Genomic DNA, 101,438 nt, shown 5'->3' on the forward strand with positions numbered 1-101,438 from the left:
AGAGCAAGCCACCACTTGAGCACTTGTGCATATTGTCAATCTCATGATTAGCATTTGTTACTCTTGGACTCTTCGGTCCTAGACGGTTAGGCGTCGCTGGAGAGTACCCGAGAGATTATGGTGTGCCATGGAAAGTTTGTAACGGTCGATTCCGCCGCCTCGGAATCATCTAGTGGAAGGAGGAAAAGGAGTTGGAAAAGACTCCGGCTAGAGTGACCTTCGTGGTACCCTCTAGGGCTGACCTTCACTGGGTCGTCCGCAGCCCCCTCAATGGAGAGTAGGACTCGAACGAGTCCGAACTTCAGTAAAACAAATATCGTGTCTCAATTTACATTTCATTCGATATTTGTGTTGCTCTAGCTCTTGTGCAGGTTCTCTGTGTATATTGATATCTCTAGTAGGTACCTGCAGTTTGGTTTGAAGATAGAAATCAAAAGGAGCAAGTTCGGGCCTATTCTACAGAAACCGTGCATACCGGACACGTCCGGTACTAGAGCTCTATGCTGAAAATATTTATTTTCAGTTCTAACTTTGTGTTGCAGGGTTATAGCTTCTAGATACATTATTTATACCGTGTACACTGTGTGGCTAACTTGTGAGGGGTGGTACTACTTTTTATTTGGAGTTTCCAATTTGGAAACTCCCTTTACTAATTGTTTCCGCATTTAAATCAGGTACCACTATTGCTTTGCTCAAATTCTTTGTAATTGGTCCGTCTAATTTTCCTCTTTAACACCTATGAAAATATCAATTTAACCATGTAAAATTTAGGTGTTTCATGTTAAGAAAACAATAAATATTTTTCTTAATAAATTTAATGATGTTTTTTTTACATTACTACTAGATTTCGGACACCAATTACATAAAGTTAGCTTAGCTCGATAGACATAATTACCTAGTGTCTTATTTCTTATTGCCAAAAATATTTGTAATGGTCCTCCTATTTTGTTTTTTAAATCATATGTCTCCTCTATGTTTGTTTTTTTTTCTAAAGTTTCTTTATATGATTTTGAGACGCAATCAAATATGAATTTTGTATTTTCAAATATAATTAGTCATTACTCTCTCCGTCCCAAAATATACACACATCTCACCTTCCGAGAAGTCAAACTTATTAAAATGACCAAAATATTCTAATATTTATAATGTATAATAAGTATCATTAGATTAAATGATAAGTATATTTTTATAATAAATTCATTTGAATGTAGTGCTAAAGAAACTATCTAATGACTAACTATATCGATTTTAATATCACAAATATGTACCAATTGAAACTCCGATGTCACAACTCATGCTGTGACCAGAAGGAATTTTAACATGTACCAATTTTATTTTTTTATACATGCGGCAGGAATTTTATCAAGTTTAACTAGACAGGCCGGACATGCTCCTCCGACAGAACCACCGTCCACGTCGTCTCGAAATTTTGTGGCCGTCCGATCTGCCGATCAACGATCCGTCGGAAGCAGCTTCTCCTGCTTTATCCGGCTTCTCAGCTGCTTCGTCTCGGCTTCCCTGGCTTCTCATCCGAATCCGGCCGGCAAATATATACTTGGCCTTTCACTTCTCGTTCCAGAGTCTTCTCCCAACTTCCTCTCTCCCTCACCCGTCGGTCTCTCCCTCTTCCTCTTCCTCTCAATCTCCACGCGGACAGGGGCGGCGACGGCGCAGGCGGGCACGGCGGCTGCGGCCGGCCTCCTCCTCCTCTCCCCCTCCTCTTCCCCTGGCCTCGCGCCGTGCCGGCCGTGCCCGCACCGCCCGCTCACGGTGCGAGGCGCTGCCAGGGCGCGGGGCTGCGGTGCCCGTCCCCGGCCACGGCGCGGCGCAAGCGGGCGAGCCGGTGGTCGCAGGCGTGGCTGCCCCTCGGTGGTGCCTCCCTCTGCTCTGTGTGTGCTCGTGTGCTACAGGAAACCCTAGCTGTCCGTGCTGGAGGTCGCGGGCACCCAGCGCCGACCCCACCCCTAGTGGTGGTGCCCTGCTTCCGTGTGGAGACGCTCGCCAACGACAGCAGTGGCGGCTGCGTGGACGACGAGGTAAGCTCCCAGCTCTCCTCTCTCTTGCCCTCACTTTCTCTATCTTGATGAAGCTCACATCTCGCAGCATAGACCTTTTTTGTGCAAATATGGCTCCAAACTGGCCTAGGGAAAAAAGTTCTGGGAGTTTGGCTCTGTTTAGCACGAGCTAATGCAGCTGTTTTCAGTGCCTGATCTACGTGATTGTTTTCAATGTGTGCACAGATTGTGCTAAATCTCCTTTCTTTGGTGTGCAGTTGTATGAACTATGAAATACCTGGCTCCTCGCTTATTGATATGTTGAGTCTCAGTTTTTCAATGGAATCATTAGTTGGCGCTATTTGTATGTTGTCTTGTAAGCACCTTACTTTCAGAGCTAAACTAACTGGTTATGGTCTTGCCTTCTCTCAGGACTACACTGAAGATTATACTTCCTGTATTAACAATTACATGCTTTAGTTTCCTTACTCAGTTTTATCCTTTATGTTACAATTGTGTTTGTTGATTTTCATGTCACTTACAGGTGTAATAGTTTATCTGTCATTCTACTCTACTGCTCCAGGCTTCTGCAGGCAGATCTTGTGAAGTTATGGAAGAGCTCTTTTTTTGTGGCAACTAACTTCTCCCGTGCATGTGTCTTATGTATTAAACCGCTTGAGGCTTTCTTCAGCTGATAGCAGATGTCGCTTGGTAACCGGCTGTCCAAAGATTAATTTTCTTTACTGTTTTTTTATTTACTTCAGTATATGTGTCTTTGGTTGTAAATTTGGAGGTCTTTAATTTACTTGCTTACCTCATAATTCTGATTGCTATTTCTGCTTCCTCTCCAAAAATGATGTAGATCAAGGAATTTAGGGGTAAATGATCCAGAGCTGAATTTAACAGTTCCATAACAAGGCCATTTGTTCTCTCAATTGGAGCTCAGCCCCACATTTTTTTCCAGATGCAGCTAGGCGCACACACTGAGGGCTTTAGTTGTATACCCACCTTTTATTTACTTCAATTTCTCCTCAGTTGCAGCTTCAAATAACTTGGAACAAATTAACAATGCCCAAGTTTTTGTGAATTTGGGAATAGCACTTTAGCTCCATAGGTCATTATCTTATTTATTTTTTAAAGATTCACACTGAGGGCTTTAGTTGTATACCCACCTTTTGTTTACTTCTGTTTCTTCTCTATTGCAGCTTCAAAAAACTTGGAACAAATTAATGGTGCCCAAGTTTTTGTGAATTTAGGAACAACACTTTAGCTACATAGGTTACTATCTTTTTTTTAAGATTTTGTTTAGGGTCTCTTTAGTTATATACCCACGGTTTACTAACTTCTGTTTCTTCTGAACTGCTGCTTGAAACTACCTGGAAATCATTGAATATGCCCAAGTTATGGTGAATTCGGGATCAAAACTTTTACTACGTAAGTTACTATCTTTTTTCTTTCTTTTTTCCAGATTTCCTTTTCGTTCTCTTTCTGGAGTAACGCACAAAAGCCTTTAATCTTCAGTGCTTGAAATGCAAGGGTGATTTTGCGAATGTAAGGTCTGATAAAATATTTCGATCATTATGGAGTAGTCATTCAGTTGTGTAGGTTGTTCCTATATGAGCTTGTACAGGTTTTCAAATTCCTGACCCATGCATCTAAGGTCTCATGATCCATGCAGTTCATACCAGCTTCTATATGACCTTCTGTGGGCATTTAGTTAGTGTTGTTTCATGCTTTAATCCTGACTGAACTGGTGTCGTTGTCCTAATCTTATCCTCAGTTCCTCTAAGCTCCCTTCGCTCACCGAACTTTTTTTCACCTATTCTTAGAATTTGAGTTCTGTTTCAAGCAAGAGATTAAATATTAGTTTACTATGCCTTTGCAGGTGTATTGATTTTTTGGTGCTATGGACAGTCCTAAAAGACATGGATGTTCAGTACACCAAATTGCACAGTTTCTTCGCCAGGTAAAACTATTTTCCATTACATTTTACAGCAAGTAATGCGCCTGAACCATCTTCACAGTGGCCCGTTTGTTTTAGCTTTTGGCTGTATTAGTCAGTCTTCATGTATAACAAACTTAATAGTTATCTTCCCCTGCGCTGCATCCTTTCGCCAATCCACGGGCGCTCGATGGAACCCTAGCTACCTTTTCTTCCTCGCCGGCGGCGGCGACAAAACCCTACCTACCTCTTCTTCCTTGCTGGAAGTGGTGCTAGCCCTCAGCGCCCTCCTCCTCGACGCCCTTTCCCCCACGCCGCAGGGGCGGAGCGATGCCGCCCCCCGCCGTGTGCTGCGCAGGTGGCACTGGTCGCCTCCCGCCGCAAGGGCCCCAAAGGCCATCGTCCTCGGGCACGACACAGCAGATGAGCCCTGTCGGTTGTTTACGGCACGGCTGCTCCCTTCCATAGGTATGTATGACACTGTGATTTGTTGTCCCCACATCTTCTTCTTGGGATGGTTCATTAACATGTTTTGATTTGGCTTGCGTACCACAATTCCAGGTTCTCAACTGTTTCGATTTTGTAGTTATGATTTTGTCGATGTCTATGTGATTTCTACTTCATGAAATAGCCTCAAATGATTGTGGAATTTACATCCTTGGTCGTCTCTTCATTATGTCATTTGTGCTTTCCAAACATATCTAATTTACATTCCTTGACGCTTCTTCTCATATGTCCTGTGTGGTCGATTTCCAAACATGAATGCTTTTAGTCAACAAATATATTAAGTATAAAGGACAGTGCGGTGGACTAGGAATAGCCAAGGTTTCTTGAAATTTTTTTGATTACATATGTCCTCTGTTCTCTATTCCCAGTCATGAATACTAACAAGATTATGAAAATGGATATTAGCTATAAATGTTAATGCAGTGCATTTGGATTTACCAAGGTGTCTTGAATTCTTTTTTGGGTGATACAGTTACAAAATATACATACATTTTCCAAATGCTAATGCATTATACTTATTATTTGGGAGTCCAAAGCATTTAAGCGTGTACCATAGGTTCATTAAAAATTTAAGAATCATATAGATATAGATTAGAAATGGGCACTAAAATTTTATAGCCACAACTTATTTATTCAGAATCATATTCTGGTACTAAGCCTGTATATATTTCTTGTTGTTGTCATGTGTTTTTCCACTAATGCAAATGAACACATGGCCTATTCCCAAAGATGACGTTGTCAGGCTTTTGGTTCTCCTTATTCTTTGAGTTTTCCCTGCAATTATGTGCACTGTTGTTCTTTCAAATCCATTGGAGTCCCTGGCCTGCTTGTTAGACTTAGAGGTATTACTGTATGAGACCAAGGGAAACAACTTTCCAAGTTTATTTGGGTCTTTCGACACACATATTTATCAGGTGCATGATCATAGTGTGCTTGCAAAAAAACTCCCATTTCAATACCAAAGGTTAGCTTCAATAAGGCAACGACATGAACGTTTTAGGTTTCATAGTTCGATAGTTGTAGATACCTAGGAGTTCCCTAATTTGTCTGCTAGATTTTATTCGTGGTTCGATACCTATACATACCTATGAGTTCCCTAATTAGTTTGTTGGATTTTCTCGGTCAGGTAATCTCTAGATTCATTAAAAAATAGTTTGTGCATGTGAGAATGTCTTTATGACTACATACATTGTTGGTAGACAAATGGATTCCTATCAAAAAATTGAGAGAAGACTGAAAAAATACCTACCTCCATGTTATATGAACATCCATCGTAAAACCTACAACATCACGGATATTCATTTTAGATAGAACAACTAAATTTAATTATAGGGGTGATCTGTCTGCACCCCTAATTCTATACCCAGCAGTGGCATTTTTTTAACATCCCTTACAAGACAAAAAAATAATATAAGAGGCAGTCATCATCCTAGCTACCATGTTTCATTTTTTATACAGTTGTCGCATAAATGTGTACATGGCTATTGTAAGGTATTTACGTCTCGTTATATGAAATTTACTTTTACATGTGGGCAGTTGGTTCATGACATGTTAATATTTTAAGCAAGGTTCTTGCTTCTTTATGCTATTCCCAGGTTGGATCTTGTTGGTTGTGATCTGACTGACCGCCCGATGAAGATCCTCAGAGAAAAAAAGCTGGCCTTCGTTGCTCTACATTATGAGCAGGAGCTCGCGACTGCTTACAACATAGGTCTTTCTTTTCTTGCTTTGGAAGTTTATCTAATCTTAAGTTTATTTTCAATTTGGTCTAACAAAGAGTAGACTGGCTGCAGCAACTCAAGCATTATGATTGACAGTTTTTAATGCAACCTGTAAGGATATGTCTTCGTAGGAGTTTTGCATAGGCAATGGTGTCTCAATGTGCCCATATCGAGTGAGACTGTAGCCTGCACACCAGATAGCTTAGTCATTGCCACACATCATCTGCAATATGTTACATGTGTGAAATACGACCTACTTATATTATTCTTCTCTGGTCTCTATAAGCAAGGTTCTTGCTTCTTCATGCTATTCCTAGGTTGGATCTTATTGGTTGTGATCGGACTGACCGCCTGATGAACATCCTTAGACAAAAAAGCTGGCCTTCGTTGCCCTACATTACGAGCAGGATCTCGAGACTGCTTACAACAAAGGTCTTTCTTTTCTTGCTTTGGGAGTTTATCTAATCTTAGGTTTATTTCCATAGGTTTCACGGTTCGATAGCTGTAGATACCTAGGAGTTCCCTAATTTCTCTACTAGATTTTATTCGTGGTTCGATACCTGTACATACCTACGAGTTCCCTAATTAGTTTGCTGGATTTTCTCGGTCAGGTAATCTCTAGATTTATTCAAAAATAGTTTGTGCATGTGAGAATGTCTCTATGACTACATACATTGTTGGTATACAAATGGATTCCTATCAGAAAATTGAAAGAAGACTGAAAAAATACCTACCTCCATGTTATATGAACATCCATCGTAAAACCTACAACATCACGGATATTCATTTTAGATAGAACAACTAAATTTAATTGTAGGGGTGATCTGTCTGCACCCCTAATTCTATACCCAGCAGTGACATTTTTTTAACATCCATTACAAGACAAAAAAAATAATATAAGAAGCAGTCATCATCCTAGCTACCATGTTTCATTTTTTATACAACTGTCGCATAAATGTGTACAAGCAGGTGTAGAGTCTGAATTTACAACTCTACAAGGTTCTACAGATGAAGATGCCCTCCTTCCATACAATCTTGATGCAATCTTGAACCCATACAGCGCTAAAGCCATTTTCACTCCTACCAGCGCCCCTAGCCTGCGGTGCTGCTAAGGGCCCTACTCAAGTCATTGTAGCCTTTGATTTCATCAGAGGTGCCTCTAAGTCCTGATGTGTTATCTTCTCCTTGATTGTTGCTTTGGTTTTCTTCTTCCCCCAAATTATTGTCTGCCTACACTGTGATTTGATACTGCTGCTTCGTAGCCATGTGAACTCCTACCTGTGATCATTTATCTGTATGCACCATGTAATATTTCCTACCTTGCAAATATGCACCCTAGGCTACATTCAGGATTACAGCACTCATATTCTCTCTTTTAATTGCAGTCTGGTAATTAACTTGAACTAAGCTCTGATGAACTTATTTTTCAGCAAAGAAGCTACTGAGGGGACCTCCAACCCATCTTCCACAGCAACAGCAAAGGGCAAAGCCAGGAGAATGGGGTTTCAGCTTCAGCGCAGAGCTTTCATGGTTGGTAAATAAAACACTAATATTCTAAAACGTTTTACTGAATCTTGCTCACTTTGGCTCAGACACCTCACCTGAATTATCACCTGAAAATAGGTCAGTTACAAGAAGACCACACGAATATGGAGTTCTGATAGTCAGCATAGACCAACAACCGACCGAGGCAGCAATCTTTACATAGCAAAATCTCCATATTTAGAATCATGTATCGTTGCACGGGCGCGCGAAGGCGCGCGCCCTCAAACTAGATTACCTAAACAAGGCCGACATGCTCCTCCGGCAGAAACACCGTCCACGTCGTCTGAAATGTTCTCCTCCATTCGATCTCGCCGTCCAACGGCCTAGATTGGTCCAACCGGCTTCTAACCAAATCAGCTTCACGTAGATTCTATTTACCTTCAGCTCCTTGTCCTGCCTTCTTCCTCGGCTTCTGCCCGATCAGGAATCATTTGCCTCGGCTTCTACCCGATCGAGTTTCACTTATTTCCGCTCCCTCCCCGTCCGTGAAAATAGCCCGTCTTCTCTCCCTGCTCTCGGCTCCGTCTCCCTCCCTCTCTCTTCTCACGGACGATGGCGACGGCAGCGAGCGGCGCCGGCCATCCTCCTCTCCTCCCTCTCCCCACCCCTCTCCCTCTCTCCAGACATGCTAGCGTGCCGGCCAGCCCCACCGATGCCGGATGCCTGGAGCGGCGGCACCCTCAGCATGCGGCGTAGCGCCTCGTGGGTGGCCGTCTCTGCCCACGGAGTGGCGCGGCTGGGCCTCAGCGGTGGCCGCCGTCGCACCTTCCCCTGCGCTGCATCCTTCCGCCAATCCACGGGCGCTCGACGGAACCCTAGCTGCCTCTTCTTCCTCGCCGGCGGCGGTGACAAAACCCTAACTGCCTCTTCTTCCTTGCTGGCCGTGGCGCCAGCCCTCAGCGCCCTCCTCCTCGACGCCCTTTCCCCCGTGCCGCAGGGGCGGAGCGACGCCGCCCCCCGCCGTGTGCTGCGCCGGTGGCACTGGTCGCCTCCCACCGTAAGGGCCCCAAAGGCCGTCGTCCTCGGGCACGACGCAGCAGATGAGCCCCGCCGGTTGTTTACGGCACGGCTGCTCCCTTCCATAGGTATGTATGACACTGTGATTTGTTGTCCCCACATCTTCTTCTTGGGATGGTTCATTAACATGTTTTGATTTGGCTTGCGTACCACAATTCCAGGTTCTCAACTATTTCGATTTTGTAGTTATGATTTTGTCGATGCCTATGTGATTTCTACTTCATGAAATAGCCTCAAATGATTGTGGAATTTACATCCTTGGTCGTCTCTTCATTAGGTCATTTGTGCTTTCCAAACATATCTAATTTACATTCCTTGACGCTTCTTCTCATATGTCCTGTGTGGTCGATTTCCAAACATGAATGCTTTTAGTCAACAAATATATTAAGTATAAATGACAGTGTGGTGGACTAGAAATAGCCAAGGTTTCTTGAATTTTTTTATTACGTATGTCCTCTGTTCTCTGTTCCCAATCATTAATACTAACAAGATTATGAAAATGGATATTAGCTATAAATGTTAATGCAGTGCATTTGGATTTACCAAGGTGTCTTGAATTCTTTTTTGGGTGATACAATTACATAATATACATGCATTTTCCAAATGCTACTGCATTATACTTATTATTTGGGAGTCCAAAGCATTTAAGTGTGTACCATAGGTTCATTAAAATTTTAAGAATCATATAGATATAGATTAGAAATGGGCACTGAAATTTTATAGCCACAGCTTATTTATTCAGAATCATATTCTGGTACTAAGCCTGTATATATTTCTTGTTGTTGTCATGTGTTTTTCCACTAATGCAAATGAACACATGGCCTATTCCCAAAGATGACGTTGTCAGGCTTTTGGTTCTCCTTATTCTTTGAGTTTTCCCTGCAATTATGTGCACCGTTGTTCTTTCAAATCCATTGGAGTCCCTGGCCTGCTTGTTAGACTTAGAAGTTTTACTGTATGAGACCAAGGAAAGCAACTTTCCAAGTTTATTTGGTTCTTTCGACACACATATTTATCAGGTGCATGATCATAGTGTGCTTGCAAAAAAAACACTCCCATTTCAATACCAAAGGTTAGCTTCAATAAGGCAACGACATGAACATTTTAGGTTTCGCAGTTCGATAGTTGTAGATACCTAGGAGTTCCCTAATTTGTCTGCTAGATTTTATTTGTGGTTCGATACCTGTACATACCTACGAGTTCCCTAATTAGTTTGCTGGATTTTCTCAGTCAAGTAATCTCTAGATTCATTCAAAAATAGTTTGTGCATGTGAGAATGTCTCTATGACTACATACATTGTTGGTACACAAATGGATTCCTATCAGAAAATTGAGAGAAGACTGAAAAAATACCTACCTCCATGTTATATGAACATCCATCGTAAAACCTACAACATCACGGATATTCATTTTAGATACAACAACTAAATTTAATTGTAGGGGTGATCTGTCTGCACCCCTAATCCTATACCCACCAGTGGCATTTTTTTAACATCCCTTACAAGACAAAAAAATAATATAAGAGGCAGTCATTATCCTAGCTACCATGTTTCATTTTTTATACAGCTGTCGCATAAATGTGTACATGGCCATTATAAGGTATTTATGTCTCATTATATGAAATTTACTTCTACATATGGGCAGTTGGTTCATGACATGTTAATATTTTAAGCAAGGTTCTTGCTTCTTTATGCTATTCCCAGGTTGGATCTTGTTGGTTGTGACCTGACTGACCGCCTGATGAAGATCCTCAGAGAAAAAAAGCTGGCCTTCATTGCTCTACATTACGAGCAGGAGCTCGTGACTGCTTACAACATAGGTCTTTCTTCTCTTGCTTTGGAAGTTTATCTAATCTTAAGTTTATTTTCAATTTGGTCTAACAAAGAGTAGACTGGCTGCATCGACTCAAGCATTATGATTGACAGTTTTTAATGCAACCTGTAAGGATATGTCTTCGTAGGAGTTTTGCATAGGCAATGGTGTCTCAACGTGCCCATATCGAGTGAGACTGCAGCCTGCACACCAGATAGCTTAGTCATTGCCACACATCATCTGCAATATGTTACATGTGTGAAATACGACCTACTTATATTATTCTTCTCTGGTCTCTATAAGCAAGGTTCTTGCTTCTTCATGCTATTCCTAGGTTGGATCTTATTGGTTGTGATCTGACTAACCGCCTGATGAACATCCTTAGACAAAAAGCTGGCCTTCGTTGCCCTACATTACGAGCAGGAGCTCGAGACTGCTTACAACAAAGGTCTTTCTTTTCTTGCTTTGGGAGTTTATCTAATCTTAGGTTTATTTCCAGTTTGGTCTAACAGAGAGTAGACTGGAATGCTGCAACAACTCAAGCATTATGATTGACAACACTTAATGAAACCTGTCAGGATATGTTTTTGTAGGAATTTTGCATAGTTAATGGTGTCTTAATCTGCTCATATCGAGTGAGACTGCAGCATGCATACCGATAGCTTAGTCATTGCCACTAATTATCTGCAATATGTTGCGTGTGTGAAATACGACGTACATATTACTCTTCTTTGGTCTTTATGTTTCAGATAAACACATCAACTGAACTTAAATTTAAGAGGTATATGGTTGCTTCTCCATTTCAGTCATCTTTTAGTGGGCATATATTCACATAACTTGCATTAAACTGAGATATTTGTCTGAATGTTCTTTACATTTCCTCATGCACAGGCTATCCTTCAAGACTCAGTATTTCTCCTTTTTTAGGCAATTGCATTACTACCAGCATTTGGGGCTCCACTCCGTGTTAGATTTTTGTACATGCACGGCCATGTTCATACCTTGTGCATAATTTAGGCCTTCTCTCATTTCTGAGCCTTTTTCTTTTGTTCCATCCCTTTTTACCTCCACTTTGCTGAAATAGGTGCTTTGTGATAGATTAGCACAATCATCAGCAACCTTTGTGACTGGGTCACATAGCTGAAGATTCAGTGGACCAAACAACTATACCAAGGTACACACATCAGCAGTTGCAACTTCATAAATCCTTACTGCTTTGCAAGAATTATTACTGCCTTTATTTGCCATATGGCTGCGGTACGAAAGGTGTATCCAGATCAAGGTCGGTTTTTTATACCAAACAAGGACGGTCTATTTTTCGCCATGCTGCCAAAAGTTAATAATACTCTGTTTAGTATTGTTACCGCTCCTATATGCACCTGAATAGCATTCTCTGTTCTTATGTGCTCATGGTTGAATGTGTATCTTAAATTTAGAAAGGTTAAAATAATATATTGTAACGAGGCATGTATCAGCTAGGCAGCCTGGCGATAGCATCGATTAGGTGCAAGCAAGAGGTAGCTCTGTACTCTAGCAAGCCAGTTTATTGCCTACTGAGCCACTATACCAAGGTATTTTGATTGCACTCCTTTCTTTTGCCCCTTGCTTCCTTTGATCTTGGCCAATTGGAAGATTGTTGTTGCCTTCCTGTCTTCCTGATGTGTGATGCCTCTTCATATCTAGAGCCTGTTGATCAGATCAAAGTCTCGTAGCATCTAAAAATTCCAAGAGAAGTGTGAATGTCAGAGTACATTTCATACTTACCTTCAGTAAAGCGGACCTCATTATGTTTCCTTTGCCTTTCTTTTCCTACTTTCATATGTTATTCTTACATATGTTGATTATTGACTTATTTATCTATTTTTATGTTTGCCAACTGGCTGCAATTTTAAAGTTTGCAAAAACTCCTCTGGATGTACAATTTCTGGTTAAATAACGGCGTGTCTATTATTGTTACCTACTGTTACTGTGCTATCCTTTTTTTGCATATATGTTTACTTTGATCTCCTGTAATAACCATGTCTTGCATAGGTCGTATATGTATTGCCTGATAGCATGTGGCCAACTTTCAGCACATATATGGAGAACAATGCCGAAGGACCTTTCATGGTACCACAATCTAACCTTTGCAAGAGCATACAAAGAAAAGATTAAGAGGTAATACAACTTTTCAGATATTGGATTCAATATATACTACTGAAAATGCATTAGAATACATTTAAAATCTGATCCCACCCCTTGTCCCTTACAGCTATAAGCACTTGAACGAATTCAGCTAGCAAATGATAACCAGGTACGTTCCTTAGATTCTTTATAATCAGTGTTTTTTCTGTGATTATCTAATGATTCTCTTCCATTGGTTTTATTTTGGGTTTCCCTACTCTCTAATTATACTCTACATTTGTATGTCTTCTTGTGCAGAGTACATGTTAGTGAAATTCAGAGTTGTTCCACCAGTAATCGGTACCTGGTAAGCCTCATTGTTGCCACCTGTTTTTATTTCCTATTCCATTTTAGATCTTCATAGATTGGATTTGTACCTAGGCATGAAAGAAAAAAAAATCGAAAGCTCGTGTTTTGACCTACATGGTTTTTAATGTGGTGCCATTTTTATCTCTATCTAGACTGAAGGACTATGTTTTTCTGTTACCCTCTACTTCATGATGTTATTGCTTGGTTCTCAAAGAGGATTGTAGGTTTTATGCACATATTAATTTTTCCTTCAATGTCAGACCTTATCGCCTTGAAACCTATGGTCCCATCATCCTGCCATCCAGAGTCCAATTTTTATTCTGGTCTTAGCTTCTAATCCTAGCACCTGGGTTGCACGTGATTTGTTCAGTTATATTCAGAGTTATAGTGGTCTAATTCTTTTTGCCCTTGGGAATGTACCAAACGATGATGAAACCCCCACCCGTCACAACCCACCTGAGTAAATAATCTATGATCAAAGTATACATATATAGTGTTCTATGCCGTAACAGACAAAATGTTTCCTAACATACTTCCTTTTAATATTATGTCTGCCAAAAAATTAGGTCGCCAAAAAATACTAGGAAATCCTTTGTGCAGAAAAAGCTATTTCACAGTGAAACTGACGATGAAAAGGCGAGCAAACTTCGTGCCGATAAAATGTTTTTTTTCTTTCTTTCTATGCAGATTCGTATTGCCTCACACTATACAATCTAACTCACACCCCACTTTTGCATTCCAGGTTCCAAACATCTCAGGCGAAGTTCTTTTTGTCTCCGGACTATGCAATCTGCAATATAGCTTGCCTGGACGATGTACTCTGTCTGCATAAAGACTTTAAAAACTTATATGCTGTATGGTGAAGAGCCCACAGTTCTTAGATGTATTGCTGCCTTTTGCATATGCGTCATAAACGCTACTGCAATACTTGGTTACCCGACTGAATCTGTCACCGCATACGTTTAGTTTTCTATAGACTATGGTGCTTTGCCACACTATATAGTCTTTATGTCACGCCCATGATCCTAAGCAGATACAAGTGCCTATCAGGTATTATGTAATCTCCGAACTGTTACCCTGTGCCATGACGAGAATCTATTACTAAACTTATATAATCCTTATTATTTAGCTTAATCTTAATTCTTATAATGCTCTTGCAATGCATTTATTCATCATGTATGTTTCACAGCCAGTCGACGCGCGCAATGTACTAGTACTTTACATAGCGTCTGTTTGGGTCACCCGTACTACTAGTACTCCTTTGGTAGGACAGGAACGGGCTGATACTACTAGTGGTCCTTTGGTAGGATAGAGGGGCTAGCAGGACGGAGCAGCATAGGCAAAACAGCAATGAAGGAGCTGATAGATGATGTTCTAAAGTATTAGTACCTCTAGTATTATCTCAGAATGCAACTACATGATGCGTGTTTCACAAATGGTATTTACATTTATGGCTCCAAATCAATTTATTATAAAAATACATTTCGTAACTAATATAATGATATTTATTTAATATCATAAATATTGATACTTTTTTTTATCTATAATTGATCAAACTTAAGATATCAAACCATATCACTGTACTAGAATTGTATTTTTTCTAGGACAGAGAGAGTATGTGCGAATAAATACTTCATATGTTTTACAATATTTAGGACTAAATAATTATTTTAAAAATAAAATTGGCTTGTCCTAAACATACGTCAACAAAAAAGCATACGTCAATTAGGATGGACCAGGGGAAGGGAGGAGAGTATAGTGAATGGATAAAATAGATGCCAGGAGCACGGCCAAGTAGAACATCAAACCTATCATTTTGAGGCCCCGTTAAGCCAAAAACAAAAAATTTTCAAGATTCTCCGTCACATCAAATCTTGTGGCACATGCATGGAGTACTAAATGTAGACAAAAAAAAAAACTAATTACACAGTTAGCCGAGAAATCGTGAGACGAATCTTTTAAGCCTAAATAGTCCATAATTGGACAATTTTTGCCAAATAAAAACGAAAGTGCTACAGTAACCAAAAACCAAAAAATTTCGGAACTAAACGGGGCCTGACAGTACTTGCAAATAGTCTATGAAGGTCACTGTCAGCCACAACATGCTAGAAAGGCACATCTTGCTACAGTATAAGAGTACATGTACATCCATTTTAACACTCCTGGACTGACTACCGAAAGCAGCAACTCCAGCACACTTTTAATCAAACCGTTTTTTTTCTGGCAGAGCATACTAATAGATTTTTCGCCACATCACCAGTCCCGCTCAAAGGTTTTCATAGTCGCCTGTTTCCCAGAAGATAGAACTAATAACTGCAACAGGAAATAAAGGATGCCATACAGAGAAAATTATAAGCAGCGTCATATTAGTTCACAACCATTCAACTGAACTGTCAAAAAATATTGGGAAAAGACAACTAATTGTTATAGAATATGCAACACATCAACTTTACTTTGCACTTCAATCGATTTTAACACAGTAATAACTGAATTTAGAAACATGCCAAACAAGATATTGACTGCAAAGCCATCGAACAAGCAAACCACTTCTTTAGCGTATATCAATGTTTAGCATCCCCAGATACTTATGGATAGCCTAATGCTGTGGACCGCAATAGCAACAAAGGTCTTCAACTAGATTGACAGGAAAAAGTCCACAAAGGCAAAGGGGAATCAAAATAGTTGCAAAACCCTACACAAACAATAAGGAAATCAAGAAAATAGATGGGAGTATGGGAGAATAAATCAGTCATTGAGTGCATCATAAGTGCATGTTTGAACACAATTGTGTGCACATATTAATATATTATGAGTGCTAGATCAAAAAATGGTTTAATCATGATTGCATTTGAATTACTGGTAAGTAAACACATGAACAAAAAAAAAGCTACATCCTGAAATAGTTGTCTTTGTAAACATAAGCGTGGCCACTCAAGTACTCACTTAGCACAAGTACTGCATCTTTCCAAGGAGAGCACAAGTACCACTACTAGAAAACAGACCTTTCATTCCGCCTCTATTTTTGGCTTTAGTCCCGGTATTTTTGTGTTTGGAACTAAAGGGACTATTAGTCCCGATTGTATCCTCAAACAAGGATATAAAGTTCCTGCCCCAAGTGTGTGGCGACGGCAGGCAACAATTAGTCCCGGTTATAGCCCAGAGCCGGGACTAAAGGTTATCCTTTAGTCCCGGCTGGACCCTCCAACCGGGAATAAATCTTTACTCCCGGCTTGAGGCTCCAACCGGGACTAAAGGATGACCTTTAGTCCCGGCTCTGGGATATAACCGGGATAAAATCTTTCTTGATAAAATAATATAGTCGCGCTGGACAAAAAAATGGGGCAGCCAGGCATTGAACCCACGACGTCATAGCCAAGGTCCAAACCACAGCGCACTAGCTAGCCATCTAAACTAAGTCACTTTCTCGACAAGAAGGCATCCAAACATTTATTTAATAAGAGAAAAGACCCTTTAATTGATTATATTCTTTTGTTAACTATACTTTGAATTTTCTGGTCCATGTGCTTTCTAGTGCCTGATTGATCTCATAATTTTTATCAGGGTTTCAAATGCCCAGTGTGAAGCCACCACCAAGTTCGAGATTTTTCTGAATTGGTTTGGTAATTTTTTCACTTTAATTGAATTTCCACGCGACTTCACCGATTAATTATACATTGAACTGAGTCCACCCCTGAAAAGATTCGGAATGGTGCCAAACTTTGCCAAATGGTCTCTTGTGCCCTAGGAGACAAATATTTGTGGAGGTTGATGCAAAATTATATTATTTTGAATATGTAATTTGCCGTATTTCGTCTCACGCGGCACAAAAAAAAATGTAATAATAAAAATAATTATAAAAAAACCTAAGATCTTGTGTAGGGCCATATTTTGGGTGTAAATGACTGCCAAAAATTTTTTAAGCCATTTCGACATAGGCGGAGTCGACGTGCTTCACAGAAGTATATAGAACCTTTCGTCGAACCCTATCTATACACCTAGGTTCTCTGGGATTCTGAGGTCCATGTGCTTTCTAGTGCCGGATTGGCCTCAAACTTTTTCTCAAGACTACAAATGCCCTGTGTGTAGCCACCACCAAGTTTGAGATTTTTCTGACGTGGTTTGGTACTTTTTAACTTTAATTGAATTTCTGCCCGAACTCACCGATTAATTATACAATGATTAATGAAGAACCTAAAGATTTATGTTACAATTACGTGAAAACTAATTTCCTATCGAAAACCAATAAATTTAATAATTTCAATTAAAGTCTACATTTTTGCATTAACAAAAATAGTGAGTATTAGTTGCATTATGTTCAACATTTATAATAAAAAACACAATAGTTTAGGTCACATATTTTTTGTGTGTGCAGTAAATGAAAATAAAGTTTATTACTTTTTCTAAAAAAATTATGCCTAGTATTGAATTTACTGCGCAAATAATAAGACTTAAACATTTAAATACAAAACATATATAAAATAAACTGATCTGCTTAAAAGTTTGCGAGAAATGAAAATGTAGCCCACCTTTAGTCCCGGCTCCTGTCACCAGCTGAGACTAAAGGTGGGCTGCATTTGGCGGCCCGCCAAAAAATCCTTTAGTCCCGGGTCCTTCCAACAGCCGGGACTAAAGGTCCCCCTTTAGTCACGGCTGGTGGAAGGAGCCGAGACTAAAGGTGCTTTAGTCCCGGGCGGTGGATGGAGCCGGGACTAAAGGCCCCTCTCCTATATACCGCCGCCTCCCTTCTCTCTTCCTCCTCATCGATCATCTTCATCTTCAGCACGTCCCTAGAGCTCCGCCGCCACCGATTCGCCTCCCCGGCCACCCCCGACGCCGCCTTCCTCACTGGAGGGCACCCCGAGGCTCGCCCACCTCGCCGGAGTAGCCTCGACACCACACCCCTCACCAAGGAGCCCCCGGCCACCCCCGACGCCCCGCGCGCGCCACGCCGCCGCCGATTTTGCCTTCTCGGCCACCCCTGACGCCGCCTTCCTCATAGGAGGGCACCTCGATGCCCGCCCACCTCGCCGGAGTAGCCCCAACGCCGTGCCCCTTGAGGAGGAGCCCCTGGCTGCCCCCGACGCCGCGCACGCGCCACGCCGCCACCAATTTCGCTTTCCCGGGCCACCCCGGCCCGACGTCGCGCCTTCTTCCTCACCAGAGGGCATCCCGACGCCCACCCACACCTCGCCGGAGTAGCCCCGACGACGCCGCGCCCGGCCAGGAGCCCCCGTGCCTCGATCCAGCGCCGCTGTCCACCATCGCCCGTCGCCAATACTCCATTAATTCTAAACCGCCGGTATATATATATATATATATTATATTTATTATATTTATTGACGAAATGTGTATTAATGTATATATGTATGAAATTATATATGTATGAAATGTGTATATATATATATATCAATTAATGTATATATGTATGAAATTATGTATGTATGAAATGTATATATATATATATATCAATTAATGTATATATGTATGAAATTAATGTGTGTGTATATATATATATCAATTAATGTATACATGTATAATTTTTCCTTAGGAAAAAAATCAATTGTGTTATATTCTTATACCATGTGGCCTATACCCTAAACCCTAAACCACCCTAAACCCTAAACCACCCTAAACCCTCCCCGGCCACCGACGCTGGCCGGCCGCCCCATGCAGGCACCACTGCCCTGAAATGTGTATGAAATGTCTATGAAACCATAATTGCATAATTATTGTTTTATAATTGTTTAGGCTCTCTATGGCCAACCCGAGAGACGATGACCTAGAGGCGGAAATGATGGATATTATCAACGCCGGCACTGAACATTGTGCCGATGTTGATAATGGCCAGTAGGAAGACAACAGGAGTCAATACTTGAATCTCGATCATATTGTTGAGGAAGTTGTTCATGAAGATAATTCCGGCGAGGTATATATTTCTCAATATCTAGCTCTCATTTATTTATTATGCATACATGTAGCCCACTGGATCGACCTTCGTTTTATAATACTTTTTGTGTTTCTATGCATACATAGCCGTCTGGATCGACGACGACGACGGGGAACACAAAGAATGTTCGAGGGGCCAAAAAGCCATTAGAAGGCCGCTACATCATCTTAGAATTTAATGTGGCTACAGGCGAACCACTAGGACAATATGCACAGAAATTCGTGTACCACTGTGGGTACCTTGTAAGGGACAAGCTCCCGATCAATGCCCATGAATGGAAAAGAAATAACAATGCTCCTCATATTAGTTATGTCTCTGATAAGGACAAGGAGCTGATTTGGCAAGATGTTCTTGCACATTTCACGCTCCAAACAGATGATTATCATGAAGACATCACCCACGAAAGGTTGATGGAGTGAGTTAGGCACTGGACAATGAAGAAGATGGCCATCCAATTCCAATCTTGGAAGAAGCAGCTGTACAAATCATACGTCAAGAAGAACAAGACTCTAAATTGGAACGATAAGGGCCCAATCATGAAGGCAAGGCCCTACTAGGAGGAATTTGTATAGTACAAGACATCAGAAGATGGTGCGGAACGGGCGAGAAGAAACCAAGAGAATTCTAGACAAAAGCAATACCACCATAACATGGGATCAGGTGGCTACGCGACTTTCGTTCCCAAGTGGCAAAAAATGGAAGCAGACCTTATTGCCAAGGGGGTCGTACCTGAATCAACACCGTGGCCTGAACGCACAAAGCGTTGGTTTTTAGGTCATGGGGGAGGATTGGACCCAGTCATCGGGAAGCTCGTCCATGGCACAAAACTTAAAAGAGCAACAGAAAGGTTGATTCAAATTCTAAGAGCTAGAGATAGTGGACTATTCTGGCCCAACAGAGAGAAAGATGAACTGACATATTCCATCAGGACTGCTGAGCATTGTGGACGAACTAGAGGTAAAGGGGTCGTTCCGTGGGTGCAAGGTTTCCCTAAATGGATCGATTCGTATAGAAGCCACCAGAGACGGAAGGATGAGGAGGCAGAGAAGATCCACATCTTGCAGCAATATGTTATTGAGTCACGGGAAGTGGTGCTTGAATCACAAAGGCGAGAAAAAAATGCAAGCGAAAATGCAAGAGGAAGTCGCAAGGCAAGTGCAAATACAATTGAGTGCCCACGGGATTACAACAGCTCCAGGAATCAACATTAGCCCCCCCCCCCCCCGATCAGTTGAGAAGCAGTTGTGCTTCTACGGAGCTGCCTGATGCCATAAAAGATGCAGAGCTGCACTTCCCCGTGGATGACGTCACTAAACCTTTTACATCATGTGAGCTGCACATTCCAAAAGATAATGGCACAGTGAAGGTGGCTATTGGTGTTGTAAACCCTATCGACCGTACCAAGACACCAAGAATCCATGGGGCAGTAGTACCAGCTGGATATGCTACCGTCTCGGTGGATAAAGCTATTGAAGGTTTTAGCGATGTGCCTCTTGACATTCATGGAGGTGATGGAGAGAAGACCATGGGAGAAGCAGAGAAGTCATTCATTGCATGGCGCAAGCGCTACATCAATATTCCCGAGAAGCCGTTGCCGCACAATAGGTACGGATGAAAGTGAACGAAACAATTTTTTTATTAATTTTATATTGCCTCTTAAATAACAATTGACTCATTGTCTTCTGTATGCACACAGCAGGGCCTCCCCCAACCTAAGTCCAATAGTACAATCACTAGACCAGCATAGTGCTCCGGGCAGCAGTTACGATGGGGTAGAAGACACGGCTGCATCCCCACCATCTCCAAGACGGTCTCCACCGCCGCCGCCACCGCCTCCAAGGCGTTCCCCAACACCGCCTCGAAGGTCTCCAACGCCTGTTCCCCCACCATCTCCAAGATGGTCTCCACCGCCGCCGCCACCACCTCCAAGGCGTTCCCCAACGCCGCCTCGAAGGTCTCCAATGCCTGTTCCCCCACCATCTCCAAGACGGTCTCCACCGCCGCCGCCACCACCTCCAAGGCGTTCCCCAACGCCGCCTCGAAGGTCTCCAATGCCTGTTCCCCCACCTCCTCCCATGAACCAGGGAAGACGGCTACAAACAAATAAGCCATCTGCCCCGCCGACGAAGACGACCAAGAAGGCCCCCGTGAAACCAAGGCCAATTCCACAAAAATTGCCTAGTGAAATGAGTAAAGAGGAGTTACATGATGCGGTTAAAAAAACCATCGAAGCATTCTTCTCAGGCACAGGGAAGAGGAAGCAGTAGGAGCAGAAGCACTTCCACCTACCTCCAGCTAAACTAAGGCGGATGGTGGAAGCTGAGCAGAAAAAGAGGCAGCAAGCTCGTAAGCCCTCGCCACCATCAGACTTTGACCGCACTCTTAGCAAGATAATCAAGAAAGTTGCTAAAGCAGGGAAAACTGTTGCACAACTCGGAGAACAAGAATTGCAATCAGTCCCTCCTCTAGTTATTGCTAATGAATGTGGTTCAAACATAGATATGCTGGATATGATGGAAATACCTGCTGATAAAGAAGTGGATATGGCGGAACTTGCTAACTTTTATGCTATGAGAGGTATCGACCTTGGCGATTTCCTCTTCGAAAGTGCGCCGGTAGCGGATGAATGGCAGAAATATGAGCATTGCAGGAGTCTATGGAATCCTAAGACCATCAATGAACTGGGTACACAATTGTTCAAGCTAAACACCTTGTACCTCGACGCGTGTCACTGGAAAGAGTTCTATATTTCTGTCAGGATCAAAGACGACCATTGGTTCCATGGCGATGACGTTATGTACATTGAGTTTGCTGAATTACACCAACTAGTCCACCGGAACTCTCTCGACAAGACTCTCATCAGCTGCTATTGTCTGTAAGTGATTCTTTCTACTAATTAATAATAAGTCGCTGCATACATACATGTCTGTGTTTATTATCCTCACTCTATATATATGATGCAGGTTTGAGATGGGAGAGTGCAAAAAGAGAGGGTGTACTGATATTGGTTTCATTGATCCACATATCGTATTCGAAAACCCTAAACCCCAACCAACATGGAAAGTAGAAACGGAGGCCAATATCAAGATGTTCTTAGAGAAGCAACGTGACAAGAAATGTATACTCTTTCCCTACAACTTCAGGTAAGTGTTCATAATGTCGACGATCGTGTATCCATATATATATGTTCACTGTACCTGTTAGCTAATTAATGAGTGTTAATGGACATGGCAGTGAACACTGGATATTGATGGAACTCGATCTGGAGAAAGGTCTTCTAGGCATCATGGACTCGATGAGAAAAGAGCAAAAAGAGTTCCAAGAGATGATAGATATTATTCAGAGGTAATTGCAGTCTCACTAGCAAAACTATTCCAGTCTCTCTGCATGCAAATTAATGGTCCAAATATTTTTTATGTTATTTGGTAGTTGTTGGGAAAAGGTCTGTCGGGAACACCATATGAAACGCAAAGTGCCACTGAAAGTAGTGCTATACAAAGTAAGTACTATATACCTACCTTAGTTCAATTTCCCTATGCTCGGATGATGACGAATCTTTTTCTCGTAAAGTGGGTTCTGCTGCAGCCCCAGGGGACCAATCTCTGTGGATACTATGTTTGCGAGTTCATGAGAGTGTGCTAAAAAAGAACTAGTCTAGAGCAAAAAAGGGTAAGTGTACACATATATATATTCTTCATACATATATTTATATATATATATATTCATGATAGATACAATTTATTTATCATTATTCTTGATACATATATATATATATATATACTAATATACTTTTTCTTTATCTCATATCTCAAATTGAAGACTCGTTGGTTGAAGGAAAAAACCCTGGACACACACCATCTTAAAGCAATCCAAGAGACAATAGGTGGATTTCTGAATGATTAGGTCTTAACTCCCGGCGGCGAGTTTTACTATGACCCAAATATGTGATGATGAAAGCCAAATTTCATATTGATCCAAAGAACATGTGATGATGAAATGTACAATTAATGCAAACTTTACATGTGACGATTAAATGTAATATTATGTTTTAGTTTACTTTTACTTGTGTTGCTTGCGTGCATTGATCGAGTGAAAACTTTATAGTACGCGCACGTATACGTATATTACTTTGCAGCGAATAATGCGTATTCGAAAACCAAATTAAAACAAAAAAGAATCATCAATTGAAATAAGCAGAAAAAGAAAAAAAAGACCCTTTAGTCCCGGTTGATAATACCAACCGGGAATAAAGGGGCCAGCCCAGGCGCTGGCGTGGCTACCTTTTTAGTCCCGGTTGGTATCACCAACCGGGACTAAAGGTCCACTTCTATTCCCGGCTACTAACCCTTTATTCCCGAACTCCTATTCCCGGCTGCGTAACCGGGAATAAAGGGGGTTGGCAGCCGGGAATAGAAGCCCTTTTTTTACTAGTGTACCAGCATACACTTCCTGGTAAAAAATGAATATACTTTGGATTTCCATTCTACTATAGTTTATGTAATCTTTACTAGTAATCTAAATGATATATTGAACATGTAATTAAAAATAATACTGTTTCCTTTAAATAAAATAATAAAAGAATAAAGAAATAGCTATACCACAAGCACAATTCAAAAAGTCCATGTATATGGAAAAAATAGACAAAAGAAAAATTTCAAGTGTACATGCTAACTAAACTTTAGATATAAACTAACATAATGATAAATGTTTAATTGGAATGGAGCATGAACTAAAAACTTATATGAAGTAATTGTGCTTTCAAAGATGAACAAGTAGCTTACCTACACTGTGATTAAAAGTTAAAGCTCCGAGGACCAAAGTAATAAGATGTTAACATTAACAAGATAGTGAAAAACACAGTGCAAGTGAACTGGTAGTGCTATGGCATGTACAAAAAAACTTACAAGACAAAACTATGACAACCAGGCCCGTAACCTAGTTCTAATAGACCTAGTAGCAACCTGATTCACAACTTCATTTCAAGAACTAAAGAAAAATAGTTGTTAGAAAGGAAATCAGAAAAGGATACATGAGGAAAAGGAATTCTTTGGGAATGCCTGCATTAATTTGTAGGAAAATGAAGCAGGTTGATATGAAACTGAAATTCTAATAAACTGTAGATTACTAGCAGCAGTTTATTTTTATTTCCTGAAGTTCTAACTAAGTTCTAGAGCGTTGTTTTTAGAGTGTTACACTGTTAATAGCTGTCATTAGTATCTCAGTGACTTTGCTAACAACATAACTTGGGTGTTTTCCAACATAAATAGTAGGACCATATTGATACACGGTATGGCAGCTATCTTTCACTACAAATAAGATGACTGCTCAACGAACAACATAGTAAATTCTAAAATGTTGATCTTTTAGGTAAGTTCAGCAAAGAAAATCCAGTACAACTTTAGTTATATCACTCAAGGACTGTTCTATAACTGCAAGATATAATATTCAGTTTCAAGCCATAGAGATTAATTTACATACGCCTAGGACTAGCTGGTCTCAGTGCAGATTCAGAGTACAAGTAGAACTTTTTGAGTGGTTGATACTTTAAACTGGCACTCAGGTTTTTTTTTTTTAGTTTCGAAATGCCAAACCTATATAAAATAAAAAGGGAAAGACAAAATTCTATTTAATGCACATAAATGTATTTTTAAAGTTGTCTAACTTAGGAGTTTCAGATTTAGCTTCTGCATAATAAATCTAACATGAAGATGCTTGGCATGTCATGGATGGAATACAGTTGTTTTAATGCATTTAGCTTGCTTGCCATGGCATGGTGTAATAATATTTGCTGACAAATACGAATACAAGCGAAATTTTTAGATCGCTGAACTGGTAGATGAGAAGCGGCCAGCACGGTATAAGAAGATCAAGTTCAGGGATGTTGTGGCTGCTCACTATGAGTACTTCTCCAAAAGGGAGAGAGTCATCGAGTCGCTAAAGATCTAGATTTAAGGTCATGTTCCTCGTAATAATAATAAAAATAAATAAAGTTGTAAGGTGATGTATCTTTTAGTTTCACGGGCAATTGTGCCCGTACAGGGAACGTCCACTTTAATTGCGTGGTCATTTAAATGAATTGTAGCTCAGAGATTAACGATTTGAAGTTCGAAGATTGATATAATGGTCGTGCCATTTGTCTGAATATGTATTAGGATCAGGCTCCGTACCGTCGCTGGACACACGAAACGTGTGGGTTCTAATTGTATGAGTTCGGGTCACATAAAGGAACAAGAAAGAGCATGGGGTATTATAAGAAGTAAAAAAACAGACAGAAGAATCACTTCTCTCTTAAATATTAGGAATAACTATAGATAATATATGATGCCTGTGCCAAATAAATATATGAACTAAGAAGAGTATGTCCTAAAACTTTTTTTTGGATTATCGTCCAGGTTTGTAAACTCTTAGACTGGACATAGACTCTTCAGTATTTTAAATTTAAGGGCTTGTTTGGAATTCCACACCAAATCACTCCAACACATATGGATTGAGGTGAATACATGAGTATCCAAAGAATCTAAAATGGTTTAATGACACGGATCCTCACTTTGAGAGTGTAAGGATCTATGTGTCAATATGGAAAAGAAAGACTACTACACTGGTGGGAGTGGGACTAAAAAAGAAAAAAAACTTGTAAACCCCATTTACTACTAGTGTTCATCTACTTCACTCTCCATCTAGAACAGTAAGTATTTTACCCCTCAAAATATTAAAAATTGTCTAAATAACACCTTGGGGTGGTTTGAATGTGGCTTTGCTAATGTGGCATATTATGTGGAGAATGCACTGAAGATTTATTAACTTTTGAGGGATGTCATTTAGGTCCATCATATCAACTCTAAAATTGCATTTCTAGGTCTGTAAATTCTTCAAGCACTGTACATCCACACCCCTTCATTTTGTCCCTTAGATCTGGCGTGACATGTACAATCAGTAGTTAGTGTGGAGGAGGGATGTATAAAATGCAACTAGACCCTTCTTCTCACCCTATCCCCTCTCTTCCATGCCTCTTGCACCACCGCCACTGCCACCACCCTCCATGCCCCTACGTGGTCATCGCCGGCTACACTGGTGGATTGGCAATGTGCACGGTTAGCGACGAGGAGGTCGACGATGACTCAGGGTTTGGCCCGGTGCTAGAGCGACACAAACATGAGGGAAGGTTGCACAGAGGATGTGGAGGCAGTCGGCGAGGAACCTGGCGAGAGCCGTGTAGTGCCGGCCCTAAGTTTGTAAAAGCCCTAAGACGAACTCATTACGATGGGCTCTCACCACTATGTATATGTTTGTTTAGTATAGGTATATATACGTATATCTAATTTCACTTGCAAAACAAAGACAAATAGTAATGATATATTCTCAATTTTTATGAGAATATATTCTCAATATTAACATATTTAATAATGATTGATGAACAACACTATTATAAACTGATCATATCCGTCATATCCATTGCCTGGATCGATCTAAATGCCTAGCTGTTGCTGGCATGCTGCACGGCGATTGAGCGTTGAGAATTGAATCTTCAAACTTCATGGCATCACATGCGATTGCTGATCCCTGAATCTGATGGCCGATGCTCGGTGGCCATGGCCTGCTGCTGGTCAGGATGCCAAGCTCCTGCTCGCTTGTTGCATGCGGCATGCCAGCACAGCTCGGCTGATGCCTGCATCGCGAGGGGCCATGGTGAATCGGTGATCGAGTAGTAGGTGAGGGCGGCGCATGCGTCACTGCATGAGGCAACTCAATCACCAAAGCACACAAGGCCAGGCTACGAGTAGTGATGTGAGGATGAGTCGATGGATCATGGACGCGCGGACGTTTCGCCATCATCCTAGCACCTTGCTCTCGTCACTCCTCAGGGAGAGGCCTAACAACTAATGGTCTATGGGGGATTGCATACCTGGGTTTGGGCCCCTGTCTGGACTAGGCCTCCGGCGGTCGCACCCCTCGCCCCTCCCCTAGGGCCGGCCCTGGCGACGACCCGAAGCCTCTTGCTAGCCGGTTAAATCCAGCAATAAACTCTGGGGAAAAAATAATTCCAAGAGAGCACTTATGGCAGATGAATCATGGAGGATTCCTATGTTAGTGCAAGAACTGGCGGCCAAGGTGCAGCAACCACCAAGCAGGTACGTGCAGCCGGAGCAGTATCATCCTGTCAGCCTAGATGTTGGTGCCGAGACGCCGAAGCCCATCCCTGTAATCGACCTCAGCCGGCTGTCGACTGCTGATGGTGCCGATGATGAGAGCGGCAAGCTCCGGTTAGCCCTGCAGAGCTGGGGGCTCTTCCTGGTGAGCCTCTCGGCTCCTGTTCTTGCCCTTCTTGCATGCTAGTTTTACTTTTCTTCATCCAATATCTGCTGCTCTGTGACATGTAACAGCCAAGTTGTTAGCAACCCCAACCGTGACAACTCAATCACACATCAACAGTATAGTCAAAGTAGTGATTCGGTACCGGTGAGATGAACAGGAGCAGGGAAAGGAGGCAGCACAGAGTACAGATCAGAGAAGCAAGGAGTAGCTACTATAAGTTTCTAGAAGAAGAAAGGCCTAGGGTACAGGAATGGGAAATTGGGGAAGAAGAACCGTAAAGGAAGAAGAACAATAGTCTCTGGATAATTGTTTGATTCCCCATCCTCCGTTGCCTTCCTTCCTTTATACTCCTTGTTAGCTTCCCATCTTGGGCTTGCAGTGATGTACATGTCCGGCCCATGGCGAGTATTGGCCCATGTAGCTGACATTCCCCTCTCCTTGAAATGCGGCTTGCCCCCAAGCCGCTGAAGTCGACAATCCCTGAATATCAGTAACTTGGACTTCTTGTCAGCTCCAGAACAACAGGACGGCCATTGCATCAGCCACAGAACAGCACCAGCATGAGTGAGATGCAGTAGCACAGGTGGCGGCCAAGGGTGCTTCAATAGCATATCATAAGGATAACCTTGCACATCACTGGAACCCAAAACAACATGCTGACGGCTGACCCTTGCATTATGACTTCAGAGTATAGTAGGCATGTCACCACCACAATCCCAGTGTAAAGTCCTCACCATAGACCATTGCACGGACACAAGTGTAAGCTCTAAGCAAGAAACATTCCAGGGACTCAACACTAGAAGATACGGCTCATGCTGCAGCTGTAGAACTCCAAATGGCTTAATGCAGGAAAACAACATATGTTTGGCCGCTGGATCCCATGGTGTCAGGAGGTCAGTTGCAATTACCGTGAGCACCAATACTTGCAGCCACTTGATCACCAATCTTGTCCTTTCTCCATTTTCATTGTCAGTCTTGAAAATTCCATGTATCGTCAGTAGTTGACGATCAATATAGGCATTGGCAATGGTAGATGGAAAATTACAAAACACTACAACATCATTTTTTCCAAGCTCTCGAGAGGTGTAATAATCTAGCAACATCCTATGCAACCTCTCATCACCACACAACAGTATAGATAGTACTGGATCTGCAAATAAACATCCAGCTTGGCAGTAATCTCCATTGATATTAATAAGTGCTAGCTCCAAGCAAACAGCACACCGCCAATTTTCTTGGAGGAATTCTGGCCATGGCAGCACAATGGTGACGTATAAGCAAAATTGTATTGAGTCTGTACCATCCCAAGCAGCAAAGCAGTCAACATCAATGAAGCACTGCTGACCAAAGAATTTCACCCACATGCATTTTGGGACCTGAAAGTATGCGCAGCTAGCTGAGGGAGCTTGAGGTGGCCAAGGCGGCTTCTAGAGCAAACTCAATAATGCTAGTGTTACAAATTGCCACTGTGCCTTCACATTAAATCTGGATCTGTGTGAATTATCAGAAGGCCTTAACGGGTAGCTCAACTGCCATCCCAGTCCATTACCATGAGAGTAAGGGAACAAACAAGCCATTACAGACCATCTGTAACCCAATTGGAATTCCATCAAATTCAAGAAAATGACAAATAAGCATGGGGTGTACGGATAGAACTTGAATCCTCCTAGAATTAAGAACCCTGCAAGGATAGCCTGATAATATCTAAAAGAAAACCACGGGGGCTTCCAAAGCCAATTGAAAAAACAATTCATCAAATCATAATCAACCATATTGGAACTATAGTGCTGCTCGAGCTTGAACACGGGGCCTGGATCAAATGACAACCAATGAGGCGCCCAAGTGGTTGGCCAGAATTTAATTACATCACCCTAGATTAGAAATTGCAGAGGTGGCAATGGTCCCTTGTCAACCATAGCAAGCAATGGCTCTAGCAGCACTGTATTGTGAGCACTAAGTTTCTCAAATACCTTCTGGTCATCATCAGTTTCAGTGGCAGTACTACCCGATTGAACAATACCCATCCAGGATGTAGAGGTAAGGTTGGTGATATACCTTTGCTGCGTTCCATTGAACACCAGCACGTCGGTGCCTCCAGTATGGCAAACAGTCGAGCAGTTGGTTGGCGCTGACTCCGCAGCCACAATCCATGCCAGTAGCTCACCACCACCAGCGCCTGGACAACACATCCGGCGGCTCGGTCGAGCGGCGCGTCCAGGTGGGCGAAGCCAGACTTCGGGTCGTCGTCGAGGGAGCCGCCGTAGTCGCCGAGCACGGTGGCGCGGATCGCGCACTGGACAGGGCCAAGGCGAAAGGTGAGGCGAACACAGCGCCGGATGTCGGGGTCGTCGAGCGCAAAGCCATTGTGGAACCGCTGTATGTTCACACCGACAAAGACCCATTTGCATCAGCAACACGGATGGGGCGGCGCGCCAGAGAGGCCTCCAGTGGCGGGAAAGCACCGCCGTGCGCGCGACGTCCTTGATGGGGAGGCGGGAGATGATGTCGCGGAGGAGCACATCTGGAAGGAGGCTGAGGCGGTCGAGGTTGTCGAGCGTGGCGGTTAGGTGGCGAGGACTCTCCGCGGCGTCGAGCATGGCTTGGATCGCCGCGGGGCTGGGGTTGTGCTCGTCGGTGGAGGCAGCCTCGCCGTCAGTGCTGGAGAAGTCGGAGTCGAAGGCACCGTCGGAGTCGGTGGAGGTGGTGTCAAGCACGGGAGCGGGCTTGTGGACGACGTCGAGTAGCGCGACGGGGACGTTGGAGGTGAAGCCGTGCTCGTTGCGGATCTGGGCGGAGCCGAAGACGTCGATGGTGGAGCGGTCGAGGTCGCGCTCCTCCAGGTCATGGGCAGGCTGCTCGAACAACCCTCCCCAGTTGTCCGGGACCACCTTGGCGTCGGACGCGAGCTCGAGGGAGATGTCGACGCCGTCAGCAGCGTCGGTGGCAGCCGACTCCTCTAGGATGTGGGCAGGCTGCTCGAACAGCCCACCCCAGTTGTCGGCGAGAATGGATCGTGCCCCGCAGTGCTGCTCGTCGGAGTCATCGCCTTCGTTGAAGTGGGCGCCCCAGTTGTCGGCCTCGACTCGCGGTGTTGCGCCGAACTGCTCGAAATTGTCGATGCGGATCTCGACGGCGGCGTCCCGTGGCTCCAGCACAGCCATGGCCCGCGAGAACCACTGCTCCATCCGAGCATCGAACTCATTGAACCTCCTGTGGATCTCGTCGAGGAGGAACCGGGTAGAAGGAGAGATCTCGGTAGGGGGATTCATGGTGCTAGACCGAAAATCGACTGTCTCTGATACCAATTGTTAGCAACCTCAACCGTGACAACTCAATCACACACCAACAGTATAGTCAAAGTAGTGATTCGGTACCGGTGAGATGAACAGGAGCAGGGAAAGGAGGCAGCACAGAGTACAGATCAGAGAAGCAAGGAGTAGCTACTATAAGTTTCTAGAAGAAGAAAGGCCTAGGGTACAGGAATGGGAAATTGGGGAAGAAGAACCGTAAAGGAAGAAGAACAGTAGTCTCTGGATAATTGTTCGATTCTTCATCCTTCGTTGCCTTCCTTCCTTTATACTCCTTGTTAGCTTTCCATCTTGGGCTTGCAGTGATGTACATGTCCGGCCAATGGCGAGTATTGGCCCATGTTGCTGACACAAGTGGATGTAATTCCAGGTTGCTAGCCATGGCATAGATTCCGATTTGATGGATGATTTAATCGATGCGTCAAGAGAGTTTTTCCATCTGCCGCTTGAAGATAAGCAAAAGTGCAGCAACTTGATAGACGGCAAGCATTTCCAGGTGGAAGGATATGGAAATGACCCAGTGAGATCCAAGGATCAAAGCCTTGACTGGTTGGATCGACTGCATCTCAGGGTAGAACCGGAAGATGAGAGGAATCTCGCCCATTGGCCTGAGCATCCCAAAACTTTCAGGTAATGTTGTCAATTTTGCAAGAATAGGTAATATTTGCTTTCTTATTATAGCATAGACAATGTAGCTCAAGTAAAAAAAACATAGCATCAGTAATCCGAAATAGTTTGCTCAACTAATTCACAACTATTTACAGGGCTCTTTTACATGAGTACACATTGAACTGCAAGAGAATCAAAGATTGTATCCTTCGGACAACAGCCAAGACTTTAGGACTTAACGAAGATTACTTTGTGGCACAATTTAACAACAAGGCTCCCAGTTTTGCCAGATTTAACTACTACCCACCGTGTCCAAGACCGGATCTTGTCTTTGGCTTCAAGCCTCACTCGGACAGTGGTGTTCTTACCATTCTTCTCATGGACAAAGATGTTGGTGGACTGCAAGTTCTTAGGGATGGCATGTGGCACAATGTTCCAACTAGTCCTTACAGGTTGCTGATTAACATAGGAGACTACGTGGAGGTACTTAGTTCCAAATTATCTACACTGTGATATATGTCATGATGCATATTTTTTTTGTCGAGAGGGTCTAGCCATGATGCATATTTGGGTTGTTGATTCTCTGATCTGACCTTTGCGGACACAGATAATGAGCGATGGGATCTTCAAGAGCCCAGTGCATAGAGCGGTCACTAACACGGAGAAAGAGAGGATCTCATTGGCCATGTATGTTCCATGGCCTGGATCCTGAGAAAGAGATTGAGCCGGCAGCTGCTCTGTTAAATGAGAAGCAACCGGGACGGTACAGGACACTGAAAGCCAAGGAGTACCTGGCTGGGTTCTATGAACATTTTTGTCAAGGAACTAGATTCATCGAGTCTGTGAAGATCTAAACGAGGTTTGATGTCTCTCATTCTCGACTGTGTAACAAAGAATCATTACAGTTCTTAAATATAATGGTCCCTCTGTAAGGGTACAATTCCTGTTTATTCCTTCTGTGTAAAAACATAAAATGTGCTTTTTGGACAAGTTTGTCCTTAAGTATACTATGTATTTCAGATTTGATGTAAATAAACGCTTTGATCGTTCACCGAAAAATTGTTCATTGAGAAAAAAGAAACACTTTGCTCTCTGTAACCCCAGTCAATATCCATACCAAATACTATATATTGATTAAGGGTGCTATAGTCATTTTAGTGTGTCGTTATTTTAGAGCAAGATATGTCCAATATTCGTATCATTGGCTCGTGGTAATATACTCCATCCATATTTTTAAATGCCGTATAGATGTCCTAAGTCAAATATTTATAACTCTAACTATTAATTTAAATAAAATTCATGTAGTTTCACAGCATGTGAACTATATACTATCAAAGTATTTTTCATGGTGAACCTAAAAACATAAATTTTATGTTATTAATCTATATAATTTTTAAAAATAATGGTCAAAGATAAAAAAGACATTTGACTTAGTATAAAACTAATATGACATGTAAAATGTTCTTAAAATGGAGGGAGTATATATATATATATATATATATATATATATATATATATATATATACACACACACATACCTCTCTATCAATACAAACACCTATTCTCATGTTTGCTAGACAATGAAATGAGTAAAATGATTTTAGATCTTTAATTTTTCCCTTATTCTCACATAGGTCATTAAACTTTCAAAACGAGGATATTAGTCATTTAACATTTTTAAGTGATTCACTGAACCACTTAAAATGTTGAAGAGTTTATACCCAGTGTTTATGGACCTAGGCAATAATCCAAAAAAAAAGTTCTAGAACATAGTTTACTTAGTTCATATATTGTACTCCCTTTATTCCAAATAAATAACTTTTCTTAGGTTTAAAATTTGTTTAAAAATAGCATTCTATAAAAACATAGAAAACTATGTCGTAATGTGGAAACTAATCATGGGTTGATGCAAACAATAATTGCTAAATCCAGGAGATATCTTTCAGAAAATGAAAGGAGACAAATATACATACGTTTTTGCTCGCGTCATTAATCTATCTGACAAAAAAATCTAGAAAATTATTTATTTTGAGATGGATGGAGTATTTATTCAGCACGGGCACCATACTTATGAAACTGAATACATCACCTTACAACTTTATTTTTTTTTACGAGGAACATGACCTTAAATCTAGATGCTCAGCGACTCAATAACTCTCTCCCTTCTAGAGAAATGCTCATAGTGAGCAGCCATAAGATCCCTGTACTTAATCTTCTTGTACCGTGCTGGGTGCTTCTCATCTAACAGTTCAGCGATCGGCTGGACCTCTTTCTCAAGATCCGTAGCGTAGAACATAGCCAGGGACATCCTCTCCTTCTGAGAGTTGGTCACCACCCTGTGCACCGGGCTCTTGAAGACCCCGTTCGACATTATCTGCATATAAGTGTCCGACGCAAACGGCCAGGAACTCTCAGAATCTGTATACATCCATGACTGCAAATATCACACAAGTTCAGAGAAGGCTACCTCCAAGGAGACGCCGACGTTTACCAGCAATGGCCGGCCACGCACGGGCGGGGCACAGTACCAGGTCCCGTCCCGGTGGAACTGCAGCCCGCCGACGTGTTCGTCCGCCAGGAGCAGCGTCAGGACGCAGGCGTCGTTGTGAGGACTGACGCCGAGGACGAGGTCGGGCCTCGGACAGGCTGGGTAGTAGTTGAATCTGGCGTTCGTGGAGCCCCTGTCGCCGAACTGGCCGATGATGCCGTCGTCGTCGTCGAGGTCCAGAAGCCTGGCCACCGCCCGGAGGATCCCGTCCTTGACTCGCTTGCAGCTCTGACTGTACTCGTGCAGAAGACCCCTGCAAACACGTACGTAGCTCGATTTCCAGCAGTTCAGTTTCAGTGGGACATGTCTAGCTTCAGGAACTCAGTTGTTCCTGAAATTCTTCCATGCCAATTGCAGAACTGACTGCTTCTGAAGATTTAAAAAAAAAATTGAGGAAAGGAATGAAACGGGCGGTTAAAATTAATTACCTGAAAGATGCAGGGTGTCCGGGCCAGCGATCCATGTTTCTCTCGTCCTCCGGCTCAACCCTGAGATGCAGCCGGTCGCACCAGTCCAGGATCTGGTCCTGGGTATACACCTGCTCATTTCCATATCCTTCTAGCTGCCAATGCTTCCCTTCAATCAGGTTGCTGTACGCTTGCTTCTCTTCCAGCGGCTTGCGGAAGAACTCCCGTGATGCAGTGGTGAGAGAATCCAACAGTGAGCTCTCGATCCCATGCTCAGTAACCTGGACAGAACCAAGGGCAAGAACTCCATCCATGAAGTAAATAAATAAAACTCGAAGAAAGATTAACCTTAGGGCCCGTTCCGTTACAATGGAACGAGCCTAGGAATTATTGAGGAAGCTTATACAAATTTAGCTAGCCTTTCAGCTTGGAATTTTTGCAGGTAGTTATTCCGGGGGGAAAAGAACGAGAGGCCTTAATAAGATCTTTTCCCTTCCGAGAGTTCGGAGGGTACGAAAGGGGTGTTCCACAAAATCCACCGTGGAGCAGTTCATAAAAAACTAAAGTTTGTGGCGTGCTCTCACGACTCTACACTTTTTTTCTTGAATCACGTGCGTAAAGCTAAAACAGTTTGGCTAAAAAAAAATATTAGCAGTCCCAAACATCCTCTAGCTATACTGTAAGTCTGAGAAGCTCAAGAACGGAGCTGCAGATAGTCTCACCAGGAAGAACCCCCAGCTCTGCAGCGCCGCGCGCAGCTTAGTAGCCTCCTGGTCAGCACCGTCGGACGCGAACAGCCGGCGGAGATCGATGGTCGGGACGGGCTCCGGCATCTCCGCACCGGCGAGCTGGCCGTCGCGCCTGTCCTGCTCGGGGATCAGGTACCGACTCGGCGGCTCCTTCACGGTAGCCGCCAGCTCCTGCACAAGGCTCGGCACCCTCCATAACTCATCCGCCATTGGGTTCGCTTGGCCTGATCTGTTCCTATGTGTCTGCTTGGTTGCATGCTTTCCTCACTTATACGATGGCCCGCCGTTTCTTTGTCTGTCAGTGTCGCTTTGTCTAGTCACTTACTCCAGGTTCGATTGAGTGGTGGCGCTAGGGGCATTGCATGGAGCGGTCAGCGGTGGCGGCGGGTTGCGTGCAAGGCCCGATGTCACGTGACGAGACTTAAATTTTAAAAAATAGAAAACTCTTCAATATGACGTTGGATGAATATAATTTTTATATATAAATTGTAGACCTCGACGAGATCTACAACTTTGTAGTTTTGAGTTTTTTCATTTGAGGACGTTAAGATGCTCGAAAAAATAATATAAAATTTCGACGCATTCCAAAAACATCAAAAGTTATTGTTCATCCGCACAACTGGAAGTTAACGGTTTCAACAGTTGGAGGGCTAAAGTTATCCGGTTTTGAAGTTCGAGGTTGAAATCTGGACTTTGGTGAAAGTTGGAGGGTGTAAATTGGACTTTACCCTAAATTAAATCCATATAGTCACCGTCAAAGAATAGGGCGACAACCACATATAATAGGACAAATAAAATATTTACTACTAACTCATCTGATTCATAGTTATCCCTGTCATTATATGTAAATTGTAAATTGTAGACCAGCGAACGGAGCCATAGTCATCCCTGTCATTATCAAATTCATAAAATAGGACAAATAAAATATTTACTACTAACTCATCTGATTCATAACTTAAGAAATTTCTCTAGTCAACAAGAGCCAAGAGGGTTCATCAAATGAGGATAGCTTGATATAGAGGTACTTACTTAAATATTTCTCCTTTGCAGACAACAAACAGTAGGCCTAACCGAAATCAACCACAAGCGGAGACAATTTGTGCCGTTCTGGGAGACGGTGGAGGAAAGAAGGCAGCGTAGACAGGTAGCCGGTCGCCGGTCTTGGCGGCGGAAGGCGATGCCCGAAGAGAACAGGTATGAGCACGCGACGGCCTGCCAGGCTGCCACTACTCCGGATCAAAGATCGATGCACCTCTTATCGCGGTGATTATTGGATATAATTACCGAAATGTCGGATCCGCCGCACTGGTGCCCCCAGCGCCGTCGACGAGGAGTCGCGGTACCGAGGCGAAGCGGTGTTGGAGAAGGGACATTCGCTGCGGATGAACCAGCGAATAGCGAGTAGACCTGAGCAAAACTGGCTCGGCCCGGTCCGCTGGCCTTATTGGACCGGATATGGACAGAGGTTTTACTTCAAGAAAACTTTTTCTCAACCTTTTTTTTTGGGGAATAACCTTTTCTCAACCTGAAGCATTATTTTCATTATTTTACACTATCCCTAATAAAAATATATATATATTACACTAAAAACTTGCAGGCAGCCCAACCTAACTTGACCCACTGGATTGGGCATAGATTTTAGGTCCAAAACCAGCGGGGACTAACTATCAGCCTGTTCGGTTGGCTAGTTCATATCGTTGTTGATTCGTGAAAAAGTACTGCTAGCTAGTTTGTGTGAGAGAAAAATACTGTTCCGGTTGGAAATTTACGATCGTTTACGACAAGCCACAGCCAAACGAACAGACTTACATCTTGTGGAAGATTTTTATGTTTGTTGTCTTCCGCTTTTTTAACAAATCAGAAATTGCCATGTCACATGATACAACAAAGCATAAATATAAAAAAACACATGTACGTCACATGTCAGGAAGATTTTTATGGTAGTTATCTTCCACTTCCTGAAATTAGAAAAAACAATGTCCAGAAGATTTTTACGTCACACATGTCTGTAAGATTTTTACATCACATGATACAACAAAGCCGTGGAAAAACAATGCTAAAGTTCAGTGTGCAAATGGCCTACTACTACTAGTAGATATAGATATACATATCTAGCTAGACAGGTGAAATTGGTCTGACAGATTTATTAACTGTCATTTGTAGCGCAGCAGCTCCACCACCACCAGCCATCTCACAGCAGCTCTAATAAAAAATTAGAAAACATAATCAGGAAATATGCAGGACAATTCAAGACGAACAGAAATTATAACACATAATTAGAGTTTCCTATGCACACATAATCAGATATTATTGTCACTTCGCTAATTAGCATAGACTTATCAATGATACCTAAAAGTTTTTTTTAATAACAGCACACAGAAAACACCTAAAGGCATATTTGGAAGCTTTCAAGGAAGGTTAATAAACTTGGAAATCAGAGGCTAACCTTCCTTAGAAATCAGATATTAAAAACTGAGTTCTAAGACCTCAATCCACATCAAATGCTCACTCAGATTTTCTAGTGAATCTGTTTCATTCTCACATAACAAAAAAACAAAGGATGAAGTTCAGATTCAAATAAAAAGAAGCTAATGATATTTTAACAATTGATAAGTGTCATTTTAATACTACAACTGATCCACTATGTATGCATCAGGGTGTTAATGTGCCCTATGATTAGTTGTACATATTTGAAATAGAGATAGCTCCGCATATAAGCAATCTTCTTTCCGTTTCACTGAGCAGAACACATATTATCTAACTAAGTACATTTACTTCTCCACCAAAATTAGATCTTGGAATTAGGAAATTTACAAAATTAAACAAATTGCTCCAACAAATTTACATTAGCAGATGAAAGGAAGGCCTGAAACAACATAGAAACCCATACAATTAAAAAACAATATTTAAACAATTAACTTCAAAATAACTAAGAACTTACATTACTAGTATGACACACACATTCAGGTTTAGATCCTTTACGACCATGATCTGCTCGAGTACTTTCCTCTAGGCCACCATTACCAAAACAACATTTGCTCCTAGCATCCATGACTCCTAAATGAGTAAATATACAAAGAAGACTGAGAAACTGGATCACGGGAAACAAACAGAAAATCACAGAGAGCACTGAAATAATGATAATATGAAACAGTGAACCTTGATGAAAGGGAAAACCGAATCACTCAACCTCAAACTGAAAACTAAAATAAACTCAAACATCATCACCATCCGCTAATTAACTGTACACATCCACATTAGCAGCTTAATAATTAATCCAACTAAAAAAGCACTCAAGCTCTTAGCTTTTAGCTTAAAAAAAAAATCCAGCACATAAGACCCAAGACACATGGTGACCTGAACTGAAAACTGTACTTGAAGGAATAAACATGTATTAGATAAGCTGAAATTGCTTCACTAGATCATGAAAAGGACATGCACATACCACAAGATTTGTGTGCTGCTAACCTGCTTTACCTGCACAGAACGAAAACCGAAGTGAACTGCAGCACCTTCTCCTTCTAGAAATTGATGAAAAGAACATGAAGTTGGGCAGTGTCTACTATCAGGTTGCTGCTGCACTGAGCATTAGATGAAAAAATGCCAACATAATGAAAACGATGAAAAAATGCCAACATACTGAAAACGATAAGACTGAAATACTTAACAGTCAAACACTATTGCAGTTCACTGAAACAATAATGCAGGATACTGGACTGGATTGAACCTACATTGTACTAAACAGAACCTGAACTTATACTAAAATAGATTCTACTGGACTTGGACTGAATTATTTTACCCGCAGATTCTACTGGACTTGAACTGAATTAAACTGAAAATAGGTTCTACTAAACTTAACCTGAACATGAACTGACGCTGCAAATAAGGCACCTGCAGTCAAAATAACAATAGTTTTGAAAGATCACGACAACACACAAAAACAAACTCTTCTCTCTCTCTCTCATGTTTAGGTTTAGCCCCAAATTAGTAACATCAGACCAAAATGTGCTATTTTTTAGAGTATACTACTTCCAAGTATTTCAGCAAGATAGATAGCCACAACAAAAATGGAATGCTTGCTACAACAACAAACTAGGATGCTCCGAATGTCAAAACAACAAGTATCAGCACAAATGCGGGTACAAATGCATATGTCTTCACTCACTGCACCAGAAAAGGGGAAATGGGAACGGCAAATATCAGCACAAGTATGTGAAGCACCAACGGTTGTAATAGTTGAAGCTACTGTATAGAGTTCAGCAGGTCGGTGAAGGTGTCCAAAGGGTTATGATCTGCTAGAATGTATGCCAATCTGTTTAACTAATTTCACTATAGGTTTGATAGAAGGACCAAAATTTTCCCCATGCTCGTTTCAAGAAAAAAAAAGAAAAAAAGAAAACAAAGCCCCATGCATCCAGGCGAGCTTGCCATCACCTAAAGCTTCAGAAACATGTTACCTGAAAATGCATGATCAAGCCTCCCAGATATTCTATTAGTAAGCAATTCCAAAAGTAAGTGACAGAGCCTAGCAAATATATTCAGAAGCAACTAATACAAATTCTGGCCAAATATATATTCCATTCATTTGTACTTCAAAATTATATTACCAACAAGGAACCAAGAATCTTTAGAACCAGATTAACACAGCAAAGAACACAGGACTCATAACAAGTTTTTTTTAGGAAGAATTGCAAGTCCTCCACCTTTTCGTTTAGTTGGAAACAAGCTACCTATTCATAGATCAAACAGCCAGAAATCACTAACAGAATATTAAAGAATGTTCCAGCAACAGAACAATCTGACAAGATTAAGACTACTTCATTGCATTCTGAAAGTCATGAAGCAGTAGCAGCTCAAATCAAAACAATCACAACTGCACAGAAAGCACAAGACTCTGAAACAAAGAAGCAGAAAACTATAAAAGTGGAGAGCTTTTCCTTGGCTGGGTCCTGCAAACCATGGAGAGCTTTTCCTTAGTTCAGGACACACAAGTGTCTGATGCAGACAACTATAGTACCTTGGTATAACAAGGCAGCCAGTGTAAGCAAGTTACAGAGTATCCAAACTAATAAAGAAGCAAGGAGGCTAACAGGCAATACTAATTTATTTTTCTGTGGCAAGTAGAAGTAACACAGAGGAATTGCTATGAAAGTGCTCCACTCAATACACAAACACAGATCATTAGTCCAATCTTGCCTTCAGGATCATACATCATGGAGAGCTTTTCCTTAGCTCAGGACACAAAAGTGTTTGATGCAGACAACTATAGTACCTTGGAATAACAAGGCAGCCAGTGTAAGCAAGTTACAGAGTACACAAACTAACAAAGAAGCAAGGAGGCTAACAGGCAATACTAATTTATTTTTCTGTGGCAAGTAGAAGTAACACAGAGGAATTGCTATAAAAGTGCTTCACTCAATACACAAACACAGGTCATTAGTCCAATCTTGCCTTCAGGACACAAAAGTGCTTACAAAAAAGACATGTGCAAACACATTAGCACTCTTAACTGACTGAAATACTAGAACAAAAGACTTCAGGACAACGTTGAGATTTTAGTTCGCCACTCAGAATGCATGCAAATTGGAACTTGCCATCAGCTGTTTCAGAAGCTAAGTCAACTGAAAATGCATAATCAAGCAACTGCAAGCTGCGGAATGAGATTTCTTGTAATTCTTCTGTTTGTATAACTAACTACTCCCTTTTGTTATCCTACACATCGAGCTTTTGGTCTAGGAATTAGAATAGAACACTGCTGTGCGATTCAATCTTACAATGGAATTTGGAATGCAAAGTTTGCCACGTCCAAAAAAAAAATACAGCACATATCCACTGATCTGGCATGCCAACAGCACGGCACGAGCTGGGAGGAGCAGGGAGAGGCTTCCAGACGAGCGCAACCTCGGAAGCAGTGGTCGACATTGGACGGGCAGAGGTTGCGGAGCGCCTTGCCGGCGGGCTTGCCCCGGCCAAGCCCGCAACCAATGCCGCCACTGACACAAACGCAGAACAAAACAAAAGAGAACAGAACGGCACCGTGGGGGACGCCGCCGCTGCCGCCGGATCCGACAAAGCCGCTGCCGCCTCCTCCGATAACGCCACCGCAGCCGCCGCCGCCGACTACGACAACGCGGCGACCGCCACCGCCTGAGACAACGCCGCGGGATCCCCAACGCCGCAGCAACGGCCTCAAACAACGCCACGGCCAACGCCGAGAACGCGGCCACCGCTGCTGCAGACAACCCCGCGGCCAACTCGAATTTCGAAATTAACAAGCGGGGATTTCGCGTCTAAAATGAGCCTAGATGTGCCCACGTATACAGGAAACGGTGAGAATGTACAGAGACAGCACGAATCTTAAAATACATCTACACCATAGAAAAGTGGAAGAAAACAGCACCAAAAATATGCCAGCAGATATTTAGAAATTCCGAACCAGCGGTGCTTTTTTCAGACACGGTCCGACTTTTGCTAAGATGTACTAGCGGGGAGCAAAAATTGGGTAGGCCCAAGCTGTACTTCGCGTTTGAGCTCCATCGGACATGCAGGGTTTTTTTTAAAAAAAAATTATATTTAAATTTGTCATCGTTTACACTAAAATTTGGTAAGTTTTCCCTTGAAAGGAAGAGATCGGCCGATAATATCGAAAACAAGAGATCTCCTGATTAATGTATATTTATGAGCCGGCCGGAAAATATCGTCTAGTACATTTTCGGAGAAGCCTCGCTTACGAGACCTCTTCACGTGAAGCAGCGAAGGAGACATCGTTGGCAGAAAGTTGGATTTCAGCAAAATATCAAACAGCGAGCGTCACCTGGACATATCGGAGTGGGCAACCGGCAAGGCAAATAGAAAAGGACGAAAGCCCAAGTGCTATATGAGCTATGCTTAATTTGGATACCAGCAGGATTAAAGCAAAGGAGATATACATCTATACGTGATCATTAGACTTACATGTTTGGCTATTATGGGTATTCATGCAAGTGTGGTCAATTAATATATTTGGCCAGTTATATATGGTAAGACTCACATGCAAGGCTAAACAGATCAACTAGGCCATGTTCGCTTCTCTTATGATCTACACTAACATGTTTTTTCAGTCGAAACAATATTTTTTTCTCATAACAAATCAACCAAAACAGTATGTTCGTCTTGTTTTTTCAGCGAAGCGAATGGGCCCTAATGAAGAAGGAATATTTTAATATTGTTTGGCCGGGCTGCATAAAGAAATAAATCGACATATCTTTGGATGGAGATATGAAGCTTCCTGACTCCTGATTGCTGACGTGATGAGGATGCAAGATAAGTCCAATTGAAAATATACGCATATACGTATACGATGACTGAGGTGAAAGGAATATTATTTTATCGACGTCCAAGTGCACATCAAGGATGAGAAGCAAGGACATGTATCATGTATATGGGTATACAAGGCCGGCTAGGTGCCCAGATGCCACATGATTATATTTACTTTGAGGAAGAAGGGAAGGGAAGTCAAATCGGACATGTGTTGAAATACATGGCAGCATGGCGTGGTTACAAACAAGATAGAGGTTAGGAGGATTAATGTGCATGCATGCGGAGTCATTGTATCTTAATTTTTTCTTTTATTTAGATATATTTTGTTGGGCAAGTCTCTTCAGGACTTTTATCCGTCTAGGGTATAAATATAAACCCCCAGTCATTGTAAAAGATAGGAACACCCAATCAATATAATCTTTTCGGCTTTCGCCATCGTATTAGGAGTAGGAGTACTGTAGATCTCGGCGAATTCTTCAGCAAACAGGGCTGAATAGACAGATCGACCTCCAGCTTGCTTGTGAGTACTGTCACAACTTGTATTGTGTTTGTAAAGCTGCATCAGCTGATTGATCTTTTATGAGCTATAATATACGTAGTTATTGATCCATACCATTGTTTGTAAGGCTGCATCAACAGATTGATCTCTTACGAATTATAATATAAATCAAAGTTACCTGTAACACCCTAAAATTTGCTACTTTGGAATGTAGTTAAATCGGTTTAATTTCAAATTTTTGTGCTCATGAAACTTAGAAAAATAATAACTTTATTAAATTAAAATCAACTATAAGATCTAGTTACAAGTTTGTGCATACATGCTGTTGCATGGTTATTTGTGATGATTGGATTTGATCAAAATTTTAAAAGGATTCAAATTTAAATTGAATTTGGATTTGAAAATGTGTTTAAGAAAATAAAAAGGAATTTCTTTTTTCTCCCTCTCCTTACCTGGCATTTGGCCCGTTCGGCCTTGTTTCCCCGCGCGGCCCATCTCCTCCTCTTCTCTCTCGAAGCCCTGCAGCACGGCGTTTCCCTCTCCCCTGTGCGGCCCACACCAGGTCGGCCCAGCACCGCGCCGCTCCTTTCCCTCTCTCTCGGCCGCCGACCGGTGGGCCCTAGCTCTCAGTCGTCCCCTACCTCAAACCACGCCGGACTCTACCGTGGCCGAGTCCATCTCCTCCCCGTACCGCATTTGGCGTGCACCCCAAGCCACGCTGGGCCTTAAATATCGAGCTCCCGGCACCGCTCCTCCCTCGCCTAACCCTATCTCTCTCTGCCTCGCCCCGAGCTAGCCTAGGGCCATAGCCTGGATCTCGCCGTGTGGAGCTCGATGCCGACGAGACGCCTCCGTAGCTTCACCGTTGCCCTGATCCCCTACCGAGCTACGCGTGGTGGTAAGGAACCTCTGAAGCCATCTTCCTCTCGCTCTCCCGCTCTCGACTGCGTGCACGACCTCGCCGTCATTGCCAAGCCACCATCACAAGCATCCCGCTATCCCTGCGCCCTCGTGGCCATCTCCGAGGCCCCGATCGAGTTTGTGAGCTCAAGGTACGCATCCCCGTGCCCTCGCTTTGCTTAGCCGTGGCCCGTAGGCCATTTTACGTGAACTCTGGCGAGGTTGCGCCGTTGACTGGCCATGGCTCCGCCCTGTTCTGGCTGGCTGGCATCTCTCCCTCCCCCTCTGATCTAATCTGAGCCATTCATCTTAGATCCAACGGCTCAAATTAGCCCATACCCATTCATCCTTGCCTTTTTGTCAAAACCCCCCTCGAATGTTCAATATAGAACCCGTCGTCCCTGCAATTTTGTTAAAGAGCCACTATCTTTCTTCAAAATAGTATCCGTAGTCCTTGGCCGGTTTAAAATCCGATTTTATTTATTTTAAATTTGAAAATTAAGTTCCATCTATTTACAAAATTGCCACTATCTTCATTAGGTCATATCTTCTCCGTTTTAACTCCGATTTGACCCGTTCAAGAGCTTTGGAATTTTATGGTTTAACGCCTAACTTGAATAATGATCATGCAATTGGATTTTTCTAATTAAAAGTAACGTAGGCTTTTCACCTTGGTCAACTATATGATTAGTTTTACCTTGTTTTTCTAAATCAAGTGCAATTTGACTTAACTCAATTAAGGTATTTCTTTGAAGTATCTTATATATGTTTTATATAGCTAAAATAAATAAAGCCTATAGTTTTTTTTGAAGCAAATCTATTGGTAGATGTATCTTTTTCACTGTAGCTCCGATTAGAGTGCTTTTTCGCATCTGTGTGTTCGTAGCAACGTATAGAACATCTTTAAAACCTTTTTACTTGATGTTTCATATGTTTGGTGTACTGTTCTAATTCAGTTCTATTGTTTGCTTCGTGTATGATTGCATGGATGCTTGTGTGGTGTTCTATGATCATGTCCAGTCGATGAGCTATATGTGGTGAATCAAGAAGCAGATCTTTAAAGGTTTGGACTAGAAGAAGGGTCTAAGTTTAAGGAAAGTATAGCATGGGATCTTCCTTGTTGTCCTATACACCTTTAATCATTTAATTCATACTTTATGTGTCTACCTTGACTGCCACTAAGGATTTCCTAGTCTTTGTTACCTTGTGCCTTGTCACCTATGGGGTATTGCATTGGTTAGTATGATGCTAGTGCTCAATTATAGACCATGATCTTATAACTTGACTAATGGTATATGCAATAAACACTAAAAGATAATTTTTAGCAACATGGAACAAGGGGGCTAGAGCATTGGGTTGTTTTTATGGTGCTCTAGATTTCTCTCCCTAAGGACTTATCTGTAAATGATCATCCGGGACTTACAGTATAATTTTGAGGGCTATATGGCTCTGGCTTTAGCTCAGTATGAGGACCTTTTCTAGCTTGTTAGTGGTTACCTTTATTAGCGTAAGAATGGCTTGACGAATTGGGTATAGTGCGGCCTCTGTCCTCTTGAGTATAGGCTACGCGTCATTGTGCCATCGGGAAGGGGGGCTCTATATCTGTTTGCCGAGTGAATCTAATGTCCCTAACTTGTTAGATGAACATTTGGAAGGCTTCATAGTGAACCCTGTCGACCTTCCTTTGTAGTGGGTTAAGAGGCTCGTGACCTTGGGCGGAAGGGTAAATTATGACTCACAATGAAAGTGTACAACCTCTACAGAGTGTAAAACTGGTATATCAGTCGTGCTCATAGTCAGGAGTGACCTTGGAACATTTATGGAATAGATAATTACTAATGGTTAATGATGATGAACATGGATGATACTGATGATGAAGATGCTCACTAATGATACTATTTATGCTATTCATTATTCATGTTTACTTGATCATGTGTTTATATGGTCTTGTGATAAACTTGTTGCTACTCCTATGCTAAAATTATGATAATTAAAAGCTAATCACAGTTAAACCAGTGTTAGCCTTTTGAGCCTCATGAACCCCATGTTATATTTGTTGAGTACGACATGTACTTATGCTTGCTTTACTTTTTAAATCTTTGGAAAAATCCCAGATGGGTACTAGATTGCTAGTCAGGAGGAGTTAGGCTTGTGATCAATCAGTCAGTTATCCCTGTGGATTGGAGTCTTCACCCAAAGATCAGAGTTGTCTTTCTGCTGTTTGTTGTCTAAGGTTATATCCTTTATATTAAGTACGTTATATATTGATCATTGTCTTTTGATATTACCCTTATTTGTAGCTATATGTGAGATTTGACTTCCTGGGCTCACATATGGTGCGTATTTGGTTTTGTTCTTAAAATCGGGTGCTACAAAGTGATATCAGAGCAATGCTGACTGTAGGACATAAGCCTAGTTAGAACCAAATGTTTTCGCATGCTTTCATCTCTACTTAGTTCTTGATTTCTCTCCAACCTTGTTATTTGCTAAAAGTTATGCTCACTTAGGGCTCTGTTATGTTATGAAAACCTTGTCTCTATTCTGAATCCTCTCTCTTTGTCTAAATAGATGGGTCGTAATGAGGAGACCACCAGCATCAGAGATCAGGAGGACCAAGCTATGTTGTCCTTGACTGCATTCGACAAGGAGAAGCTTGTATCTATGCAACAACAAGTACTAGAAGGAATGACTCAACAAGGGAGTTCTCAATAGTGTTTGCCACATGGTCAAACTAACATACCAAAGGGACCAATGAAGAGACAAGTGGCGGAAGCTTGGAAGAAAATAAAGTCCAATAAAGGTGCTGGTAGTAATATGCTCGGAAGTCGATATCAATGTCAATGCTGCAAGCAATATGGTTTGCCTTGTCTTTGAAACAAGTCATCTAAGAGGGAAGTCAAGGTGAACCCGAGTTGTGAAGCCAATATGGGTAAGAAGAGGAAGGCAAACTCGCTAGAGCCAGAATTGGGAAGCAATCAATATTCGAGTTCTATTATATTGTCACATCTAGCTCCAATCCCTGGTCAGATAAACTCATACTCTAAAGAGCCAGAAGTTTCTCAAGCTAAGATTACTCCACTCTTTCCACATGAGGTATGCATAGATAGGTGGACAATCACCTATAAGTAGTTTCAATGCCGAAAGATCAAGCGAGCTAGAAAGCGGTCCAGTCAAACAAAGATGAACCTTCAGAGTCAGCAAGCTGACAACGCACTAAGCAACAATTCTGTGGAGTATGACATCACAAAAAATCCAGCTAAGAGAAAGTGTTATCATTGCCAACAGGAAGGACATTATGTTAAATTTTGCCCATAGAAGAATCACCAATTATACCATGCAAGTGGCTAGAGTTAGGTCACTACAGGGTTGCCACCGGTAAGTGTTAGTGATGCCCAACCCGAAAGAAGCATTTGATGAGGATGATGAATGAAGGAGTCATGATGGACTATCCAAGATCAATAAAGTGGTGGATGTGTCGCCCTCATGGTCATGCAATATATGCTACCCTAGATGCCCTTGTAGCCGCACCTTGATTAAGGAATAGGAGTTTGTGCCCCTTTATGTAATAAAAACGATAGTATCGCAAGTTGAGTCAATGATTGAGTTGTGCACCTTTATTGCTTTGTTGATTTATCATTTGCTTATGCTTGTTTGGAATCTTTGTAATGATTGCAATGATCTTGTTGGGTGTTCCCACAATTTCATTTAGTTTATAGTCCTAAGGTATAAGGATTAATAAAATAAATAGTTGGGTTATGGTTTTCTTCTGATTTCCCTATCCTACCTCTTTGGAGCAACCTATCTTTATCGGTTTATATCTCTGGCTTTGGATGACCGAAAATCATGAGAAAATTCTGGACAATAGTAGACTTTGATATCTTTCTGTGACCGCAAGAACCGCCCTCATGTCTATTTTGGTTATGGAGTTATAAAAATCACAAGATGATGCAACCGCGTTGTCTGAAATCTAGAGTAGTTTCTGTTGTGCACTGTTTTCGACTGCCTGAACTGTAGAATTTGAAAAAAAAAGTTCTATAAGGAAGTTGTGTATAATTTTATAAGCTTTCCAATGGTATAAGCTACAACTTCATTGGATTAACAGAATAGGAGTTACAGCTGTTTTACTGCACTGTTGTTTTTCTGCTCGCGGGGAATTTCAGATTTCTTGTTCTTGCCCATACACGAGAGTATCATTGGGATGTCAGAACGTCTTGATACTAGTTAGCTCATCTAGAAGAAGGTGCAAGCTACCCTTCTTGTGTCTCCTAGTTGATCTTTTCTTAAGGGGGGTAGCCAAAGTGAAGGTGGTTTTGAAGATTCTAGCTCTCACTGGGAAGGAATCCTGCCAATTCTAATCCATCGCCATTCAACTTCCTATCGATAGAGCAAGCTTTGATGATGCAGACTCAGTTATTACAGACTATTGCTCAAAGAGTGTTGAACAACCCACATCTAGCGCCACCTATTGACAAGCGTGGTGAATTTATGAAGGAACACCCACCGACATTCTCTCATACAAGCAAACCACTAGAAGTTGATGATTGGCTTAGAGCTATGGAGCGACAATTGGACATAGCTCAGTGTGATGACCATGAGAAGGTGCTTTCTATGTCCGGCCAACTCTAGGTCGCAGCACAAGAGTGGTGGGAGTCTTACCAGTATAGACGTCCCAACAATGCTCCTGTTATCACTTGGCAGGAATTCAAGGAGAGTTTCAGGTCCTACCATATTCCGTTAGGTGTGGTAGAACTTAAGCAAGATGAGTTCCTCAACTTGAAGCAAGGATCTATGTCAGTGTGTGAGTATCATAATTAGTTCACTCAATTGTCACGCTATGCTCCAAAAGAGGTGGATAGTGATGCTAAGAAGCAAACATGCTTTTTGAAAGGACTGAATGATGGTTTGCAACTACAACAGATGGTGTATGATGACTATCAAACATTGGTGGATAGAGCAATTGTAATTGAGAATAAGCGTCAAGGGATGGAAGAAAAGAAGAGAAAGCATGACCTTCAACTCTAGTTAAGAAACACTCATCTCTGTTTTGCTACACAACCAGAATGTCAGTCACACCCTATGAATCTACTTGGGAGTACAGATCAGGATCAGTATCAGCAACCCTATGATGAAGTGCAGCATTTTAGCTCTCAAGAGCCATGTTTGTCATCTCCCACTATCACCTTGATAACGACAAAGACTTCTACTAGTAAGGAAGGTTATGATTATGGTGAGATTGAACCCTATAAGAATGATTGTCTTGAGAAGTTTGCTGGGAGTAATCAAAGCTAGAGTCAACAGCAGCAGGAGCCAGAACAGAATGTCCATAAGGAGCAGGTGCAAGGCAATAAGTTAAAGCAAAACTACATTCAAGGCAGGTTGAACAATGTGGATCTGATTACCACTCATGGAGCTAAGGAGGTTGTTTATGGTTTGATTACAGTAAGCTCAGACACTGCTATGGTGTTGTTTGACCCTAGTGCATCACATTCGTTCATACCTTGGGAATGTGTAGAAGATCATAAGATAACTATGCTTCCGATGAGGAAACTAGTGATAGTTAAGTCCCTAGGAGGAGTAATGAAGGCAAACCGCATATGCCCAAAAGTTAGTCTTAACATAAAAGGAAAGAACTTTGAGGCAAACCTTATAGTTTTGGAGTTAATGGACATTGTTGTTATCCTTAGAAAGGGATGGTTATCTGCTTGTAAAGGAGTAATTAAGTATGCTCAACGTTTGGTGCTTCTAACGACACCATTAGGAGAAAGAATTGAGTATGACGGTATTAAACCTGCACCTGAGAAATATGAGAATGACCTATTAGAAGGTGTATACCTAGAGGATGTACATCACTTAAGGGTTTCATCATCCAGAGTAAGTATCCTTTGCTCGATTGATAAATTATTGGATCATCTATGAGGAATAGATGCATTCGTCAATATGGCTCTACAATTCGAGCTATCCTCAGCTGGGAGTCCAATCTTCAACATACCTAGGACAAGTAGGCGTTGATGACATAGGAATGAGATATCTAATAACTACAGATGGTTCTATGGAGTCTCAAAAAATCCCAATGATATACTAAGCATGACAAGAATGTTTGGATTGAAGTTATTAAGGTTTTATGACTTGAAAAAGTGCTATCACTTGGAGAAGCAAAAGTCGTTGCCAATGTCTTTAGCAAGAGAGAGTTATGCTAAGAAGATTCAGACGACACCATGGATTAAGAATAGTCGTTTGAGAGTTGAGCAACTCGATCTGAGCATCTAAAGTCATTAATGTTTTAAAGTTGATAATAGAATCTACTTTAGACCAAGAAAGTAAGGAAGCTCCGTTGGAAGGTGAATATTTTAAGAAAAAGAATTGATATTATGGAATAAAAAGGAAAGATGGCCTAGTGATTGGAGTTACCTAAGTATTGTTTAGAGTATCTATCAGAATCTTGGAATTAGTTTGGCAAGTTACTTGGAGTAAGGTTATCATATGCAAAGCAAGGCAGAATCCTTATCAAGAAGATGGAGCTACACGATGAAACTACACGAGGAAGTAAAGAAGAATCCAAAGACGGAGTATCTCTATCTCCTAGTCGACGTTTTCTGAATCTCGGGGATGAGATTCATCTTAAGGGAGGTAGAATTGTAACACCCTAAAATTTTGTACTTTGGAATGTAGTTAAATTGGTTTAATTTCAAAATTTTGTGCTCATGAAACTTGGAAAAATAATAACTTTATTAAATTAAATTCAACTATAAGGTCTAGTTACAAGTTTGTGCATAAATGTTGTTGCATGGCTATTTGTGATGATTGGGTTTGATCAAAATTTCAAAAGGATTTAAATTTGAATTGAATTTGGATTTGAAAATGTGTTTAAGAAAATAAAAAGGAATTTCTTTTTCCTCCCTCTCCTTACCTGGCATTTGGCCTGTTCGGCCTTATTTCCCCGCGCGGCCCATCTCCTCCTCTTCTCTCGTGAAGCCCAGCAGCACGCCTTTTCCCTCTCTCCTACGCGGCCCACACCAGGCCGTCCCAACACCGCGCCGCTCCTTTCCCTCTCTCTCGGTCACCAACTGGTGGGCCCTAGCTGTCAGTCGTCCCCTACCTCCAACCACGCCAGACTCTACCATGGCCGAGTCCATTTCCTCCCCGTACCACGTTTGGTGTGCACCCCAAGCCGCGCTGGGCCTTAAATATCGAGCTCCCAGCACCGCTCCTACATCGCCTAACCCTATCTCGCTCCGCCTCGCCCCGAGCTAGCCTAGCGCCATAGCCTTGATCTCACCATGTGGAGCTCGATGCTGCTGAGACGCCTCCATAGCTTCACCGCCGCCCTGATCCCCTACCGAGCTACGCATGGGGGTAAGGAACCTTGGAAGCCATCTTCCTCTCACTCTCCTGCTCTCTACTGCGTGCACGACCTCACCGTCATTGCTGAGCCACCATCATAAGCATCCCGCTACCCCTGCGCCCTTGTGGCCATCTCCAAGGCCCCCATCGAGTTCATGAGCTCGAGGTACGCATCCCCGTGCCCTCGCTTTCCTTAGCCGTGGCCCATAGGCCATTTTACATGAACTCCGGCGAGGTTACATCGTTGGCCGGCCATGGCTCCACCCTGTTCTAATCCAAGCCATTCATCTTAGATCTCAGATTAGCCCGTACCCCTTCGTCCTTGCCTTTTTGTCAAAAAACCCCTTGGATTTTCAATATAGAACCCGCCATCCCTGTAATTTTGTTAAAGAGCCCCTGTCTTTCTTCAAAATAGTATCTGCAGTCCTTGGCCGGTTTAAAATCCAATTTTATTTATTGTAAATTCAAAAATCAAGTTCCATCTATTTACAAAATTGCCACTATCTTCATTAGGCCATATCTTCTCCGTTTTAACTCTGATTTGACCCGTTCAAGTTGCGTTAGATTCATAACGACATAATCTACGCATTAGTATTAGTGTTTTCCATGTCAAGAGCTCTAGAATTTTATGGTTTAACGCCTAACTTGAATAATGATCATGTAATTGGATTTTTCTAATTAAAAGTAACGTAGGCTTTTCACCTTGGTCAATTATATGATTAGTTTTACCTTGTTTTTTCTAAATCAAGTGCAATTTGACTTAACTCAATTAAGGAATTCTCTATAGTTTTTTTTGAAGCAAATCTATCGATAGATGTATCTTTTTCACCGTAGCTCCGATTAGAGTGCTTTTCGCATCTATGTGTTTGTAGCAACGTATAGAACATCTTTAAAACCTTTTTACTTGATGTTTCATATGTTTGGTGTACTATTCTAATTCAGTTCTATTGTTTGCTTCGTGTATGATTTCATGGATGCTTGTGTAGTGTTCTATGATCATGTCCAGTCGGTGAGCTATACGTGGTTAATCAAGAAGCAAATCTTTGAAGGTTTGGACTGAAAGAAGGATCTAAGTTTAAGGCAAGTATAGCATGGGTCTTCCTTGTTGTCCTATACACCTTTAATCATTTAATTCATACTGCATGTGTCTACATTGACTACCACTAAGGATTTCCTAGTACTTTGTTACCTTGTGCCTTGTCACCTATGGGGTATTGCATTGGTTAGTATGATGCTAGTGCTCAATTACAGACCATGATCTTATAGCTTGACTAATGGTATATGCAATAAACACTAAAAGATGATTTTTAGCAACATAGAACAAGGGAGCTAGAGCATTGGGTTGTTTTTATGGTGCTCTAGATTCCTCTCCCTAAGGACTTATCTGTAAGTGATCATCCGGGACTTACAGTATAACTATGAGGGCTATATGGCTCTGACTTTAGCTCAGTATGAGGATCTTTTCTAGCTTGTTAGTGGTTACCTTTATTGACGTAAGAATAGCTTGAACAATCGGGTATAGTACGATCTCTGTCCCCTTGAGTATAGGCTGCACGTTTTTGTGCAATCGGGAAAGGGGGCTCTATATTTGTTTGCCGAGTGAATCTAATGGCCCTAACTTTTTAGACGAACCTTTGAAAGGCTTCATAGTGAACCCTGTCAACCTTTCTTGGTAGTGGGTTAAGAGACTCGCGACCTCGGGCGAAAGGGTAAATAATGACTCATAGTGAAAGTGTACAACCTCTGCAGAGTGTAAAACTGGTATATCAGCCGTGCTCACAGTCATGAGCGGCCTTGGAACATTTATGGAATAGATAATTACTAATGGTTAATGATGATGAACACAGATGATACTGATGATGAAGATGCTTACTAATGATTATTGTTTATGTTATTCATTATTTATGTTTACTTGATCATGTATTTATATGAGCTTGTGATAAACTTGTTGCTACTCCTTGCTAAAATTGTGATAATTAAAAGCTAATCGCAGTTAAACAAGTGTCAGTCTTTTGAGCCTCATGACCCCCATGTTATATTTGTTGAGTACGACATGTACTTACGCTTGCTTTACTTTTTAAATCTTTGAAAAAATCCTGGATGGGTACTAGATTGCTAGTCTGGAGGAGTTAGGCTTGTGATCAACCAGTCAGTTGTCCCTATGGATTGGAGTCTTCACCCGAAGATCGGAGTTGTCTTTTCGTAGTTTGCTGTCTAAGGTTATATTCTTTATACTAAGTACGTTATATATTGAGTATTATCTTTTGATATTACCGTTATTTATAGCTATATGTGAGATTTGACTTTCTAGGCTCACATATGGTGCGTATCTGGTTTTGTTCTTAAAATTGGGTGCTACATTACCGATCTTGTGTTAAATAACTTGTTGTTTAATATAATATCACTAGTTATCAAATATGCTAAGATTAGTAAGATTTTGCTTGCTATTTTTGGTTGATTCACCAGTTATCGATCTTGTTTTAATTAATATCTTATTAATTATAATAAATTATCTGATTGAGATAGAGATGGATCGGCATCATATTATCTTAATTGGTCGTCTCCCAATCTAGCCACGCTTTTAAATCTTATGATTGATGGCTTAATCCCGCTAGATCGGTTGTTTTATCTCTATTTCAATCGAACATAATATGCGTTCAAAGATACGTTTCAATTTTGAATGAACTCACTAGTTAATAAGATCTAATTTAATGGCACTACTATAGCTGCATCGATCCGATCGAACGTCACTGATAAGACTTTAGATTAAAAATTATTGATTAGTGGTTTTGTTAATGATCGAGATATATACTCTATTTGTTTGCTATGCCTGCATCAGCTATTTAGCCGATTGCCTATACATTCACGCATATAGCATGTTTTTATGGATTTGTCGACATATAGATGGTTTTAAAGATTCTTCGGCTTTAGTTTGATATCATTATCATAGCTGTATTGATTCGGTCGAACCTTACTGTTGATGATAATATATTAGATCCAGATTATTTATGGATTCATTTACATTAGACTGTCGATTGTTTGCATGTCATACTCTTTTTATCAAATTTATCGGCTCACACTTTATGCTGATTATGTTCTATTTAACTGATGATATTTTCTCATATCGCTTCTTTGCTGATTATCAACTCTGTAATCGATTGATAACATCAATCGACCATTTGGTCATATATATTAGAATTTTAAGGAAAGATCTTCTGATTTTTATATTTGGGCGTATTATACTTGTTTTTGTCTAGATTAACTAGTCACCATAAATCTCCTATGATCCATGGGCATCGGTTATTTAGATTCATATTATTATCATTTAATATTAACCGATAATCCTTGATTTAAAGATCTTTATTTTATGGATACGCCGGATATCGACTATTTAGTCGATAGCCTTATTGAATCGGCTATCTAGCCGTACATTTGGAACTTTCTGGAGCAACACCGACATGTTCCACCTTAAATTACTAGTAAGATTTTCTCTCCTTGTCAATTGCAGGTCAAATTGACTGGCACGTCGTTGGGTTTTCAGATTCGGCTGGTTTTGTGTTGAAGCCAAGCAGATCTCAGGTCTCGTTCTGCTCAGATCTTCCGGCTTGCCATGTGTTGATCACATCGTCATATTTTTGTGTCAACAGTCTTTGCAAAAAATATTTGTCTGGATAAAAACATAATGCAAATTATGCCGACTGAGATGGCGGAATTTTGGTTACCATCGTTTGAATTGGTGGAATTTTCTTTTTCTACCAACTCATCTTTAAAATATCATATTTTTTATATATGAACTTGGATGAAGATAAAAATTATATAAATATTGTCGAGAAAAAAATGATATAAGCAACTTTGTGGTTTATGCCATTTTCATTCGAGGTCATTTTGATACTTAAAAAATTGATCTAGTATTCTGATTTGTATTTGCAGATCTGAAATTAAATTGATTACTTAGGTAATAAGATGGCTTTCAACGAAAAATATTGTAAACTAAAAGATTGAAGACCTCTTCGGTATCTACAATTTTATAAATGTTATCCCTATACAAGGTCATATGAAAAAGTTATGATTTTTCTAAAATATGTTGCACTAGCAAATGATAAATCGAGACAATTTTTGTTGGCACCCTTACAAAGCATATCTACAAAAACTATAACTTTTCATATAGTCACATACTCCTTCTGTACAGAAATGTAATCATTATAGAAAAAAATCAAACTTTATAAATTTTGATCAAAAGTTAGTCAAATTATATGAAACTTTAGAGCACAAAAAGGGTTAAAGTCTACTTTGTATGATTTTTCCTCTAGTCAAATATGATATCATGTCTGGATGGAGGGAGTATAAAGATAAAATTTATATAAGAATTGTATTTATCGTGGAGATCTAAACCCTTTTAGTTCACAACATTTTTATTTGAACCATCTTGGTACCAAAACAATCAATATAATGTTTAGATCTGCAAATACAAATCTGAACAGTATATCAATTATGTTGGTATCAAAACAATTTTAAATTAATAAATCATGAACTAAAAAATTATGGGTCTCCTCGAAAAAAAATCTATAATTTTTATATAAATTTTGTCTTCATTCGAGCTATACTTTGGTGTTAAAGCATTGAGTCGAACTCTTTTCTTTGATGTTAAGGGAGTAGATGAATAGCGATCAACTATTCAGAAAGGGTAGAAGACCTATTCTAGGATATATAATGCATTACAGACGTTTGATCATTACCCTTCAATTCGTTTATTCTATTCCATATTCCACTTCTGGATAGAGAAACGAGCAAAACATTTATACAAAATACCATATATGTGTATAAACACACATCGTAAATCAGTAATAGATGCACACAGCTGTTCCATAGAACCGTCTCCATAGATTTTTTTTTTCTTATAAGAATTATTACTGAAAAGCAGCTCTTATATTATCCTTGGGTCTCTGTACCTCCTGCCACAGTTTAAACATTTTTTTAAACAAAGATGCAATAACTTAGATCTTCAGAGTCTCGACAATTCTCATTCCCTTCGGCGAAATGTTCTTGGAGCGCAGCCACGAAGTCCTTGACCTTAATTCGTCGGTACCTCTTGGGACGACGATTCTCGTCCACTAAACCAGCCGCCGGCTCAAGCATTTTCTCACCATCAACGGCGTAGAAAATGGCCAGTGACATCCTCTCTTTCTCTGTTGGTGAGCGGTGACACTACTGGATCCAGGTTCTTTGTCGAGTGCCTGAGGCACTTGGCAAAGGTTAAATTGCACTCGGCAAAGTCTTTGTCGAGTGCGGTACTCGGCAAAGAACACACGGCAAAAATTGATCGGCAAAGCCCTTTTTGCCCAGTGTCTTTTATCGGGCACTCGGCAAAGGCTAAAAGCGACCGTCACGACACCGGTCCCGTTGACGGTCGCTTTGCCGAGTGCCAACCCTACAGGCACTCGACAAAGATTTTTTATTTTTTTTTAAAAAAAATTCTTTGCGAGTGTCCTCTATCCGGCCCTCGGCAAAGATGTTTTATTTTTTTTTTCTAAAAATTCTTTGCCGAGTGCCCCTGTCCGGCGCTCGGCAAAGTTTGAATTTTTTTTTATAAAATTTCTTTGCCGAGTGCCCTCTGGCCAGCACTCGGTAAAGTTTGAATTTTTTTTAAAAAAAATTCTTTGCCGAGTACCATGGTCATGGCACTCAGCAAAGCTGGAAAAATAGGCGCTCAGAAAACCATTTGTCATGATGGAATATAAAAAAAAATTAAAAATTGTCGTTTTGGGTCACTTTGCCGAGTGTTGCACTCGACAAAGGACCCCGTTGCCGAGTGCTATGGTCACAACACTCGGCAAAGCTGGAAAAATAGTTTTCCGAGCGCCCATTTTTCCAGCTTTGCCGAGTGCTGTGACCATGGCACTCGGCAACGGGGTCCTTTGCCGAGTGCAACACTCGGCAAAGTGACCCAAAACGATAATTTTTTTTATATTCCATCATGACAAATAAATTCATACAAATATATATCACATATATATCTCATCCATCACATATATATCTCATTCATCACATATATATCTCATCCATCACATATATATCTCATCCATCCACGCATCCATCCGCACATATCACATCCATCACAATATATATCACATATATAATAATAAGTGCTCAAGTCCATCCAAATAAATCCACAAGTCCTTCAAAGTCCACAAGTGCATCACAAGTATATCATAAGTCCATCACCAAGTGAACAACAAATGAAAAAAAAATACAACGTGCACTCATCTCGGCTACTGCGACTGTGGTGAAGACCCAGCTCCGTCATTCGGAGGTGCATGAGGTGGATTATTCGAACCACCGTCAGATGGAGACTACACAAAGGAGAAAAGATTGCATGTGAGACAAGATTATTTGATAGGTAATCTAGGAAGGTAGAGGCCATACAAGCAAAGCACAAGCGAAAGTAAAAAACTTTCATACTCACAGGAGTAGCTGCAGCTGCAGGACGCGGAGGCGGAGGTGGAACCAACAGCCCAACTGGCAGAGAGAAGCCCACACGTTGCCCAAGCCCTTGTAGGAACTTCGTAATGTCCGTCAGCCTCTGTGTCTGAGCCTACCGCTCGATCCGCTTGGCCTCCAGCTGGGCCGCCATCCTCTGCTGCCCGGCCTCCAGCTCCTGACGTTGCCTCATTTCTTATTCTAGCCGGGTCTGCAATATTTCACTTCAATATTTCAGTAATGCAAAGCTAATTAAGGTGTGTAAAGATCAATGTATGACGAGTAAAACAGGAATAACCTCGAGTGCGTCGACCCGGTGCTGTGCAGCGGTCGGCCGTGTGCGAATGGCCGGGCTCTCGCTCGTGCTCCGTGCTCGGATCTGGGAGAGAGAGGTAGTAGAGGCCGTGTCGATGACGCCGTCGCCAAGCCAGAACCGCCCATGCTTCTTGCCTTGCCCCGCCCTCATGACGGCCTCTCCATCGAAGTCCTGGGTGCTCGGATCGTGGTCTGACCCATGGAGCGACCTCGCCACCTCAGTGTACTCACTGATGCGAGAGTGGACGCTCGGGTTCGTGTATGCCTCGGGCGGGTCCTCCAGGTTGAAGGAGACGTCGGACGTCGCCTTGCCCTTATGGGCCATACACCATGCCTGGAAGTCTGAGCAAGCCTGGCCACTATGTGACGCCGACTGCGAGAAAGACAGCACGATGATTACAAACCACATACAATGTTCATGATATCGTTATCACATACGATGCTTACAAACCACATGTGGAGATGTCCTGGTTTGTAAGCATCGTATGTGATAACATGCACCAAACCTTCTCAAATTTTTATCACATCCTCCACATACGATATCATGACATATTGACAAGTTTCATGATTTTTGGACTTTGTTTGCATTTTATAGAATTTAAAAACAATTTGTCCGTAAGTTCGTGGTCATGTTTCGTGAACAAGATGTTCGAAATTTCGGGTCCGTTCCTGGATACGGCCTCACACTACACTCAATAACATGAATATTATTTTTTGAATCATTAAATTCCATTATTCGATGCACGTGCAGTTCAAATTTGCATTTTCCAAAAAAATTCAATTAAATGAAATAAATTAACTAAATATAGCAAACAGTTTGGGAAATGTACTAAATTTCGACATGGAGTACCAAGTACTGTAAGAGGACTACAGAAAAAGTTTGGAGGTCAAAAATGGAAAAAAAAGTTTGCCGTTATTCTTTGCCAAGTGTCAGGGTCTGGCACTCGGCAAAGAAGTGGTTTGCTGAGTGCCTACCCGCTGACACTCGGCAAACCTGGACGGCAGGCGGCGGCCGTTACCTGACGCTGCTTTTTGCCGAGCGCCAGGGTTTGCCGAGCGCCTGACACTTGGCAAAAAGGGCCTTTGCTGAGTGTCTGGCTTTGCCGAGCGCCTGACACTCGGCAAAGCCTTCTTTGCCGAGTGTATATCGTTGCCGAGTGCGGCACTCGACAAAATAGCTCTTTGCCGAGTGCCTGACTTTTAGCCCTCGGCAAAGAAAGTTGCACTCGGTAAATGCCCTGTTTCCCGTAGTGTGACGACCCTGTGCACGGGGCTCTTGAAGATCCCGTTGTTCATTATCTGCGTCAAAATTTTACACAGAAATTCAGAACCAGCTAGCTAGAATAGGAACTTGGACAATGGTTTCGCAGACGCCTTACCTCCATGGAGTCTCCCAAGTTGATCAGCAAGGAGTGTCGGGCGGATGGGACACTATACCACATGCCATCCCGCAGAACCTGCAGCCCGACGACGTCTTTGTCGACGAGAAGAACAGTGAGAGCGCCGGGGTCGGAGTTGGGCTTGATACCCAAGACGAGCTCTGGCCTTGGACAGGGAGGGTACTAGTTGAATCTGGCGTGTGCCGGAACCCTGTCACCCATCTGGCTGATGAAATAGTCCTCATCAAGCTCAAAGATCCTGGCCATTGCTCGCAGGACGGTGTCCCTTATTCTCTTGGTTTCTGATGCATACTCGAGCAGAACATCCCTGAATGAAGAGAAAAAGAAATAAAGGACTTAAAAGATTACTTTGTTCCAAATCATTTTGTCTTGCTAATATCATGAGTACGTAGCTGCTGCATAGCTTTCCTGGAAATCATCCTAACAAAGTACTGCTTCATTTTTCCATCTATGCTTGATGCTCATGAGCATCACAATTTACAACTATCACAAAATGCAGTACATCATATCTCTGTTAGAATAAGTATTTGATTAGTTAGACTCTTTGTTTTCATATTCCCTTTATCCTTTCATATCCCCATGTATTTCTATAGAAACACCTCTTGAGATTAATGGAAAATTGAGTTGAGTTAATCCTCCGATATGGTATCGAAAGGGTCACGATCCCTTCGCTTCCGCTCTCCCTAGACCGTCGGACTCCCCGACGTTCTCCACCTACTCGCGCTGCCCTACGCCGCGTACCCCTCCACCTCCGACGCGCTGCATCGCGGGGCATCGCTGCGCGCTTGGCGTCATCGCGGCCCGCCTGGCGTCGCGGTCCTCATCTACGTCACGGTCCTCATCGCGGGCGTCGCGGTTCTTCATCTACGTCGCGGTTTTTCACGGGCGTCGCGGTGGGCAAGTTCGAGCCGGACAGCTACGTCGTGGCTTCATCTACGTCACAGGTGTTGCGGCTTCATCTACGTCACGGGACGTCGCGGTTCCTCTACGTCGCGGCCTCCTCGTCGCGGCCACGAACATCGCGGCCTCTACGTCGCGTCTCTACGTCACGGCCACGATCCTCATCCGACCCCTGCACGCCGCTTCTTCCTCTGTCACCATGCCGCCGACCATCGAGGAGCTCCAGCAGGCGGCCGAAGAGGCGATCGTTGCTGCCGAAGCGGCCACCGCCCAGGCCCGGGCAGCCACTGCTCGTGCGGAGGAAGCCGATCAACGGCTTGCCGAGTATGAGAACGTGGAGCAAGCAGCTCAGGCCATCGCGGTGAACAACATCAAGCTGATGATCCCCCTCGTCCTCGAGCAGACGTCCACCTTCTACGGTCGTTGGCGCTCGCTCTTCCTCAACACCGTGTCAAAATATGCCCTTGATTGTCTCGTGCTCACCGATGATGATTTCTCCACGGATCCTCACTGGCATCGCATGGATTGTACCGTTAAGTCATGGCTTTTTGGCACGGTGGCGCCTAACCTCATTGAAGCTGTCTCCACTGCTTCCCCGACATCGCGCGCCATTGGGCTCGGGCTTGAAGAGCAGTTCATCGGCAACAAAGAAACGCGTGCCATCGTCCTTGATGCCGAGTTTCGGACCCTTGTTCATGGGGATCTTTCTATCACCGACTATTGCAACAAGATGAAGCGCATGGCGGATGCTCTGGGGACTTTGGGTGAGCCGGTCTTGGACCGCACCTTGGTCCTCAACGTTCTTCGTGGCCTTAATGAGCGGTACTCTCATATGGTGGCTATGATCAAGCGCACACGTCCGTTTCCGTACGTCATATTCCGACGTCCGTGCTGATCTACTCATCGAAGAGGTGACTCTCGCCAGCAAGACCACCACCCCGACGGCATTTGTGGCCTCCTATTCGTCACGCTCTTCTGCGCCACGTCCTGGTGGCCCTCCCACTGGCCATGGCGCGGCTGGCCAGGGCGGACAGGGCGGTCGGGGCCGCACCACTCATGGTAGCCACGGCGGACAGGGAAGCTCCGCATCCGGCGGGGGCTCCAACCGACAGCGCCGACGTTGGCGCTCCAACACGTCCGGCGGCGGTCAGGCTGGTGCGCATCCGTTCGGTCCTTGGCCGGCGCACTGGAACCCGCTCACAGGGACGTTCGCCGTCTGGGCCGGCCAACCTAGGGCGCGCCCGCAACCACCTCTCGCTCCACTGCCGCCACGTCCTCAAGCCTTCGTCGCCAACGCATAGCAGCAGCAGTGCATCGGTCCGCGGCAGCCGCAGCCGCTGTACGCCGGCTCGCAGCAGCAGTACGGCGCCGGCCCGTCTACTCCTGCCTCCTACTACGGCGCTTCGTCGGCACCTCCACCCCAACAGCAGCCCTGGACATGGGACCCTCAAGTCTTGGCGAACAACTTCAGCACCATGACGCTCACTCCTCCGCCAACCGATAACTGGTATATGGACTCAGGTGCTTCCTCTCAAATGGTCTCAAACTCTGACTCCCTATCCCATGCTTATCCTCCCAACCTTTTTACACCGTCCAATATCATCGTCGGTAATGGCTCTTCTCTACCCGTTACTGCGATCGGCTCTACTTCTTTTCCTATACCCGGTCTCTCATTCCATTTACATAATATTCTTGTTTCCCTGCATATTATTAAGAATCTTATTTCTGTCATTCGTTTCACTACTGACAATTGTTCTATCGAATTTGACCCTTTTGGCTTTTCTGTGAAGGATCTAGCAATGGGGAACCTGATTGTCAGGTGCAATAGTTCTAGGAAGCTATACTCCTTTCGGCCACCAGTCCACCCTCATGCCTTCGCTGCCATCACATCTACCCACGTGCTATGGCATCGCTGGCTCGGTCATCTTGGCCATGAGTCTCTAACTCACTTGGCACATTCTTTACATTCGTCTTGTAATAAAAGTGAGTTAGAAACCTTATGTGATGCTTGTCAGTTAGGCCGCCACATGTGCCTCCCTTTTGTTCAATCCACTTCACATGCTTCCCCAAATTTTGATTTAATACACTGTGATTTGTTATTCATGGACTTTTCCTTTATGCCTTAAGTCAGACACATTTCCTACCCTTTCTAACTTTTTTATGTCGCTACTCAGTTCGGCACCACGATTAAGACCGTCCAATGCGACAACGGTCGCAAATTCGACAACCTTTCTCCTCACTCATGGCACCACCATTCACATGTCCTGTCCTCGTACTTCTTCTCAAAATGGTCGCGCCGAACGTATCATCCGTTCCACTAATAACACCATGCGTTCCCTCATGTTCCAAGCTAGCCTCCCGCCATCCTACTAGGTGGAGGCTCTCCACACCGCCACCTATCTTCTCAACCGTCACCCCACCAAAACACTAAATTTTCAAACTCCGTATTTTGTTCTATGCGGTGCCTCTCCTTCCTATCACTATCTTCATGTTTTTTGTTGCAAATGTTACCCTAATTTGTCTGCCACTACTCCCCATAAGCTTGCTCCTCGGTCTACCCTTTTTGTGTTGTTAGGCTATCCCTCAGTCCACAAGGGGTATCGCTGCCTCGACTTAGCCACCAATCACCTCATTATTTCTCGCCACGTCACTTTTGATGAATCTTCTTTTCCTTTTGCCGAGCTTCTTGCTCCTCTCCCTTCATCTAACCTTGACTTTCTGTCAAGTTTGACTATGTGTCTAGCACTATTCTTTCACCCATTGTTGCAGGTACAGGAGTCGCTGGTCCAGGAGTCACCGGCTTTGGGTCCTCTCCCGCTGCCCCCGTTCATTCTCGGGTCGTTGCCAGCGAGAACCTGGAAATTCTGGACCCCGGGACCCTGGAAATTCCGGTCACTACGTAGAAAAACATTTTTAGGGGCGGCTGGTAACCCACTGTAGGGGCAGTTTTGCCAACCGCCCCTATAAAAGGGTGGCTACAAATCGTTGATTTGTAGGGGCGGTTCCCAGACCGTCCCTATAAATCGATTTGTAGGGACGGCTGGTACTGTAGCCGCCCCTACAAATTGATTTATAGGGACGGTCTGGGAACACCAGCCACCCCTACAAATCGATTTGTAGGGGCGGCTACAGTACCAACCGCCCCTATAAATCATTGTTCCGCAAAAAAAAAATTAAATTTACAATTCAAATTCGACCAGAACATTAAACGGTGTAAGAATTTAAACATTGGTACAAGAGGAGAGGGGTGAGGTCAACAGGCAGCAACTTGCATGCTTTCAGTTTACAGGCAGGAGGAAGAGGAATGGTAGGTAAGTTGAAGAATTCTAATGATATACTTGTCACCCAAAGAATCTCAGCTCAAGTCTTCACAGTTGCGGGTTCCCAAACAATTATTGTACTCCACTGTCATCATTGTAGAAGTAATAGTCCTGGCACACAAAAGATTATTAGTTAGTGGTTTATACTTTATATATGAGCATCAACAGTATGAAAAACTTCAAAATCTACCCTGAATGCATCAAAGCAATATCTAGAGAAGGATGCAGTGAATTGTGTTGAACTGCTGATTAACAAGGATGGCATTTAGCATACTGGGTGCATGGACAAGATCAGATGAACTGTCCAAACTAATGTGTTACATCTGGGATAAGTCGTGCTGATAAGTTCAAAGGCATTGTAGGGGCGGCTACCCTGAATGCATCAAAGCAATATCTAGAGAAGGATGCAGTGAATTGTGTTGAACCGCTGATTAACAAGGATGGCATTTAGCATACTGGGTGCATGGACAAGATCAGATGAACTGTCCAGACTAATGTGTTACATCTGGGATAAGATTCATCATAGTTTTAGTAGAGTGGATTACAGACAACATTAACTATGACAAGACAACCTCAGGCATGAACAATGTATTAAACTGTTATAAGAACCAACAATGTGAATCTGGCATGTGCGCCGTGAGGCCACATGTCATAAACTCATTGGTTGGTCCCTTAATCAAATCAGTGTTGCGTCAATGAGCAACAAGGATCAATCTAGTTTTGAAGCTCTTTTATTTCCCAAGGGCAATTAGGAAGGATTCTCCATGACACAGGAGGACTCTTTGTTTACATTCCAAGGTGGGAATGGGTGAGAGGTAGTCTATCTCTGTCTAGGATGAGAGTCACCATCCCATATCATGCAAAATGCTATGTAACGACATCTAAACAAATAGATAGCATGACATCTAAACCTTTATAACAATCCAAAATTCCAAATACATGATACAAGCAGTTGGTGAACTAAAATTCATTCAATCACAATATAAACATAAATTGGCTTCCTAGCAAACTTTTGCATCTTCAAGCATCCAGGTTCAGTACCAAGCTCTTAAAAACTGTTATTCTAAGGTTCTCTCAACAATGATTGATCTAGTATTCCAGTTAAAGAAGGTAAGACATGGAAATCTAACCAGATGAATTGCGCAGAACTATCTTGTTCATATGTCACTATCCACAACAATGGAACTAGTGTGGCGTGCCCGTGCTCTTCTAACATTACATAATTATGTACTCCCTCTGTCTGTGTTAGAAGCCTTTGACCAACAATTACTCTACCAGTATATAACTAACTTTAGGGATACAAAATTGGTGCCAATAGATTTGTATTCAAATGTACTTATTTGATTGAAATTTTGTTTAATAAAAGGGCAAATTAAAAGAATACAGTTGGTCAAAGGCTGTTCTAACAAAACAAAATATGCTTTACATTCACAGATGGAGGGAGTACAATGTACCAGCAATTTTGCCTTATGTGGAGCCACCTCAAGCTTAACTATGCACCAGCAAAACTCGGATTCCAAACAGAAACAGAGTCCTAGCTCAAGCTTCAGCTTTTCCCATAGTCAGTTCAGTCACCACACGGCAGGATACAATTTTGCAAAACAAATTACCACAGAATCACCTATTAATTAACAACTTTACTCCATATAAGTCACATGTTCGGTGCATCCATCCAACATATTCAAAATCAGCTATTTTGGTTCAGTTATACTGTTATAGTAAGAACCGACTTTCATGTTGAACCACAGTTCCCTCTGTACTAAGAATAAAGCATCACTACTTTAATCTAATCAAATTTGTAGATAACCAGAAGTAGGATGCATGAATATCACAACTTGCTTCCGGCATCTATATCACAACTTCCTCTGTCATTACATGATAACAGACACTACTCCATACTGTTCAGCATATATTGTTGATATGTAGTAACTACCAGCTTGTTATAACATTAGCTATTAACATTATAATAGAGCACCATTGAACACTGATATGACACTAGTTCGAATGGTCAAAACAAGATCTCACTTTTGTTTCATCTAGGAGTCTGTTTCTAACCTCTCAGATTCAGATCCAACTGACTGATGACATTAGCTTCTAGTAAACATACATCTTTCAGGGAAGCCACAAATATGTGCTGTATACAATATAACATGCTTGTGATTTTCTAAGTATATGATACAGCATGGAGTATACTATCTAGCTCGTTTTACTTTATTTTTCCTCAGACCCCTAGCTCGTCAATTGTTCAATATTCAATGGAAAAACCAGGAAAGCTTTCATGCATGGCTGCATACGAGGATGTGCAAGCTAACAACTATTGACGCTAGATTATCAAGCGGAGATTCCCAAAGCAATAGTGTAACCAAGCGGAGCACAGAGTGATTACCAAGTGGAGACACTGCACAAAGACAGTCGAAGGTCGAAGCAGAGGCCCTCATCGGTCGCCCGCTATGGCGGAGGGTGAGCAGTGCTACGACCAGGCTGGGCAGCCTCCTCCGTGCCGCCGCCCTTACCTAGATCGAGGCCGGTGAGCCTCCTCCGCACCGCCCTATACCGGATCAGAACTGGGGAGCCTCCGTCGCACCGGGCTGCTCCGCGCTGCCCTTGCCTGGATCAAGGCCGGCGAGGCTGCTCCGCGCTGCCCTTGCCTGGATCGGGGGACGGGCACCCGCGCGACTGCCAATGCTGGAGGAGGGCACCGAGCCCGTAGCGCGACCGCCGGGAGGCCGCGCCCCAGAACCCCCGCCACCCTAGTGTGCGCCGCCGAGTGCCGCCGTGCGGAGAAGAGGGGGGTGCGACGCCGTGCGCCTCCGCTGGGTGCCGCCGCGCGGAGAAGAGGGAGGTCCCATCACCGCGTGGGGGAGAGGGAAGGGCGGCGTGGGGGAGAGACGGAGGGGCTCGGAGGAGAGGGAGAACGAGGGAGAGAGAGGGGGAGTCGAGACGGAGAGAGAGAGAGAGAGGAGAGGTCAGTACATATTTTTGGATGGCTAGCGATTTGGAGGGTGGCTCAATCATCAGCCACTTCTACAAATATCAACTTCAGAGGTGGCTAATGAGTGAGTCGCTCCTACAAATCAGATCCATTTGTAGGGGCGACTCGTATCACTAGCCGCACCTGCTGTTCTATTTGTAGGGGCGGATGGTGTTTGAGCTTCCGAGCACGTCACTGTAGGGACGGCTCTATCACCAGGTGTCCCTATAAAAAATTCCTCCCGTTGCTAACAACCGTTTTTTACATAGTGGGTGCCCCTCCACGCAGCAGCGCCCGGCTACCCCACTGGGCCTTTGGTAGGCATTGGGCCTTCGACGGTTGTCGATTCTTCAGCCCAGTGGCGGATATAAGCCTAGGGCCACTATGGCCACGGCCCCAGGCGTTGGGCCGGTTTCTCTACACTGTAGTACACTATTCCAAAGAAGCCCACTTAATCTACCAAAATGAGCCCATGGAGTAGCCCCAGGCGTTGGGCCAGCCCAGCTCCGCCACTGCTTCAGCCGGTGCTGGCACTGGGTCGCACCCAGCGGCGGCCCCTGGCTATCCTGCCAGCGCTGGGCACTTAGCGGTTGGGGGCACTGAGCTCCCGGCTGAGGCTGTTGGCTCCTCTCTCACTGGTGCTCCTCTTCCACAGGGGTCTGTTTCAATACCGCCTGTTGCAAATGATCATACCATGGTCACTTGAGGCAAGCACGATTTTTGACAACCCAGGACTATTATGAATCTCTAGGCCACTATGTTGTCTCCCATTCCGAAGACATACCGTGGTGCTTTGGCAGATCCTAACTGGCGTGATGCTATGCAAGAGGATTTCACCGCCCTCCAAGCAAACAACACATGTGATCTTGTTCCTCCTCCACCTGGCACTAATATTGTTACAGGCAAGTGGGTCTATCGGCACGAGTTACATCCAGATGGAACACTCGACCGTTACAAAGCTCGTTGGGTCCTTCGAGGTTTTACACAACGTCCTGGTAGTGATTTTGGTGAAACATTCAGTCCTGTTGTCAAGCCAGCCACCATCCGCACAGTCCTTTCTTTGGCATTCTCTCAAAATTGGGCGGTACATCAATTAGATGTGAAGAATGCTTTTCTCCACGACACCTTGGAAGAAATGGTTTATTGTGCACAACCGTCTAGGTCCATTGATCCTTCCAAGCCTAACCATGTGTGCCGCCTTAATAAATCACTATATGGCTTGAAACAAGCACCCCGGGCTTAGTACAACAGATTTGCTTCCTTTATTCGATCTATTGGATTTTTGGAAGCAAAGTCAGATACCTCTCTCTTTGTTCTTCGGCATGGCTCCGACATGGCATATTTGCTTCTTTATGTTGATGACATTATATTGACTGCCTCATCTGGACTGTAGAATTTTCTATGGAGGTTCTTAGGCATTTGCACCATTTTCTTGGGATGACCGTCTCTCGGAGTTCCACTGGTATGTTCCTCTCACAGTGTCACTATATTCTTGAGCTCTTGGAATGTGCTGGTATGATTGGTTGCAAGCCCTGTTCCACTCCGATTGATACTAATGCCAAGCTCTCCACTGATGGTCCTCCTGTTGCCGATGCCACTGACTAGCGGGCACTTGCTGGTGCACTACATTACCTCACTTTTACTCGTCTAGACATCTTTTATGTTGTGCAGCAGATATGTCTCCATATGCATGAACCCCGTGAGCCACATTTGGCCTTGATTAAGTGTGTTCTCCGCTACATCAAGGGAACTTTGGACCATAGTCTGCAGTTACTTCGCTCCTCAACTTGTGACCTTGTTGCATACTCAGATGCTGACTGGGCCGGTTGTCTGGATACTCGTCGCTCCACCTCGGGTTATGCTGTCTTTTTGGGCGATAATTTGGTCTCCTGGTCTTCGAAGCGCCAACACACAGTTTCTCGTTCTAGTGCTAAGGCTGAATATCGAGCCGTTGCTAATGCTGTAGCTGAAATCTCATGGCTTTGACAATTACTTCAGGAGCTCCATTTCTGTCCCTGGCGTTCCTTAGTGGTTTTTTGTGATAATGTTACCGCCGTTTATCTCTCAACCAATCCAGTGCAACATCAGCGCACCAAACATGATGAGATTGATTTACATTTCGTCCGGGACAAGGTTGCTACCGGGGAGATACGCGTTCTTCATGTGCCATCCACCTCCCAGTATGCGAATGTGTTCACCAAGGGCCTTCCTACATCCATTTTTACATAGTTCGCTCTAGTTTGAATGTCTCCACTCCATGCTAGTGTCTGACGTTCCAACTGCGGGGGTGTTAGAATATCAAGTATTTGATTAGTTAGACTGTTTTCATGTTCCCTCTATCCTTTCATATCCCCATGTATCTCTATATAAACACCTCTTGAGATTAATGGAAAACTGAGTTGAGTTAATCCTCCAATAATCTCTTTGTTTACAAAATCTACAAATAAAGCCGTTGAGGAATTATTGAAAAGAAAAAAAAAAGAAAGTCGATCAGCTGACCTGAAAGATTCAGGATGTTTGGGCCAGTAAGCAAGACCCCTCTCGCCTTCCGGCTCCACTTGGAGGTGCAGCCGATCATTCCAGTCCAGGATCTGATCTTGGGATGTCACCGCGTCATCGCCGTACCCTTCCAACTGGAAGCGCTTTCCTTCTATCAGGTTGCTGCATTTCAGCTTCTCCTCGAGCGGTTTCCGGAAAAACTCGTCTGACGCGTTCATCACGTCGTCCATCAGAGAAACGGCTATCCCGTGGTTGGTAACCTGCACAACAGAGAAGTATTGCTCTCATGCCACAGCCACAGTGGAACAAGCGTACTAGATTTCTTCCAAAGGGAGATCTAGGTAACTGAAGGTTAATTATATACCATGAACAGTCACCAGGTTTGCAACGCTGAGAAGAGCTTGGCTGTCTCGTCAGTGACTGGCAGCCGGCTGAGGTCGACGACAGGGAGGGGCTCCGGCATGTCAACAGCGAGCAGCAGGCTTCCTGGGCGGTCTTGCTCCCGTTGCACGTACCGGCTTGGTGGCTCCTCCACACGGCCGGTAGCCAGCTCATGCACCGGCACTGGCGGAGCCAGGGGGGGGGGCCCCCCCCCCCCCCCCCCCCCAATGTTTTACAACCAAAAAAAAAATAGTAGTATGACTTAATATTTTTTTTATTTATATTAAGAGGGATATTATATAAAATTCTTGTCATATATACCTATTAATATCTTCTAAATAATATAATCATATAAAACACAACTAGATAATAAAATTATCGCAATGAAAAAGACCGAGCCGGTCCCCCTAAGTATAATTCCTGACGGCCGGCCCCTCTGAGTATAAATTCTGGCTCCGCCACTGTGCACCGGCATCGGCAACCTCCATGGCTCGTCAGCCATCGGCGTGTTTCTTTGTTACTTTTTTTTTCTGTTGCTCACGAAGTGGAGTTTGATGAGTTCTCTGCGTGCACATCTATAGCCACGAGCAACACTCTTTGCCCTCTTGAACAGTGAAGGACCATTTCTACATCAATTTGTTCAAGACAGCAACACTCTTTGTCCTCTTCTCCTTCCATGCGGTGTACGTGCCTCAGCCTATTCTCCTTCCAAATTGGTTAGGCTAGAGACAAACTTTGTTACCTAGAGATATGACCTTTTTTTTTGCTAACGGTATACTTTAATTTGTTAGCAAGAAAGACATTTTTTTTATTGTCTTCTAAGGGCACCACCAATGGAGGCTAATACTCTTAGTGGTTCTAGTACAAATAAAGTGATCCACATATACTAGAGAAAAAACAGCGTTGGGGAAGGCCTAAAAAAGCTACAAAGATAGATTTTGCTTGTTGGATACATAATTTGTTAGCTAGAGAAATTTTATTCAATAAAAGTTTATCAATTTATTCCAATTCTATATATGTTGAGAAATTTTATTATGGTTGGAGAAATGAGGACCGTTGGTGAGGAGCGACCGGGTGGCTAGAAAAACAGAGGTACCAAGAGGAAAAGTATCAAAAGGTACCTAATGCATATACATGGCCAACTGGACCTCAGGCACGGCCCTGGCACCGACACGGGCATGGACACGGCCAGGCACGGCACGGCTAGGCTAGGCACGACACTAAGCTGCCATGCCGTGCTTGATAGTGCCACCGTGCCAAGGTAGCGGCCCAGACACGGCACATGCACTACAAGTGCTTAAGCATGTCGTGTCGTGCCACTGGACACGGCAGCACTGCTGCGCTCGTGCTGTCACGGGCACTATAAGTGCCTAACACCTCAATGAACTCAGAATCACATGCATAAGAACATACACTTCAAAAATAGAACAACACATATCACTTTATTCGTAGAATTGAGATCAAACTTACATTTCACAGACACTGCAAAGACTAAGTCACTAAGATCACATTCCATAGCACCTGGCACTAAGACATTCCACTAAGACAAGCCTGAGGACGCTACCTGGGCCAGGCAGCTCCTGGCACTGAGACACCTGGGACACTACCTAGGCACTAAGATCACATTCCATAGCACCTGGCAGCTCCTGGCACTAAGACGTTCCACTAAGACAAGCCTGGGGACACTACCTGGGCCAGGCAGCTCCTGGCACTAAGACAATCCACTAAGACATGTCTAGAGACGCTACCTGGGCCAGGCAGCTCCTGGCAGGCAGGAACCAAACTAGCCATAGGTACCGTACCTCTTTTAAACCATACAAGGCCTTGTTAAGTTTGCATACAAAACCAGGTTTCTCCACATTCTCATACCCTTGTGGTTAGTGCATATAAACATCGTCCTCTAGAATGCCATGGATAAACACATTTTGAACATCGAGCTGGCTTAGATACAATCCTCTAGAAACTAAAATGCAATATTGCTATTTAAGACCTATAGATGTGCCATATGCTTTTGTTTTCATTTTGTAGACCCACTTGCAATCAATGATATTTTTGCATTTGACAAGAGGAAAAACCGGAATTCTCAAGGACTCATGAAGAGGAATAGAGGGAAGTTGTTGCTGGTTAGGACGGCAACCATAGCCACACAAGTTAATTGTTTTTGTGACATTTTTGCGTATTAAAACTATTTCCCCTAATGAGATAAAAATGCTAGGGCCGGCTTGTTTTCCAAGCAGAGTTTCATAGTGGAAATTTTGAGAAGTACTCCATATAACTCATCTAACGCAATATATAGCTTTATTGCAACAGGGGCGATAGCTAACGCCAAAGTTTGTGATCAGAAGTACAAAAAACAAAGTTTTTTATTCTCCGCAGAGGCATGCACTACTGGATTCAGGTTCTTTGCCGAGTGCGGCACTCGGCAAAGAACACACGGCAAAAAATTGATCGGCAAAGCCCTCTTTGTCGAGTGTCTTTTATCGGGCACTCGGAGGCTTTGCCGAGTGTCCCGGGGACACTCGGCAAAGAAAAGCGACCGTCACGGCGCCGGTCCCGTTGACGGTCACTTTGCCGAGTGCCAACCCTGCAGGCACTCGGCAAAATTTTTTTATTTTTTTTTTAAAAAAATTCTTTGTCGAGTGCCAACCCTTCAGACACTCGGCAAAGAGTTTTTATTTTTTTTTACAAAATTTCTTTGCCAAGTGCCAACCTTCAGACACTCGGCAAAGATTTTTTATTTTTTATTTTAAATTTCTTTGCCGAGTGCCCTCTGTCCTGCAATCGGCAAAGTTTGAATTTTTTTTTAATTTCTTTGCCGAGTGCCCTCTGTCCGGCACTCGGCAAAGTTTGAATTTTTTTTAAAAAATTTCTTTGCCGAGTGCCCTCTGTTTGGCACTCAGCAAAGTTTATTTTTTTTAAAAAAAATCTTTGCCAAGTGCCATGGTCACAGCACTCGGCAAAGCTAGAAAAATGATTTTCTGGACACCCATTTTTCCAGCTTTGCCGAGTACTGTGACCATTGCACTCGGCAAAGGGGTCCTTTGCCAAGTGCAACACTCGGCAAAGTGACCCAAAACTGTAATTTTTAATTTTTTTTATATTCCATCATGACAAATAAATTCATACAAACATATATCACATATATATCTCATCCATAACATATATATCTCATTCATCACATATATATCTCATCCATCACATATATATCTCATCCATCCACGCATCCATCCGCACATATCACATCCATCACAATATATATCACATATATAATAATAAGTGCTCAAGTCCATCCAAATAAATCCACAAGTCCATCAAAGTCCACAAGTGCATCACAAGTATATCACAAAGTGAACAACAAATGAAAAAAATACAACGTGCACTCATCTCGACCAAGGCGACTGTGGTGAAGGCCCAGCTCCATCATTCGGAGGTGTATAAGGTGGATTATTCGAACCACCGTCAGATGGAGACTGCACAAAGGAGAAAAGATTGCATGTGAGACAAGATTATTTAGATAGCTAATCTAGGAAGGTAGAGGCCATCCAAGCAAAGCACAAGCGAAAGTAAAAAACTTTCATACTCACAGGAGTAGCTGTAGCTGCAGGACGCGGAGGCGGAGGTGGAACCAACAGCCTAGGTGGCAGAGAGAAGCCCACACGTTGCCCAAGTCCTTGTAGGAACTCCGTAATGTCCGTCAGCCTCTGCGCCTAGGCCTGCCGCTCGGCCCGCTCGGCCTCCCGCTCGGCCCGCTCGGCCTCTAGCTAGGCCGCCATCCTCTGGTGCCCGGCCTCCAGCTCCAGACATTGCCTCATTTCTTGTTCCAGCCGGGCCTGCAATATTTTACTCCAATGTTTCAGTAATGCAAAGCTAATTAAGGTGTGTAAAGATCAATGTGTGACGAGTAAAACAGAAATAACCTCGAGTGCGTCGACCCGATGCTGTGCAGCGGTCGGCCGTGTGCGAATGGCCGGGCTCTCGCTTGTGCTCCGTGCTCAGATCTGGGAGAGAGAGGGAGTAGAGGCCATGTCGATGACGCCGTCGCCGAGCCAGAACCGCCCATGCTTCTTGCCTTGCCCTGCCCTCATGACGACCTCTCCATCAAAGCCCTAGGTGCTCGGATCGTGGTCTGACCCATGGAGCGACCTCGCCACCTCAATGTACTCACTGATGCGGGAGTGGACGCTCGGGTTCGTGTATGCCTCGGGCGGGTCCTCCAGGTTGAAGGAGACGTCAGACATCGCCTTGCCCTTGTGGGCCATACACCATGCCTAGAAGTCTGAGCAAACCTAGCCACTATGTTACGCCGACTAGGAGAAAGACAGCACGATGATTAGAAATCAGGCAGAACTGAGCGTCATAATAGATAAATGAATTCGTGTACCCATGCTTGTTTGTATCCGACGAGGCTATGGCTGCCTTGATGGTGTGCTAGTCCTTGCATCTACAAACGACGGTCCCGAGCATCCCTATGCATCTTGAGGTACTCCTCCGTGAACCGCCTATCCACCATCATCACCCAGCACTCGGGATACACTTGGCACCACCAGGGAATCATCTACACGTCATCAAGTATAAGAAGATCAAATTAAACCAACTTAATCTTAAAACAAATTAATATTGATGTTCTTCATTTACTTCAAGGTACTGCTCCCGGGTCAGCTGCATCTCTCTTGCGTCTTTCTTGGTTTTCCTCTCTCCAAGCTTCGACCCGTAGTAGGTTACGATGGCCTAGATGTGCACCTCGTGATGCATGTCGGAGATGAGTTTTTACAGGCTTTGGTAGTCACCTGCTCCGCCCTGGCCTCAAATCCCTCCTTGCATCTGTAATAAGTCTGCATACAAAAGCGATGTATCCATTCATTATTTCAAGAAAAGTCCAATGAATGTGACGTATTGAGCAATGTTGTGCGAGGGAGACTTACCCAAAGCTTTGCCTTCACCCACGCCGCCTTGTTGGGGTACTCCGCATCAGTGGCGACGGCGTAGTGGTCAAATGAGTAGGCTGGCTCCATCTTCGATGCATACGTGACAATGCCGGAGAAGTGTTGCCTGCACAGAAGACCCAGGATGCCGTTGACTAGCCATGCATTACCACCCGACACAACCACCCAGTTCCTACACAAGTGATTAAGAAAAAATATTAGTTTTTTTCATCATATCATATGAAGTAGTGGTGATAACATATAAAGTTACTTACTTTTGCCCTTCGGGGCGAATCACTGGGTGTTGGTGAGGAAGCGGAACATGTGGAAGGCTCGCGGGACCTTGCAAGTAGACACTCGAAGAGGAGTCGGAGGAAGCAGAACCCATGCCTGCCACCTCCAACTCGTCGTCCTCGTGCGGCCCCTCCTCCTCGTCCGTCTGCCAAACTAGCTCATCGTTTGACTCATCCACGGGCGCCACCTCCTCCTCCGGCTCCTCCTCACGTGGCGTGGGAGGAGACGGCCCCCTCCTGTGTCTAGCAGTCCTCCTCCTCCTCCTCCTGTCCAATCCCTCTGCCTCCTCTTGCAGTCGGTGTGGTCTTTGGTATATCAAGTTCATAGACCTATGACGGTCGCCCGCCATCTTTGTTCAATCACCTACAACAAAAAAGAAAAACAAGACGCAATTAGAAATAGGTGAAAAAATGAACGAAACATAATTACAAAAAACATAGTAATACATGTATTAGAAATATTTGAAAAAATGAACAAAACATAATTACAAAAAACATAATATTACATGTATTAGAAATAATCTTCATGATTGAGATTAGCTGGATCATAGGTCTCGTCATCACTATCAACATTGTCCAACTCATCAACACTATCCGAAGGAGTAATGTTGTCTTCATTGTCATTGCCTAAACGTAATCGCTCAAGCATTTGTATGTCCTTTAGATTTCGCACCTCGTCTCCAGCGTCCTCGTCATCATCCCTTTCATTGTCTACTTCCATTCCTATCTCTTCGGTTAAGTCTATGTCAAACCTTCCTTGTAGTCCCTCTTCTTGATAGAACTCTCCATCATATGTGTTTGGGTTGAAGTTGTAATCTTCATCGTTTGGGATAGGTAGTTTACCGTGTGGCGGTACCTTGTGCACAATAGATCAACCCTTAAGATGCTCGGCGTCTTTGCACGTGTATGACGTATAATAAACCTGGACGGCCTGTTGAGCCACAATGTAGACATCTTTTCCTAGATAGATGGAATCCTATCGAATCTCGACTAGCCCAAGCTTAGGGGTTCATCTCGTTACTCCAGGATGAAACCAGTGGCATTTGAATATGATAGGAGTAAGAGGTTTGGAACCATAGAATGATAGTTCGTAGATTTTTTCAATTCTTCCATAATAGTCGAGTCCATCAGTGCCAGACGTAACAACTCCGCTATTTGTGGTTTTTCGATTGGACCGACTCTGCTCGTAGCTTGCTGTGTGAAAACAATATCCATTCACGTCATAACCGGTAAATGACTTGACCCTAACGGCACAGCCGTTTGCAACCTATCTCAGCTCGTCACTTATAGACGCATCAGTTTGGGCTTTCTGTTTGAACCAACAAATGAAATCGGGGCTCCCTGGTCCCGCACCCCATGAAAGAAGGGTATCATTTTCTTGCTGGGTAGGTTGCCTTGATCCATGCTAGGATTGACGAAGAAATTCCTTATACCAACGAGAAACAAGGGGGTTGGATGAAGAAACAAGAACATACGACGAAATGAAATATGTTCGTTCAGAACTTACACAATGAACGGTTGCACCTCGACAAGGTTGGTCAACACATATAGCATGATACTGCGCCACTCTTCATTTTTCAATTGCTTAGTGGTCGATGCACTTGCGCTTCCGAGTTGCCCTTAGAAGAGGCTAAGGTTTGATTCATTTTCGCCAGCATTGTAATGAGGAGGTGGATTATAAACGTTAGGAAGTTTCTCAGTGTAGTATTTCTCTATGAAGTTCGACACCTCCTTTAGAATGTATGCCTCTACAATGGAAGCCTCAATTTTGGCTTTATTTCTATATTTTTTGCGAAGAGTCTTTAGACATCTCTCGATTGGATAGCACCAATGGTTCTGCACGGGCCCCCCATCCGTGCCTCATACGAGAGGTGCACAATCAAATGCTACATCGGCAAGAAGAAGCCAGGTGGAAAGATCTTCTCCATCTTACAAAGCAACACAGGTGCCACTTTTTCCAAGTCATCAATGACGGTCCAAGAGAGATCCTTGGCACAAAGCTGGCGGAATAAGTAGCTCAACTCTGCTAGCACTTGCCAGACATGCTCCGGGACATAGCCTCGAACCATCGCCGGAAGAAGCCGCTCAATCCATATGTGGTAGTCATGACTCTTCATCCCGTTTACTCGCAGAGTGCCTAAGTTCACTCCCTCTTTAGATTCGCTGCATACCCATCAGGGAACATTAGCGTCTTGATCCATTCAAGTACTTCCCTCCTTTGGTCCTTTTTCAAGACAAAATCGGCCTTAGGCCTTCTCCAGGTCTTACCACAACTAGGAGGCTGCATCTCTTGATTTGGTCTATCGCATAATGTTGCCAAGTCCACTCTAGCTTTAGGGTTGTCCTTAGACTTTTCAGTGTCCATGAGTGTTGCCCAAAGTGCCTCGGTGACATTTTTTTTAGTGTGCATTACATCAATGTTATGTGGCAGAAGAAGGTCATCGAAATAGGGGAGCCTCGTCATGCCCGAGATATGAGACCACATATGTTGCTCACCATATCCCACAAAACCACCTTCTTCATTAGGCATGAGAGCATCTATCTAAGCATGAACCTCGGCACCAGTCATCATCCGTGGTGCAGGGTTTGTCACTTTAACACCTTTCGTAAAGTTCTTGATGTCTTGTCTAAATGGATGGTCAAGAGGTAGGAATCGACGATGTCTGTCGAACGATGAATACTTGCCACCCTTTTGCAACCAAATGAACCTCACACCTTCCTTGCATATTAGGCATGGGAACTTCCCGTGAACACACCAGACGCAGAATATCCCATACACCAGGAAGTCATGCAGGGAGTAGTGGTACCAAACGTGCATTTTGAAGGTTATCTTTGTAGCTCGATCGTATGTCCATACCCCTTCATCCCAAGCACGAACCAATTCATCAAACATGGCTCCATGAATACACCCATATTACTCCCTGGGTGTCCAGGAATTATCAACGACAAGAATACGTTATGTCGTTGAAAAGGAGACACTGGGGGGAGATTAAGGAGGATAACGAAGACGGGCCAACATGTGTATGGGGCAGCCATCATTCCATAAGGATTGAATCCATCTGTTGCCAGCGCGACACGTACATTACGAGCCTCATCTGCTTTGTCACGATGATTGTCATTAAAGCGGATCCAAGCTTCACCATCGGATGGATGTACCATCTTGTCAGGATTGTACCGTTTGCCATTTTTGTGCCATGCCATCTGTTTCGCGGATTCCTCGATCATGTATAACCGTTGGATCCTTGGTAGGAACGGAAGGTACCGTAGGATTTTCACGGGGATCGTAAGTTGCCTCTTCTGGCCATCATCAGAGTCTACCTCCAGGTACCTGGAGGATTTACACTTTGGACAGAACTTTGCATGCTCGTGTTCTTTCCTAAATAGGACGCACCCCTTCAGACAAGCATGTATCTGCTCATACGGCATCTTAAGTGCTTGAAGGAGTTTCTATGACTCGTACATGCTCTTTGGCAGAATGTGGCCCTCCGAAAGCAGGGTGCCAATCACAGCCAACATCTTATCGAAGTCAGGTCGACTCAAGTTTAACTCGGACTTCAATCCCATTAAGCGTCCAATGGCATCCAGTTGAGACACCGTTGACCGATCGTGAAGGGGTTTCTATGCCGAGTCCATCATGTCGTAGAACGCCTGTGCGGCTGCCTCCATCTCATGTAGAGATGTCCTGGTTTGTAAGCATCGTACGTGACAACGTGCACGAAATCTTCTGAAATTTTTATCATAGCCTCCACATATGATATCATGACATCTCAACAAGTTTCATGATTTTTGGACTTTGTTTGCTTTTTATAAAATTTAAAAACACTTTGCACGCAAGTTCGCAGTTATGTTTCATGAACAAGATGTCCGAAATTTCGGGTCCGTTCCTGGATACGGCATCACACTACACTCAGTAACATGACTATCATTTTTTGAATCATTAAACTCCATTATTCGTACCACGTGTAGTTCAAAATTATATTTTTCAAAAAAATTCAAGTAAAAGAAATAAAGTAACTAAATATATCAAAAAGTCATAAAAAATCTCCAAATTCTAACTAGGAGTTCCTAGTGCTTTAAAAGGGTTGCACAAAAAATTTGGAGGCCAAAAACAAAAAAAAACTTTGCCGAGTGCCGAGGCATGGCACTCGGCAAAGGGGGTCTTTGCCGAGTGCCACGAATAAAGCACTCGGCAAAGAGGGTTTTGAATTTTTTTTTTAAAAAATTTCCTCTTTACCGAGTGCCTTTACAGGGCACTCGGCAAAGACATTTAAAAAAAAATTAAATCTTCGCCGACTCGGCAAAGTATTTTTCAAAAAAAAAACTTTGCCGAGTGCCAGATCTGGGACACTCGGCAAAGAAATTTTAAAAAAAATTTAAATCTTTGTCGAGTGCCAGAGCTGGGACACTCGGCAAAGAATTTTTAAAAAAAAAAATTAAATCTTTGCCGAGTGCTTAACAGCAGGCACTCGGCAAAGAAGGACGTAGCCGAACACCGTTACGCGGGTCAGCCTATGCCGAGTGTCGCGCTTTTGCCGAGAGTTTTGCCGAGTGCCTAACACTCGGCAAAGAACTCTTTGCCGAGTGCAGCACTCAGCAAATAAGGTCTTTGCCGAGTACCCGATTTTTGACACTCGGCAAAGTCTCTCCAGTAGTGACGCACCCACTGATCACGGACATTGTTTAAAACAAACATATAAGGTTTAGATCTTCAAAGTCTCAATCAGTCTCATTCCTTTAGAAAAGTGTTCTTTGGCCCCCTCCAAGAAGTCCGCCTCTGTAATCCTCACCTTGCCGGTCGCTTCTCATCCAGTAAACCGGCCGCCGGCTCAAGCACACTGTCACGTTCCACCGTATAGGTCATGGCCAGTGAGATCCTCTCCTTCTCTGCATTCGTCACAACCCTGTGCACTGGGCTTTTGAATATCCCGTTGTTCATTACCTGTATCAAAATTTTGTAGTCAAGTTTAGCATAAAGAATTCAGGAAGTTGGATATACATCAGTTCCATTTATTTATTTATTTTTGGAATTTTAATCACCACAGAGATTCAGGACACACAATAGCTTGGATTCCCAGTTCCCTTCCTCAAAGGAGTCTCCCAGGTTAATCACCAGAGTATGAGGAATGGATGGAACATTGAACCACTTATTGTCTCTCTGAACCTGCAGTCCACCGACCTCAGGATCGACCAGGAGAACCGTTAGAAGAGGGGCGTCAGAGTGAGCCTTGATACTCAAGACGAGCTCCGGCCTTGGACAAGGAGGATAGTAGTTGAATCTGGCATAAGCTTGAGGACGACCACAAATCTGGTTGATGAAATCTTCTTCATCAAGCTCCAAGATCTTGGCCATCGCCCGCAAGATTTTTTCCATAATAGCCTTGGTTTTTGTTGCGTACTCGTGCAGAAGATCCCTGCAAAAAGGTCCTAGAACAGTTCAGGCAAAGACCATTTTGGCGCTATTGTCAGTAGTAGAGCTGACAAGTACTGTTTTTTGTTTCTTGGAGTATACTATACAAGACACATGAGTCATATGTAACATAAACGCTCACATTGCATTTTTTTTCATTTATTTTTCTTCGAAAACTTGTAAAACAAAAGCCAGAAAAGTGAAAAGGCTAAAACTGAAAAGGAGTGTAGGTGACCTGAAGGATTCAGGATGGTTGGGCCATTGATCAAGGTTTCTTTCGTCTTCAGGCTCCACCTTTAGCTGCAGATGATCGCTCCAGTCATGGATATGATCCTGAGCTATCACTGGATCACTGCCGTACCCTTCCAGCTGGAAGCGCGAGCCTTCCCTCAGGTTGCTGTATTTCTGCCTCTCCTGGAGCGGCTGGTTGAAAAACTCTCGTGATGCCTTCATCAGATCCTCCATTAGAGACGCATCTATGCCATGGATGGTAGCCTGCATGGCATGGCACAGAGATAGCCATTGCAAGCATGTGGAGGCAACGATGGAGCAAGGTTCGCACGATGATGCATGGGAACTGAGTAACTGACTACTGAGAGGGAGAAGAAGAAGAAGAAGAAGAAGAAGAAGAAGAAGAAGAAGAAGAAGAAGGGAATCAATCTCACAAGGAAAAGCCCCCAGGTCTGTAGCGCTGAGCGGAGCTTGGCAGCCTCATCGGCGGTCGACAGCTTGTCGAGGTCCACGATAGGGAGGGGATCAGGCATGTCAGCTGCGAGCATCAGGCTGCCAGGGCGGTCCTCCTCCCGTTGCACGAACCGGCTCGGCGGCTCCTCCACGAGGGCGGCCAGCTCTTTCACTGGAGTCGGCACCTTCCATGATTCACTAGCCATTGGTGCTTGTTTATGACTGCTACCACACACAAAGATGAGGAGCAGCTCTCTGAGCATATATTTATAGTGTTTCTGGCCAACTTCCATGATTCACTAAAGATAGACTTAATTTGTTAGCAATAAATGCACTGTGTATATGTATTTTATTATTTTTGCAAAAGAGTTTCTATGTTTCAGTTAACAGGTAGTTTTCTCTAAAATCTATCTATTTTTTGGCAGGCTTTGTTACATAGAGATAGATCAACTTCCCAAAGCCATAAATCGTGGAAACGCTAGTGATAAACCACAAGCAATCTGTTGTGGACACTATCTAGTTTGTTAGGCTAGAAACAAACTTTGTTACCTAGAGATATGCTTCAGTTTCCTTTGCTACTAAAGATAGACTTAATTTGTTAGCAATAAAGGCACTTTGTATATGTATTTTATTATTTTTGTAAAAGGGTTTCTATGTTTCAGTTAACAGGTAGTTTGCTCCAAAATCTATCTATTTTTTTGACAGGCTTTGTTAAATAGAGATAGATCGACTTCCCAAAGCCATAAATCCTGGAAACGCTAATGATAAACCACAAGCTATCTGTTGTGGACACTATCTAGTTTGTTAGGCTAGAAACAAACTTTGTTACCTAGAGATATGCTTCAGTTTTCTTTGCTAATAAAGATAGACTTAATTTGTTAGCAATAAATGCACTTTGTATATGTATTTTATTATTTTTGCAAAAGAGTTTCTATGTTTCAGTTGATAGGTACTTTGCTCTAAAATCTATCTATTTTTTGGTAGACTTTGTTACATGGAGACAGATCGACTTCCCAAAGCCATAAATCCTGGAAACGCAAGTGATAAACAACAAGCTATCTATTGTGGACATTATCTAGTTTGTTAGGCTAGAAAAAAACTTTGTTACGTAGAGGTATGCTTCAGTTTCCTTTGCTAATAAAGATAGACTTAATTTTTTAGCAATAAAAACACTTTGTATATGTATTTTATTATTTTTTAACCTGAGTTTCTATGTTTCTATTAACAGGTAGTTTGCTCCAAAATCTATCTATTTTCTGGCCAGCTTTGTTACACAGAGATAGATCGACTTCTCAAAGGCAAAAATTCTGGAAACGCTAGTGATAAACCACAAGCTATCTGTTGTCGACACTACCTAGTTTGTTAGGGTAGAAACAAACTTTGTTACCTAGAGATATGCTTCAGTTTCCTTTGCTAATAAAGATAGACTTAATTTGTTAGCAATATAAAGGCACTTTGTATATGTATTTTATTATTTTTGCGAAAAGGTTTCTATGTTTCAGTTAACAGGTAGTTTGCTCCAAAATCTATCTATTTTTTAGATGGCTTTGTTACATAGAGATAGATCGACTTCCAAAAGCCATAAATCCTGACAACGCTAGTGATAAACCATAAGCTATTTGTTGTGGACACTATCTAGTTTGTTAGGCTAGAAACCAACTTTGTTACCTAGAGATATGCTTCAATTTCTCCTTTGCTAATAAAGATAGACTTTGTTAGCAAGAAAGTCACTTTATATATTTTTATTATTTTTGCAGAAGAGGTTCTATTTTTCCGTTATTAACAGATAGTTTGCTCAAAATCTATCTAATTCTTTGGACTAAAAGTTGTTTTATTTTTTGTGCCTTGTTTGCTTGAGCCGTGTTTAATATATATTTGTGTGGCCATATCAGGTTTTGTCAGTGTGCGCAACCCCTGGAATAATCTTTATCCAAATGTTTCATACTGAGTTTGGGTTCAATTTGTTTAGTACCCGTATCTGAAAATAGGTTAATTGTGATGGTAATAGTAACATGCAATAGTGATGGGCATTTTTCCTGTCATTCTGGACTTGTTACTAATGATTTATCAAAGGTTGTCTGTCACATTTTGTACTCAATAGTGATTCATGGAAATTGACGTGCATCACTTTTACTAAAAGGATCCAATGGGAGTGCCCAAGAGGCGGGAGGGGTTGAATTGGTTATGCTGTATGGTGACTTAAATCCTACTTAGACTTGGGCTCATGTGTCGACAACAAAAAATAGAAATATATGCCAACTAATATTTTCTCAATAATGATGTAATTCCTGTAACAAAATAAGTTTTAGGCTATGTTTATATTGGACATGGCATCCTAAGTTTTTTCCTTGTTGCAACACAAGTGCATATTGGCTAGTATTGATAAATTTTCTATCTGCAGCTAATAAATTCTATCTCTAATAATGAAGTTTATGTCTGGCTAGCTTTTGTGATAACAATAAAAGGACAAGTTCTCTTCTTGCTAACAAATCTATCTTCAGCACATAAAGCATCTTTAGATGACGGAGTTTATTTCTAGCCTAACAAACTAGGTGGCTTGTTGCATGAAACTATCAGTCCATTTCCACAGTTTATGGCTTAGAAAGTTGATCTTTAGGGTAACAAAATTTGTTCTAGCCTAACAAACTAGATAGATTTTTTATGAATGATCAGTCTGTTTCCTAACGAACTAGATAGCTTGTTATATGAGACTATCAATCCAATTCCATGCTTTATGCCGTAGAACATAATTTTTTATAGGTAATAAAGTTTGTCTCTGGATTACAAGATTTGTTTCTACTTTAACATACTAGATAGCGTGTTGTATTAGACTATTAGCTCGTTTCTAGAGTTTATTGTTTTAAAAGTTGAACTTTAGATAATATAAAGCTTGCCTCGCCTTACCAACAAATTCTACCTTAACATACTAGATACTTGATGGCAAAGGGTTCGATCTAGTATATATCTTGAGCAAATAATAACAAGAAAACTACCTATAACAATATTTTTCCACATGACAAAGATGACGAATTGCAGTGAGCATATTTCCTACTAGATAGGCGTGTGGTGAAGAAGGGAGATGGTTGCTAGGAGATCACCGAGCCAACAATGAGAATGCAACATTGAACAACGGTCCTGCTATCTTGACTTGGGTGTAAAGTGATATTTTCCTATACCTCAAACTCATGTAGCTTTGCTATATTGGTTCGAATTTTTTCAAAGTGACCGATGGATACTCTGGTGGGGGTCACCAGAGTTCTTCGATGGGTTTGGAACCATATGTGTACCTCTCTGGAAACTCTAGCGCTAGCATCGGAGAGTTCATCAGAGAGTGGTTCAACGAGGGAGTTTTCTTTGAAAATCTTCGTGCTGAGGGCACCAAAAAAGTCTCGTGTGCTGCTGGATGAGAAGAGCACCCGACAATAGGCTACACCAACGACTATTCGAGTGTTTAAATCTAGTCGTTGAACTAGTCGTTCGGAAACCTCTGGTGGTCTTCTCTAGTGGTCACCAAAGTTTTTTCAGTGAGGATGAACTCTATTTTGAAAGTGAGTAACGGCTAGTTTTGTGTGTGCGATTATAAATAGGTGATGTATGCTTAGTCATTTCACATCTCTTGGACTCCTTGACTGATATTCACACACATTTGAGCTCAAGTTAAGACTCCACTCACATTTGCTTATTAGCTAAGATTGCATTTGGGTGAGATTGGAGAGTGAAAGGATCAAGATGCCCAAGAGGGGGGGGGTTGAATTGGGCTAATTCTAAATTTCTTTGCAATAATCAAATCCTACGGTTAGCCCAATTAACCCTTTGTGCCTAAAAAGTGTTTCTAATTGTTCTACCGTACAAAGGACTTGCAACCTATGTTCCAATCCAACTCTAGCATGACAATTTTAAGAAAGTAAATGACAAGAATTGAATTGCTCAAAGTAAATGCTCAAAGTAAAGAGAGGAGGAGGAACGCGGCGATGTTTTGCTGAGGTATCGGAGAGTCACCACTCCCCACTAGTCCTCGTTGGAGCACCCGCGCAAAGGTGTAGCTCACCCTTGATCCACGCAAGGATCAAGTGCTCTCTACGGGTTGATTCTTCGACACTCCATCGCGGTGAATCACCCACAACCGCTCACAACTTGAGTTGGGTCATCCACAAGCTCTCCAGATGATCACCAAGCTCTCAATCACCACCAAGCCGTCTAGGTGATGGCGATCACCAAGAGTAACAAGCACGAACTCTCACTTGACCACGACAAGCCTAATGAGAAGGGTGGATACACACTTTGCTACTCTTGATCTCACTAATGAGGGCTCTCTTTGGGATTCTCAAATCTCAATCACCTCACTAGGACCTTGCTCTTCTTGGCACTCTCTAAGGTGTTTCTCAGCTGTTGGAATGAGCAAAAGTACCCCCACACATGAGTGGAGGTGGTATTTATAACATGGACTGAAAAACGAACCGTTATGTGCCTCTGCGGGGTGACCGAACGCTTCGGTCAGTACACCCCGAACTCCAGTGTTTACAGTGTGATCGAACACGTCCGGTCGTGATTTTCCCTCTCTAGAACCTTACTAGAGTCGACCGGACGTAGGCTCTCAGCGTCTGGTCACTTCACCTCTCAGCGTCCGGTCGCACCAGATGATTTCACCTTGGTCAAATGAACTGACCAGACTCTGCGCCAGCATCCGGTCAACCCAGAACCAATATCTGGTCAGTATTTAACCCTCCATTCACTTCCAACTCTCGATCATATGTGAATGAAGTTTGCTCCATTGGATCTAAGGGCTATTTTGGAGCTACCTAGTGCTAGTTTTAACAAGTGTGCACCACACCTAACTCACTAGACTCACCTAGGTCAAGCTACCCGTCCATACCCCCCTTAATAGTATGGCCAAAGGAAAAACAAAGTCCTAAACTACTCTAAGTGTCTCTCCAACTCCAATCAACACTTAGAACTAGTCCATCCTTAACCTTGTCGTCCATCCTTTGAAAACCGAAATGATTTCCATCGTAGGGGCATGACCACCTTGATTGCCCAATTGATCTCCATTACCATGACCTAACTAAATTGCATCTGCAAAACACACGTTAGTCATAGTAATCTTGTATTGTCATTAATCACCGAAACCCAACTAGGGGCCTAGATGCTTTCAATCTCCCCCTTTTTGGTGATTGATGACAATACCACCCCGAGTATGTGAAAAAGATGAGGTTTTTAACATGCTTAGATCATATAAGCTTTTAGCAATAAAAACAAAGGTGTTAGTCAAGCTTATATGACCCAAGCCAACATGATGTACTCAAAAGATATGAAATAAGCATGAGTATAAGTAATAAAGCTCATTTGCATCGGAGTTAAAACACGGAAGCAAAAACAAATGAGCATAGCACAAGTGATATGACATATAAATGATTCAGAAGTAGAGAGCACACATGTCATATATCACTATTACATATATATAGTTCAATGCATGAAAGTAAACACACGATGAATGCATAATGGTGTATCACACATAAAAACTCCAAATGTAATAGATAAGCTAATATAATAACTAAGCTCCCCCTAGATATGTCGCTCCCCCTAAATCTAACATACTCGAACCCTCTCCCCCTTTGGCGTCAAACACCAAAACCTAAGGGTCGGTCGGCAGATCTGCAGCGGATGAGCTGGGCGCTGAGGTACAAGGAGCGACCTAGAACAGGTCACCATCATCATCTAACCCTGAGCTTTGAGCTATCTGACCCTCTGTAGCTGGTAGTGAAGCTGAAGCAGTCTGGGTCAAATCAGGAACTAGAGCTACTGTAGGCTAAGCTGGTACGACTGAAACAATGGGCTCTGATGATGCCACTAACGAAGGGAGCATTTCTATAGTCCCGGTAATAGGTGCAACAATAGAAGGACCGGGGACATGTAGATATGGAGGAGTAGGTTGCCCTATCAACTCACTAAAGGAAGCTCCAAGACTCCTAGACACTATGGTCTCTAGCACTAGCAGCGAGGACGTCTTAGCCGGTGTGAAGCCCATCTGAAAAGGAGTGAACTGCAGGGCTATCACTGGCGAAGCAAAATACTGGGACACCTGCTCTGTAGTAGAAGCATACTACGCTGGTGGTTGTCCCTGACTCTGAAGCCCACTAGGCTGTAACGCTGGAGTCAACGAAGTAGTGGCAGGCTAACCAAGCTAGGGCGAAGGCTATGGCGGTGGAGCCCCAATAGCTGTCACTACATGTTGCATAAATCCAAAAAGCTGCTGCTGCATGAGGAGCTGCTGCTGATGCATGGCCTACTGCTACTACTGTAGAGCCTGAGTCTGCTACTGAATAGCCAACTTCTGCTGTTGGATCTGCTGCTGTTGGTGCTGAAACTCATCCTGCCTAGTCTGGAACTGTGCAAATGTAGCAGCTGTCTCCTGAGCCTAGCGAATCTGATCCTGCCTCATCCGCTCAAGTATAGCAAGGAGAGCGGGGTCTATCTGTGGGGCAAGTGGCGCTGAACTGGAGCTGCCGGCCTCATTATCATGTCGTCGTGGAGGCATTTGAGGAATGGGCTAGTAGTCATCATCAGAACTATCACTAGGGTTGCTCATGACCAACCCCTCCTACAGAGCAAGCTCCTCCTCTGTAGCTGTAATACCCCTGATAATATCATCCTACTAGGCTGCAGTCTCTGGCACCTCCAGATGATGACGCAGCTGACTAGGTGCTGTAGGTGTACTATGCCGAATCATCTGTGTCATGTTATAGGCAAGGAACTCTGTCGTAGCACCACTATACTCTGCAAGCATCTCTGGTGGCCTCACTGTGACTGCTCTATGGATAAGGAATGTGATCCAGTGAGCATAGGGTAGCTACATGTGACCTTTGAAGCCCTTAGCTATAGTGTCCTCCATCTCTGATAGAAGAAGATCCCATATATCAAAGACTGTCTGATGCATTAGAGAGTTGATAAGCCACAACTATATGCAAGTCAAACCCTCGTGATACCCCATCCTCGGTAGCAAAGTCCTCCTTATGATAGCCTCAAGCACATGAGCAGTAGGAGTAAGATTGCTAGGGTTCCTGCGTGACCCTTTGCCGAAGGGCTTGGTGAAGTAGTGGTGAACCAAGTTAGTAGGGGGAACCACACCACCATGTGGACATCTAGGAGGCGCTGTCTATCCATAGCAAACCTCATGCAATCTGGTAGGCAACTCCTGAAGCCTGAGTATCTCCTTGACCCTAGTGCTCATCAACCGATAATCTCTACCTCTGAATGCAAAGTGAATGAAGTTATGGTGCGGGTCAATAAAGAGAGAAGCATAGAACTGACGAACCCAAGATGGAACATATAATCCGGTCCGTCCAATCAAATCTGTCAGCCCCGATAGATATGCAAGGTAGGGGCGAATGTGCTCTCCGACTGCTGCAACAATAGAATCAATATGGCTCACCCTCTGAGATCTAAAAACTGCCCCACTGTTGAGATAGGCATTGTAGAAATCTTCTTGTAGAGGCGTGTAGAAGCCCTCTGATGCTCTATCATCTCTCCTCGGTGGGAACCACACCTCAAAGTCCATGAACCTTAGCTGTTGCACCTGCTTAGCCGTGGTGGCCCTTAGGTCAAGATGGGTCACTGGAGGAGGACCCTGTGGTCTGGGCAGTGGACGAGAATCCCTCCACTGTGTATCTTCCCTTGGCGTGACTAGTGCATGGGTTCGACCAGAGCAGCGTAACAGTGGCTGAAGTGTTAGCTCTGTCTCCTTGGCCTGCTCGGTCTGCTCACCCTCCTGAGTCTGATGTGCTGACTGTGCCTCCTGAGTCTGCTCTACTGCCTATGGCTACTGCTGTGACTCCCCCTAAGGCTAACCCTCATCAATGGCAACATGCCATCCTCCAATCATGCGAGTCCTAGCTGGACCACCATGAAGGCACTCAACACGCTCAAGTGTAGCCCTCACTTCTAGTGAAATCTGATCTGCAATCCGGACTCCACTGCAAGCACCTCCTCTCTCGGCATGCTCTGCGGCCTCTACAACTGCGGCTGCTCTAGCTATCTCTGCATCTGGGCACTTACGCTTCTTTGTTGCAGCTTTCTTCGTTACCTTGCCTTTTGGATCTATAGGCAAGCGAGGCAGACGCCTCAGATCCTCATCTTCTAGACCACCTCTAGCGTTCTTCACACGAGCCATCTAATAAGAGCTACTACCTCTGACAAAGATCAACTAACAATATGTCGCTTCCGAGGCTTGGCCTCGATCCGTACTCGTGAGCTTGGCCCCAAGTTAACTGACAACTATCACTGACACCTCAACGGCACTAACTCGCTGCACGATGGAATAGATAGGATATACAAATAAATACAATATATCTAATAGATATGAAACCCTAGGAAGCAAGCAATTTAGGTACGAGATTGAAATAGAGGCTTGCTACCTGTCGAACCGGTGACCCAAGAAAAGAGAAGCATCACGCGAGGAACCACCAAAAGACTTAGGGTTTGCTGGTCGACGAGGATCGATAATGCGATGCGGTGAATCGACGGCCTTGGATTGCAATGGGTGCTAGGGCATGAGTTAGGGCTTTTACCGGTGCTGGATGTGGATGGCACTGTAGCTGTGGAGTCACGGCGGCTCGGGCCAGTGCAGCACAGGCGAGGTTTGCGGTGGCGTAGGGGCAAGAGCAGCGGCGGCACGTGAGCAAGAGCAGCAACTGCGCTAGAAGCTACGGGAAGGCACTCGGGCGGTGGCGTGCGATGGAGTGCGGGCTCAGCATGGAGCCTCGGGAACATGGAGCACGGCGTGGGACTACAGCGGCGGAGGCGAGCTCTGGAGGTGGTGGCTAGGGCACGACGCTCGGTGGCACAGCACAGGCACAGGGGCGCGGGAGGCAGCGGGCGACAATGTCGGCGTGGAGGAGATGTAGGTTAGGTCAAAGCGCGCTGCGTACGGTTGTATGGGTCCCCAACCATGAGAGAAAAGGAAACTAGAAAGAATTAGAATCGCGCACGTTTCCTATTGACCGGACGCTCCGATGGCAGCGACCGAACGCTGCCACCCAGCGTCCGGTCGATTCCAGAGAGGTCCAAATCCTCTAGAATCATGACCGGACGCATCTAGTGGACACTGACCGAATGCAGCCAGAGTCTGGTCACCAAGCCTTGACGTCTTCATGATCGACTGGACGCAGAACCTCCTTTTGATCGGACGCTAGGAAAATACTGTTTCAGCGTCCAGTCACTCCTACTCGGCAGCAGTTCACCTCCTGTGAACTGACCGGACGCTGGACTTCAGAGTCCGGTGCAGCGTCTGGTCACTCTTTCTTTAGCAAATCTTCAAAGTCCTTCGTGCTGCCTGTTCCCAATCAAGTCCCAACTCAAATAAGATTCAAATAAACACCAATTGGGACTGATGTGAGTGACCTCTCTCAAACCCTTATATTTTTTAAAATTATTTTGCCTTAGGCTATAAATCTTTTTAAGAAAATAGGCAATAAGAGGGCAAATTAAGATAAACAACAAACAACAATCATGCATATGCAATGCAATACTTGAAAGTAAATCTAGTTGCTTGTCAAGTTTGATCCAAGGTTAAGCTTCTTCACATGCTTTTTGGCGGTTATCTTAACCATGTTAGACAAGCCCTATATGCATTACCAAAGATTAAACATGTTGTATTTTACAATGCAATGCAAGGGACAACACAAGCTCATCTTTTAGTAAAGTTGCTAAAATCAAGAACATTGAGCTCATTCCGCAATCTACAAAATGTTGCCTCATCTAGCGGTTTAGTGAAGATATCCGCCGATTGATCCTCGGTCCTTACACCTTCTAATGATATATCATTCTTTGCAACATGATCTCTAAGAAAGTGATGGCAAATATCTATGTGCTTGGTGCGAGAGTGTTGAACCGGATTATTTGTAAGTTTTACCACACTCTCATTGTCGCACAAAAGAGGTACTTTTTCTAGAACTACACCATAGTCTAGCAAAGTTTGTTTCATGTAAAGTATTTGTGCACAACAAGCACCCGTGGCAATGTATTCTGCTTTGGCGGTGGACAAGGCCACACTATTTTGTTTCTTGGAGGACCAAGACACAAGTGATCTACCAAGCAAATGGCACCCTCCAGATGTGCTTTTTCTATCAACTTTACATCCGGCATCTGAATTGGAAGAGCCAATTAATTCAAATCTAGCTCCTTTGGGATACCAAAGGCCAATGCTTGGTGTGTGTTTAAGATACCTAAGGATTCTTTTTACGGCAATTAAATGTGATTCCTTAGGCTTAGCTTGAAATCTAGCACACATACACACACTAAACATGATGTCGGGCCTAGATGCGGTTAAATATAACAAGCTACCAATCATAGAATGATAGAGAGTTTGATCAACCATGTTACCTCCCTCATCTAGGTCGAGATGTCTATTAGTTGGCATTGGTGTCTTGATTGGCTTACATTCATCCATCTTGAATCTCTTGAGAAGATCATTTGTATATTTTTCTTGAGAGATGAAAATCACTTCTCTCATTTGCCTGACTTAAAAACCAAGAAAGAATGTAAGCTCACCAATCATTGACATCTCGAACTCCTTCGACATCAATTCACCAAATTCTTCGCAAGAATCTTCATTTGATGATCCAAGGATATCATCAACATACACTTGACAAATGAAGATATACCCATCAAGCTTCTTGATGAATAGTGTGGTATCGGCCTTCCCAATGGTGAAGCCCTTCTCAATGAGGAAGTCCCGAAGGCGCTTATACCAAGCTCTTAGGGCTTGCTTAAGCCCATATAATGCCTTGGACAACCTATAGACATGATTATGATATCTAGGGTCTTCAAACCCGGGAGGTTGATCAACATAGACTAGTTCATTAATAAAGCCATTTAAAAAAGCACTTTTCACATCCATTTGATATAATTTCATTTCATGATGTGATACATATGCAAGGAGGATACGAATGGCTTCTAATCTTGCAACTGGTGCAAAGGTCTCTCCAAAATCCAAACCTTCAACTTGAGAAAACCCCTTTGCAACTAGTCTTGCCTTCTTCCTCACAACAACACCTTGATCATCTTGCTTGTTTTGGAACACCCACTTTGTTCCAATGACTCTTGCACCTTTTGGCCGCTCTTCAAGAGTCCACACTTCATTGCGGGTGAAGTTGTTCAACTCTTCATGCATGGCATTTATCCAATCCGGATCTTGAAGAGCTTCTTCAACCTTAGTAGGCTCAAAGCAAGAGACAAAAGAGTGATGAGCAATAAATGAAGCAAGTTTTTGTGAGCGAGTCATTACACCCTTTGATGGACTCCCTATGATGAGATCTTGTGGATGATCTTGTAGTAGAGGTGTATTTATTCTATTGACCACTTGAGGAGGAGGTTGTGGAGCATCAACATCTTGTGCTTGTACCACCATTTGCTCATAGGAGACATGAGTGTCTTCATTTTCTACTCTCCCATCTTTTTCACTATCTTGTGGTACACTTGATAAAGAGGGTGGATCAATCACTTGTACATCATCTTCATCATCTTTAGGCTTGATGTCTCCAACTGGAATGTTCTTCATAGCCTCCCTCAATGGTTTATCACCTACATCATCAAGATTCTTATGTGCTCCTTGGGAGCCGTTAGATTCATCAAATTCCACATCATATGTTTCTTCAACCAAGCCAGTGGCATGATTAAATACCCTATATGCTTTGGACTTTGATGAGTAACCAATAAGAAAATCAATATCACAACGTCTTTGGAACTTCCCTAGGTGTTGCCTCTTCTTGTAGATGTAGCATTTGCAACCAAACACCCTAAAGAAGGAGACGTCCGGCTTCTTCCCATTGAGCAACTCATAAGGTGTCTTGCCAAGGAACTTTTGAAGGAATAGGCGGTTGGATGCATAGCATGCAGTGTTGATTGCTTCCAACCATAGAGCTTAGGGGGTGTTGTACTCATCAAGCATTGTTCTTACAAGAGTGATCAATGTCCGGTTCTTCCTCTCAACTACACCATTTTGTTGAGGAGTAAATGTTGCGGAGACCTCATGTTTGATTCCAACTTCATCACAATAGGCTTCTATATTTGTGTTGTCAAATTCTTTCCCATTGTCACTTCTAATCTTTTTGAGCTTCACTTCAAATTCATTTTGAGCTCTCTTGGCAAACTTCTTGAAGTAAGATGCAACTTCGGATTTGTCATGATGGAAGAATACCCATGTATACCTTGAATATTCATCAACAATCACAAGACAATAAAGATTTCCTCCCAAACTCTTATATGTTGTTGGTTCAAATAAATCTATGTGAAGGAGTTCTAGCACTCTTGTGGTTGACATGAAAGCTTTGGTTGGATGAGTATTTACAACTTGCTTGCCGGCTTGACATGCACTACAAAGCTTGTCATTCTCAAACTTCACATCATTCAACCCTCTCACCAAATCATTCTTTATTAGCTTCATGAGTGACCCATCTCAACATGAGCAAGTCTTCTATGCCATAGCCACCCAAGTGTTGTTTTGGTGAATAGGCAAGTCTTCAAGTTTGCATCTTCGGAGGTGAAGTCCACTAGATATAGGTTGTTGTATCTAAATCCTTTGAATATCACTTGATCATCATCCTTCTTAGATACAACAACTTCCTTCTCGGTAAACAAGCATTGGAAGCCAAGATCACACAATTGTCCAACGGATAGCAAGTTGAAGCTCAATGAAGCAATATATAGCACATTTGAGATAGAATGATCATTTGATATTGCCACTTTACCTAATCCTTTAACCTTGCCCTTTGAATTGTCCCCAAATATGATTCTTTCTTGTCCATCTACTTCTTCATCTAGTGAGGTGAACATACGAGGATCACCAGTCATATGTTGTGTGCAACCACTATCAATAACCCAATGACTTCCACCGGTCTTGTAGTTCACCTACACATAAGAGATCAAGCTTTAGGAACCCAAACTTGTTGAGGGCCCTTCACCTTCTCAACAAGTGACTGTGCAACCCAAATTTTCTTTGGCCTATTCTTATTAGGAGGTCCTAAGAATATCACTTTCATCTTTCCACTAGAATCCTTTCTAAGCATGTAGTGAGCATTCAAGGCAAAGGGTCTAGCATGCTTGGGCAAGGGTTGTGGTGGTGGAGTTTGGCGCTCATGAGCAAAGTGGCCTTCTTGTCCACACTCAAAGCATCTCTTTGGCTTTGGCTTTGGCTTTGATTGTTGTTGTTGAGCTTGAGCCTTCTTCTTCTCTTGATTTGCCATGTACCCAATGCCACTTCTATCCATCTTCATGATGGTGTTCATTAGGAGCTCACTTTGAAGATACTTGCCTCTAGTGAACTTGCTCAATCCAATCTTAAGATGCTCTTTTTCCAACTTGAGCTTCTTGTTCTCTTCCTTGAGTGCATCACTACTTTTGTCTTCCTTGAGTGCAACATTGTTTCTCTCTTCCTTGAGTTTTTTGTTTTCTTCTTTTAGCTTCTCATTCTCAAGAATCAAGTCATCATCATGATCAAGAGTTTCTAGCACAATGGTGTTGTGGATTTTGAACTCTTCAAACTCTTTTTTGAGCTTTTCATTGTTATGCTTGAGCTTCACATACTCATCATAGTCATTGCACTCAACCACTTGCTTGCCTTTGCCACTAGATCCTTGCTCAATGCTCTCATCAATTAAATCATCGCATGATGTAGCTATATCAATCATAACAACATCATTAGTAGCATCATGTGGCTCATTGAGTAAAAATTCTTGAGCAATAACAAGATTGTCATGATTAATCTTGAGAGTAGTATATTCATCTTTTAGCTTGTTATGGCTAGTGATGAGCTCTTTGTGCACCCACTCAAGTTTATCATGTTTATCTTTAAGCTCTTTCTTAGAACATTTGAGATCCTTAAGTTTGGATGACATAACGTCATTTGCTTCTCTAAGCTCAACACTAGCCTTTTCGGCTATGTCACATTTTGCTAAGAGAGAATCATTCTTAATCTCAAGCTTTTCATTTTTAGCTCTAGTCTTTATAATGATCTTAGTGTATTTCTTTAGCAATTTAGCAAGATCATCATAAGTAGGTGACTCATATTCATCATCATCGCTATCACTATCACTATCATCATTATGAGCATGATCATCACCACTACTATCATCATCATGTGATACCTTTCGTTCACCTTTGGCCATAAGGCATAGGTGTGTAGAGGATGATGGCGGTGGTGGCGGTGAAGATGATGAAGAATCAATAACAATAGCCGCCACCTTCTCGTCGTCACTATCATCATCGGATGATCCACTAGATGAATCAATGTCCATGAGCCAATCACCGACGATATAAGCCTTTCCACTCTTCTTCTTGCCATCTCTCTTCTTGTATGGCTTGTTCTTTTTCTTCTCATCTTCATCTTCATTGCTTGAGTCATCTTTCTTGCCCTTGTTCTTGTTCTTGAACTTGTCTTTCTTGGGCTTTGTGCATTGGTGAGCTAGATGATCAAGTTCTCCACAATTGTAGCAATTCATCTTGGAGATTGGCTTCCTTCTAGAGCTTGTGAAGAACTTCTTCTTGCCATCAAACTTGATGCCACTTTTGTTGAGCTTCTTTAGCATCTTGGTGGTTTTCTTCACCATGAGAGCAAGGCTTTCATCATCAACTTCATCAGCACTTGAGCTCTCATACTCAAGCCTTGCTTTGCCCTTCTATTGGCTAGCTTTGAATGATAAGTCTTTTTCTTTCTTCTTTATAGAGGATGAGCCATCTTGAGGTGTGATATGCATGTACATCTCGTGAGCATTGATCTTTCCCAAGATTTGTGTCGGTGTAGCGGTGGAAAGATCACCTTGATGTAGCACAGTCACAATATGCCCATATTTGTCATTGGGGAGGACACTCAAGATCTTTCTTACAACATCGGATGGTTGCATTTGAGTGAGTCCAAGCCCATTAACTTCCTCTACAAAAACATTCAAACGTGAATACATCTCATTAGCACATTCTTTAGGAAGCATTTCAAAAGAGTTGAGCTTTTTCATGACAAGATGATAGCATTCCTCACGCTCACTCTTTGTTCCCTCATGGAGCGCACAAATGTCCGACCATAGTGCATGGGCATCAATGTGGTTCCTAACCCGGTTGAACACATCTTTACAAAGGCCTCTAAATATGGTGTTTCTAGCCTTTGCATTCCATTTTTCATACTTCAACTCATCGCCTTGTGGGTGTGCAGCATCCCGAGGTTTTGGGAAACCTTGTGAGGCGGCTCTAAGAATTCCAACATCTAGAGCTTCTAGATATGCCTCCATATGAATTTTCCAATATGGAGAATCGTCCCCCTCAAAGATAGGAGGAGGTCCATCCCCGTGAGACATCTTTCACTAGGTGGTTAAGCCTAAATATGTGAGCATGAGGCTCTAATACCAATTGAAAGGATCAAGATGCCCAAGAGGGGGGGGGGTGAATTGGGCTAATTCTAAATTTCTTTGCAATAATCAAATCCTACGGTTAGCCCAATTAACCCCTTGTGCCTAAAAAGTGTTTCTAATTATTCTACTGCACAAAGAACTTGCAACCTATGTTCCAATCCTACTCTAGCATGGCAATTCTAAGAAAGTAAATGACAATAATTGAATTGCTCAAAGTAAATGCTCAAAGTAAAGAGAGGAGGAATGCAGTGATGTTTTGCTGAGGTATCGGAGAGTCGCCACTCCCCACTAGTCCTCGTTGGAGCATCCACGCAAGGGTATAGCTCCCCCTTGATCCGCGCAAGGATCAAGTGCTCTCTATGGGTTGATTCTTTGACACTCTATCGCGGTGAATCACCCACAACCGCTCACAACTTGAGTTGGGTCATCCACAAGCTCTTCGGATGATCACCAAGCTCTCAATCACCACCAAGCAGTCTAGGTGATGGCGATCACCAAGAGTAACAAGCACGAACTCTCACTGACCATGACAAGCCGAATGAGAAGGGTGGATGCACACTTTGCTACTCTTGATCTCACTAATGAGGGTGAAAGCATCTAGACCCCTAGTTGGGTTTCGGTGATTAATGACAATACAAGATTACTATGACTAACGTGTGTTTTGCAGAGCCAATTAAGTTAGGTCATGGTAATGAGGATCGATTGGGCAATCGAGGTGGTCATGCCCCTACGATGGAAATCATTTTGGTTTTCAAGGGATGGACGACAAGGTTAAGGATGACTAGTTCTAAGTGTCGATTGGAGTTGGAGTGACACTTAGAGTAGTTTAGGACTTTGTTGTTTCCTTTGGCCATACTATTAAGGGGGGTATGGACGGGTAGCTTGACCTAGATGAGTCTAGTGAGTTAGGTGTGGTGCACACTTGTTAAAACTAGCACTAGGTAGCTCCTACTTATGCCTAAGATCCAATGGAGCAAACTTCATTCACATATGATCGAGAGTTGAAGGTGAATGGAGGGTCAAATGCTGACCGGACGCTGGCTCTAGTGTGACCGGACGCTGGCCGTAGGGTCCGGTCAGTTCATTTGACCAAGGTGATTGCGTTCGGTGTGACCAGACACTCGAGTAGTCAAGTGACCGGACGCTGAGAGGCAGCGTCCGGTCAACTCCAGTAAGGTTCCAGAGAAGGGAATTCGCGACCGGACACGTCCGGTCAGTACTGATCGGACCCTGAGGGTTCAGCATCCGGTCGAGTACAGTAACATCCAGTGAGGGTTTAATGCGACCGGACACATTCGGTCAGTGGTGATCGGACGCTGCCAGTGTCCGGTCAACACTTAAACACTGGTGTGCAGGTTGAACTAACCGGAGCGTCCGGTCACCCCGCAGAAGCTCATAATGGTTCATTTTTCAGGCTACCTTATAAATAGAAGCTCCACTCATGTGTGAAGCAACTTTTGCTCATTCCAACAGCTGAGAAACATGTTTGTGAGTGCCAAGAAGAGTAAGGTCCTAGTGAGGTGATTGAGATTTGAGAATCCAAGAGAGTAGCCTCATTAGTGAATCAAGAGTAGCAAAGTGTGCATCCACCGTTCTCATTAGGCTTCGCATGGTCAAGTGAGAGTTTGTGCTTGTTACTCTTGGTGATCGCCATCACCTAGATGCTTGGTGGTGATTGGGAGCTTGGTGATCACCCGGCGGAGCTTGTGGGTGACCCAACTCAAGTTGTGAGCGATTTTGGGTGATTCGCCATGACGGAGTGTCAAAGAATCAACCCGTAGAGAGCACTTGATCCTTGCGCAGATCAAGGGGGAGCTACACCCTTGCGTGGGTGCTCCAACGAGGACTAGTGGGGAGTGGCGACTCTCTGATACCTCGGCAAAACATCGCCGCGTTCCTCTCTCTCTCAATTTACTTTGAGCATTTACTTTGAGCAATTCAATACTTATTCTTACATTCATAGAATTGTCATGCTAGAGTAAGTTTGGAACATAGGTTGCAAGTCCTTTGTGCGTTAGATTATTAAAAACACTTTTCTAGGCACAAGGGGTTAATTGGGCTAACCGTAGGATTTAATTATTGCAAGAAAATTTAGAATTCGCCCAATTCACCCCCCCCCCTCTTGGGCATCTTGATCCTTTCAATTGGTATCGGAGCCTCATGCTCACATTTTCAAGCTTAATCGCTTAGAGCAAGATGTCTCACGGGGATGGACCTCCTCCTATCTTTGAGGGAGATGACTTTCCGTATTGGAAAATCCACATGGAGGCGTACTTAGAAGCTCTAGATGTTGGAATACTTAGAGCCGCCTCACAAGGCTTCCCAAAACCTTGGGATGCTACTAACTTACAAAGCGATGAGGTTAATTATGAAAAATGGAATGCAAAGGCTTGAAACACCATCTTTAGAGGCCTTTGCAAAGATGTGTTCAACCGCGTAAGGAACCACAAAGACGCCCATGCACTATGGTCGGACATTTGTGCGCTCCATGAGGGAACCAAGAGTGAGCATGAGGAACGCTATCATCTTGTGATTAAAAAGCTAAATTCATTTGAGATGCTTCCCAAAGAATGTGCTAATGAGATGTATTCACGTTTGAATGTTCTTATAGAGGAAGTCAATGGGCTTGGACTTACTCAAATGTCACCATCCAACATTGTGAGAAAGATCTTGAGTGTCCTCCCCATTGACAAATATGGGCATATTGTGATTGTACTACACCAAGGTGATCTTTCCACCGCTACACCAACACAAATCTTGGGAAAGATCAATGCTCATGAGATATACATGCACATCACGCCACAAGATGGCTCATCCTCTACCAAGAAGAAAGAGAAGGACTTAGCATTCAAAGCTAGCCAAGATAAGGGCAAAGTAAGACTTGAGTATGAGAGCTCAAGTGATGAAGAAGATGAAGATGAAAATCTTGCTCTCATGGTGAAGAAGGCCGCCAAGATGCTAAAGAAGCTAAACAAGAGTGGCATCAAGTTTGACGGCAAGAAGAAGAAGTTCTTCACAAGCTCTAGAAGGAAGCCAATCTCTAAAATGGATTGCTTCAATTGTGGTGAACTTGGTCATCTAGCACATCAATGCACCAAGCCCAAGAAAGACAAGTTCAAGAACAAGAACAAGGGAAAGAAAGATAACTCAAGTAATGAAGATGAAGATGAAAAGAAGAAGAACAAGCCATACAAGAAGAGAGATGGCAAGAAGAGAGACTTCCACAAGAAGAAGAAGAGTGAAAAGGCCTACATTGTCGGTGATTGGCTCACAGACATTGATTCATCTAGTGGATCATCCGATGATGATAGTGACAATGAGAAGGTGGCTACCATTGCTATTGATCTTTCATCTTCACCGCCATCATCGCCATCATCCTCTACACACCTATGCCTTATGGCCAAGGGTGAACACAAGGTAACTAATAATGATGATAGTAGTGATGATGAGCAAGCTAGTGATGCTGATAGCGATAGCGATGATGATGATTCACCGTCATATGATGATCTTGTCAAAATACTAAGAAAATACACTAAGATCATTAGAAAGAGTAGAGCTAAAAATGAAAAGCTTGATGCTAAAAATGATTCACTCTTAGCTAAATGCGATACATTGGAAAAGGCAAATGTTGAGCTTAAAGAAACAAATGATGCTATATCATCCAAACTCAAGGAGCTAAAATCTTCTAAGAAAGAGCTTAAAGATAAACATGATAAACTTGAGTGGGTGCACAATGAGCTCATCACTAGCCACAACAAGCTAAAAGATGAATACACTACTCTTAAGATCAATCATGATAGTCTTGTTATTGCTCAAGAATTTCTACCAAATAAGCCACATGATGCTACTAACCATGTTGTTAAGATTGATATAGCTACATCATGTGATGATTTAATTGATGAGAGCATTGAGCAAGGATCTAGTGGCAAAGGCAAGAAAGTGGTTGAGTGCAATGACTATGATGAATATGTCAAGCTCAAGAATGCAAATGAAAAGCTCATGAAAGATCTTGAAGAGATGAAAAGCCACAACACCATTGTGCTAGAAAATCTTGATCATGATGAAGAGTTGATCCTTAAGAATGAGAAGCTCAAAGAAGAGAATAAGAAGCTCAAGGAAGAGAAGAACAATGATGTTCTCAAGGAAGAGAACAAGAAGCTCAAGATGGAGAGAGAGCATCTCAAGATGGGATTGAGCAAGTTTGCAAGAGGCAAGCATATCCAAAGTGAGCTACTCATGAATACCGTCATGAAGATGGATAGAAGTAGCATTGGATAGTGGCAAGTGTAGAGAAGAAGAAGGCTCAAGTTCAACAACAATAATCAAAGCCAAAGCCAAAGCCAAAGAGATGTTTTGAGTGTGGACAAGAAGGCCACTTTGCTCATGAGTGCCAAACTCCACCGCCACAACCCTTGCCTAAGCATGCTAGACCCTTTGGCTTCAATGCTCACTACATGCTTAGAAAGGATTCTAGTGGAAAGATGAAAGTCATGTTCTTAGGACCCCCTAACAAGAATAGGCCTAAGAAGATTTGGGTGGCTAAGTCACTTGTTGAGAAGGTGAAGGGCCCTCAACAAGTTTGGATTCCTAAAGCTTGAATCTCTTATGTGTAGGTGAACTATAAGACTGGTGGAAGTCATTGGGTTATTGATAGTGGTTGCACTCAACATATGACCGGTGATCCTCATATGTTCACCTCACTAGATGAAAAGGTAGATGGACAAGAGAAAATAACATTAGAAGATAACTCAAAGGGCAAGGTTAAAGGATTAGACAAAGTGGCAATATCAAATGATCATTCCATCTTCAATGTGCTTTATGTTGCTTCATTGAGCTTCAACTTGCTATCCATTGGACAATTGTGTGATCTTGGCTTCCAATGCTTGTTCACTAAGAAGGAGGTTATTGTATCCAAGGTAGATGATAATCAAGTGATATTCAATGGATTTAGATACAACAACTTATATCTAGTGGACTTCACCTCCGAAGATGCAAACTTGAAGACTTGTTTATTCACCAAAACAACACTTGGGTGGCTATGACATAAAAGACTTGCTCATGTTGGTATGAGTTCACTCAAGAAGCTAATGAAGAATGATTTGGTGAGAGGGTTGAAGGATGTGAAGTTTGAGAAGGACAAGCTTTGTAGCGCATGTCAAGCCGGCAAGCAAGTTGTAAATACCCATCCAACAAAAGTTTTCATGTCAACCACAAGAGTGCTAGAACTCCTACACATAGATTTATTTGGACCAACAACATACAAGAGTTTGGGAGGGAATCTCTATTGTCTTGTGATTGTTGATGACTATTCAAGGTATATATGGGTATTCTTCCTTCATAACAAATCCGAAGTTGCATCTTGCTTCAAGAAGTTTGCCAAGAGAGCACAAAATGAATTTGAAGTGAAGCTCAAGAAGATTAGAAGTGATAATGGCAAAGAGTTTGACAACACAAACATTGAAGCCTATTGTGATGAAGTTGGAATCAAACACGAAGTCTCCGCAACTTATACTCCTCAACAAAATGGTATAGTTGAGTGGAAGAACC

The 101,438-nt window shown here is 43.0% G+C and overlaps 3 protein-coding genes and 2 pseudogenes across 3 annotated transcripts; 1 reads left to right on the top strand and 4 right to left on the bottom strand.

The window, feature by feature from the left end:
• Positions 1 to 26,992: 26,992 nt before the first annotated feature.
• On the top strand, positions 26,993 to 32,041 carry LOC136522582 (protein SRG1-like; annotated as a pseudogene).
• Positions 32,042 to 33,116: 1,075 nt separating this feature from the next.
• On the bottom strand, positions 33,117 to 35,174 carry LOC136522490 (protein SRG1-like). Its single transcript, XM_066516304.1, has 4 exons — positions 34,865 to 35,174; positions 34,164 to 34,423; positions 33,655 to 33,988; positions 33,117 to 33,561 (listed from the first exon to the last, which is right to left on the bottom strand). The coding sequence occupies exons 1-4, from the start codon at positions 35,099 to 35,101 to the stop codon at positions 33,319 to 33,321; spliced, it is 1,074 nt and encodes a 357-aa protein (XP_066372401.1). The 5' UTR covers positions 35,102 to 35,174; the 3' UTR covers positions 33,117 to 33,318.
• Positions 35,175 to 36,840: 1,666 nt separating this feature from the next.
• LOC136523176 (uncharacterized) lies at positions 36,841 to 48,317 on the bottom strand. The gene is made up of 5 exons (XM_066516949.1): positions 48,246 to 48,317; positions 40,928 to 41,181; positions 38,369 to 38,412; positions 37,833 to 37,948; positions 36,841 to 37,093 (listed from the first exon to the last, which is right to left on the bottom strand). The coding sequence occupies exons 1-5, from the start codon at positions 48,315 to 48,317 to the stop codon at positions 37,007 to 37,009; spliced, it is 573 nt and encodes a 190-aa protein (XP_066373046.1). The 3' UTR covers positions 36,841 to 37,006.
• A 7,607-nt stretch (positions 48,318 to 55,924) lies between these two features.
• LOC136523177 (protein LATERAL BRANCHING OXIDOREDUCTASE 1-like) lies at positions 55,925 to 74,758 on the bottom strand (annotated as a pseudogene).
• A 4,433-nt stretch (positions 74,759 to 79,191) lies between these two features.
• On the bottom strand, positions 79,192 to 80,705 carry LOC136519405 (jasmonate-induced oxygenase 4-like). Its single transcript, XM_066512811.1, has 4 exons — positions 80,481 to 80,705; positions 80,051 to 80,310; positions 79,494 to 79,819; positions 79,192 to 79,349 (listed from the first exon to the last, which is right to left on the bottom strand). The coding sequence occupies exons 1-4, from the start codon at positions 80,703 to 80,705 to the stop codon at positions 79,192 to 79,194; spliced, it is 969 nt and encodes a 322-aa protein (XP_066368908.1).
• Between the last annotated feature and the right edge of the window lie 20,733 nt (positions 80,706 to 101,438).

The sequence above is a fragment of the Miscanthus floridulus genome, chromosome 18 (assembly GCF_019320115.1).
Source record: "Miscanthus floridulus cultivar M001 chromosome 18, ASM1932011v1, whole genome shotgun sequence".
Lineage (NCBI taxonomy): Eukaryota > Viridiplantae > Streptophyta > Magnoliopsida > Poales > Poaceae > Miscanthus > Miscanthus floridulus.

Bases quoted from the DNA above. Each gene is read 5' to 3' on its own strand.
- LOC136522490 (XM_066516304.1), bottom strand. From the start codon at position 35,101: ATGGCGGATGAGTTATGGAGGGTGCCGAGCCTTGTGCAGGAGCTGGCG. The intron at 33,989-34,163 runs GTAATTAATTTT...ACGTGTTTGCAG, and splicing joins GGACACCCTGCATCTTTCAG to GGGTCTTCTGCACGAGTACA. The intron at 33,562-33,654 runs GTAGCCTTCTCT...ACTTATATGCAG, and splicing joins ACGTCGGCGTCTCCTTGGAG to ATAATGTCGAACGGGGTCTT.
- LOC136519405 (XM_066512811.1), bottom strand. From the start codon at position 80,705: ATGGCTAGTGAATCATGGAAGGTGCCGACTCCAGTGAAAGAGCTGGCC. The intron at 80,311-80,480 runs GTGAGATTGATT...CATGCCATGCAG, and splicing joins AGACCTGGGGGCTTTTCCTT to GCTACCATCCATGGCATAGA. The intron at 79,820-80,050 runs GTCACCTACACT...ACCTTTTTGCAG, and splicing joins AACCATCCTGAATCCTTCAG to GGATCTTCTGCACGAGTACG.
- LOC136523176 (XM_066516949.1), bottom strand. From the start codon at position 48,317: ATGGTAGGACCTGAAACTCTCCTTGAATTCCTGCCAAGTGATAACAGG. The intron at 41,182-48,245 runs GTAAGACTCCCA...GGCTCATTTTAG, and splicing joins TTGTTGGGACGTCTATACTG to ACGCGAAATCCCCGCTTGTT. The intron at 37,949-38,368 runs GTAAAGCAGGTT...TTACTCATTTAG, and splicing joins TCGGTTTTCGTTCTGTGCAG to GAGTCATGGATGCTAGGAGC.